Genomic DNA, 130,604 nt, shown 5'->3' with positions numbered 1-130,604 from the left:
TTCTGTACAGTGGTACCTCTGGTTGTGAACAGGATCTGTTCCGGAGCCCCGTTCATAACATGAGCAGAACGCAACCCGCACCTGCGTGTGTGTGGGTCATGATTCGCCGCTTCTGCGCATGCACGTAACGTCATTTTGAGCGTCTGTGCATGCGCAAGCGGTGAAACCTGGAAGTAAACCTTTCTGGTACTTCCTGGTCACAACCTGAAAAGATTTAACCTGAAGCAAACATACCAAGAGGTGTGGCCTTACATGCAATTTATTGGTGGATAGGAGAGAAAACAACTGAACTCAGATTCTGGGTACAATATGTGTGTATTTGAGAAAGAGGCGGGGTGGGGTGGGGAAGGGAGGGAGGGAGGGAGAGAAAATTTCACACCCAACTTTCACATTTCGAAAGATATTTGGCATCACAGACACTAAATAATTCATTGCTGAATTTCCAAAACAGACTAGACTTTTCCTAACGCATGAAACTCTGTGAGGCCCCCACGAGGCGGATGGAATCTGCCTTGGAATGTCCTCCACAGCCAGCCAACTTGGCCACCTCCTTAGGGACACCATTCAACATTCAGCCTCATTGGACGATTCCTGGAGTCACAGAACTGTAGAGTTGGAAGGGACCCCCGGGGTCATCTAGTCCAACCCTCTGCAATGCAGGAATCTCAGCTCAAGCATCCATGACAGATGGCCATCCAACCTGGTTCAAGACAATCCTTCACATAGTGCATAGTTAAAACTATGGAACTCCCTCCCACAGGAGACAGGGATGGTTTAAAAAAGAGATTAGACGAATGCATGGAGAAGAAGGGCTGGCGATGGCTACTCTCTCCCTTCCCAGCATTCCCAGCAATGCTTCTCGATGCCAGTTGCTGGAAACCACAGGAGGGGGAGGGGTCTGGTGCTCGGATCCTGCTTTCGAGTTTCTGACGGGCATCTGGTTGGCCACTGTGAGAACAAGATGTTGCGCTACGTGAGCCATTGGCCTGATGGATCCCGCAGGCTCTTCTTATGACATTCAGGGACAAGACAGTCTGGAACGCCCAGCTTTCTGTTTTCTGTTTGTTTTTAATTATTTTTAATACCTTTATTTTGCTTCAAACAAATACAGATAAATATAAACAACCAAAATTACATAAGAAAAATCTTTAATAGTGATAATAATGAAAAAGCTAAAAATCTACAAAAAATATCAAAGTACATGGCACGGAACATAAGCCATTATGGGAAAGAAAAAAGAACAAAGGAAAAGGAAAAAGGAAGATGAGCCAAAACACAAGAAGGCTCATCTATTGTATGCTTCCGTCAAGGTCACAACAGATCATTATTCTTATCAATTCTCTCTATCTGCATTCCATGGAATCCTTCATCATGGTATCAGGGAACATTTCCCTCTGCATGTATCATTCTAAACATAACCAGGTCTTTTTTTGTTGTTTAGTCGTTTAGTCGTGCCCGACTCTTCGTGACCTCTTGGACCAGAGCACGCCAGGCCCTCCTGTCTTCCGCTGACTCCCGCAGTTTGGTCAAATTCATGCTAGTAGCTTCGAGAACACTGTCCCACCATCTGGTCCTCTGTCGTCCCCTTCTCCTTGTGCCCTCCATCTTTCCCAACATCAGGGTCTTTTCCAGGGAGTCTTCTCTTCTCCTGAGGTGGGCAAAGTATTGGAGCCTCAGCTTCAGGATCTGTCCTTCCTGTGAGCACTCAGGGCTGATTTCCTTCAGAATGGAGAGGTTTGATCTTCTTGCAGTCCATGGGACTCTCAAGAGTCTCCTCCAACACCAGAATTCAAAAGCATCCATTCTTTGGCGATCAGACTTCTTTATGGTCCAGCTCTCTCTTCCATACATCACTACTGGGAAACCATACCTTTAACTTAATGAACCCTTATCCCCTAAATCCTAATGAACCCTTATCCCCTAGATAATTGTTTAAACATTCCCATTCTTCTTTCACCATCTTTTTAGGTTTATTGCATCTGTTAGCTTCGCAAGCTCCAAGTACTCGCACAATTTGACTACCCATTCATCTTTAGTGGGTGGAATTTTATCTTTCCAGTGTTTTGCCACTATAACCCTTGCTGCTGAAGTTACATACATAAATAACCTGGTTTTATTTTTGGGAATATTATCTGAAACTATTCCCAGTAAAAATTCTTCCGGATTCTTGCTAAATGTAGTTTTTATCAATCTCTTTATCTCTTCATAAATCATATTCCAAAATCTTTGTATCTCTAGACAGGACCACCACATATGGTAGAATGTTCCTATCTGTTCCTGGAATGCCCAGTTTTCTAATGGTTTTGTATTAAGGTGGGGTTCCACCACATGTCAGATCAGATATCTTTAAAAAAACAAACCTGAACATATCTAGAAAGCCAATGCTTATATTTATTGTCCTCTAGGTTTGAGAGAGAGTTGGGTAGTTGGCCAGTACTGAAAACATGCCTGTCACCTGCTAACTGCCTGAGATGCTCTGACATCACAGAATGTTCACAAACATTCTGGGTTCTGTCGGCAGCAAGACTTGCAAAAGAGGCTTAGAGGAGGACCCAGGAGTCAGAGGAAGAAATGGGAGGAGAGACATGATAGAAAGAAGCAGCAGCAGCCTGAGTGAGAAGAAGGGATGTTGGGCAGAAGGCTCAATGCTCAGGGAAGAGGGAGGCAGAGAAGCAACAGAGGACAGAGGCCTTTACCATTGACCAAGAACGGGACCTTGTAGGGGCTTGACTGGATGACGCTTGGGGTCCCTTCCAACTCTACAACTCTATGATTCTTTGCATCTCTGGTTAATGTAACAGAAAGATCCCTCTGAAAATTCCAGCCAAGGAAGAGAATCTTAACAAAAGCAGATTTTTTTTTTATTTTCTTACAAATAAAACAAAACACATACTATTATTTACAAATCAATAAAATAATAAAAACCTAAAACCTATACACGATTCTCCTCCTCGCTGTCTGTTGAGCTCCAGAATGCCCTGCGCCTTGACAGAATCTTCTCCTTCAGGTTGCGGAAGGGATCTTCGGAGGGTGCCCCGCTCCGCCTGCCCACGCGTCTTGTGTAAGCAGAGCCCCGGGGGTGGTGGCTCCTCCCAGGAACACCAGCATGAGACCCTTCTGGAGCTACGTGCCCACTGGCTGCTGTGGCGTGGCAGTCCTCATGCTGCGGTTCCAAAACGCCACTTTGGAAAAAGGCCCTGCTCTTCGGCTGCCCCCTTAAAGCAGCTCCCCTTTGCCCACTGGGCACACCCACAAAACATTGCTGTGCAAATCTCACTCGGATAACGGATCCTGCCACCTCTCTCTGGTGCAGCCTCCCCCCTTTCCCTGGGGGTGTCCCCACTTGCAGGCCCAGAGGTCGCTCTCTCCCCGCCTCGCTGCTGGAGGCACTGCTCAATGGCCTCTGCGTCCCCCTGGGGCTGAGCCTCATTTTGCTGCTGCTGGAAGCCCCTTCCTTGCCCCCAGCTCCCCTCCTGGACAGCCTTGCTGGGCTGGGAGTTTTCTGCCTTCTCCCCTCTCTGCCCCCACAAGACCTCGCACCCGAAGCCTTGCTCCTGCTCCTAGTCGAGGCCGATGTGCTCTCTGGCCCCGTGGACCTCTCTCTGCTGTGGCTCATTCTGGAGGGCCTCCCCAGAAAATGTGGGTTGGAGGCTGAGCTTGCGGAAAGGCCAGGTCTGTTCTGGGATCTCGTGTTCTCCGCCGGAGACCAGTGTGCTTCTGAAACACTGGTTCTGTGGGTCTCCTTGTCACTCTGAACCACAGAAGGGGCTCCCGTTTGCCGCTTTGAGACTCCTCCTTTCACAGCAGGATCAGAACCCCCGCGAGGCTCAGTCCTGAACCCCTCAGTCTTGCCCACCTCCTCTTCTTCCTCCAGGCAGCTGGCAGTGGGGGCTCCTGGCTGGGTGCCCCCACTCCAGGTTACTCTCCGCCTTCCCTGGCTTCGCAACCAGATGTGCAGCCCATGCTTCAAGTTCAGTTTCCCCTCCAGGATGGCAGAGATGATGAACAAGCGCTTTTCCGCATCCTCGGCAGGAGAGGCCATTTCTCTCTGAGGTCTCCTGACAGACTCAGCCGCTTTGGGGCAGGATTCTGACCCAGGCCTTTCTTCCACATTCTGATCATCATCAGCGCAGGGGTCCTCTCTTGCCAGGCTCTCTCTGCTGTGGATGGCTTTGCTGCCCCTGTGCCCGACCCTCTCTCTCTTCCGTTCTGTGCTGAAGGTTGACCGGTCCTCTGCTGGCAGGGGGCACGGCGTTGGTGGGTGGTCAGGTGGTGTCTTCAGAAAAATGCCTTCAGAGGCTGAGATGCTGCTGGTTCCAGGCATCCTCTCTACACCCGTCTCTTCTGCATCTGAGTGAAACCAGTCGGATGGAGGGGCTGGAAATTCTTCACCAGTACCCAGAAAACATCTGGATGAGAGATGCTGGTTGGGGTCTCCTGAGGCTTCAGAGCCCTCACACGAAGCCTTCCTGCTTCCTTCAGCAGCTTGGAGAAAAGCATTGTGCTGCTGCTGCTGCTCCAGGGATCTCCCGCTTACGCCAAGGGGTGGAGAAGGAGGTTTCAGTCCTGTGCCGACTTCCCCTCTCTGCCCATCAACCCAGCCCCTTGGTTCTGCGGGTGCAAATAGGGCTCTGTGGTCCTCCTGGGTCTGGAAGGGGGGCCCCACCCTACCTGCTGCAGACAGCCCAAGGCTGGCCTTCTCCCCATGGATCTGGCCCCTCAGTTTCTCCTGGCATTCTTTGTCCAGCCTGGGCACCATGGCCTCGTAGGTGGACTGTGGGGAGATGGCATGGGATGGGTGCACAAAGGACCCCAGAGTTCTCTGGGAGATGTGGGCCCCAAGCAGGCCACTGGCTGCTCCTTCAGAAGACTTGAGGAGGCCCTCCTGTTCTGGGAGGTTAACATCCACCCTTCTTTCTGCAAAGGACAAACCGGGTTCTTCCTGGGTTTTGTTTCCTTCTGGAGAGGAGGAGGAGCCGCTTCCTGCACCCTTGGCCATGGCGGGGGCCTCTTCCTGCTGCTGCCAACTTTGATGTGCATCCGTCCCATAGGGGAACGTCCTGCTTTTCTGATAAACGGTGGTGTGGCCCATGCAGGTAGAGTGGGTAGCAATTTCTGGGGATGGAGATGATGGCGTTGGTCCTACTGGATGCTGGCGGTTCTGCGTCATTCTCCGGAGGCTGCGGTCCAGCCACTCTGAAATCTTCTCTTTATCCCAAAGCAATGTTTCGATGCAATTTTCGAGGGCTGACTCAACACTGCTATCCAGAGAGCTGCGTTCCAAAGAGTTGATAAGTTGGTTGCTGCTAGGCCTGGCATCCTGCTTGTAGTCTTTAGGCCAAGCCGACGGAGGGGGAGGCGGCAGGATCCCACACTCCTCCTGTGGCTCCCGAAAGGTTCCTGGGTCCTGCAAAGACATGCCCAGAATGAATCTCCCCTCAGGCGAGCCCTGCAATGCCCTTCCTTTGGAACATGGGCTCCTTGACAAACTCCCTCCATGTTTCCTCTCCTGGCCGCTGCCTCCCAGTGAGGTCACTGCAGAGGGATGGTGTTTTGGGGAAACAGAGGAAGAGGCTACGCAAGAAGTAATTCTCCCACCGTGTCCCACTTGAAGCTGAAGTTCAGTCCGGTGGCCCTGTGGCTTCTTCTGCAAGCCTGAGCAGGATCCCACTTTCCCTTCCTCCACAGATCGATCTCCAAAGACCCTGAGTGGTTTATAGTAGCTGTGAAGTCTGGGCTGGGAATGGCGAAGGAACAGCTTCAGTGAGTCCTGGATCTGCCCAGAAACACGCCATCTGCAGGCCACAGCCAGTCTTCCAGGGTGGGTGGCCACATGCAGCTTAGCACCCTGCCATGTGCTCTGGCCACAGACCTGGCCTCCTCCTGGAGCCTGGGGGGGGCTCTCCGCCTTGGCGCTTGTTCTCTCTCTGAGCTGCAGCCTCTCATGGACTCCTCTTGCTCCCTCTCCTCCCTCTGGGGCCAGAGCTTGTGGCTGCTCCTCGGTGGCTCCTGGTGCCTTTTCTGCTAAAGGCCTTTCCCCATCTGCATGTCTTTCTTCTTCAGAAGACAGACACTCCCTGGGGACGTTCCCTTCCTCGGCAGCCTCTGAACTCATATCGGTGCTGCTGCTTTTTTCCTCCATGGCCTCTGGGCTTCCACCTGCAGCAGCTACTTCCTCTGCCCCCTCTTGGCTCCCAGGAGGAACTCTGTTGTCTCCCTCTTCTCCAGCATGTCCAGTCTCACCAACACGACCCATCATTTTTTCCTCCTCCTCCTCCTCCTCCTGGGCTTGGCGCATGACTGTGACCCCCTGACTCTCTCCAGCCACACTCATTTCATCTTCTGCTGCTGGAGGGCTTTTGCAAGGGGCATCTGCAGACTGTGGACTCTGTGTCTCAGGTGTGCTCATTTCCCCTTCCTTTGCCCTTGGAGTCCACTCTGCCACAACTCCTTCTACAGCCAGTGGGATCTCATAAACTGCACTCCCATTCCCTGCCTCCTGTGGGCTTTCACCACCAACACCCTTTGTGGCCTCTGGCATCCCACTAGCAACATGATCTCGAGGCTCTGGTCCAAGAAGGCTTTCTGTTTCTGTGGCTGGTGGTCTCTCACTAGTAACCGTGGTCATTTCTTCAGAAGTGGCTTGTGGGATCTCCTCAGTGATCTCTGCTTCCTCTGTGGGCTCTGGGCTCTCAGAAGCAACGTCCTCTGTGGCTTGTGGGCTACTACTGCTTCTTTCCTCTGTCACTTGTTTGGTTTGGGTAGCTGCTGTGTTTTCTCCACTACCCTTTGTGATCATATGAGGGGTACTTATTGCTTCTGTAGCATTTGGGTTCTCACCATCTGATTCTTCCAATTGTGGGCTCTGAGCATCAGTCTTTTCTTCCCTTGTGGCCTCCTGTGGGCTCTCTGCAGCTGTGCCCTCATTCTCTTCAGCCCGTGATATCCCACCACTCACTTCCTCCCTGCCCTGCTGTTGGTCATCCGTGATGTCTGCCTCACTAGGAGAATGCAGGTTCCCATCAGAGATGTTCATTCCCTTGTTCCTCTCTGTAGCCATGCTTCTATCACCAACAAGACCCCCAAAATGACAGCGCTGGACAGCCAACTCAAGCCGGGCGATATCTTCTGTGGGCATAATAGTCATGGTGATGCCACGAGGCCACAGGGTCCCTTGGCCAGCAAGGATCAGCTTGGGAAGGGGTTGTCCTAAAAGGTGGTGTGCAGGTAGCTCAGAGACCCCAGCAGCAGCAGCAGCTGGGGAAACCCCAAACTGGAGCTCCATATGTTTCTTAGCTAGGTGAAACCACATTGCCCTCAAGCTCTTGGACTCCAGTGTGGGGAGTGGATGAGCTGCATTTTGTGTGGGGCTGGCCACTCCTCTTCTTCTGCAGGTGTCCTGCTCTGTGCCCACAGCCCACCGTACTGGAGCACTCCCAGAGCTGGGCCAGATCTCATCCAGACAAGGCCTCAGACCTTCTCCTACTGGCGCATCAGCCGATGACAGCAACTTAAGGGACTGGGCCACCCTCCTGGGCAACCCCCATTGGTGTTGGAGATTCCTCTTACGCATGTGAAACTCTAAGCGGTTGCAGATTTCTTGAGGTAAGAAAATTGGCTCTTGTTGAACGATGTGGACCTGAACCACCTTGGTTCTTTGGGGGGTGGGCAGGAGGGGAAAGTCTCCTACAAAGGCCCTCAGTGATTTCTGGACAAGTCCTGGGAAGCCCCATGCATGGTGGAGCCTCTTCTTCATGACATGAACTTCTAAGGCTTCTCTTTTCTGGTCCCGAAGGAACAGTGTTTGTGCCTCCTTGAACTCAATGACGGGCCTTTTCCTAGACCCCAGGGGCTCAGTGAATGGCCCGGGCACCATCCTGCTCAGATACTCCATGTCATCCGTCCCCACATCTCCCCACAGGGATGCCAGATGCCTGCCCTGAACAGCCAGGTCCACTTGCTTGACGTCACCCATGGGGAAGTGGGGCCAAGAGGAGCAACGAGGCTGGTGCAGCATAAAGCCAGGAGGGATCACCTTGGGGAGGGGTTGCCTGGGGGAGAGGTGTGCCCATGCCCAAGGGAGGCTGGTGAAATCTTGGGAGTCCCTCAGCTTCACCTCCAGGTTCTTCTTCGCCAAGTGGAGCTGCAACTCCTCCATGACTTGACCTTGCCATAGTGTGTTCCAGCCCATTCCAGTCCTGACTTCTGACTCTTCAGCAACCATCCCACAGTCAGGACAGTGGGGGTGGTCTTTCCTGTACCCAGCCCTTCCCAGGCCAAAGGTACTGCTCCCAAACTCAGGGCAAAGTTGCCTGATAGACTCCAGAACCCTCCTAGGCAGCCTCCACCGCCGCTGGATCTCCAGCCTCTGAATGTGGAATTCTAAGCCCCTTAAGATGTTTCGCGGAAGGAGCAAGGATGGCTCCTGCCGAAGAACATGGATGTGGACTTCAGACTTTTGGGGGCTGGGCGGTGGGGGAGCCCTTTGCATGAAGCCCACCAGAGATTTCTGGATGAGGCCTGGGAGACCCCACTGATGCTGGATCCTCTTTGTTCGAATGTGCAGCTCTAAGCTCTCTCTGACCTGGGCTTCAAGGAATGGCGTCGGCTCCTCTAAGAACTCCACATCCATGTCTCTCGGGGGCCTGGAGGGCAGCTTGAGCTTCAGGGCACCCACAGTCACTACATAGCTTCTGTCCAGCCCCCAAAGGGATGCCAAGTGATTGCGTAGGATGGCCAACTCCACCTGGTCCACCTCCACTGGCCGTATAAATGGCAGGAACTTGCTGCGTGGTTGTGGGGCCCAGTGGCCTCGGGAGGCTGGCTTGAGGAGGGGTGGCCTCCAAGACACCGGCGCGCCTTGGCAAGACTCTCTTACAACATCTGGGAAAAACTCCACACGCTTCTTAGGAAAGGGGAGCTGCATCTTCTCCCAGACCTTTGGTTCAGATGCGTTGAGGAGCTGAGTCATTGGTGGAAGAGAGCCAGCCCTTGTCCTTCCAGTCCCCTGAACATCCACCTCTTCCCCGACCCAAGACTCTGTCACTTTCCTCCGGCTTCTGCCTAGTGGTGGAAGATGAGGCCTCGGGGCTTCCTCTCCCAGGACTTCTGTCTCAGGGCATAGACCCAATGATCTCAGGGACTGAAGGACCCTCCTGGGCAAGCCCCATTGCTGGTGGAGCTTCCTTTTTTGGATATGCTTCTCCAGACAGCCACAAACACCAGCTGGAAGGAAGGACAGCCCCTGTTGCCTTATCTGGAGGTCCACCATTGCCACGTGTGGGGTCTGCAGTGAATGAGCCCCACCTGAAAAGCCTGCCAGAGACCTCTGGACAAGGCCAGGGAGGCCCCATTCATGCTGGATCACCTTCTTGTTGACGTGCAGCTCCAAGGCCTCTCGGTCCAGGACTGAAAGAAACAGTGTCTCGGATTCCACAAACACGGGTGCTCTTTCGGGCCCGGGAGGCTGCAAGGACGGCCTGGACACCACCCCACCCAGAGCTTCTACATAGTGGGTGCCCAGTCCCCAGAGGGACATTAAGTGGTTGCGCCGTATGGCCAGTTCAATTTGGCCTATGTCTTCTGGCCTCTGGGAGGGCAGGAAGTTGCTGCGGGCCTGGGGGGGCTTCTGGCTGGGCAGGATGAGCTTGGGGAGGGGCTGCCTCACGTAGGGGGGCGTGCTTTGTCCAGAAGGCCTGGTCAAGGCAGGCAGGAGCCCCAGCTGTGCCGCCGCACACTTCTTGCCTAGGTGGAACGTCACCTTCCGTGTGTCTCTAGCAGGCAGCAGAGGGGGCCTAAGATGACCCCATGGGGAGGAAGCCACCACCATCCTCTTTTTCCTGGACCTCTGGTCTGTGCCTCCCCCAACCCCAGCCTCCGGGTAAAACGTCCTGAGAGATTCAAGGACCCTCCTGGGCAAGCACCATCGCTGGAGCAAGACTCTCTTCCGCACGTTCCTCTCCAGCTCTTGCAGGGTGGCATTGCTGAGGAAGGGGACCTTGTCAGCCAAGAGGACGGTCACCTCCACATGCCCACGTGCCCGCAAATAGGGGGCATCTGGAGAAAGAGAGTGGAGGGATCTCTTGACAAGGCCTGGCAGCTCCCAAAAGTGCTGCAGCTTCTTCTTCCTCAGGTGCCACTCGAGCTCCTCCCGGGTTCCTTGGCTGAGGAACGGAGTGTCCACTGAGGCAAAGTCAAGCATGGCGCCCTTGCTGGATGAGGGAGGAGAGGGGGCCTGAGCTGAGGCCTTCTGGAGCTGGAGAGAGAGGGACTTTCCATAGAGTGTAGGCAGCCCCCACTGGTGGGACAAGTCTTCGTGGGTGACGTTGAGCTCCAGGCGGTCCAGGACTGCCTGTTCCACAAACGGAAGCTTTTGGGATCGTGGCCGCTGGGCGAGTGTCAACCCAGGCAGTTCCGGCCTTCTGAGATGGCCATCAGGGGCCTGAGACAAATGCTGTACAGGGTCAAACAGTTTCAGTTGAATTTCCAGAACCGTTTTGGCCATGTATCTCTGGAGTTCTGAGTTTGGAGGATGCTCTGGACTTGGTGCCTCTGCAAGCAGTGGCTGTCTCAATCCCCTCTCCCATTGGGTGGACTCTGAGGCCTTCTCTAAACCCCTGGGTGTCTCTGCAGGCAGAGGGGAGCACGGTCTGACTCTGTGCTGCTGAGACGCCATCACCCGCCTGGGAAGGCCCCGCTGCCTCTCTGGGATCTTGCTCCTGATGTGGCCGTCCATCTGCCTCGTGGTCTTCAGGGTGATGAAGGTGGGCAGGGAGCTGCCAGGGAGGACCTCCCCTTCCACTCGCAAGGACAGCGTGGGGAACAAGCAGGGCTCTTGTGGCGGAGGTGGGACAAACTGCTGCAAGGAGCACTGCACCTTGCTGCCCTGATCCTCCTGGGGCTCAGCCTTCTTCCTGGCGAGGTGGGATTCCAGCTGCTGCTGTGCATAGTGGGGCAGAAAGGGCTCATCCACATGCCCAAATTCAATGGTGGGATGCCTCTGGGGTGGTGTGGTTGCCAGCTCCAGAGCACTGGGCACCTTCTGGGTATAGGACTGGAGGCATTTGCTCCTGATGTTCACGTCCACGCAATGCGCCTTCCTCCAGAGACCCAGGCTTGGCCCACAGCGCGGCTGAGGGTGGCTCCTTTGCCGTGGGATCAGCTTGGGGAGGGGTAGTTTCCTCACGCCTGGGGAGGCCGTTTCCGAGGAATCCCCCATGAGTTCAGAAAATGCCTCCTGCCCATTCCCAAACAACTTCTTCATGGCATCAGCTTGGGGGTCAGTTAGGGAATATAGGGCAGGTTGGAGGGTGCCACCCCCAGCTGTGGAGATGAGGTGGGGAGCACCCTGGTGTGGTTCTTCTGCCCTCGGGTGCTTGAGGCCTTCCTCTTCCGTGGATGTAGAGGAGATCTTGCCTATCATGTGATGAGAGACAGTCTTCCTGTGCCAGAAGGTCCTCTGGGCTCCTCTTGGTAGCCCCTGATGCCTGCGGAAAGTCACTCTCTTCACGTGCTGCTTCAGCCTCTTCCTGCTGGCCACAGCCACGAAGGGGAGGTCCTGAGGCCTTGTCACTGCATCCGCCTCCCTCTTTGTGGGGTCTGGGGCAGGAGGCAAAGAGGTCTTGAGGAGGCTCAAGGGCAGCCCCAGGTCGTGCTGAAGCCTCTTCACAACCAAGTGCAACTCCAAGGTCATGCGTGCCACATTGGACATGAAAGGAGTGTCCACAGAAGCAAATTTGCGCCTCTGATGCTTGTGAGACCCAGGTGAGGCCTTCAGGGGCCAAGGATGACTGTACCTTCTTCGTTGAGGAAGAAAATGCCCACCCTGACCATCCTCTTCCTCGCTCTCGGAAGAGGCATTGCTCTCACTCGGAGAGGAGGTTTCATATTTTTCCTGCTTAGGAAGGGGGGCTTCATGCAGCCCCCAAAGCCTGCCCCTGTCTTGGCTACGGACGGGTGAGGAGGACAGGGTGGAAGAGGAGCTGGTGGAAGACGGCTCAGGTGGTCTAGAAGAGGTCCTGGGGTGGTCTTCTTGGTCTCCCAACTCTTTGTTGTCATCAGAACTGCCAGGGCCTGTTTTGCACCAAGGGGCAGCCGGGCTGTGGGGCTGGGAGTGTGGAGGGCCTGGCCATGGGGCTGACGAGCTGGGGCCCTGGAAATGAAGGCTGCTTGCAGGGTGGCGGGGATGCAAACAGGGCGGCTCCTCCTGCTGCTCCTTGCGGCTGTGGGGGTCCTGCCCCTTCCAGGGCAAGGGGGCTGCTTCCAGGCCCAGACGGAGGTCCCCAGGGTTAGGGGCAGGGTTGCTTCTGCTCCGCGGAAAGGTAGCACTTCCCCCCAGGACAGGAATGGCTGGCAGGCTGGAGCGCTCTATGTAAGAGGCGGTGGGCAACCCCGCCGGGTGGCTTTGTTGGGCCAGCCGCTCGGCCTCCGTAGCAGTGCAGGCGCACAAGGGACAGGCTGCGTTGTCACACAGCAACCTGCGGATGGAGATGCTGCGGCTGGTGCTGTCTAGCAGCTGCCAAGTCACCGTTTCCCTCTGCCGGACTCTGAGGCCTGCAAAGAGACAGGGAGGCACAGGTCAGCTTTCCTCCAGCCCCAGAGCCCCTTTCCTGCCATATACACCTGCGATTCCTGTCGGTATTTTCATCCCTCCCATTGCAAAGATCACCGGATCACGTCTGTTTTACTTTCTGTATCAGAGAAAGGAGGGGGCAGAAACCACTCTTCCAGACTTCCCTCCCTAGCACTGTGCTGGTTTTTCTTTGATCTGTCTAGAGGCTAGGTAGCAGTATGAGAGAGCTGACTCTTGCGTGCATGTCCATTATGTTCTTTTGTTTTGTTTAATCAGTAGTAATAAAATTAGGTATGCAACAAAACCTCCACTTTTTCGCTTCCATTACTCTGCTACTCATGAGGTGCTCACAACAGCAGATGTGATTCCACTGCACCAGAACCTGTTCCAGAGGAACGCTGTGCTCTTCTGTTTCTGTGTTCCTGTGATCGGAGAGTCAGTGAAGGTGCTCCCGACACCCAGCCCACGCAGGTGCTGAAGACGAGGGCTCTAAAGGGTGTACGGACAATTCCTGCATTGCAGGGGGTTGGCTTAGATGACCTCTGGAGGTCCCTTCCAATGCTACAGTTCTGCAATTCTACAGACCTGCCACACCTGGGCTATTTTTTCAGGGCCAGGAAACGCTGCTGTGGCAGACTGTGGGAATGTTGAGGGTGGCAGGAGAGGATATGTTGTTTATTAATTTCCTTCCTAACTTGCACTAGCAAGTTCCTTTATATAGCAGTTACTTTCCCCCTTTTTATATGCACAACAGATTGCTGGTTGCAGGCTCATGTGAGCCTCTCACTATTATACAATTCAGTCTGTCTCAGATAGAATTGTACGTTCCTGGTAAGTTCCCTTGAATCCCTCTTAAAAGAATAAAGACACGACAATCTTATTCAAAGTCAATAAAAGAAGTTTAGTTACATCAGTTCATAGTAGGATTCCTGAAGGCAGACTTAGTTACAAATATGTACATGTGGATCTACCCCATATGGGGGAATGATCACAGTGCTTCTGCTAGCTGAGAGCTAGCAGAGCAGTCCTAGCTAGAAGTTGGTCAAATGAAGAAGGAAGTCAAAAAGAGAGAGGTGTGCTGCGTGACTCGTCCTTTTGTTACCTGGACAGGTTAGGTCACGCCCACCTTCTATCACATGCAAAAGGAAGGATGCTCCAGCCAGGAGGAAGAGGAATTTCGACTGGCTGGACCAAACATTCCCTCGCGTGTCTTCTCTAGCATTGCAAGGAATGTTGTACTTGACTGCCTCTCATGGATCACATCACACACAGACATCACCTCATGAGATACACCAACGCTGCTTCATGCCTCCCAAATGAAGATTCTCCATGCAGCGTCTGAAAAATGCTCCCGTCAAAACACGGAGGTCAGCAGCTTCTGCAGCTCCCGGGTGGCTCATGCTAAGCATAAAAAGCACAGGCAGAACACCTGCAACAGGGACCCTCACAGTCCAGCATCGTAGAATCATAGACCCATACGGTTGGAAGGGACCACAAGGGCCATCTGGTCACACCCTCTGCAAGGCACAAATCTTTCACCCAACGTGTGGCTCGAACCCACAACCCTGAGATGAAGAGCCTCATGCTCTACCAACTGAGCTATCCCAAAGGTAATCCCAGAGCGTCCTATTTTGACAGTGGCCAGACAGCTTTAGAAGGGGACTAAGCAAATTATTGGGCGATAAGGAGATAAATGGCTGCTAGTCACACTGGCTGCATTCTGTCTCCAGGATGGCCTTGGTCGCTCAGATGGCTAGAGCGTGATGCTGATAATGCTAAGGTTGCAGGTTCGATCCCTGTATGGCAGCGGTTCTCAAGCTGTGGGTCCCCAGATGTTGTTGGACTACAACTCCCATCATCCCTGAGCTCTGGACTTGCTAGCTAGGGGTGATGGGAGTTGTAGTTCAACAACATCTGGGGACCCACAGGTGGAGAAAGGCTGCCATGTGGGACAGCTGCATATTGCTGCATTGCAGGAATTTGGACTAGATGACACTCAGGGTCCCTTCCAACTCTACAAGCCTATGGATCAGTGACAGTAGTCCTTTCAGTACCAATTGTGGGGCAACACCCAAAGGAGAATGCAGTAGTCGTGATTATGATTGGCATGCCAAGGGACTTAGCAACAAGATGAGATGCAAGCGTCTTAAAATCGATTAAAAGCCAAAGGGGAAAACAGCACACAAAATGGAAGTTATCTAAATTGCTCATCCAACAGTACAATCAAAAGCCCACTTGACTTGCTTGTGGGCTTCCTGCAAGTCACAAGAAGAGCCTTGCAGCTGGATCAGCCCATAGAGGGGGCATCTCATTGTGTTGTCCTGGTGGCCACCCAAGGGAATCCCAGAACAGGGCCTGAGGGCAGCAGCATTCGGCCCACCTGCCATTCCCAGCAATGGGCATCATTCAGAGAGACGCTGCTGCATCTAACAGTGGAGCAGAGTTAGAAGTTCTGGCTGGTCCCTCTGGGTGTACAGATCCCTGGAATGCGCTGGCTCCTGCCTGAATGCCTTACCTTCTCTTTTGTCAACATTTGCTTGGGGCTGGTCTCTGCTTTCCAGAGGATCCTGCCAGGAAGAGAGGAGGCAGCAAAGTTACTCAGGAGGAAGGGGGTGTCCCTGATCTTCCTGCTTTCTGCAGTCACAGGCTCAGGACTCCCCAACCCATGCACTTGAGAGTCATTTACAAATTAAAACCATGATGAAGCTTGGGAAACGACAGAGCCGCTATGCAGAATCAGCCCAGCAATAAAGGTGTTGGGGGGCACTAAGATGGTCAAGGGTCTGGAAACCAAGCCTTATGAGGAGCGGTTGAGGGAGCTAGGTATGTTTAGCCTGGAGAAGAGGAGACTGGGAGGTGGTACGATAGCCAACTTCCAAGTATCTGAAGGATTGTCACAGGGAGGATGGAGCAAACTTGTTTTCTCCTGCTCTGGAGGACTTGAACCCAGTGGACTCAAACGGCAAGAAATGAGATTCTGACTCAACCTGAGGAAGAACGTTCTGATGGTAAGTGTCAGGGGACTGCCATAGGAACAGGGAAGGGAAGCAGAGGGTCAGTTGGGATACAGGGAACCTCCGAAAATCTTGCAAAGCAGTTCCTCTTCCTGTGGTGGGGAAAGTCATGTGGGATGTAAACACAGGAGCAGTCAATGACAACATTCCTAGAGTGTACATGTTAGAACATGGGGAGGGATGTCTGTCCAGCAAGCAGGTAAACTTCCTGGGGACGGACTTCCTCCGCATGTGACCAGAGGTGGGTGTGGCCTCACCTGTGCAGGTAATGACAAAAGCACAGGGCAGGCAGCCATCTCTCTCTCTCTGCCATTTTCCTTCGATGAGGAAACATCTCAGGATGCCCTCTTGGCTCCCAGCCAAGAGAGGAGATAAGGACTATCTTGCAACAAGATAGATTCTAAATATATGTAACCTTTTTAAGCCTGTCTGCCTTCTGGGATCATGTTGTGAACAGAACGTGAGTAAACTCTTTTATACTTTTATAAAGACTGTGTTGTGTCTTGTATTTTAAGAGGGAACAAAGGGGAAATTACCAGAGTAATTATTATAGAGGTTCTAGCGAACCTGTGCACACGTTACCGTTGCGAGCTTAAAGGGGAATGTTTATAAACTCTGCTGATATTTTGGGAACTTGTTAGCACAAGTTGGATAAGGATATAATTAGTCAATATATCCTCTCCTGCACCCCAGAACATTCCCACAAGTCAAACCTCCAGTGGGGAAGAGGGGAAGGGACCAGAGGATGCTGCTGGGAGCCCCAGCGCCACACCTTGTCAGTCGGAGGGTGGGGAAAGCCATACCTCTGGGGTAAAGGAGGGAAAGGGACCAGAGAATGCTGCTGGGAGCCTCAGCACCGCTCCTGGCCAAGCCTCTTCCGTCACCCACTTTATGCAGTGGTGTAAAACGCAAAGGAGGAAGGAAAAGGCTGGGAGTGACTAAGCTCTTATGTTGGGGGAGGACCCGGGAACGACCACTCCCAGATTCCGCTAGCGATTGAGGCAGACGTGAACTTGTGGTTCTGCACTGTAAATAGTTTTGCACCAAAATAAACCCTGTAAAAGACAGGTCGGAGTCCTGCCTGGTTACTCATGAGCAACCACCCTTGCCATCTGACAGCAAGAGCTGTTCAACAGTGGAAAGGACTCCCTTGGGAAGCTGTGGATTTTCCTTCCTTGGAGGTTTTTAAGCAGAGGTTGGATGGCCATTTGTCACGGCTGCTTTAGCTGAGATTGCTGCGTTGCAGGGTTGGACTAGATGACCTTTGGGAGACCCTTCCAATACTACTGTTCTGTGAAGGCTCTTTTCTGTTTACAGGCTATAGAACATTTTGATCTTTTGTACTCTGCCTGTGCTAGTCTCAGTCCAGCCCTCCACCGAGCCCTGGAGCCTGTTCCCAAGATAGGGGCCTGCCATCTTGCATTATGAAATCACCCACTGGGAAGGTTCTTCATCAGTGGCCCCCATCTGGGGTCTGAGCTGATTCCTGTTCTGAGCCTCATCAGACAGGTGTCTTGGGACCAGCAGGCCGTTTGAAGCATAAGAAGGGGAAAGGGAGAGGTAGGTGCTTCTTCTGAGAGAGCAGGAAGACCACTGGTGGTGAGGTGAGGGTGGTAGAGCTGAAAAAGCAAAGGCCATGGGAAAGAATTTCTCAGAATATGGGGGGGGGTAGGGGAGCTTTCAAGGACCAGGACTATATGCTGGATCCAGAAGTGGACAAGCAACCAGTGTAGGAACTTATGGAGGAGACTCCCAGGATCAGAGCCATGAGGGGGGAATGGTTTGGGTCAACATACATGGATCAAGCTGAAACCACAGAGCATCAGAGAGGACAACACTGGCAAGGGATGCTTGATGAAGGCAAGAGGGAAAGCCCCATATTTCTGTAAGTTCATCCAGAGCAAAAGGATGTATCACAATATGCTTGGTGCAGTGAGATGACCCGTTAACAAACCGCTTACACCAAAATGATGTCACCACAGTGCCGTCACGATGTCATCACCTTGGGACTTCCACACTAGTGGCTGATGACCTTTGAAGTGGAAAGGGCCGTGTGGTGTGCGTCACCTTCAGATGGCCAGACTATCTCACAAACAGGGGCCCTTGGTCCTCACCCTCGGTGGGCCAGCCAGAGAGAGAGGAAAAACTGCAATGCGTTATACCTGGGGCCGCCTCTGAAGATGATTCAGAGACTTCAGCTGGTGCAGAATTCAGCAGCCAGGTTGCTCACAGTCAAGACGCTTTGAGCGTATAATGCCAATGCTGGCCCAACCACACTGGCTGCCAATTAGTTTCTGTGCCCAAATCAGATTTTGACCTATAAAGCCTTAAATGGCTCAGGACCACAGTACCCCAAGAACTGCCACTCTCCATATGTACCTACCTGGGCAGTGAGATAGTCACCTGAGGCTCTTTTTTACGTGCCTCCTGCATGGGAGGTCCAGAGGCTGGCAAAGCGTGAAAACAGGCCATTTCTGTTGCGGATTCCCATTTGTGGAATGCTCTCCTGGGGAACCTTACCTGGTGCCTTCATTGCATATATTTAGGGGACAGACGAAAGCCTTCCTCCATAACCAGGCCTTTGGCCTTTAACTACTGTATCTGTGGCTGTTTAGAAGTGGACGGGATGTTTTTAATGCATTTTTCTCTCCTTTTAATGTAGCCATTGGCAGGGCTGTCTGCTTGTTTGCTTGGCTGTAAGTTGCTTTGGGTTGCCCCGGACATGATAGAACAAATTCAGCAAATCATAACAATAACTTGCTCACTTGTTGTGCTACGGGCGCAGGAGTCACAGCAGTTTCCCATCCCACGGAGAACGAGAAGATTCTCCTCCACATGCTGCCAAGTCTGATGTGCCTCAAGAAGGAGCCACCCTGGATCCTTTTGGTGAGGAAGATGAGGGCCAAGTAGAAGATTCTCCATGTGGACATGCCCCACAGACAACGGAAGCACGGTTCTCCCAGACAATGACGCTCCCATTGGCTACAGCTGCATTCTAAAGAACATCACAAAGGAGTGGTTCTCGGCTCATTTCTAGAACCAACAATCAAAAAACAACCTTTGGAACACTCCCTGGGTTCTCTCCATCTGGCACCCAGGAGCATCGCATCAGAAGAGTCACCCCGGGTCAGTGACAAATTTTGCAGAAATGCACACCTCGGAACTCCGTGGGTCTGCCCTGCTGTGCCAGATGTGAAGTTAGTGACCCACCAGATTGATGTGGGATGTGAAACACAAGAGCAGTCAAGTACAACATTCCTAGAGTGAGCATGTTTACACATGGGGAGGAATGTTTGTCCAGCCAGCAGGTAAACTTCCTGTTTCCTTCTGGGCTGGGACAGACTTCCTCTGCATGTGACGAGAGGTGGGCGTGGCCTCACCTGTGCAGGTAACGATAAAAGCACAGGGCAGGGCAGCCATCTCTCTCTCTTTGACTACCTGCATCAAAGAAGCAACATCTGCTTAGCCAAAGATGCTCTCTTGGCTCTAGCCAAGCGAAGACAAAGGGACTGTCTCCTTATGAGATAGTTTCCAGGTGTATGTTTCTTTTCTAAGCTAAGTCTGCCTTCTGGGATCCGATTGTGAACAGCCCCTTCCACCCCCTATGGTTGACGCCCCCACCCTCAAGCAGGACTTGGGCACAAGAAAACTCTCCCCTCCTCTGGTTTCCAGCAAAGTATTGCACAAAAACCTGCATCTCCCAAATAACTGACCTTTTTGTGAGAAGGAAGTATCTATCATCCTGCAAACAAACCAGAATGAATGCTCAGCAAGCAGGTCATCTGGAAGCCTCCTTTGTGTTTGCATCTGATTTATGGTTATTTTCTTGGAGCAGAATGTGGGGTATATCTTCAGTATAGTTTTATTTAAGGCTGTTGCAAACAGGTGTTCTGCAGTCCTGAAGAACCCACAGTTAGCCAGTTTGTGCTCTCTGTGCAAGCGCCTATCTGAGAATACCTGCAGTGTGTTCTGTTCCTTGAGGGCCTCTTCCAAGCTGGTTAGGAGGAATCGGGCACATAGGAAATCAAGGTGTCCAGCAGTCATGACTCATGGAGGCAATGAATAGCTCAGCTCAAATATTCCACTGGGATTTGATTCCAAATAGAGTAAAACCCTTTTCTGGCATTGCGTCTCCTGCCATCCTGCCTCTTCAGCCTCTAGATGGCAGCAGTTGATGCCACAAGGATGCAAGAAGGAATCTCCTAAGGCCAACGGCCTGCTGGAGCCCCCATGGGGAGCTGGGAGCAAAACGTGCCACTCAGGAGCACAAAGAGGGCTTGGGCAGTGCTTTGCAATATGGACAGACCCTCCAAGGCTCCCTGTTTTACAGGGACAGTCCTGTATTTGCAGAAGCTGTCCCGGTTTCTGATTTGATCCCAGAATGTCCTATTTTTCCTTTTTTTTTACAAAAACTTTTTTTATTCAAAATTAAAACAAAACATATTATCCAGAAACATATCATCCTTGTTTCCCTGGTGACTCCTCTGTGTCTTCCTTAAAATGACAGATCCCATTTGCAACCCCTGTGATCATGCCAACTTAGAAGCAACTCTCTGACCTGCAAAGTGTCACGTCAGGACAAGGTAAGGCATTGTATTTCCTGCTACATACAAAAAAAAAAAATCAAAAATCTGATTTTTGGATACTGAGAAAATGCTGCATTTATACAGCATGAATACAACCTTGAGAGAAAGTTTCTGATCTGCAAGAAAGCAACACTGATCTGGCAAAAAGCCCTAAATTATGCATTAGAATTTTGGGGTTGAATTTTGCTACTTGACATGCTTTTTAAAGCTCAGATTTTAATAATTTAATACTGCTTCCACATTATGCTATGTTAATTGGGGGAAGGGGTTGTTTTAATCCTTCCTTGTATGGAAAATATACTTTACAGAGTTGCATGGAATTTGCCCGGGGTCGTTTGACCCTTTTTTATAGTTCTCTTTTCTCCTTGACAAACCACCCAATGCAATTTTATTTAAGTTTTAAAAATAACATATGACTTTCCCCTGGTGTACTTGCTTTTGTCACACTGAAGGTACAAGACAGGCAGGCAGGTGATATTCATGGTGTTACTGAAACATATTTACATTAATTTGTATCTGAGACTGATTAATGTTTACAGATTGACTCTGGGACAGCCGCATCTCGCTTTGAGGAAGATTTGCATCTTTTAACGTACAATTTTTAAAAAATTAATAATAAGCTAGTCATTTCAATGAGAGCCTTATTGTTCTCAACGGCTGATAACTTAACTAGCTGGAAAAATACTGACCCAGGCAAATGACATCGTAGGATTCTATACCCTTTACCCTTCTCATTATTCTCATTATGAGAGAGAGAGAGAGAGAGAGAGAGAGAGAGAGAGACATGTGACACACAACAATCATGCCTGTTCCTTAAGGTGGAACGGAATATCTCAACAGTTGTTGTTGTTGTTGTTGTTGCTTACAATCAAGCAGTCTATAAATTTTATGAAACAAATAAATGAATGGGTCCTGGAGCTGAGCTGAGCTCGAATAAACCTCCTCAGGTGCCCAGAGGAGGAGCCTGGCCTGGGGCTTGACCCCATGCCCAAACCACAGAAGTCTTCCACATGTTCGCAAGCTCCTTGCACCCATACTTCCATCTCTTTCCATCTCTTTCCAACATTTCCCATGTTTCATATATATATCTGGGCTGCCTCAGATGGTGCATTCGGTTGAAACATTTATTTCAGCCGGCTGGAAAAGCTGCCAGGGCATCTCCACCTCATTATCTGGGCTGACGCATCCTTCCGAAGGTCTTGCTTTGGATGTGGCCACAGAAGTCCTTCTTAGCAGAAGCTTCACTGCCGAGCCTCTGGCAGCATAAACAATCCAGGCTGATGCCTCAATGATACCTTTCGTTAGGCTGCCTCTGCCCATAAAGCTGCCTCGTAATTGGCAACGTGTGGCACGGGTTTCGAACGGAGGTCAGCAGCATCCACCAGCCAGCTGAAAATCAAAGGACCAGCTCCATGAAGAAGAACAGAAGTTACCTGTCAGTTGTCAAATTCAGCCAACTCCATGGAGCCAGGCACAACTCACAGACCAGTCCTTCCCAAAACACGACAACATACCTATGCAAGACAGATTAAACCCCTTAAATTTGGATGCACTATGTACCAAAAGAAGCAAGCCAGCAAGTTTCTAGGTTCGATGGGACTGGGAAGAGAAACTTTGAAAGCTTGAAAGCAATGCCTCCTGGTGAGAGAGGGGGTCCCCCAAGCCAAAGTGTGTCTGGGAGGAAATTCCAGTAGCTGGGAGGAGAGGGAGAATTGCAATTCTCAATGCCCAAGACTAGCAAAAGTGCTGCTCCTGGGGCCACCAGCAAGCAAAGGGGCAAAGGGGCAGCTAGGACATTTTAGAGCCTGGGGTCCTGTGTCCAATTCTGGGCACAGTTAAAGAAGGATATTGACAAGCTGGAATGTGTGTAGAGGAAGGTGACCAAGATGTTCAAGGGTCTGGAAACCAAGCCATAGGAGGAAGGATTGAGAAGTACTAAGGGGGGTACTAGGGGAGAAAAGAAGGCACCTTTTATCATAGGTGGTGGAAATGTAAGGTAGTAAAAGAATTTGGGGAAATGATATATAATGAGTTGAAAAAATGTTTAAAATAACCTTTTCTTTAAAACCTGAAATTTTCCTTTTAGGAATTCTAGGTGCCGAAATCACAAAAGAGCAGAAAAGACTATTTATGTATGCGACCACAGCTGCGTGGATGTTATTGGCCCAGAGATGGAAAAAAGATCAAGTCCTGACCAGTGAAGGATGGCAGATCAAATTGATGGACTATGCCGAAATGGCTAAAATGACCGGAAGAATCAGAAATCAGGGAGACCAAAATTTTAATTAGGAATGGGAAAATTTTTAAACTTATGTTAAAGACCGTTAATGTAAACTGTTAAAATCGTTAGTAGGGTTGGAATAAGACTTGTAGTTTAACTGTGAATTTTGGACATAATGGTGGTGTAAAAGATTTGGATTATCATAAAAGATGAGGAGGAAATGATTAATAATAGGACCCAAAAAGGAAAGGAGGGAAGTCCAGGAGATTACTTGGAATCTTGTTTTTATGTTATATGTTGGACATGTGATGAGAGAGAGAGAGAGAGAGAGAGAGAGAGAGAAGTCCTATAGGACTGAGAAGAGAAACTTTAGAAGCGTGAAGGCAATGCCTTCACTGGGAGCCAGTGTGGTGTAGTGGTTAAGAGTGGTAGTCTCGTAATCTGGGGTACCGGGTTCGCGTCTCCGCTCCTCCACATGCAGCTGCTGGGTGACCTTGGGCCAGTCACACTTCTGTGAAGTCTCTCAGCCCCACTCACCTCACAGAGTGTTTGTTGTGGGGGGGGGAGGGAAAGGAGATTGTTAGCCGCTTTGAGACTCTTTAAAGGGAGTGAAAGGCGGGATAGCAAATCCAAACTCTTCTTCCTCTTCTTCTTCTTCCTGGTGGGAGGGAGTGTTTCCTAAGTTAAAGTGAGTCGGGGGGGACAGGACATTTTAGTTCTAAATCGGAACAAGCAGCAATCCATAGAAAACTTTCGTCACTTATTCTGATCCAGGGCGAAAGATCGGGTTTCCCTGGTGGAAAACAATGGAGTAAGCGGAGATGGAGATAAGCCCTAATTGCAGAACCTTCCGCCTGTCCCTACTGGATTGCTGCAAAGGAAGAGAAATGTTGCTGGTTGGTCCTCCCCCCTCCCCCTCCGCCTCAATCTTCCCACTGTTGGTGTTCACCATCATCAGAGAGCCATTTCAGCACATCTGGCTAATCTCTGCAGCTATTAGGCAAGGGGAGAAAATTGATGGTGTCTGGGAGGTGCTTGTCACCATCAATGCTGCATATACAGACCCAGTTGCTGGATCCTTCTCAGTTTTTGGATCCAGCCAAAATAGGCTCCCTTGCAACCCATGGGGGTGTGTGGAAAGAACACCAAAAGAGGACCAAATTTACCAAGAGGAAATCCCATTCTTCAGGCTAAGCCAGGGAAATCCCTGCCCTCCTGCTCCTCCCAAACATATTTATCACCTCATTATCCCAGTTAAATAATTGGCAACAGCCTCTCTGCTAGAGGAACAGCTGCCTTAATTTGCAAATCAAGAATGATGGGGAATTCGCCAGTCCCCTGAGCAGATGCCTGCCTTTCCCTGAGAAAATGCAGAAGGCCCAGAACGCCTTGAGGAAAGCGCCAGGCCACCATCAGAAGGGGAAAGGGAGAGGTGACGCCATGCGCCACAAGTCTCGCACGCCAGGGGTGGCTGCTGGTGCCCAGTGGGACTCGCAAGGTGGGGGGCAGCAGGTGTTAACAATCAGAAGTCTGGTGGTCTTGAGGTATTTGCAGATGCGAGTTTTGGAAGTGACACTACAGACAGGAAAAGTACGTCTGGCGTTTGCTACATGTACAATCAGGGTTGGTCGTGCAAGAAGCAAATAACAGTTAGCTTGAGTACTTGTGAGGCTGAACTGAATGCACTGTCTTATTCACTTGTGAATTGTGAATGGTTGTTACAATTGTGTAAAGACATGAGAATTCCTGTCAAATGTCCAATCCAGGTTTGTCAGGACAACAAAGCATGTTTGGCTTTGCTGACTTCTGAAGGTTGTAAGCAAAGCACGAAGCACTTGCATTGGAAGTTGCAACATGCTAGAGAATGTGCTCAGAAGGGATTCGTAACGGTGTCCTACGTGCCAGATAATGAAATTCCTGCTGATTTATTGTCCAAGGTTGTTCCAAGGGATCAACCCTGTACCTATGTACAGAAATTGGGTTTGTACTGATATTGTACTAACACGCTGCCCAGTGGTGTTCACAGAAAGGGGGAGGATGTTAGTTTCTGTTTCTCACTGTGCAGCTGCTTGCAGTCACAGGACTGTGTTTACATTCCAGGGATTCCAGGCTATTGGAGTCTCACGGGAAAGGGAGAAGGGATGTGATATTAGTGTTTTTCCTGTTCCTTTGTTCCTTTGTTTGGTTGCTCTCTGCTCTCATAGAGAGAAGATGTATATTTCTTTGCTCTCTGCATAGCTTAGTAATAAAGCATGGTGTGTAGCTCATACCTATCTCATCCTTCCCTTGTGTTGTTTTGATGCTCTGCTGGGAAGGCTCGGAGGAAGATGAACCTTATCAGCTTGGATGAACAGAGCTGACAACAGCAGGGAGGCCAACAGCAGGGGCGCCAGAGTGAATGGCAGGTGGATATTAGAGGAGCCCTGCTAGATCAGAGCAATGCCCAATTGCTGCCATCATCTGTGGAGGCAGAGCATAGGCAGCATGGCTGGTGCCCATCCAGAGCCCTCTCCTCCTCCACAAATTTGTCCAATCCTCTTTTAAAGTCATCCAAGTGGGTGGCCATTGCTGCCTCCTGTGGGAGGGAGTTCCACAGGTTAACTATGCCCTGTACTTGCTTTTATCTTCCCATAATCTTTCAGCATTCGGCTTCATTGGACGTCCACACATCCCGTGTTTCATAAAGATGAGAAAAGCTTCTCTGTCTGTTTCCTCTGTGCCAGGCATCATTTTATAATCTTCAACCTTGTTCCTCCACCAAAGAATTGGTGCTTTTGAATTCTGGTGCTGGAGGAGACTCTGGAGAGTCCCATGGACTGCAAGAAGATCAAACCTCTCCATTCTGAAGGAAATCAGCCCTGAGTGCTCACTGGAAGGACAGATCCTGAAGCTGAGGCTCCAGTACTTTGGCCACCTCATGAGAAGAGAAGACTCCCTGGAAAAGACCCTGATGTTGGGAAAGATGGAGGGCACAAGGAGAAGGGGACGACAGAGGGCAAGATGGTGGGACAGTGTTCTCGAAGCTACCAGCATGAGTTTGACCAAACTGCGGGAGGCAGTGGAAGACAGAAGGGCCTGGCGTGCTCCGGTCCAGGGGGTCACGAAGAGGCGGACACGACTAAACGACTAAACAACAACAACAACCTTGTTCCTTAAAAGGACTCATCCACACTCTGGCTTGTCTGAGCCATTTCCCGTTTGCCCAACTGCTTCCCCTGGGAAAACCCGCTCTCCCTGGCTGAATCAGACCAAAGGCACAGAAAACCCGGTTGCCTTTTACTCTAATTGAGTAGTAAAAAGCAGGCTTTCCTGAGGGTGGGGCAAGCAGAAGAATGGATGCCTCCTCCCCTGCATGCAAAGCAGCTGTGTGAAGCCCAAGGCAGAGGCGGAGGAAGGGGAGGCGGTGGGGGCGGATCGCCCTGGGTGCCCTCACTAAGGGGGGTGACATTCGGTGCAACGCCTGCCCATGACTCCCAAGCCTACCCCGAGCTATTGGGGTAAGGGGAGAGCTGCGCCACTTTGCTGGCGCACTCCCCCCTCCCCCCTTCGTTTTGACAGCTTGGGGGAGGCTTGGGAGTCACGGGTGGGTGGCATGCTGAATGTCCGCCATGGGCTGTCCCATGCTTGGGAGGGCACCCTCCACGCCACGTCCCCCTTGGGAACACACCCGCCCTGGGCAGCTCAGGCATACGATACAATAATACAATACGATATGATAATCTTTATTGTCATTGTCCCATAGAGAACAACGAAATTGAAAAAGTCTACATCAGACATTCAGAAACCAACAAGCCTGCTGTCCCAGCTATCCCAGCCTGGTTAGCCCCCTAAAAACTCTGACACCCCATTTTTAAATACAATATACTCCCATAGAGACTACCTTACACTGCGTTTAGAACCAAAATCGCATTTGGCTAGAAACTGTTTCTCAGGCGGCTAGTCCTAGTCTTTATAACCCTGCACCTTCCTCCAGAAGGCAGAAGCTGAAAGAGATCATTTCCGGGGTGCGCACTATCCTGCGCTATCTCTTCAGCTTTCTTATGGCACCTGGAAACATAGATTTGATCCAAGGTGGGAAGAGTGCACCCAATTATTCTCTCCGCAGTCTTTACAACCCTGGACAGCATTGTTTTTCCCCTGACTGTGCAGGGAACCGTGCATATGTTCTGCCACTGGCCCAAGACAGACTTTGGGGTCTCAAATTTCAGCGGCACCCTGTGCAATGCTAAAACTGGGCGCCCCTGCACCTCTCACACTCGGTCCTACAGCACTCTCTGCAACACAGCGCCCCTTGCACTCAGAGCGGCCGTGCTTCTCTAAAACGGCCTCTGCTGCCTCGGTTGGAGGGCAGGTGCTCTGAGGTCACTCTGCTCAATGCGCACAGAGCACTTTCCGTGGCTTCTGCAGAAATGGAGCAACCAAGCAGAGCTAAGTGCGACTGCAGATGGAAAGTGGATGGCTGGGGGGAGAGGAGAGATTCCCTCCAGCCTGGAAGAAGTGGAACTGCCATCTTGGGCCGAAGATGCCTCTGGGTGGTGGGGAGCAGTGGGGGGCGGGGGGGGGGAGAGATAACAGAGTGTATATGAGGCTGACAAGGCAGTCCATCTCTAATCAGCTTCAGGCTAGAAGTAACCCTACGTGAAGCACCAAAGGTTGTTGCTCTGCAGCTGAATCCCAAGTGTAAAACTCGGCTTTTGAAGAAGGTGGGTTGTTTTCCTGAAGGATGAATGAAGCGGCAGGGGTAGGAGGGGTGGGTGGAATATTTGGGAAATGCATTATTCTCACCCAATAAAAAGTGCCCCATCATCTCCATCAGTGGTGGAGGGAAGAGTGGGAGGCTTGAAGGCTGGCCAAGTTCAGGACAGTCCACCCCAGAAAGGCGAGTAAGGGCTCGTCCACACTCCTGCTTTGTCCAGCACCTTGGAAGCACAGCTCAGTGTTGGTGCTGACCTTGAAAGCCCTAAACAGCCTCAGTCCAGTATACCTGAAGGAGCGTCTCCACCCCCATCATTCTACCCGGACACTGAGGTCCAGCTCCGAGGGCCTTCTGGCGGTTCCCTCCCTGCGGGAAGCCAAGTTACAGGGAACCAGGCAGAGGGCCTTCTCAGTGGTGGCGCCCACCCTGTGGAATGCCCTCCCACCAGATGTCAAAGAGAAAAACAACTACCAGACTTTTAGAAAACATCTGAAGGCAGCCCTATTTAGGGACGCTTTAGTGTTTAATAGACTATTGTATTTTAATATTCTGTAGGAAGCTGCCCAGAGTGGCTGGGGAAATCCTGCCAGATGGGTGGGGTATAAATAATTTTATTATTATTATTATTATTATTATTATTATTATTATTATTATTAATTATTATTCCCTTGCCCCCTACTATGTGGGAATGTTGAGGGTGGCAGGAGAGGATATATTGTTTATTAATATCCCTCCTAACGTACGCTAGCAAGTTTCTTCACTTAGCAGAGTGCATTCCCCTTCTGACGCAGCAGAAAACAAGTTGCTGACTCGCTTGAGCCTTTTACTATCATACAATTCAATCTGAGCTAGATTGTGTTCCTAGTAAGATCCCCTTTGAATCCCTCCTGAAAGAATAAAGACACTGCAGTCTTATCCATAAGTAACAAAAAGTAGTTTTGCTTACGATCAGGCAGAGCAGAGTGTGATCCCTGAAGGCAGGCTTAAGGCTTAAAGTTGCAAACATGTACAAACAGGTTTTCCCCATGTGGGAGATAACCTGGGGAACTGCTGTGGCAGCCAGCAGTACTGCTACGGCAGGAAGGTAAACGGCATTTCCATGCACTCTGGTTTCTGTCACGGTGTCCCATTGCACCAGAAGCGGTTTAGTCCTGCTGGCCACATGACCCGGAAAGCTGTCTGTGGACAAACGCCGGCTCCCTTGGCCTGAAAGAGAGATGAGCACCACACCCCTTTGGCTGGACTTAACTGTCCAGGGGTCCTTTACCTTTTACCTTTACAGTCCAGGTGATGCAGGAAGCAGGCAGGATGAACAGGAAGGTCGAAAAGAGGAAGGCAGCAGCATGACTTGTCCTTTGACCAGGTCTGGAAAGGTCATTCCCACCTACTAGTCACATGCAAGGAAGGATGCTCCAGCCAGAAGGAACAGGAATTTTTTGACTGGCTGGACCAAACATCCCCTTGCATGTCCACTCTAGCAAGACAAGGAATGTTGTACTTGACTGCTCCCAGTGGATTACATCCCACATCCTACCCCAGGGAAAACCCACTCTTTAGTACTGAATAGGAGCAACAGTCAATCCAGAGAAAACCCAAATTTCCATTTGCTCGGGTTGAGGGCAAAAGAGTGGTTTCCCACAGGGGAATGCAGCAGCACAAGAGGAAGTGTGGTTAAGTCCTAAGAAGGCAACAGGATAGAAGTTTCTAAAATTATACAATGCAAGGTGGAAGTGGACAGAGAAAAGTTTTCCTCCCTCTCTCATCTACGAGTAAAACTCATGGTCCTCTGATGAAGCTGAAAGTTGGAAGCATCAGGACCGGGGAAAGGAAGTCCCTCTTTATGCGGCAAAGTTAAACTCTGGAACTCCCTCCCACAGGAGGCAGCAATGGCCACCCGCTTGGATGGCTTTATGAGTGGGAAAAGACAAATTCATGGAAAAGAAGGCTATTGATGGCTGCTGGCCACAGTGGCTGGGCTTATGCCTCCATGGTCAGAGACAGCAATGCCTGTGAATGCCAGTTGCTGGAAACCACAGGATGCAATAGTTTTCTCTTGCGCTTGAATCCTGCTCACTAGTTTCCCTTTGGGGCATCTGGTGGCCACTGTGAAAGCAGGATGATGGACCAGATGGCCCTAAACGGCCTCGGTCCTGTATACCTGAAGGAGCGTCTCCACCCCCATCGTTCTGCCCAGACACTGAGGTCCAGCGCCGAGGGCCTTCTGGCGGTTCCCTCACTGTGAGAAGCAAAGCTACAGGGAACCAGGCAGAGGACCTTCTCGGTAGTGGCGCCCGCCCTGTGGAACACCCTCCCTTCAGATGTCAAAGAGATAAATAATTACCTGACATTCAGAAGACATCTTAAGGCAGCCCTGTTCAGGGAAGTTTTTAATATGTAACGCTGTACTGTTTTTAACACTGATTGGAAGCCGCCCAGAGTGGCTGGGGAAACTCAGCCAGATGGGCGGGGTATAAATAATAAATTATTATTATTATTATTATTATTATTATTATTATTATTATTATTATTATCCAGCAGCCTCTTCTTACTTTCACTGGGATCATGGTCTGTGCTGGCTGCTGCAGCAAGTTCTGTGCATCACCTTGAAAGCAATACTGAACAAGCAATCAAGATGGCAGAAACAGGAAAGGAACATGTGGTAATAAACTGTTCAGTGCCCACCAATCAGGGGCGGAGGAAGGGAGGCGGTGGGGGCGGGCCGCCCCGGGTGTCACCACTGAGGGGGGTGACAAAATGCCAGGCGGCACTCACCGTGGGGCCTGCACTCTCTCCTGTGAGTGACGTGGTGGCTGGGGCACCTGCAGCCTCCGTGCTGCCCCAAATGGTCTGCCCACCACCTTCCCCACAGCTGTAGGGCAGCTGAGTGGGAGGAGGCAAGCAGACTCCTCGGAGGTCCCACAGAGTGTCCTGCCCGGCTGGCCCTGCCCCATGGGCGGCTGCCCCTCCCCTGGGCACAGGGCACACATGCCACATGCCCGATTGGCTTGCTCCGCCGCTGCCACCAAGAGGAACTTGCAAGATCCTGGAGAGTGGACTTAAGAGAGACCCCCACCCCACCCCATAAGCCCTTCTATCTAGCTTACCTGCTGTAGGAATCATTCTTCCCTGCCCTGCTTCTGCCCCAGTGTTCCCAAGGCCTTTCCTGCGGCTTCATTCTGCCTAACCAGAGGAGAGGGAGGGGGGTCCATCTCACAAGCCTCCTTGCCCGCCTGCCCGCCTGCCATCCGTCACCCCGGCCAGCCATTAATATTAATTGGAGCTGAATAATTCACTGGCTGTTTAGGATCCTGTTGTTTAAGTCATGCTGTTCTCCTTCGTTAGTCATTACGGAGAAAATCTCCAGAGCAGCTCCCATAAATCTTCCTCTCCTCTCGCACACTGTGGAAAGAAAGCAGGAGCCACGCTAAGCAAGGCCAGGGCAGGGCACTGGCAGCATCAGAAGGAGTAGTCGACTGGGCTGGTCCCTCCTGCTCATGTTGGGCCAACAGGGGAGGGAGGAAGGAAGGAAGGAAGGAAGGAAGGAAGGAAGGAAGGAAGGAAGGAAGGAAGGAAGGAAGGGTTCAGAGGAGAAGAACAACATTTGGGACCTTTTAGTTTACAGAAAAGGCAAGGAAGAAGCAACATGATAGAAGTTTCTAAAATTATGCATGGCACACAGAAAATGGAGAGAGGAAATTATTTCTCCCTCTGTCATAACACTCGAACTCTTGGATATCCAATGAGGCCAAATGTTGGAAGATTCAAGAGAGATAAATCCTTCATGCAGTGCATAGCTGAACTATGGAACCCTCTCCCACAAGAGAGTTGGCTGGTTTTAAAAGAGGATTAGACAAATTCATGGAGGAGGAGAGGGTTATTGATGGCTACTAGCCCTGATGACATCTGACATCTGAAGGCAGCCCTGTTTAGGGAAGCTTTTAATGTTTGATGCATTACTGTATTTTAATATTTTGTTGGAAGCCGCCCAGAGTGGCTGGGAAAGCTCAGCCAGTTGGGCGAGGAATAAATAATTTTATTATTATTATTATTATTATTATTATTATTATTATTATTTCCCTGCTCTGCCTCCACAGTTGGAGGCAGTGATGCTTCTGAATGCCAGTTGCTGGAAACCACAAGAGAGGTGATTTGCTCTTGTGCTCAAATCCTGCTTGTGGGTTTCCAATAATACATCTAGTTGGGCGTTGTGAGAACAGCATGCTGAACTAGATGATGGGCCATTGGCCTCATCCAGCCGGCTCTTCTTATGTTCATGTCAGCATACCTATAAGCTAACTTTTTGCTAAGCCCACTCTGCAGAGCACTGACTCATCACTGCGTGTTTCCTTGGGCGTCACACGGAACAGCCTCCCAAATCTCCTCACTTTCAGCATTTCAAAATTCACTGAATTAAGATTCCCCTTTCACCTGGTGGGGGCCAAGGCATAGAGATAGGAAGCCAGTGGTTCCCTGTTCAGGCTTCTGGCAATGAATCATCAGGCAGTTTAACTCACTGAGAAACGCCAGCCTTCCGCTTTCACCCAGAGTGGAACCTCTTGCTTAGGGCAAGCTTCCAAATGCAATGCACTCAAACACAGCACTGTATGTACATTAAACTTTTAAGTGTGACATGGAATAAGTGGAAAGAACCATCAAAGCTGGATGTCATCTTCCAATCCACCACAACCTACCAGAAGACCCCATGGGCTACCTCATCTTGGGTACACCATAAGAGCTCAGGCAGGCAGGCAAGCTCAGGAAAGAACGTAAGAAGATTCTGCTGGATTAGACCAGTGGCCAATCTAGTCCAGCATTCTCTTCTCATGGTGGCCAACCAGATGCATTCATGGGAAACCCACAAGCAGGATTTGAGTGCAAGAGCCCTCTCCCCTCCCATGTCTTCCAGAAAGGCCTCTCCTCCTCCCAGAGGGGAGGGATTGTGAGTGGGAGCAACTTCCCGCAAGAGGCAAGGAGGCGTGCACGGCTCCCTGCTCTTGATTGCCCCTTTCAGCCAACCAATAGGACTGGCTGGTGGGCGAGGTTAGCTGCATTTAAGCAGCCGCTGCGGGATGTGAAACACAAGAGCAGTCAAGTACGACATTCCTAGAGTGAGCATGTTTACACCTGGGGAGGAATGTTTGTCCAGCCAGCAGGTCAACTTCCTGTTTCCTCCTGGGCTGGGACAGACTTCCTCTGCATGTGACGAGAGGTGGGCATGGCCTCACCTGTGCAGGAAACGACATAAGCACAGGGCAGGGCAGCCATCTCTCTCTCTTTCACTACATGCATCGAAGAAGCAACATCTGCTTAGCCAAAGATGCTCTCTTGGCCTCCAAAGGGACTGTCTCCTTATGAGATAGTTTCCAGGTGTATGTTACTTTTCTAAGCTAAGTCTGCCTTCTGGGATCTGATTGTGAACAGAATGATATGTGAGTAAACATTTTTATACTTTTGTAGAAGACTGTGTCGTGTCTTATCTTTTATGAGGGAATAAGGGGAAAATACCAGAACAGTTATTAGAGAGGCTTTAGTGAGCCTGAGCAAACGCATCCGCTGTGAGTTTACAAAGGGGAATGTTACTCTGCTAAACTGTGGAACTTGTTAACACAAGTTGGGAAATGATCTAACCAAACAATATACCGGTATCCTCTCCTGCATCCCTGAACATTCCCACAGCCATGGCAGCGCTCTATTCCCAGTCGGTTCCTTCTTACATCTTTGCGTATTGACCTTGCTATGGACTTCGGTTGGTTGCCTTGGTTGCCCAAGGGGCCTGGTAGGACTTTTTTTATCCATTTGGCAAATTGGCACCAGCCTCTTGGTTTTTCGACCTACCTCGTAGCAACTTGTCACAACTTTCTGGTATCGGCAGTTAGGTACTGGAATTTGTGTGCTGTGTTGGAGGATTGGGTATGCGCCATCATCTACCCCTCCTCTTTTGGGTATTCCATTAAAGGAATCCGGCAGTCTTGGATCCTGTCCGATGCCCTGCTGGTGGCTAGGGCCATGGCATGACCCCCAGTGACATCAGGTGGAAGCTTCCAGTTGTATTTGCATCAACAAGCTCCTCCCATTGGTTGTTGACCCTGAAATGACTCCCTGCTGAGCGGGGTGGAGTCATGTACAGTGGTGCCTCGCAAGACGAAATTAATCCGTTCCTTGAGTCTCTTCGTCTAGCGGTTTTTTCGTCTTGCGAAGCAACCCTATTAGCGGCTTAGCGGATTAGCACTATTAGCGGTTTAGCGGCTATTAAGGGCTTAGCGGCTATTAAAGGCTTAGCGGATTAGCGGCTAAAAGGCTATTAGCGGCTTAGTGGCTTAGAAAAAGGGGGGAAGCGGGGGGAAATCGGAACACTTGCAAGACGTTTTCGTCTTGCAAAGCAAGCCCATAGGGAAAATCGTCTTGCGAAGCAGCTCAAAAACGGAAAACCCTTTCGTCTAGCGGGTTTTCCGTCTTGCGAGGCATTCGTCTTGCGGGGCACCACTGTATTGCTATTTCATCCAATGCCTAAGCCAATACTACTCCCATGCTGTAACCAATAAAAGTTGTGGCCTAATTTTGCCCATTAACCTAAAATAATGTGTCTTTGTGTCTTATTATAATCCTATGCGGGTGGCGGGTCCTCGACTCACAACTGGTAATCGGAAACTTTGCTGCTTCCACCTGCAGAGGCAGGGCAGAGCCATCATTGATAGCCCAAAGATCTTGGAAGCCTATTTAAGGGATAATGAACCAGATTCTCTTTAAGGAAGATCTGCATGAGGGTTGGAACGGGGAGGGCAGACAAGCCAAATGCACAGAAAATAATACTCGGTGCTCAGTTTCCATCTCACCTGGTCTTAAGGCAGCCTCATATGAGGGACCTTTGACCTTCTCGTGCGATGCCTGGGCATGCATGCATGTGTGGAAACACTTGCAAAGTGAGGAGAGAGCTATTTTTAAGTCTATGCAGGCTGTACAAGCACATCAGTTATGGAGTGTGGAATTGCAAGAGGCAGTTTCAGTCTCAAGTGGGGAAATGCCCTGCTGTTCCTGAATAATTTCTGGACCTAAATACCCACAACAGCGTAGCAAGACAAGAGTTTCTCTCCAGATATTCCATGCATGAGACTAAGTGCTGGTGCAGATCCTGTGAACTTCATACCAGTTTGCGGGGAGGCACAGAAGGGTCGCTCTGGGTCCTGAGGGACAGAGGGGGTTCCACGCTGCTGCAGAGAAGTGCCTACGGCTCTGGGGAACTACGGCTCCCAGCATGCCCTTCTCCGCACCATCATCTCGCACCATCCATCACTCCTGCTCCCCTGAGCCTGCTTGAGACGCAACAGCCTTGTGATTAAAACAATGGAGACTCTTTGGCTTCCACTTCAGATGGGCTTATGAAATTTTAATATGCTAAATGGCTTTTCCAGGGCAGGGTGCTGCCGGGAATGGCAAAGCAGGTATGAGAGATGAAAAGAGAACAGATGCTCCCAACCTGTGCGTTGTGTGTGCCTCTGCTGTGAGCCTGTGCTGCACCCAGCAGGAGAAAGATGACGGGTTTTCACTGTGGCCCCAGGGGAATCTCACCTGCTGGGGGAGCTGCCTCTTCTGTGGGGAGGGGCATGGTCAATCCTCACATGCAAATCATGGGCACCCATGAGGGGAAGGGGAAAGGGGGCAGTCGTGTGGGAATGTTCAGGGATGCAGGAGAGGATATATTTTTTGATTATAGCCTTTCCAACTTGTGTTAACAAGTTTCACAGTTTAGCAGAGTAACATTCCCCTTTGTAAACTCACAGCGGATGCATTTGCTCAGGCTCGCTAAAGCCTCTATAATAACTGTTCTGGTATTTCCCCCTTATTCCCTCATAAAAAATAAGACACGACACAGTCTTCTATAAAAGTATAAAAAGAGTTTACCCACATTCTGTTCACAATCAGATCCCAGAAGGCGGACTTAGCTTAGAAAAGTAACATACACCTGGAAACTATCTCATAAGAAGACAGTCCCTTTCTCCTCTCTTGGCTGGAGAGCATCTTTGGCTAAGCAGATGTTGCTTCTTCGATGCATGTAGTCAAAGAGAGAGAGATGGCTGCCCTGCCCTGTGCTTTTCTCATTACCTGCACAGGTGAGGCCACACCCACCACTAGTCACATGCAGAGGAAGTCTGTCCCAGCCCAGAAGGAAACAGGAAGTTTACCCGCTGGCTGGACAAATATTCCTCCCCATGTGTAAACATGTTCACTCTAGGAATGTTGTACTTGATTGCTCTTGTGTTTCACATCCCACAAGTTGTTGCCTCTGCTTAGGTAAGCCATCACCCTGAAGTCCCAAGTTTCCATTTTAAAATAGAAGATTCTAGCATTTGTAGAACCTGAGATATGGGGTGAAATGTACAGTCACCGTTTTTCTCGTTTGTTTTCTCGTTTTTCTCCTCCCTCTTTTTTGTTACATAGGTTTTCTGTTTGTAGTATTTACTTTGGCCCCCACCAGAAAAAGTACTGTGTGCATATGCAAATTCATTTAAATATGTGCAGTTTTCAAATAAGCCATCTCTGATGATGAGGTTTAAGTAAAATAGGGCACCTCCCAAACTTCCTCTCTCCTGATAAAAACAACACCCAGTTCAGGGAAATTTAGGATTGGCCCAGTATTAAGAGTGAAGGCAATGGCTATGGACTGAAAGCTATTGTAGAAATAGCATACCCTCCAACATTTCTCCAGTGAAAATAGGGATGTCCCATTCCATAATGATAATTTGACTATTTATACCCCACACATCTGACTGGCTTGCCCCAGACACTCTAGGCAAACATAATAAAACATTAAACATTAAAAAAATCAGTCAAACCTATACAGTCAAACTCGGTTGTCAAATGTAATGCGTTTCGGAAGACAGCTCGACTTCCAAAATGTTTGACAACCGAGGATCAAAGGGTGGTTGGCAAAGTCAAAGGAGAAAAAAGGGGAAAAAATTCCCTGGAAGCCGTTCAGCTTCCAAAAATGGTTTAAAAACCAGAACAGTTACTTCCAGGTTTTCAGCGTTCGGGAACCGAAATGTACGATAACAGAGGCGTTCAAGAACCAAGGTTTGACTGTACAGGATTACCTTCAGACGGCTCAGGGGTCGGATAACTCCATAACCTCCAACATTTCTCCAATGAAAATAGGGACGTCCTAAGGAAAAGTGGGACATTTTGGGATCAAATCAGAAACCGGGACGGCTTCTCTAAATCAGGGACATCCCTGGACAACAGGGACACTTGGAGGGTCTGCAATAGTTTGCGAATTGCTTTGGGGTTATTGCTCATCACAGCCCTGAAAGGTAGAGTGGGTAGGAAGATGGTCATCTTATTCGTGGGATTTCCCAGTGAGCTTCATGGGAGAAACTGCCTCTCCCAGCAGTGGGAGTGCCTACTGACTGGTGCAAGTGGCCTTCTCGTAGCCTCAGTTCCATCATCTGTGAAATGGGTGGAAATAATGGTGGCATGTCGTACAAGGGTCACAAGAGTGGATACAACAAAGAGCAGAGGACCACGCCTTCCAAACCAGCCTTCTCCATCCAGAATCCAGATGCTTTGGACTACCGCTCCCATCAGCCCCAGCCTGTTGCTGGTGGAAGTTGTAGTCCAACAGTAGCAAACCAGCAACTAGCGCAGAGCTGGCAAGGTCCCACCTTGCATTCCTCTGCTTCCAGTTCTGCGATTCAGGCACTGCGATTAATCATACAAATGACAAGGATTTTGCCTTGGGGAAAACTGGCAGCCAGGAAGTGGGGGGGGGAGGGACGGCTGCACACTCAGCCTTGGCCTGAGAAGCTGCTTTTGTCCCGAGTTGCCCCGGGTTCTAGGGAGACCCCAAAGAGCCGCCTCCATCCACTTCCCCCGTGCACCAGGCAGGGACGATTTGACGGCCCGCTGTGGGTGGAGGATTGGCTCCTGATCACAGACGCAATTAGAGGCAGTAATTTCAGGTTCATTAGCGGAATTCCTTAATCAACAATGCAATTACTTCGGCAGGGCTTGGAGGAGGGAAAGTCCTGATTAAGTACCAAAGAGAGTCAGAGAAGAAGGGAGAGGAGGAGAATCGCTTGGCATCCTGCAGGCTTTCCCCAACATTAGAGAGATGGCCCCACGGCTCTACTCTTTGTTCCCATGACCTGGTATTCAGAAATAGACTATTATAGCACATGGAGCTTCCACAGAGCGCTCTCTCTCTCTCTCTCTCTCTCTCTCTCTCTCTCTCCCTCTCCCTCTCTCTCCCTCTCTCTCACCTCCAGGACTTTGTCTAATTCTTCCTTACATATTCATTTTTTTAAGCCAACTAAACTTCTGGATGGCCACGTGGCTCTTCACTGCCTCTTATTTCCCTATGCCTTGCTTACAAAGAGGCAGTGCGGTATAATGGCTAGTGTCAGACTAGGACCCAAGAGACCAGGCTTTGAATCCCCACTCAGACATGAAGTTCACTGGGTGACCCTTCGGCCAACCACGGCCACTCTCAGCCTCCTTCACAGGATTGTTGTGGGGACAAAATGGGGAGGGGGAGAACTATCTACAGCACCTTCAGCCCCTTGGAGAAAAAGGAGGGGGAAAGGCAGGAAAGTTCTGCCTTACCATCAGCCTGGCAAAAACAAACATCCTGGGTCAAGACACCGCCAGCACTTCACGCATCAACCTTGGGGACCACACACTTGAGGTGGTAGATGGTTTTGTCTTCCTGGGATCTACCATAACCAGCTGCTGCTGCTGCTGCTGCTGCTGCTGCTTCTGCTTCTTCTTCTTCTTCTTCTTCTTCTTCTTCTTCTTCTTCTTCTTCTTCTTCTTCTTCTTCTTCTTCTTCTATGATCCCTCGTAGCTGAGTAAGATTGTCTTCCATGAACACAGTTTTAGCAGTGAGTCCATAAGTGACCATGGAGGTCAATTCTGGATCCACACATCCTTCCACAGTGGGGACATAGGTTTCTGGGAGGGAGTTGATCATGGTAAGGGTTTGCCAAGCGTGCCTTCCTCTTTGCATGTTTCTCCCTTTAGTCCTGAGTTTCAGTGTCTTCAAAGCCCATGACACCTTTGGTAAAGGCTGTTCTCCAACTGGAGCGCTCGCAGGCCAGTGTTTCCCAGTTGTCCGTGTTTATACTGCATTTTTTTAAAGATTTGCCTTGAGAGAGTCCATAGCCAGCAACCTTTCCATCAACACTGAGCTGGGCAAGTGTATTGGCAAGGCAGCTACAGCAATGCCTCTCCTCTTCAAAAGGATCTGAGAGAATGTGATGCTAACGTCCAATACCAAGATGGAGGTGTATCAGACGCTGATTTATGGAAGTGCATCGTGGGCCACTTACAACCGCCGGGAGTGACACCTCAATGCCTTCCATATGCGCTGTGTCAGGAAGGTTTGGGCATCACATAACAGGACAAACAAAGCCCACAGTCTACGCTGGCTTGGCCGTGTCCACAGAATGGAAGATGGCAGGATCCCCAGGGAGGTGCTCTACAGGAGCTGGCTTCCAGCACTAGGCCAGTTGGCAGACCAACTCATGTCTGCAAACATGGCATGAAGGCTGGCAACATCAAACCCTTGTAGACAACCGCAGTGCCTGCAGACAGTCAGGTCTTGTATCCATAGCAGATACCAGAAGAGGAAAGACCTGGGAGGAGCACAGGGAGAAGAAACGCCCTGGTGCATTTGCAGCAGCACAACTGGACACCTTCCTCTGCCCCAGCTGCAACAAAACATGTCTCTCCCACATCGGTCTCTACAACAACAGCAGGCGCTGTAACTCTCCAGAAGTTGGACTTCACCCCTGAAGGCACACTCCTCCATCATCTCTCGAGACAGATAGATGACAACTGTGGCCCTCCATGCCACAGTTTTGCCATGCACTGCATGAATCATAGAATCCTAGAGTTGGAAGAGACCACAAGGGCCATCGAGTCCAACCCCCTGCCAAGCAGGAAACACCATCAGAGCACTCCTGACATATGGTTGTCAAGCCTCTGCTTAAAGACCTCCAAAGAAGGAGACTCACCACACTCCTTGGCCCCAAATTCCACTGTCGAACAGCTCTTACTGTCAGGAAGTTCTTCCTAATGTTTAGGTGGAATCTTCTTTCTTGAAGTTTGGATCCATTGCTCCGTGTCCACTTCTCTGGAGCAGCAGAAAACAACCTTTCTCCCTCCTCTATGTGACATCCTTTTATATATTTGAACATGGCTATCATATCACCCCTTAACCTCCTCTTCTGCAAGCTAAACATGCCCAGCTCCCTTAGCCGTTCCTCATAAGGCAACGTTTCCAGGCCTTTGACCATTTTGGTTGCCCTCCTCTGGACACGTTCCAGTTTGTCAGTGTCCTTCTTGAACTGTGGTGCCCAGAACTGGACACAGTACTCCAGGTGAGGTCTGACCAGAGCAGAATACAGTGGCACTATTACTTCCCTTGATCTAGATGCTATACTCCTATTGATGCAGCCCAGAATTGCATTGGCTTTTTTAGCTGCCGCGTCACACTGTTGGCTCATGTCAAGTTTGTGGTCAACCAAGACTCCTAGATCCTTTTCACATGTACTGCTCTCAAGCCAGGTGTCCCCCATCTTGTATTTGTGCCTCTCATTTTTTTTTTTTGCCCAAGTGCAATACTTTAAAGAAAAGATCTCTTTTCTTTTACCTGCCCTGAATCCTACAGTCTGCTTGGGCTGGTGGAGACCCAGTAGCCTAAATGTTTAATCGGTGGGAGGCCACAGCTGAGCTGCCATAAATTTTGTTGACAGCGCTACCTTGTTCTCTGCTGGCCCCCGAGGGAGAGGAAGGAAGATCCTACTCTCTCCGGCAGATAGAAGTCACGACGGGTATTTGTCTGTAATGCATTTGCTTGGGCTTCGAGGCTCCTCTCACCAGCACAGAAATGCCAGCTCAGTTTAAGCCTCCTGAAATCTCTTTCTGGGCGCGTGGTTTTTATTGGACTCTGAGCTATTTTCATTGGCTGTTTTTATTAGTTTGCTTGTGGATTGTTGGCCTGTGGCCTGTCTCCATTTAGAGACAGAGCACCCCAGGGGGAAGAGCCGCCTTCCTAAACGCGGATGTTTGTCTTCTGCCTGCCAGATCTGGGGTAGATGTGGAAGGATCATTAGGCGCGAGTGATCATGCTCTTCTGAAGTTTACTATACAGCGGAAAGTAGCAGCCAAGCATACTAGGACTCAATTTCTTGACTTTAAGAAAGCCGACTTCATAAAACTTAGGGAAGTGCTGGGTGAGATCCCATGGACAGCAATACTAAAAGGAAAGGGAGTTCATGATGGCTGGGAGTTTGTTAAGACGGAGATAGTAAAAGCACAACGTCAGGCAATACCAATGAGACGAAAACATGGAAGGTGCCTAAAGAAACCAGGGTGGCTATCTAAAGAACTTTTAACTGAATTAAGATTAAAAAAGGATGTGTACAAAAAATGGAAAAGGGGGGAAACCACCAAAGAGGAATTCAAACAAATAGCCAGCATGTGTAGACACAAAGTCAGAAAAGCTAAAGCACAGAATGAACTCAGGCTTGCTAGAGAGGTTAAAAGCAACAAAAAAGGCTTTTATGGGTATGTTCGTAGCAAAAGGAAGAACAAAGAAACAGTGGGGTCACTCAGAGGAGAAGATGGTGAAATGCAAACAGGGGACACAGAAAGGGCTGAACTCCTCAATGCCTTCTTTGCCTCAGTCTTCTCCGATAAAGAAAACAATGCCCGACCTGAAGAATTTGGAGCAAATGATTCAGCAAAGGAAACACAGCCCAGAATAACTAAGGAGATAGTACAAGAATATTTGGCTAGTTTAGATGTATTCAAGTCTCCAGGGCCAGATGAACTGCATCCAAGAGTATTAAAAGAACTGGCAGATGTGATCTCAGAACCACTGGCAGTCATCTTTGAGAATTCCTGGAGAACAGGCGAAGTCCCGGCAGACTGGAGGAGGGCAAATGTTGTCCCTATTTTCAAAAAGGGGAAAAGAGAGGACCCAAATAATTACCGCCCAGTCAGTCTGACATCAATAGCAGGGAAGATTCTGGAGCAGATCATTAAGCAAACAGTCTGTGAGCACCTAGAAAGGATTGCTGTGATCACCAATAGTCAGCATGGATTTCTGAAAAATAAGTCATGTCAGACTAACCTGATCTCGTTTTTTGACAGAATTACAAGCCTGGTAGATGAAGGGAACGCAGTGGATGTAGCCTACCTTGATTTCAGCAAGGCATTTGACAAGGTGTCCCATGATATTCTTGTAAAGAAGCTGGTAAAATGCGGTCTTGACTATGCTACCACTCAGTGGATTTGTAACTGGCTGACTGACCGAACCCAAAGGGTGCTCATCAATGGTTCCTCTTCATCCTGGAGAAGAGTGACTAGTGGGGTGCCACAGGGTTCTGTCTTGGGCCCGGTCTTATTCAACATCTTTATCAACGACTTGGATGATGGACTCAAGGGCATCCTGATCAAATTTGCAGATGACACCAAACTGGGAGGGGTGGCTAACACCCCAGAGGACAGGATCACACTTCAAAACGACCTTGACAGATTAGAGAACTGGGCCAAAACAAACAAGATGAATTTTAACAGGGAGAAATGTAAAGTATTGCACTTGGGCAAAAAAAAATGAGAGGCACAAATACAAGATGGGTGACACCTGGCTTGAGAGCAGTACATGTGAAAAGGATCTAGGAGTCTTGGTTGACCACAAACTTGACATGAGCCAACAGTGTGACGCGGCAGCTAAAAAAGCCAATGCAATTCTGGGCTGCATCAATAGGAGTATAGCATCTAGATCAAGGGAAGTAATAGTGCCACTGTATTCTGCTCTGGTCAGACCACACCTGGAGTACTGTGTCCAGTTCTGGGCACCACAATTCAAGAAGGACACTGACAAACTGGAACGTGTCCAGAAGAGGGCAACCAAAATGGTCAAAGGCCTGGAAACGATGCCTTATGAGGAACGGCTAAGGGAGCTGGGCATGTTTAGCCTGGAGAAGAGGAGGTTAAGGGGTGATATGATAGCCATGTTCAAATATATAAAAGGATGTCACATAGAGGAGGGAGAAAGGTTGTTTTCTGCTGCTCCAGAGAAGCGGACACGGAGCAATGGATCCAAACTACAAGAAAGAAGATTCCACCTAAACATTAGGAAGAACTTCCTGACAGTAAGAGCTGTTCGACAGTGGAATTTGCTGCCAAGGAGTGTGGTGGAGTCTCCTACTTTGGAGGTCTTTAAGCAGAGGCTTGACAACCATATGTCAGGAGTGCTCTGATGGTGTTTCCTGCTTGGCAGGGGGTTGGACTCGATGGCCCTTGTGGTCTCTTCCAACTCTATGATTCTATGATTCTATGATTCTATGATTCTATCTCTCCCAGGGGTTGTGACTCTCTCACGGCATCGTCCCTTGGGCATCTGGACGGCAGCCCAGACACGCTGAGCTGTGAGCAAAAGGCTCCTCCTGCCCTTGCTTTCCAGGCTAGCTTTCCTTCTCTTCCGCAGAGAGGAGCACCACGGCCACCGGAGAAGGTCCCGTCTTCCTTACCTGCTGGTGTCTTATAGAACCATAGAATTACAGTGGTACATCGGGTTACATACGCTTCAGGTTACATAGGCTTCAGGTTACAGACTCCGCTAACCCAGAAATAGTACCTCGGGTTAAGAACTTTGCTTCAGGATGAGAACAGAAATTGCGCAGCGGCAGCAGGAGGCCCCATTAGCTAAAGTGGTGCTTCAGATTAAGAACAGTTCCAGGTTAAGAACAGACCTCTGGAATGAATGTTGCTGTTGTTTAGTCATTTAGTCGTATCTGACTCTTTGTGACCCCCTGGACCAGAGCAGGCCAGGCCCTCCTGTCTTCCACTGCCTCCCGCAGTTTGGTCAAACTCATGCTGGTAGCTTCGAGAACACTGTCCCACCATCTCGTCCTCTGTCATCCCCTTCTCCTTGCGCCCTCCATCTTTCCCAACATCAGGTTCTTTTCCAGGGAGTCTTCTCTTCTCCTGAGGTGGCCAAAGTCTTGGAGTCTCAACTTCATGATCTGTCCTTCCAGTGAGCATTCAGGGCTGATTCCTTCAGAATGGAGAGGTTTGATCTTCTTGCAGTCCATGGGACTCTCAAGAGTCTCCTCCAGCACAGAGGTACCGCTGTATAAAGGGACCCCCAGGGGTCTTATAGTTCTGTGATGGCCTGGGACTTGGGCTCAGACTCAGAACCAGAGGAGTCTCAGTCTGCACTGGATCCTTTGCCTCAGGCATCATCTGAACCAAGTCTGGGGCCTGATCCTGAAGAGTTCCAGTCTGCACAGGTTCCCCTGCAACAAGCACCAGCTGGGCCGGGTCAGGGGCCTGATCCTGCCCTGGCTCCAGATGCGGGGATGACCTCGTTGCCTCCAGCTGGGCCATCACTTACAGCTACTCCACTACCAGTTGGGTCAGGGGAGGCTGAGGCGGCCCCTGGGTCTAGTCACCCACCGACGTCTCCCCAGCTGCAGAGACTGAGGTCTGAGAGAAGGAGAGACCTGAGTACTCGCAGGAGGAGTGCTCGCCTTCGGGCGAGACAGGGAGGTGAGTCACCGGGGGATCAGGACCAGCCGCTACCCCGACAAAGATAAAAGGCTGTTGGACCCCACCCCAGGTTGTGGGAGCAAGATTGCTGTGTGCCAGATCCTGCCTGAGATCCTATACCTGTCCTCGTCTGGTTTCCTGCCTCGTGTCCTGCCTTGGCCCTGTCGGACTGACTCCTTGCGGGACCCTTGGATTTGGGACCGGACCTGGACCACGTTTCACGGGTTACCCCCGGGGCCAACCCACTGCAATGCAGGAATCGCAGCCTAGAGAATCCCTGACAGATGACCATGGGACCTCTGTTTAAGCACCTCCAATGAAGGAGAGTCCACCGCCTTCCGAGGGAAGCCGTTCTGCTGTTGAACAGCTCTTCCTAATGTTTTCTTGGAAATCTCCTTTGTTGTAATTTCTGAAGGGCTGTCATGTGGACGATGATACGAGCTTGTTTTCCCCTGCTTCAAAGAGAAGAACTCAAACCCATGGCTTCAAGTTACAAGGAAGGAGAGTCCGACTCAACATCAGGAAAAATTTTCTGACAGTCAGAGCGGTTTGACCACGAGATGGAAGGAGGTGGACTCTTCTTCTTTGCAGGTTTTCAAGCAGAGGTTGGATGGCCATCTGTCATGGATGCTTTAGCTGTGATTCCTGCATTGCAGGGGGTTGGTCTAGATGACCCTTAGGGTCCCTTCCAAGTCTGTGATTCTGTGATTCAATATTTCCATCAATACATGTGTAAACCCAGATATTAATTGATTGACAATTTAATGCTGCCTTTCAGCCCTCAGAAGGATCCCCAAGTCAACTTAAACAGTATGGGGGGGTAGTCAGCTAATTTTTACTCAGAGTAGGCCTATTGAAAGCAATGACCCTGTCCTTCCAGTTCTGCAATTCTGTGATTCTATGGAAGCATCCTCCAGATCATCTCTACCCACCATCAATAGTTTTGGCACAAGATCCCTCTGCTTCCTGCACACATTTTCTCTAAAGAGCAAATGCGTCTCGTGTGACGCTGGGCAATTCCTCCTCTCTTCCTCTCCCTCTCCCCGTCCAGGCCTTTGATTCCAGGGAGATTTGCAGCTCTCAATGTCTCTGTCAGTCCCACCCGGCCCTGATCAAGGCCTTTGCTGAATGAAAAGAGAGAGGCAGATAGCAGTCAGGTCTCCTCCCAGCATCATTCCAAATAAGCCATCCTCCAATCTCCCGGCTCTCTTTCAAGTCTGCTCCAAACAGACGTTGGGAAAGGGTTGCTATGGAAACACCAGGACAAGGCCTTTTACATAAAAATCCTGAAAAGTGTGTGCGTCGGGGCGGGAGGGAGAGCGATGGTAAAATGAAGCAAACCTCTCGTGGGCTGCTTAAACGAGAGAAGGAAGTATGGAGGGGTTCCTTAGCAAATGCAAAGCCCTGTCTTCGTTCCTGCAAATGGCCCATGGACTGCTATGGGGCTATAAAGAGCAGTTCTGTGCAAATGCTCCTCCCCCAGTCACAGACAGCTGTCTGTCCGGGAGTACAGGTGAAAAGCGTTGTTAAAGATAAAATAACCAAGCATGTAGAAGAACAAGCCTTGGTGAAGCACAGCCAGCATGGCTTATGCCAAGGCAAGTCCTGCCTTGCCAACCCATTAGAGCATGGATAGGCAAACTAAGGCCCAGGGGCCAGATCCGGCCCAATCGCCTTCTAAATCCGGCACTCGGGTGGTCTGGGAATCAGTGTGTTTTTACATGAGTAGAATGTGCCCTTTTATTTAAAATGCATCTCTGGGTTATTTGTGGGGCATAGGAATTTGTTCATTATTATTTTTTTCAAAATATAGTCTGCCCCCCCCCCACAAGTTCTGAGGGACAGTGAAAAAGTTACTGAAAAAGTTTGCTGACCCCTGCATTAGAGTTCTTTGAAAGTGCTAGCAAGCATATATATGGCATGCTTGTGCTTTCAAAAAGCTTTTGACAAGGTGCCTCACCAAAGATTCCTGATAAAAAAATTCCTTCCAGTAGCACCTTAAAGACCAACTAAGTTAGTTCTTGGTATGAGCTTTCGTGTGCATGCACACTTCTTCAGATACACTGAAACAGAAGTTGCCAGATCCTTCTATATAGTGAGAAGGTGGGGAGGGGTATGTCTTTGTTCATACCAGGTCTCTCCATGGAAAGAGAAGCTGCTGAATTGCAACTCATTACCAAACTCAAAACCATTAAGAGACCTGGTTTGAACAAAGACATTGGATTCTTATCTCATTATACATGACTAAGCCATTTTTCACCTTCTCACCCCTTGCCTTTTCCTGTAAGACCTATTGCAGTCGTTAAGAGTCGTCAACAGGCTCATCTCAGCTATCTGCCAATCTCCCATCCCCACCACCCTTCTGAGTAATACCCCTCCCCACCTTCTCACTATATAGAAGGATCTGGCAACTTCTGTTTCAGTGCATCTGAAGAAGTGTGCATGCACACGAAAGCTCATACCAAGAACTAACTTAGTTGGTCTTTAAGGTGCTACTGGAAGGAATTTTTTTATTTTGACTATGGCAGACCAACACAGCTACCTATCTGTAACAAAGATTCCTGAGTAAGCCTAGCAGTCAAGGAATAAGAGGAGAGGTCCTCTTGTGGATCACAGATTGGCTAAGTCCCCTAACCCGGTGCTCTCCAAATGCTATGAACTACAATACCCCTTGGTCCTCTCCAATATAGCTGAATTTTGCAAGAGTCTTGCATGGCTGTGTTGGCTGGGACTGATGGGAGTCCAAAACATCTGGAGGTTGGGGAAGATTGCTCTGAGGCAGGAGTGGGTGGCAAGAAGCATAGAGTATTCCCTGGCTGGTAGCGCAGACATGACCTCAAAATTGGTGTTGTTGAACATGCAGTGGCATAGCGTGTGGAGGGGGCACAGGACCGTTGCCCTGGGTGCAAAATTGTCAGGGGGTGCAAAATTTCAACATGCATTGCTGCCTCAATACAGCTATGTGCTTCTGTTTCTGGGCTCCGTTGAAAATGGGTACTCCCTGTGAACCAAGAAGTGACCCCTCCAGACAGCGGAACAACTCTTCTTTTCTTATCTCTGTGGCTGTGATCTCCTGGGTGACGTGGACACCACTAGGCAGTTGAATGCACTTGCAGACTCCACCTGTTTCCCTCACTCTCACCATTCCTCCATGTCGCCCCGGGCACTGGCAACCCATGCTATGCCGCTGTGAGCCGAGGAAGGTTCTCAGAGAGAAGATCTGTTCGGAATGGGAGGTCTTCCTTACCATTAAAGGGTTAAGATGTTAAAAGACCCTTTCATTATTATTCTTTTTTGGAAAATGCTCAATTAAAGGAGAGGTTTTTCCATAATGAAGAGTGGTGTGGACAAATCAAATGCACAGGGTTCTTCCAAAATGCCAAAACCTAGAGGGTGCTATTTAAGGGAATTGATTGGCGGAGTGCTTCAGACAAAAAGAGAAGAAAGAGCAGAATCAGCACCTGGTGTTCCCCATCACAAGATGTGGTATTAATCTCTAGCACTGATGGCTTCTAAAAGAGATCAGATAGGTGGAGAGGGGAAGAGGAAGAGAGGCACATGTTATTCATGGTCACTATGTGGAGCCTTCACACCCAGAGGCAGTCAACCCTGGAGGCCAGCCTGAAGGGGGTGGCTTTCTCCTCTGTGCCAATGAGCATCCTGGGAAGGACTCCTTGGAACACAGGCACTCATGTCATGTTTGGGGGTGGGAATGAGGGTGGCAGGAGAGGATATGTTGTTTATTAATATCCTTCCTAACTTGTGCTAGCAAGTTCGTTTACTTAGCAGAGTTACATTCCCCTTTTTACATGCACAGCAGATAGCTGGTTGCAGGCTCGTGTGAGCCTCTCACTATTATACAATTCCATCTGTCTCAGATTGAATTGTACGTTCCTGGTAAGTTCCCTTGAATCCCTCATAAAAGAATAAGGATGCCATGATCTTATTCAAAGTCAATAAAAGAAATTTACTTACATCAGTTCACAGTTGGATTCCTGAAGGCAGACTTGGTTGCAAATATGTTCATGTGGATCTACCCCATATGGGGGAATAATCCCAGTGCTTCTGGTAGCTGAGAGCTAGCAGAGCAGTCCTAGCTAGAAGTTGGTCAAACGAAGAAGGAAGTCAAAAAGAGAGAGGTGTGCTGCGTGACTCGTCCTTTTGTTACCTGGACAGGTAAGGTCACGCCCACCTTCTATCACATGCAAAAGGAAGGATGCTCCAGCCAGGAGGAAGAGGAAGGGGAAGTTTTGACTGGCTGGACCAAACATTCCCTCATGTGTCTTCTCCAGCATTTCAAGGAATGTTGTTTTTGACTGCCTCTCATGGATCACATCCCACAATCGGTTCATCACAGGGCCCAGTTATTGATTTGATTTCTATGCTGCCCTTCCCAAGAACATCAAGAGAGCCTGCTGGATCAGGCCAAAGGGGGCCAGTCTGGTCTAGCATCCTGTACTCTGTTAGGATATTTCCGTTCCACCTTAAAAGGGAGCAGGATGTTTGTGTCACAGCCTGCGTATTTCCTGTTCACAGGATGTTTATGTTATCTATTGCTTTTGGTTTCTCTCTGTGTCGGAGACACTGGCGCAGGCAGTCATGTCTTTCTTTGTTCTGATCAACGCTGAATAAAGCTTGTAAATAATGCTCTCCTGCGTGCAACTTTCGCTGTGCATTATCTGCTGATAAGAGTGTGCATGAGCTCTGGAATGTGGTAAGATATTTCCTAGAAACTCATGTCGCTAAATTGATGATACTGCGTGCCTACAGGAGATCGATGGATCGTCCGGCAGACGGCTTGGGGCCATGATGGACTTTATCTCCCTGGCAGTATCCCAACATACTCATAGTGGCCAGCTGCACACCTCTTTTGAGAAGCCCAAATTTTCACTGGCTAGGTTCAATTCTAATCCCTCTCACCTCCCTTGGAGTAGGTTTGCGGGTATGGCAGAAGGAGATAGGATCTGCCCATGCGATGCCCACCTGGTGCAAACTCTCGCTCACATGGCCCTTAAATGTAAAAGGTATGATGATCTCCGCCAACAATTTCTAGACCATCTATGTATTCCAACATGGAAACCAGAGACGGAGGTTATGCGCTTCTTATTACAGGGGAGAGACCAGGAGCTCACCAAGACAGTAGCTAAGTTCCTCTATTCGATTTTTTGTCACCGACGTATGCTACAGGATCCTGCCCTTGCTGGAGGCCCACCGAGATGAAATATATTGCTCGCCTCTTCTTCCCTTTGGCAAATGACTGTACTGTTGAAATGGTGACGAGATCACACTGGCCTGTTTGTTCTGAATGTTTGTATGAGATGCCAATAAAGGTACGATGATGACGAGAAGACCAAAAGCCGGGCGTGAACCCAAGAGCATCACCCTCCCCTCCTCTGGTTTGCAGCAACTGGGATTTGGAGGCAGAGAATAGAGCCATCCTGGCTAGTGGTCACTGACAGCCCTCTCCTATTAGATTCACTGCATGTTACAGTCTCAGAGAAAATGTAATGAAGATGCTATACAGGTGGTACTTGTTGTTGTTGTTTGGTCGTTTAGTCGTGTCCGACTCTTCGTGACCCCATGGACCAGAGCACGCCAGGCACTCCTGTCTTCCACTGCCTCCCGCAGTTTGGTCAAACTCATGCTGGTAGCTTCAAGAACACTGTCCAACCATCTCATCCTCTGCTTTCCCCCAGGAAAGCATTGTTTAATGTCTGGATAAGATATAAGGACCTACTTGAAAATAAAACCCCAAGGTGGCTGTCACCGATGGAAGCGAAGGCTCAGAAAAAGCTCAATATGGAGGCCAAGTGGCCGAAATATTGGGAGATTTTGGAACAAGAGGGAGACAGATTGAAATTGCAGAGCTTTGAAAAACTAAAAAATAAAGTGCGAGATTTGCTTCATTATTATCAGATAATGGAGGCATATAATTTGGACAAGAAAATTGGCTTCCAGGTGGAAAAATCAGAATTGGAAACAGAACTGTTAGAACCCAAAACTAAGATTTTGTCAAAGATGTATAACTTGCTGTTGAAATGGAATACTCAGGATGAAATGGTGAAATCTGCTATGATTAAATGGGCACAAGATGTTGCACATAATATAATGATGGCTGACTGGGAACAGTTATGGACCACAGGTATGAAGTTTACGGCATGTAATGCCTTAAGAGAGAATATTATGAAAATGATATACAGGTGGTACATGACCCCAGTCAAGACTGCAAAAATCTATCATTTGCCCGATAATAAATGTTGGAAATGTAAAGAAACTGAAGGTACATTCTTTCACCTTTGGTGGACGTGCCCAAGGATTAAGGAGTGCACGGAAACGCCATTTACCTTCCCGCCAGAGTGGTACCTATTTATCTACTTGCACTTTGACGTGCTTTTGAACTGCTAGGTTGGCAGGAGCAGGGACCGAGCAATGGGAGCTCACCCCGTCGTGGGGATTCGAACCGCCGACCTTCTGATCAGCAAGTCCTAGGCTCTGTGGTTTAACCCACAGTGCCACCTGCATCCCTTAAATTAATATTAATTGATGTATAATAAGGGTGTTTTTTTTAAAAAAAAAAAAGATAGCCCTCCTCTATGAGTTTGCCTAATCCTCTTTCGAAACCATCTAGGTTGTGAACCTAAAGATGCTAGGAGAGGGGCAAAGAACAGAATCGTAAAAAACATATTGAAAGCAATTAAGAACTTCTGGGGCTATTTTAAAGCAGCTGGCTTGGGCTGGCTGGCTGTGCTGTCTCCTTGAAGAGCAGGAGCCAAGTTGGTTATTTACAGGCTGAGTTTCCCGTTTGCAGGGACACCCCGTGACTTAGGGGCTCTCACGTGACTGCCGGCGTTCTCTTTTTATTGCTTCCATTACCTGGAGAGGGACGTGACCACAGCCACAAAGACCCTCTTTCCAGCAGCTCTTTCTGAGAGATATATGTCAGAATGGTTAGGAACTATAAGGCAAATGGCCTTGGCACTCCAGCCATCATACTGGGCGAGAGCAGGAGGGAAGATTTATTGAAAAGTCAGCTTTATTCAGGAGCTTTTGGAATGGCAGCGTTGGAGATAATATCTCGCCCAACCTGCTGCTTTAAAAAGGAGAGCTGAAAAACAACTGGGGAGGATGTAGAACTGTTATTGGTAATCTTTCTTACGTTATAAAAGTGGTAAATAAAAAATAAGAGCAGTGAAAAGACTCCATGTTGCTGTGAGGGGTCTCACTCCAAGAAGCACTTGGGATGAGTTGATGCTGGAAAAGAAGCTAATATTTATTTATTTATACATACCCCGCCCATCTGGCTGCGTTTCCCCAGCCACTCTGGGTGGCTTCCAACAAAATATTAAAAATACAATAAAACATCAGACATTAAAAACTTCCCTAAACAGGGCTGCCTTCAGATGTCTTCTTAAAGTCCGATAGTTGTTTCTTTCCTTGACATCTGAAGGGAGGGCGTTCCACAGGGTGGGCACCACCACCGAGGAGGCCCTCTGCCTGGTTCCCTGTAACTTGGCTTCTCGCAATGAGGGAACTGCCAGAAGGCCCTCAGTGCTGGACCTCAGTGTCTGGGCAGAGCGATGGGGGTGGAGATGCTCCTTCAGGTCTACTGGGCTGAGGCCGTAAAGGGCTTTCAAGGTCAGCACCAACACTTTGAATTGTGCTTGGAAACGTAGCTAAGGCGGTCCTGCTAGGATTGCACTTTGCCCCTCTGACCCACCACAGCTGTGCTTCACAGACAGGGAGACCCAGGCTCAGCCACGGTACAGTCAACATGGGAAAGGGAAGCCGTGAGCAGCAGACTGTGGGACTGGCCTGGGATGTCATCCCGTCCTGACTGAACAGAAACAGTTCCATAGAATAGTAGAGCTGGGAGATGCTCAAGAGGGTCATCTAGTCCAGCCCCTTGCTATGCAGGAATCACAGCTAAAGAATCCCTGACCAATGTCCATCCAAACATCCCAATGAAGGAGAGTCCACCACCTTCTGTCCCACTGTTGAATGGCCCTTACCTTCAGAAACTTCTTTCTAAGGCGGAGTCAGAAACTAATTCCCACCCTCCAGAGCAGGAGGAAACAAGCTTGCTCCATCTTCCATGGGACAGCCCTTCAGATATTTGAACGTGGCTTCAAATATTCTTGAGAGTCCCATGGACTGCAAGAAGATCCAACCTCTCCATTCTGAAGGAAATCAGCCCTGAGTGCTCACTGGAAGGACAGATCCTGAAGCTGAGGCTCCAAGACTTTGGCCACCTCATGAGAAGAGAAGACTCCCTGGAAAAGACCCTGATGTTGGGAAAGATGGAGGGCACAAGGAGAAGGGGACGAAGGAGGACGAGATGGTGGGGCAGTGTTCTTGAAGCTACCAGCATGAGGGAGGCAGTGGAAGACAGAAGTGCCTGGCGTGCTCTGGTCCAGGGGGTCACGAAGAGGCGGACACGACTAAATGACTAAACAACAACAAGTCCTATCACCTCTCAGTCTTCTCCCTCAACCATTCCTCATAGGGCTTAGTTTCCAGACCCTGGATCAGGGGTCGGCAAATTTTTTTAGCCGCAGGCCAGTCCACTTTTCCTCAGACCTTGTGGTGGGCTGGACAAGCAGCACTGGAGGAGGGGAGCTGGAAGAAGAGGCTAGGGGGGCAAGTAGTCTTCCTCCCCACCACCCAGCCCCGGCCCCTGCTGCTGCGCTTACCTTCCCAGGGGCTGCCGCCGCCGCCACCACCACTGCTGCTGGTGCTTCTCATGGGTAATAATAATAATAATAATAATAATAATAATATAATAGTTTTTATTTATACCCCACCCTCCCCAGTGAAGATTGGGCTCAGGGCGGCTAACACCAGGTATAAAAACAATTGATTAAAATGCAACTTAAAAACAAGATTAAAATGCAACATTAAAATGCAGGGCAGGCAAAGGGAGCTCGTCTGCTCTGCTTTCTGGCCCACAGGAGCACCAGGGCAGCGGCGGCAGCGGCGGCGGAGGGAAGATGAGTGGCGCAAAAGGGCTGGCTCTGGAGAGGGGCTGCTTAAAATGGTGCTCAGCCAGTTCAGCCCCGCCCCCTTCCTCCTCTAGGCAGGGCGGGGAGAAGCCAGGAGGAGGGAGGGAAGAGGTGCCGCCGTGGTTTGTGTGAGGGAGGGGGGAATGGAATGGCGCAGAAAAAAATGGTGCAGCCCAAATGAACAGAATCCCTATGCCAATCCACGGACAGTCCGCATGCCAGATCGTCAAGGCGTTTGGGCCTGATCCGGCCCACAGCCCTTAGTTTGCCAACCCCTGCCCTGGATCATCTTGGTTGCCCTCCTCTGCACACCTCCCAGCTTGTCAATCTCCTTCTTAAATTGTGGTGCCCAGAGCTGGACCCTGGACTCCAGGTGGGGACTGACCAAGGCAGAATAGAGCGGTACTGTTACTTCCTTTGATCTCGACATGAGACTTCTGTAGACGGGTGCAAGATGCACAGGCTGGACCAGGAGGGTGTGGCAGAGCAATGGTGTTTTTCAACTGAAGTAAGAATCCCTGGGCCATCTCTCTGGAGCTGATTCTAACCAGAGCAGGAGAACCAGCTGCTTTTAAAGCAGGGTGTGTGGCTGGAGAAGGTTTCTTGGAGCCTCTGATATAATAATAATAATAATAATAATAATAATAATAATAATAATAATAATAATAATAATTTATAGAAACCAAAAAAACACTAAAATATCATACATTAAAAACTTCCCTGAACAGGGCTGCCTTAAGATGTCTTCTGAATGTCAGGTAGTTGTTTATCGTTTTGACATCTGATGGGAGGGCGTTCCACAGGGTGGGCGCCACTACCGAGAAGGCCCTCTGCCTGGTTCCCTGTAGCTTTGCTTCTCGCAATGAGGGAACCGCCAGAAGGCCCTCGGCGCTGGACCTCAGCGTCCGGGCAGAATGATGGGGGTGGAGACGCTCCTTCAGGTATACTGGACCGAGGCCGTTTAGGGCTTTAAAGGTCAACACCAGCACTTTGAATTGTGCTCGGAAACGTACTGGGAGCCAATAATAATAATAATAATAATAATAATAATAATAATAATAATAATATTTATACCCCGCCCATTTGGCTGAGTTTCCCCAGCCACTCTGGGTGGCTTCCAATCAAGTGTTAAAAACAATACAGCATTAAATATTAAAAGCTTCCCTAAACTGGGCTGCCTTCAGCTGTCTTCTAAAAGTCTGGTAGTTGTTGTTCTCTTTGACATCTGGTGGGAGGGCGTTCCACAGGGCGGGCGCCACCACCGAGAAGGCCCTCTGCCTGGTTCCCTGTAACTTGGCTTCTTGTTGGGAGGGAACCGACAGAAGGCCCTTGGAGCTGGACCTCAGTGTCTGGGCAGAATGATGGGGGTGGAGACGCTCCTTCAGGTATACAGGACCGAGGCCGTTTAGAGCTTTAAAGGTCAGCACCAACACTTTGAATTTTGATAACAATGAAAAGTCCCTAGTTTCCTCTAGGCATTATGGTGTGCTTAGGGTGTTTGCTCGCCTCTGAAGGACAGTTGCTCTCCAGGGCACTTTAGGGGGCACTTGGGCAAAGCTCTGCCCAGAACCATCCCAGACGCCTGCAGTCATGAGAGGCACTCACCAGGCAGGTCCTTGCCCAGATGCGCCCAGAAGCGTCATCTGAATATATGGCCTCTCTCTCTGCGCTGGCCCTGACTTGCTCTGCTCCACAGTCAGGGCTGCCAGGCTTTTATTTGCCTTGAGGCAGCACAAATTTCATAGCATCCATTAGGATTATTGTTATTAGCCCTGAGTAGGGAAGAATCGAAGGCTGACGAAGGCTAATTAATTGGTGGGGGGGGATGATGGATGATGGATCAAGGAGCTGGCAGTCGGATGGGCCAGTTGAACGGCTGTTGATTTATTGGACGCATCACATTGGGTTCACATGTCTGGTCTGCAGCATTTATCTAAGGGGCTGCAATTCCTGCTCAGAGACCAGGAAGGTGGAGGAGAACCTCACAGTCCTTGCAAGGTCACCGTCAGAGCAGAAGACTCAGGGCTGCACAGGGGAAAGGAAGGCTCAGGAGAAGACTGACAGGCAATATTATAGATACTTTCTTTTCTTTTCTTTTTTAATTTGCATTTTATTTATTTGTTCACATTCTTATATTACATTGGTAAACGTTGTCATATTCTATTACAGGACTTACTATAATATAATTTCCAACATGTATACATAAATTATATACAAATTTTATATACAGTGGTACCTCTGGATACGAACGAGATCCGTTCCGGCACGTCTGCGCATGCACACGCCGCTTTTCGCCGCCTCTGCTATGTGTGTGATGTCATTTTGAGCGTCTGCGCATGCGCAAGCGGCAAAACCCAGAGGTAACACGCACAGTTACTTCCGGGTTGCCGCGGAGTGCACCTCGAATGCGCTCAACCCAAAGTGCATTCAACCTGAGATATGACTGTACCTAGAAAGAAAATGAAACAAAAGAAAGAAAGAACAAAGAGAAAAAACAAAAACAAATCATATACATACCAGCACACTAGACTGGAAAATATGAAAGGGCAATATTATAGATACTTGCAAATATCTGAAGGGATGACACATGGAAGATTTATTTATTTATTTACTTATTTATTGAATTTATGTACCGCCCTATACTTGGAGGTCTCAGACTGGTTCACAGAAAAGACCACAATATATAAAATCAAAATAAGAACAATAACACCCCCCAAAAGAGTCACATTTTAAAAGGGTATAGGATGTCACTCAGGTCAACCAAAGGCCTGGTTAAAAAGGAACATTTTTGCCTGGCACCTAAAGGTGTATAATGAAGGCGCCAGTCGAACTTCCCTAGGAAGAGGATTTCACTTTTTGGGAGCCACTGCAGAGAAGGCCCTCTTCTCATGTTGCCACACTCCGGACTTCTCGAGGAGGAAGCACACGAGTCTGAATGGGTTCATATGGAAAGAGGCGGCCCTTGAGGTATTGCAATCTTGAGCTGCTTAAGGCTTTATAGGGCAAAACCAGCACCTTGAATTGGGCCCGGAAACTAACTGGTAGCCAGTGCAGTAAGATGGAGCAAACAAGAAAACAAGAGCCCTGCTGGAACAGGTTAATGGGCCATCTTCTTCTCACAGTGGCTGACCAGAGTGGGAACCCCACAAGCAGGATTCAAGCAAGAGAGACCTCTCCCCTCTTGGAATTCCCCACAACTGGGATTCAGAAGCATTGCTGACCCCAACTGTGGAAGCAGAGTGTAGCCATTGTGGTTAGTAGACATCAGGAGTCCTTTCCTCCATGAGTCCCATGAATCCTGTTTTAGAGCCATCCAGGTTTGTGGCCATGACTGCCTCCTGTGCGATTAGACAAACCCCCAAAGGATTGGATGAATGCATGGAAGAGTGAGCTATCAAAGGCCACTGGTCACAGTGGCAATGCTCTGCCCTTCACTGTCAGCCACACCAATGCTCCTGAAACCCCAAGAGGGGAGGACGGGGCTCTTGCGCTCAATCCTACTTGTGGGTTTCCCTCAACATCTGGTTAGTCAATCTGACAACGGGATCCTGCACTAGGTGGGCCATTGGCTGGATCCAGCAGACTCTTCTTTGTAGCATCATAGAATTGTAGAGTTGGAAGGGACCCTGAGGGTCAGCTGAGTCCAGGGGTCAGCAAGGTTTACCCGGCATCTGTGTCTGCGCAGATGTGATTTCCGGCATCTGTGTCTGCGCAGATGTGATTTCCGGCATCTGTGTCTGCGCAGATGTGATTTCCGGCATCTGTGTCTGCGCAGATGTGATTTCCGGCATCTGTGTCTGCGCAGATGTGATTTCCGGCATCTGTGTCTGCGCAGATGTGATTTCCGGCATCTGTGTCTGCGCAGATGTGATTTCCGGCATCTGTGTCTGCGCAGATGTGATTTCCGGCATCTGTGTCTGCGCAGATGTGATTTCCGGCATCTGTGTCTGCGCAGATGTGATTTCCAGCATCTGTGTCTGCACAGATGTGATTTCCGGCGTCTGTGTCTGCGCAGATGTGATTTCCAGCATCTGTGTCTGCACAGATGTGATTTCCGGCGTCTGTGTCTGCGCAGATGTGATTTCCGGCGTCTGTGTCTGCGCAGATGTGATTTCCGGCGTCTGTGTCTGCGCAGATGTGATTTCCGGCGCCGCAAAAGGTAGTCCCCGCTCCGCGCTGTGCCGGTTTAGCACAGCACACAGGGACTCACCAAGCAGGCAGCTCAGTTCAGAGGTGGTTCAGGGGCTGGTTAAATGACCTCCATGGGCTGCTTTTGGCCCATGGGCCTTAGGTTGCCGACCCCTGTCTTAGTCCAACCCCGCAATGCAAGAATCTCAGCTAAAGCATCCATGGCAGATGGTCATTCGACCTCAGCTTAAAAACCTCCAATGAAAGAAAGTCCGTAGCTTCCTGAGAGAGCTCTTGATGTCAGAAAGTTTTCCCTGATGTTGATCCAGAATCTCCTGTCTTGTCACTTGAAGCCATTGGTTTGAGTCCAATGCTCCTGAGCAGCAGAAAACAAGATTGCTCCATCTTCTATGTGACAGCCCTTTTGATATTTGAAGATGGCCATCATATCTCATGTCAGTCCCCTCTTATCCAGGCTAAGCATATCATCCAGGTCTGGGAGCAGACAGTGTAGGGTTGCAGAAACAAGCTCGCACAATTCCCTGATGCATGCACCAAAATCTGAAGCTCAGAGTGGAGCTTTCTCCCCTTGCCTGATGTGAATCAGGGGGCATTCCGAAATGGGTATAGGACAGCCTTGCCCTACCTGGTGCCCATCCAGAGGGCACCAGGTTGGGCAAGGAAAAGACTCAACGGTGCCCACAAATAAAGGCAGCTCACGGTGCATTAAAAGTCACAAGGGCACCCCGGAAACAATAGTACAACTAATAAAAGCTTGGAAGGCAATTAGATGCTAAAATGCCATATTTAACTGCTCAACAGCTCTCTAAACAATTTGCCTATTGTGCTTTTTAAAAAATTGCTTGCTTTCTAAAAACAACAGCAGCAGTAACCCCACAGAGCTGTTCCGGGCTGAGTTCAGGAGCAAATGCCATATGACGGGGGTCTGTAGGAATTAGGGACCACTACAATTACAATTAGGGACACAGGTGGCGCAGTGGGTTAAACCACGGAGCCTGGGGCTTGACAATCAGAAGGTCGCTGGTTCGAATCCCCGTGGCGGGGTGAGCTCCCGGTGCTCGGTCCCTGCTCCTGCCAACCTAGCAGTTCAAAAGCACGTCAAAGTGCAAGTAGATAAATAGGTACCGCTCCAGCGGGAAGGTAAACGGCGTTTCCGTGCGCTGCTCTGGTTCGCCAGAAGCGGCTTAGTCATGCTGGTCACATGACCCAGAAGCTGTACACTGGCTCCCTCGGCCAATAAAGCGAGATGAGTGCCGCAACCCCAGAGTCGGCCACGACTGGACCTAATGGTCACGGGGTCCCTTTACTTATGCTTATTAGGGGGAGGCGGTACATCCCCTAAGCCAGACAAGTCCAAGGCCTGTGGGGCTCATATTGATTAACAGCAGCCACTTGAAGTGTAGCAAAGAAATGGTTCTCTCAGGGGCTGCCAAAGGCAACCCCCCCCCAGGCTGCTAACCAAAAGCAACCCATCATCTCTGAGCACGGGCCATACTGTCTGGGGTGGGTGGAAACTGCAGCCCAATGACATCTAAAGGGCACCGCATGGGCTCCTGCGATTTTGGCCTGTATTCAAAGCTATATTCATAACACATTTTGCTAGAGAGTGAGGGAGGGCACGCGCTTCCCTTTGCATAACACCAGGCACAGCTCTCCACAATATGTTAAGCGGGAGGGAAGCTCCGAGATGGATCTCTCCGGCTCAGCAGTGTCATTGTCTGTACATCAGCAGCTATCACCTCCTCCCTCAGACAAACAGACCGCGTATACAATGCAATTCCTAGGAACAACAACAGCGGCAGAAGGCTGCCTCTCCGGCCCCCTGGAGAGAGCAAGAAAGGTTCAGCGGCGCCCCCGGGGGATCATGCAAGCACCCCCGGCGCGCGTCTGCCACGTCCCGCTCCAGCCGGCAGCCACGGGTTGCTTTCTGTGCCAAGGCCTGCATTAACACGCTCGGGTGCTCCGGACAGGGGTGACCCCATTTATCTCCGTAGACCTTCCCACCCTCCAGTGGAGATGGGAACATTAATGATGTTCATTGCTGGGAGTTCATTTCCATTCCTTCCGGCCGGAGAGGCAAAGCTGGAAGGTGCCATTACAGAGCGCATGCAACATTTACAAGCAGAACCATAAACCGCTCCATCCTGGGCACGGGGAGGGGATCATGTGGAAAGGATGAAATGCACAGTCTCTCTCTCTCTCTCTCTCTCTCTCACACACACACACACACACACACACACACGCCTGGCACCAGCAGCAACAAACCAAGGCTGGGGGTGTTTTGTAAGAGAAGGAAAAGCTGGGACTGGGCACAGAATTCAGCACCTGAAGTTCAATTCTATTTAAAGGGGGGGAGCTACGTTTCTAGTCCTTATGGTGGAAGGGATATTCTTGAAAGTGTGTGGGTAATACATGGTAAATATATCTATATCTATCTATCTCTATCTCTATCTCTATCTCTATCATCTCTATCTCTATCTCTATCTCTATCTCTATCTCTCTCTATCTCTATCTCTATCTCTATCTCTATTTCATCTATATCTATATCTAGCTATATACAGTGGTACCTCTGGTTGTGAACAGGGTCCATTCCGGAGGCCCGTTCGCAACATGAAAAGAGTGCAACCTGAAGCGCAGGTGCTTGTGCACATACACAAAGCGCAATTTAGCGCTTCTGCACATGCATGAGCGGCGAAACCCAGAAGTAACCCTTTCCAGTTATTTCGGGTTGCCGCAGGACGTAACCTGAAAGAATGTAACATGAAGCAAACGTAACATGAAGTATGACTGTATATATATCTCAAAGCTAGCACTCAAAGGCATTTTCAGGGGTCAGCAGACAGACCTCCAAAGTATTCCACGAAGCAGGGGAAATCATACAAAATTAGAAAATGTCCCTGTGATTATGTGTAATTTGCACAATACCTATGGCTGGCATAATTCAGCTTGCGGTATCCATGGTGTGGGTTTATTCTTCAGGGGCAAGGAAAGATGTCTTCAGTGCAGAGGTACCCCAATAATACCAAGGCAAATGTCTCTCCTAGAATCAGTTCTCCCCACATATTTCTCAGCTGGGAAAATATTGCACCAAAGAGCCACAAAACGCCCAAGGGAGAAGAAATTCTCTGTTTCCCATTTGCTCTGCTTATCTATTTCATTCCTGAAATGCTCTTACAGTTTGGGAATATTGTTCCTGATGTGTCAACGTGTAGAAATGTCCCTTCTGTGTAATATGAACCCACTGCCATTTCTTTCCCTATTCCAGCAGGGGCCAGGGCAAACGCTTCTAGGAAGGGATGGGAAACTTCAGAGCAAGCACCCTGATGGATCAGGCTGCCAAACAAGAGATATGTGTCCCTGCCTGACTTTCCCAGAGGTGACCGTTGTCTTGTGGGCTTTCCCCCCACGATCAAGCATGTGGTGTAATAATAATAATAATAATAATATAAAATTATTTATACCCCGCCCTCCCCGGCCACGACCAGGCTCAGAGCGGTTAACATCAAAGTATGATACATTAAAAACATAAATCAAACAATTGATTAAAATACATCTTAAAATCAACAGAAACAACTCCTAGCAATGCTTGATTTATAACCTAGAACACAACTGTTTTAGGATATGATCATGGGACATTCAGCAAGTATAAAACAATCCAGCTACATAAGAACATTAATCTTTCCCAAAATATAATTATAAATGAACCTATGTATACAAACTCAATGAGAGGTGTGATGTGCAGAAGGGAAAGGGGTCCGATCGCATAGTGGCAGAGCACCCAGGTCCCCCTAACTGGGATTTCCATTTCGAAGGTGAGGCTTGCAACAAAATTTAGCAGCGTTGTGCACTCCTACGGTTCCAGCCAGCCAGACGGGACCCCTTCTTCCAGGATACTCCATTCCATTACTCTTTCCACCACTGCCTGTCATTCCATAATAAATATGGCATGCCCAGTCTTGATTGGGCTGGGGGGCTTGTGGGTGGGTGGGGGTCCCTCTCAGATATTTTTTTGCAATGAACACTCTTCTGTTCTTCTGCAAAATCTGGGTTTCCATCGAGCGCTCTGACTCTTCTTTCTTGTGCATGGATTGGAACATCTGAATCAGCAAAGAGCATTGCAGGATCAGGCCAGTGGCCCGCCTAGTCCAGCATCCTGTTCTCACAGTGCTCAACCGGATGCCCAGATGGGAAACTAGCAAGCAGAGCAACCAAGCACCAGAGCAACTCTCCCCGGTTGTGGTTTCCAGAAACTGATATTCAGGAGTATTGCTGCCTCCCAACTTTGGAAGCAGAGCATAGTCATCCTGGCTAGTAGCCCATCAATAGCCCCCTCCTCCTCCGTGAATTTGTCTGATTCTCCTTTAAATCCATCTGGATTAGTGGCCATCCCTGTCTCCTATTGCAAGGAGTCCCAGGGTATAAATATACACTATGCGAAGAAGCGCCATCTTTTAAAAAATATATATAATTTTATTAAAGATTTTTTAATTTACAAAAATACATGCGCTGTCCCTTTTTTCAAGTTGTGTCTTTTGCAGATCAGTTTCATTTGTTGTGAGACATTGTGGGAATGTTCAGGGATGCAGGAGAGGATATATTCTCTGATTATAGTCTTTCCAACTTGTGTTAACAAGTTCCACAGTTTAGCAGAGTAACATTCCCCTTTGTAAACTCACAGCGGATGCATTTGCTCAGGCTCGCTAAAGCCTCTGTAATAACCGTTCTGGTATTTTCCACTTATTCCCTCATAAAAGATAAGACACGACACAGTATTCTATAAAAGTTTAAAAAGGTTTACTCACACATCATTCTGTTCACAATAGGATCCCCCAGAAGGCAGACTTAGCTCAGAAAAGTAACATACACCTGGAAACTATCTCATAAGGAGACAGTCCCTTTGTCCTCTCCTGGCTGGAGCCAAGAGAGCATCTTTGGCTAAGCAGATGTTGCTTCTTCGATGCATGTAGTGAAAGAGAGAGAGATGGCTGCCCTGCCCTGTGCTTATGTCGTTACCTGCACAGGTGAGGCCACGCCCACCTCTAGTCACATGCAGAGGAAGTCTGTCCCAACCCAGGAGGAAACAGGAAGTTTACCTGCTGGCTGGACAAACATTCCTCCCCAAGTGTAAACATGTTCACTCTAGGAATGTTGTACTTGACTGCTCTTGTGTTTCACATCCCACAGACATTAGTATTGTATACAATGTTAGGTTAGGAAGGGGAAGGAGGAGGAGAGGGGAATGGTGAGTGGGGTGGGCTTGGGTGGCAATGCCTCAATTCTTCTCCTTAGAGTATGTGTGGGGTTTTGTGTCAGCATCACTTGTGTGGGTCCTCTTTACTATTCTTTTGTTGTATTCCTTTGCTGGTGCCATCTTGACTGCATCGGGGGCCATATTTGGAGCGAAGAACCAATTTGCTGTTAGCATATAGGAGAGGGGACAGGCCTTGGAAATGCTTTGGTCCAAGACCCTGGAGAGTAGCTGCCAGCCAGAGTTGGTAGTAATATGCTAGGAAAAGCCAATGGTCTGTCTCAGCATAGATTGCTCATGGGGACCAAGGAATTCAGGCTCCATCTTCCTATCTGGCCCATTCCACCCACCCTGCTTATTGTCCATGGGCCAGATATCCCAGCCAGCCCTGTTCATCCCATCCTTGGTCCTTTGATCATCTTTATCGCTCTCCCCTGACTCCTGTCCAGCTGGCGCCAACCTCCTTCCTAAGTGCTCGCAGCGTGATTGAAGGGAGGGGTTTCTGCATCTCCAGCCAGTTGGCTCACTCTGGAGTAGCTGTGCAGCCGGACACCAGGAAGCTTGTGGCTTTGATGCATTAGGAGCACTTGCAAAAAAACAGCCCCATCTTGCCACGAATTGATGCTTCTCTTCTTCGCCACCCACTGCCTGCAGGCGTTTCCATGGCACTGGGTGCCCGGGAAGAAGCAAGAGGCTTTGGCAGGCTGAAGCTCTTAGGGTGGGAGAATCACAGAATCTTAGAGATGGTAGGGACCACCAAAGGTCATCTAGTCCCACCCTCAAAAAGCAGGAATAGGAGCAAAAGAATCCCTAACAGAAGACCATCCAGCCTCTGCTTATAAACCTCCCACCTTCAAAGGGAGTCCACTCCACTGCCAAAGAACTCCTAGCATCAGAAGTTTCTTGTTAATGTTTAGTTGGAATCTCCTTTGAAGTTGAATCCATTGGTTCAGGTCCTTCCCTCTGGAGAAGCAAAACAAACTTGCTCCATCTTCCATGTGGAAGATCTTCCATCTTCAGTTATTTGAAGATGGCCACCATCTTCTCTTCTGCATGGTGCTGGGACCCACAGTATCTCCAGGGCCATTGCTCTTCCCAAAGACAGGTTCTTCCAGACCCAAATCTATCCCAACAGCCACCCACCCAGCTGTCTTCTTATTTGGGGTGCCTCCAAAAGGATGAGATCCCACCATGTGTCCCCACCACCACCACCACAGCTGCCCCAGCTCAGCAAAGGACCAGGCAGCATGGCTAAACTATGAAACTCCCTCCCACAGGAGTTCCAGTAGAAGAACTGAACCATTGCCACCCGACCCCACCCCACTCACCATTCCCCTCTCCTCCTCTTTCCCCCCTTTTCTTCCTAACCTAACACTGTATACAACACTTGTTCTTGTTGTTTAGTCGTTTAATCGTGTCCGACTCTTCATGACCCCCTGGACCAGAGCACGCCAGGCACTCCTGTCTTCCACTGCCTCCCACAGCTTGATCAAATTCATGCTGCTGGCTTTGAGAACACTGTCCCACCATCTCGTCCTCTGTCGTCCCCTTCTCCTTGTGCCCTCCATCTTTCTCAGCATCAGGGTCTTTTCCAGGGAGTCTTCTCTTCTCATGAGGTGGCCAAAGTCTTGGAGCCTCAGCTTCAGGATCTGTCCTTCCAGGGAGCACTCAGGGCTGATTTCCTTCAGAATGGATCAGTTTGATCTTCTTGCAGTCCATGGGACTCTCAAGAGTCTCCTCCAGCACCAGAATTCAAAAGCATCCATTCTTCAACACTAGACTGCTTTAAAAGAGGATTAGACAAATTCATGGAGGAGACAGCTGTCAACGGCTCCTCCCCCCCCCCCAAAAAAAATGCAGAGTTCTCATTTTCTAAGGAAGGGGTTGTAACACTGCAGGTATGATTGCTCTCCCTAGGTGATTTTGGGTGGAAGACTTTGAAAAGACTGTAACAGTCATTCCATTAAAAAAATCCTAGGATGCTAAGTTTGTATTTTGAAGGGGGGGTTGCCCCCCAAGTGTGCCTGGAATGCTCTATCTGCAGTAAGAGTGCAAATCCTGAGTCAAGTCTGTGAGTTGAGTCACATGAAATTACATAGTAAGATAGAGCGGTCCACTTTTCCACTTCTAGTGAAACCTGAAGAAGGATCTGTCCATGGTGCTAGCAGGGAAGGAAAGGCCTGTGTAGTCTGCCGCCCTTTCAGACCCGCCTGGAAACACCTCCAGATTCATGCATGGGATGTACCGTATTTTTCGCTCGATAACACACACCTGACCATAGCACGCATGTAGTTTTTAGAGGAGGGAAACAAGAAAAAAAAAATCTACACGAAACAGTGGATGTATGATTTTTGTGGTTCATGCTGTGGCCACAGACATGTGATCTGATGGTGAGTTTGGGGTAGCCCAATGGATCCATGTTTGTAACCACGTTTTTGCACCACTGCGGCCTCAGGCAACAGTGGTTGCTTGATTTTTTTGGTGCAAACTGTAGCCATGGACATGCTATGTGATCTGATGGTGAATTTGGGGTGACCCAGTGCAAAAATCCTGAGGATCCATGTGGATCTGTGCTTTGTAACCACGTTTTAAGTGGGGAGGGAAGGAAAAGCACTCAAGGGACAAGGAGCATGCGTGGAGCAAGCTCTGCTTCTCTCCCTCCTCCCCCCCCCCCTTAGCGAGCTGAAAAACTTTGCTGGAGGGACAGAGAGCCTGCTTGCTTTAAAGGAGCCTACCGGACAGGAGCCGCTTACACTCGTGTAAGCGGCTCCCCTCCCCTCCCGCTTTGCTCCTTTAAAGAAGCAGGCACTCTGTCCCTCTCTCCTCCCCATTCAGCGGCTCTTCTCCCGCTGGAAACCATGGAGGAGGGAAGCATTCGCTCCGTAACACACACAGACATTTCCCCTTACTTTCTAGGAGGAAAAAAATATGTGTAATGGAGCGAAAACTACGGTACATGAATCCTCAAATTCATTAGTCAGTTTCTCTATGAAACGGTCAAGTTGACCGGCTTCCCACTGAATTTCCAGTGACCAAATATCAAAATGGAACACACGTTGTTTCTTATTGCAAAGTTGGCCGACTATACACTTTTGTTAAATAACAACGGAATGTTTGTATCATGCTTTAGGGTATTCACAATCTTCACATTCATTATCTAGTTGCAAGTCATACAAGCAGCCGATTTTGTTAGCCCCATTTTGCAGAAGAAAAGACTGAGGCTGAGAGAATGGCTTGTCTACGGCCACCAATTCAATAATGGACCAGCGGTAGCTCCCTGACCCCCAGATCCAGCCTCTCTGCCACTATCGGCTGCAACAGCTATTACAATTTTCTATATATTTTGTATGCACAGACAGGGCTTGTGGTTGCATACTGTACATTTCCAATGGAAGATTTTAACTGGCGACTGAATGCATTTGTGCATTTGGGGAGAAAAGTGTGCTTCCTGTACGCTTGCCCCTGCTTGTTATAATCCATGTCTCTTGTGGCAAAAGAATTCAGAACACTCTGTGGTTCAAACTGCAGCCCCCACCCCCAAAAGAGCCCCAACATTCTCCACCCCATCGGTGCCTTCTTAGCATTCTGCAGCTTCCATTTCTTGGCTGACCAAAAGGGAGGCCTGATTGCAGATTCTTGGGCCCTGCTGAGCCAGCAAGCTGCAAAGCTAATTCTACATTCATTAGGCACAGTCTGCTGGTAGGAAGCTTTTTCGCCAGATAAAGATTTCAGAGGATCACACTGGCAGGGAGAAGGGGCAGGAGGGAGGGCCGCAGCTAACAGATAGGACTGCGGGCTATGAAAACCTTCTGTGCCTACAGTCACTTCAAAGCCTCTGGTACAGGTGGAGGAATAGCTGTTTGCAAAGAAAGGGATGGCAGGCAGGGGAGAGGGACCTTTCTCTAAGCAGGCATGATGCAGCAGTTAACACCTCCAAAGAGTGGCACAGACGCTTCCCTCGTTGCCAGCCTCGCCACCAGAGGATCTGCTGTTTACCTGACTTTGAACATCAAAGGTTCGGCAGAGTTATGGGGGAAAGTGTCCAGGAAACAACTAAGGGTTTGAAGGCCCCAAAGGAGCAGATTGTCTGGGGCACAACCTTGAACAGAATCTTGTCCATACACTGGAAAATATCACAGAGGGATACAAATAAGGGAAGTAAAAATTAAAAATCACCCTGCGGCGAAGGGCTTGCAAAAGGAAAGCTAAAGAATGCACTGAACCCTGGCTTGCAAGTTACCAACTGGCGTAGCTGCAAGAGCCTGGAGGTCCATTTCTGTCACCAGACAGCCACAGTTCCCTGCAGCTCACCTCCCTCGTTAAAGCCAAGATTTTGAGGGTGGGGGGTACCCTGATGTTGATGATGATGATGTTGTAAATTCAACTTATACACTGCCCTATACCAGGAGGTCTGAGGGCGGTTCACAACAAGTCCACAGCATATAAAATCAAACCAAAAGCAGTAACTCAATAACCCCCCTCCCCCCAAAAAAACCCACATTCTAAAAGGATGTTGGATGTCAGTAAGATCATCCAAACGGCTGGTTAAAAAGGAACATTTTTGCCTGGCGCCTAAAGGTGTATAATGAAGGCACCAGTCGAACTTCCCTGGGGAGGGCATTCCATAGATTAGGAGCCACTGCAGAGAAGGCCCCGTTCTTGTGTTGCAGCCCTCTGGACCTCTCGAGGAGGAGGCACACAAAGGAGGGGATCAGAAGATGATCTCAGGGTCCGGGAAGGTTCATATGGAAAGAGGCAGTCCTTGAGGTATTGCGGTCCTGAGCCATTTAAGGCTTTATAGGTCAAAACCAGCACTTTGACTTGGGCCCGTTCAAATGTGCTTCCTTCTTCGGGCTGAGAATAAGTTCAGGGACTGCACCTTGTCTCAAACCCTCAAGCTGCATTTTATTAAAATTCAAAGCAGCAAGGAACACAGCGAGCCCCCTGTGCCCCTCAAGCTGTCGGCACAGACATTTTCTTGTAAACAAACAGGCAAGGCATCTCGCGCGTGCCAGTCACCCGCAGCCCAAGGCCAGCTGGTTCTGCAATTCCTAAAGATAGGTTGGTCTCGCTTTGCAGGGCAGGAGGCTGCCATTGGCTCTCAGCCTCTGTTTTCCTTAAGAAATGTTTGACCCTCGCTTTCAATGCAAAGGGTCCTCAGGGCAGCTGGCAGCAGATTCAATGAAGAAGAAGAAGAAGAAGAAGAGTTTGGATTTGATATCCCGCCTTTCACTCCCCTTCAGGAGTCTCAAAGCGGCTAACATTCTCCTTTCCCTTCCTCCCCCACAACAAACACTCTGTGAGGTGAGTGGGGCTGAGAGACTTCACAGAAGTGTGACTGGCCCAAGGTCACCCAGCAGCTGCATGTGGAGGAGCGGAGACGCGAACCCGGTTTCCCAGATTACGTGACTACCGCTCTTAACCACTACACCACACTGGCTCACAATGAAGACGGTAAGGATCCTTCTTTTAAACAACAACAAAAAGAAAGCAGGAGAGCAAATATGCCAGTAAGAAATAATAAGACACCAGCTAAGATGTGGTGAGAGGAAGAGAAAAGGACATTAATGAACCTTGCAAGTTCGGACGAACAGAAAAGCCTTTCTCTCTCTCTCTCCTCATCAGTCAGAGCACAGAGAAGGGCCTCTGAGGATGACTCTGTCGTGGGCACTTCAGGTGCCACCCAGACCCCTTTGCTGTTGTTTAGTCTTTCGGTCGTGTCCGACTCTTCGTGACCCCATGGGCCAGAGCAAGCCAGGCCCTCCTGTTTTCCACACCCAGACCCTTTAGGGTTTTGTAAGTCAAGACGAGCTCCCTGCCTTGGGTCCAGAAACAAACCAGAAACCAGTAAAAGGTTGTGTTTTTTTAATAGCATCATAGAGTTAGGAGGGAACTCAGGGGTCATCTAGCTCAACCCCTGCAATCACAACTAGAGGATCCCCAACAGAGGACTGTCCAAGCTCTGTCTGGAAACCTCCAGCAAAGAATAGTCTGCCCCCTTCCAGGGGAGTCCATTCCACTGTTGAACTGCTCTTACCACCAGAAAAAAAGATTCCTAATGTCTATCTTTTTGTAATTTGAATCCATTGGTCCTCCCTTCTGGAACAGCAGAAAACAAAGCTTGCTCCATCTTCTAGTTGACATCCCTTCAGGTGCTTGAAGATGATGATCAAGTCACCTCTAAGCCTCCTCTTGTCCAGGCTAAACATGCCTTACCTGGAGATGATGCTGGCCAATGGTCTTGGAACCTTCTGCATGCCAGACAGTTGTCCTGCCACTGAGCTGCTGTGACCCATTCCAAATAGGGCAGTATAACCTTGTCCCTCCCCCCCCACTCACACACACACCTGCTCCCTGCCCATCACCTGAGCATTCAGCCTGGAGAGAAAGAGGCGCAGCCCAGATGGCCTGGCGATGTGTTTTGCTGTTCCTCACATCGCCGGTTTGAGTTGGGCTCTGAAGTCCCCTTTGGCCAACTAGCAAAGAACCCTGTCGTGGGCAAGAGAGCAAGAGTCACTGCAAGCAGGAACATGGTGAGGAAGCGAGATAAAGCAAAATAATTAATGGTCCCTGTTTCATTCACAGCCGGAATGAGGGGGGCGGCGGATTTTACATCAGTGAGGCTGATCTTTGCCCACAGCTTGCCTTCATCTGTAGCTGCCTGTCTGCTGTGATGACGGGCGGTGGCAAGACGCTGGAGCAGAGATTCTGCAAACCAGATGAGAGTTGCCCGGCTGAATCAAGAAGGGACGGCGGCCTCCCTCACCATAATCTTAATTAAATGGCAAAAAAGGCAGGAGATGTCAGGGGATATTTTAGTTGGGGAGGGAGGGGATAAAACAAGCAAAGCTGTGGCAAGAGAGATATTGCTAATAAGGGTCTCCAGAGAACTGTCAGCGGAGGAAACAGCTGCCTCATGCGGTTACGAACAGAGGGCTGAAAGAAATTATTAAAACTTCACTGTATTGCACATAGATACTTTGCTGGAGTCTTCAGTTGCCCATTTGTGGGCATGATGCGTGCCTTTGGTAGAGGGACCATCTCATTCTCCACTGCCACAAACCAGTCTGGGACTGGGAGCTTCAGACTGGAAGGTGTGCAGATGAGGGCAACCAAGATGACCAAGGGTCTGGAAACCAAGCCCTATGAGGAATGGTTGAGGCAGTTGGATATGTTTAGCCTTGAGAAGAGAAGGAGACATATAAGAGTCATGGGGCTGATGGAGCAAGCTTGTTTCCAACTGCTCTGGAGAATAGGATAAATTCAAACCAAGAGATTCAAGTTACAAGAAAGGAGACTGCAACTAAATCACGAAATAGACTCCCTTCAAAGTGGGTGGACTCCCCTTCATTGGAGGGTTCAAAAAAACCTGAAAAGTTGGGTGTCCATCTGTCGTGGTTCTTTGGATGTGGGTGGGGTCCCTTTCAACTCTGCAGTTCTATGAGACTTGTGTTTGCCAATGACAAACCCAGGGCAACTGGATCTAAAATCCCCAGGAACAAAACACGGCGAAGGCCGAGATACTGATCCATGAGGCCTTCCATGTTGGCTCTTCCCTTCCTGCCTTACTCCGCAGCCAAAAGCCATAATGCTTCTGAATACCACTTGCAGGCAGTTTCAGCTGGAGAGAGTGCTGCTCACACACTCTGGGCTTCCTGCTTGGCAGGGGGTTGGACTTGATGGCCCTTGTGGTCTAGTCCAACTCTATGATTCTATGATTCTTCCCCAAGGGTCGTCTGGTTGGCCACTGTGGGAACAGGATCCTGGCCTAGATGGGCCACTGGCCTAATCCAGCACGTCTCTTATTTTAGCATACAAAACAGATGACAATATTTATATACACATCCATTGTTGAACCATTGTCTTCTAGAACAAATCCTGCTGCGTATCGATTTTGTTCTTTGTAAGTGACTAATATTATAATTACCCGTGCTACAGATCACTCATATTCTTCCAGCATCTGCTACATCTCCTCTCAGCTGCAGCAAAGCATTAGATCGTTGTAATTCTGCTACATATATGTGGCATTAAAGGAACCTCTAAGCTTTCAAACTCCAGCCCCACCTCGTCCTCTAGCCAAAAGCGAAGCTGCCATGCACCTCGTCCAGAATTAGGGACAGAAACATTTTCATTCTGCGCTCAAAGAGGACAGGATCACACCCCAGAATGGAAGTGGAGGGTGATGTCAGTCTAGGGCTGCAGGGACCCGAGTCCATGTTCTCTCTCCATTATTGTGATGGCCTGGGACTCGGGCTCAGACTCAGAACCAGAGGGGACTCAGTCTGCACCGGATCCTTTGCCTCAGGCGGCAACTGAACCAAGTCTGGGGCCTGATCCTGAAGAGTCCCAGTCTGCACAGGTTCCCCTGCAACAAACACCAGCTGGGCCAAGTCAGGGGCCTGAGCCTGCCCTGGCTCCAGATGCGGGGATGACCTCATTGCCTCCAGCTGGGCCATCACTTACAGCTGCTCCACTACCGGTTGGGTCAGGGGAGGCTGAGGCGGCCTCTGGGTCTAGTCACCCACCGACGTCTCCCCAGCTGCAGAGACTCAGGTCTGAGAGAAGAAGAGACCTGAGTACTCGCAGGAGGAATGCTCGCCTTCGGGCGAAACAGGGAGGTGAGTCGCTGGGGGATCAGGACCGGCCATGACCCTGACAAAGATAAAAGGCTGCCGGACACACACACACACACCAGGTTGCAGGAGCAACACTGAAGTATGCTAGATCCTGCCTGAGATCCTGTACCTGTCCTTGCCTGGTTTGCTGCCTCGTGTCCTGCCTTGGCCCCGTCGGACTGACTCCTTGCAGAACCTTTGGATTCTGGACCGGACCTGGACTGCGTTGCTCAGGTTACCCCCGGGCCCAGCACAATTACGAAGCTCACGAGGGGACCTTGAGCCAGGCACTCCTTCTGCCCTCAGCTTACCTCACAGGGCTGCTGTGAGGGGAGGTGGACTCATGAGACCCTTGGAGAAAGGCTGGGTTATTAAAAATGAAATCTGAACAAGGTCAGAGGGGAGCCAGAAGGAAGGGGCTTGATCCCGGCCAGGTTTTGGTCGCGGAATATTTTATTGACGCCAGAGCTCGCTATTAAAATACCACACAGCTGACCATGTGCGACGTGTGAGTCCCTCACCACCAAATGCACACACAACTAGAATTGGCAAGCTGTTGAGACTGTGTTAAGCCCCAGTCCCTGGGGTGGGGGATCCACAGGGGCTCCCCAGGTGTTACTGAACTAAAACACCCATTGTCCCCTGACCATACTGGCTGCTGGGGGAGAGTGGAAGCTGGAGTCCAACCACATCAGGAGCCCCACACACACACACACACAGATGTTCCCCATCGCTGCCACTGCATTTCCCTAAAAAAACCCCAAAACTTTTTGACCGGGAGGGGGGGTATGGGAAAGGATGGCCTTCTGCAAATCAAACGCTGTGTGCAAAGTGGCCTGGAGAGACTTCCTCGGGGCTCCTTGCATGGTCTTTGAGGGTCCCTTTCCGAAATCGCATGGACACCTCCCTCTCCCAAGGCCAGGGCTGCAGAAATGGTCCAGTCAGGAGGATGGAGCTGTGCCTTCCGGGGGGGGGCTCCTCTTGGCACGTGGCGCCGCGCGCTGCAGTCTGCCGCCCCCCTCCCGCCCCCCAGTTCTGCCAGAGCCTGATTGTCAACACGCCGGTGGGAGTTAGGATTTAGCTCCATCCCATCCCCTCCCCTCCCCAGCCCCCTCCAGACTGGGGCAACAGCCTAGACAGATCTGGGGCTGGAGGAGGAGGAAGGGGCGTGGGGCGTGGTGGGGCGGAGTAGGGCGGGGAGTGTTTGTCCTGCGGGAAGCGGAGCCCGCCCGAAGCTGCCTTTCCCTCTCCGGCGGCGGGCAGGGAACTGGCGCAGAATCCGCAGTTCTCAGCGAATGAGGGAGCTCAGGGAGGGGCTGGGAGGGGGGGCGGGTGTCATTAGTGCTTCCCAGCAAAAGCAGCTTCCTTTCCAGGCGGGGAGGAGAGAGAGGCAGGCTGGGGACTGACTGGTGCAGGGAGCCCGGAGCAGGCGGAGTTGGTGGTCTGGCTCCCTTCCCTTCCTTGCGCATCCCTCTCGCTCGCCCGCCGCTGCATCCCTCCTGCATCCCTGGAGAGAGAGCGGTCCTTGGGTACCAGCGTCCTCGGAGCCTGCCCGCCGCGGCTCCTTTCCTGGGCTGCCCTCTCCTGCTGTTGCTCCCATCCTCGGAGAGCGCTCCGGGCTCTTCCTCCGGGGTACCGCCCTGCCCTCTCTCTCTCCGCCCTGCATCTCCTGGAGAGAGCGCGCAGCATCCCTCCTCTTGGGTACCAGCCTCGGCATCTCAGCCCGCATCTCCGATCAGTGCAGCGGCAGCGCCTCTCTCAATGCAAGGGCGACCACGGTGATGGGCTTGGAGTGGGCAGCTTGTTAGGTGTGGAACCGAGGCAGACCACCTCAGGTGAGCGGATCGCAACAGGGCGGGGGGGGGGAGGGTCGTTTTGCGGAGCCCTGCCCTCTGCAGACAGGGTGGGAAAGCGCTGTTCCAGGGGTCTCTGGAAGGCAGGTGAGGGGGCAGGGCTATCCAAGGAGAGTCTTGGTCCAGAGGGGACCCCCGGGATTCAGGATGCTTCGGCTGAGGTGGGAGGTGCGATGGGTGCTGCCCTGGCTCCAGGGACTGACCTGGATTGAGACCTTTTTAGAAAAAACAACTGCATTTGACCATCATCATGCCCCGGCTGCCACTTCCAAAGTAATAAATTGTAACTGGAAAGCGGGTTCTTTTGCATGCTGGGTGTCACACAGGCTGCATAAGCAGAGAACCTTCCTAGGAAGGGGCAGTGCAGTCTGGGTGGGTCACAGAGAGACGTGGCTGAGTTTTGGGTGGGCTGCATCATTGGGATGCATCTCTGGCTGAGGCTGGCATCGTGCTGTGAGAGGGAAGTGGCACGAACATGCCCCCTGCAATGTGTCGTGTGAAAGGGGTGGAGGATCCCTTGTTGTGACGCAAGAGTGGCTGGTCAAGGTGAGCGAGGGGCCGGCTGCCGGTTTCTGGTGGTTGGGCGGGCACTGCAGTGCTCCTGGCCATGGGCAGAGTTGAGAAGCTGGGGCTGCCTGCCTTTTGCCATCAGGAATGAAGCCCTTCTCAAAGCCCTCCCTGCAAGGCATGGTCCCTCACCTAGAAAAGACCCAAATCCACTACTCCCCACCCCCTCAAAGCCTCCCAGGTCATAGGGCTGCTTGGTTTGAAAGAAAAGAGGGACCAGAGTTGTGCTCGTGTGGGCAACCTTCCATGCCAGATCATTCATCTATCTAGCTCATTTTGCCTGCACTGACTGACAGCAGCTCTCCGTGATTTCAGACAAGGAGTATCCCCCCCTCCCCAATACCTAGAGATGCTATTGGGGATTGATCCTGGGCCCTTCTGCATCGAAGGCAGGTGCTCTAACCACTGAGCTATGGCCCTTCCCCAAAAGGCAAGTGCCCACACAGGAGAGGACACCGAGCAGAGCAAAAGCTTCCGCCTGAGCTGGTGCCTGCCTCTCTCTCACTACCCATTGCATTTTGTCTGGTCCACAGGAAAGACATCAAAAGAAAACAAATTCCAGGTATAAAAGCTACAGAGCCGGGGAATGAGAAGTTCAGGGGGTGGAGGTAGGAGTGGGCGCAACACCTTAATTCTGTGTGAATGGGTGCAGTGCCTTAACTCTGCTCCTTGACACCCGGAACACACAGAGCCCGATCTGTGGGCAGCATCCCAGCCAAGCAGCCTTCTGACCTGAGTCTGCAGCACTTCAGATTTATCTTTTCCTTCCCATACTTCACGTTGGCGGCCAAAAAAAATCAATGAAAACCCCATCATTCTATTCTGAAGGGGCAGTTGCTTGTTTTGAGAACAGGAGCACAGAATACCACACCACCCAACACACACATGCTTCTGCAGTGATCTCTCTGAACTGCAGACTCACCAAAAAGCATCTCTCTCATTGTCTGGTGAATGAAGAATTCAGGGAGATGGAAATAATATAATTCTGCATCCAATAGGCACAGGGGATCCAAAGATATTTGTGCCTGAAGAAAAGCCCCCTAGGAATTAATGCTGTGTTGGGGGCCAGGTGGAGTGGGGGCCAGTAGAGGAGCCAAGGCAGGGTCCTGATTACCAGTGAGGGCATCAATGTCACCAGGAGGTCAGGGAAAGATAACTGGGTGCCACACACGTTTGGGTAAAGAGGATGCAAGGAGCTTAGCCAGATGGAGCAAACCAGGCCTGTGGTTGATTGGCATCCTATGCCCTTTTAAAATGTATTGGGGCGGGTTATTGGGTTGTTTTTGTTGTGTATTTTATCCTGTGATCTGCCCTGGGACCTGCGAGCAGTATATACATTTAATAAAGAATAATAATCTTAATAAACCAAAGAGTGGTGACAGAAGCAGGATGTTGGATGAAAAGGCACCATATTGATCCATAGACGGTTTGTGTGGGATTCCTTTGTGAGAATAGATGATATCACCCAACAGGACAGCTGTGCAGACAGCAGAACGTGACGTGCACCAGAGACACTTGTGAAGTGTGTTGTGCTACAGAGGAGAGCCAGGTGCCCAAGGATAACGTGAGAGATCGCCGTCTGTACAGCAGCACTTGCAGGGAAAGTGGGAAGGGGCTGGTGCAGAGCAAACGGAACAGGAGCCAGCAATGTGATCCTGCAGCTCAAAAGGCCAAGGGTGTTTTAAGTTGCAGCCACAGAGATAGATGCTCCCAAGGTACAGGATGTAACCACCTTGCTCTCTCCAGCACAGGTAAAATCCCATTTGGAAAACTGTGTTCCGTTCTAGGCAGCCAGCCAGAGAAAACAGACAGGGCTGCCTATTTTTAAAAAGAGTTGTTTAAAAGAGCTAACAGTTTTCCATCGATCCCAAAGTTTATTCATCTCAGGACATTTGCTGCACTAAAGAACGCTGGCTTCAGAGGGCTTTTTCTTGGCTTGGTTGGAGAGCTGAACCTCAGGTAAACCTTAGCAGAGCTAGGCCAGTTTGGGGCATCAGGACTCTCATCAGGCTTGTGGTGAGTAAAAGAAAAACAGAGAAGAATAGAGAAGGGGCGTGGTCTTAAGAGACAGCACCAGAGCATGTGCAGAGCACCTATTGCTCCCCAAATTTCAGGATATGGCTCCTAGGTGACAGGACTGAGGCACTTGAGTCGATCGCATTTGCAGCGATCAATTTTGTTATCTTCCAGTGGGCATTGGAAAGAGGACAGGAGGAGAAGCTTGCTATCAATTTCAAGGGAAGGTTTGAAATGTGATCAGATTCTGCTGCGAGTCTTTTAGGCTGGAAGATTCAGGTCGGGTAAAAGGAAGCTCTTCTTCCTGCAAGACGTAGTTAGATTATGGAACTCCCTCCCACAGGCGAGGCCCACCACCTTAATCTCTGATGCCGTGGTTTCTCAGCTGAGAGAGGAAAGGACTCTGCTCATGCTCAGAGGCCCCTTCTGCTTAACCCTTGATAACAAACTCGTCGGTGTATGGTGTGTGCAGCTCCCCAAGCGTGTAGGTTTGTGGCAGTGCCGTTTTGTGCTGGAAGAAATTCAGTCAGACTCCAACTCCTCAGACCGTTCAGTCCTTTACTGGCAGGTCCAAATCATTAAGGCAGTTTCACTATACGCAGGATTCCCCATGATCCCTAGTGGAAGCTTCAGGCTACAAATACAAAGCAAGTATGACTCAAAGCATACATACAGCACAGAGCTCAGCACCAATCTGGCAGAGCTTTCTCTCAGTGAAGCAAAGAGGCCGTGTTCAGCCCCTCTTAATAGACCCAAGAATGACCACACCCTTGGCCAGTGGCCAGATCACAGTGACCTACTTGGCTGGTGGCCAGGTCAGTGACCTTCAAACCCTAATTACAAGACCTGTAGGTGCAAGATAAAGGAAGCCCATTCACCAGATTTTCCTTAACAGCAATTAAACAAACCTCAACAAAACAAATTTCACACATCCTCGGGTTCAAGCCCTGAGTCAAATCAAGATGTTGGGTGATGGTGGGGCAGAGAGGGTGTCCTAAACCAGCTCTCATTCCTGAATCCAGATGCGAGTTTTTGTTTTTTGCCTCTATGGGTTGGCCATAGAATCATGGAACGATAGAGTTGGAAGGGACCCCGGTGACATGGCTGTCAATGTTTCCCTTTTTTTAAGGGAAATTCCCTTATTCCGAATAGGATTCCTCGCAAGAAAAGGAAAAAGTTGACAGCAATGCCCAGTGATCACCCAGCCCAACCCCCTCCAATTCAGGGATCAGAACAGGTCACACACACTCCCAAGTGACCCAGTGGCTCATTCATACATGAGATCCCTCAACACAAGTTGAAATACTACTGAAGTCTGAATCCAGGGCAGGGACCTATGGCAGTGGAGGCATATCATTTAAATAATAATATAAAATGATTTATTATTTATACCCTGCCCATCTGGCAGCTTCATTAGGACGGCTCTACTCGCTTTGGTCAGCCTTATGGAATTATGTTCCTATGCCCACCATAGGCTCTGGTGCCCCCTATAATTGGTCTCTCTCCCTGCTGACCTCCCAGTCCCCTTGGCCTGCTAATCAGGCAGTTTTCCAACCAAGTGATCAAGTTGTCGAGTGCTGCACAAACCTTGGTTTGAGGGAAACCTGGATCACATCTGGCAGACAGGAGCCTGCTGAGATGAGACACCTCTAAGAACCAGGGATGACCCCATTGGCTTTATTCCCAAGTCATCCAGCAGTGCCAGGAAACACGCCTCCTTCTCAATAAGGCTGCCAAGTGAAGCTCTACGCTTTGGACAGCTCCACGGCGGACAGAAATCCAACAGGTACGGCACGCGTCAGTACACCTGTGTGGCCGGAAAGCTGCAACGGGGCTAAGGGCAAGGTGCCAGCTCCATCCCTTGGGAAGGCAGAGACCTAGAATTGTTGTGGGTGAGATATTGCCGCTGGGTTTCTTGGATGTGTCAGGAGCCAAACTGCAGACGGCTCTGTCCCTTTGTGTGCCAGCTGGCTTCTTGCAGCAAAACGTCGGTTTGCAAAGACAATGGAAGCTCTGAAATAAAAACAGGCCATGAATCAAGCTCCCTCGGCTGCCTCTGAAATTAACGGTCCATTCATCTCCAGCTTCCTGGTCGACAATTCATGGGAGGATCCCATTCATCCTCTCTCGGTTTTTGCCCTAACATTATTCAAATGTGTGATGCAATTGAATGTGGCTCCCAAATGGCCAACCCCAAAGTGCTGCCTTCATTATGGGGTATTATTTACACAGCACCATTAGAGTGCCGGGCACTTCACAGAGCGCAAGAGGACCGGTCCCTGCCCCCAAGGAGCTTACAATCCAGCACCCAACTCTTGGCGAGGCAGTAGAGGAAGAGGAGAGACTAGCAAAGAAAACCTGGGTTCTTTTCTGTTCCATATACTTGGGCTGCACAGACACCATACTGCTAAAGCCCATTCCAACACACACAAACACACAATCCCCAAGTATTCTGGGAACTGTGGCTCTGTTGGGGGTGAACTACAGCTCCCAAGATTATTTGGGGAGGGTGTGTGGTGTTTGCGCAGCCTCCATCTTCACCCCGGTATAATTTGAGGAGTAGACCCATTGGAAAATGGACCTACATTAGTCATGCTCATTCACTTTGGTGGGTCTGTTTTGAGCAGCACTAGCACCAGATACAACCCAGAATGTGAGCCAAAGGTGTCTCAGCAAAGGGGAGTTTTGAGAATGGATTTAAGGGACGGGGGAGGCACCGGTCACAGAAGCATGCGGGGGGCAGTTCCAGGCATGTGGGGCAGCAAGGGGAGAAGCGTGGAATTGCTTGAAGGAGGAGGAGTTCTTTGGATGAGCAAGGAGGGCAGTGGAGCAGCAGAGAGGTCAGGAGTGGAATTTACTTCACTGGAGGTTTTTAAGCAGAGGTTGGATGGTACGGTTGCCATGTGTCCTCTTTTTCCAGGACATGTCTTCATTTTCAAGGGTAAAATTTCTGTCCAGGTGGATTTTTTAAAGTTGCCATAATGTCTCTAGCTATACTTTCTGGATGAGACATAGACATAACTGGTGCCTGAAGACTTGCTTTCCTCTTCTCTTTTCCTGACCCCACCCCCCTCAGCAATATATCACAGATTCTATAGGCTACATATAGTATGGTTACCAGATTCTTTTCAACGAATCCGGGGACACTTTTCAGCTTCAATTGCCTTTCTGGTTTATCTGGTTCCAGAGTCCCATGCCAAGGAAAGGGTGACGGTTGTGTCACACACACATTCCTGGGACTTTCACAGAAATATACGAAGGCACCAAAGGAAAGTTTGAAAGAATATTGGAAGCTAGATATTCAGGAACAGATTTTAGATGAAGATTGGGAAAGAATCTTTTGGCATCCACCCTTTGTTGCCACCTCTAGGATAATCCAGGGACAAGGGTTGAAGTTGTACAAAAATGGTATTACACACCTGTAAGGTTATATCATATTACAAGATCTGGAAGCAAGAATTGCTGGAGGAAATGTGGAGTGATGGGAACGTACAGTCATATGTGGTGGGATTGTCCATTAGTTCATGAATTCTGGAAACAGATTGGTATAGAAATATCAGGAATTGTGGGTAGGAAGGTGGAAATATCTAAATTAATGGTTCTTATTAGCCTGAGTAGCACCGAGTTAGAAACAAAAGAGGAATGTAAATGGGTAAAATTGGTGGTAATTGCAGCCAGACAGGTTATAGCAAGTAATTGGAAAAATGCAGAAGAGAAGGGGTGAACCAATGGAGGGAAAAACTGAAAAATATTATAATTTTAGAATATCTAACTGTGAAGATACACAAAATGAAAGGGTTTAAGGTCAGTGAGGAGGAGGGTTGGTTTGAGAAGATACTGAATTATTTGGGCAGCTTTGAACAATTTGGGGCAATTAAAATGTTAAAAGTTAAATAAACCTTGTGGAGGGAGGAGCGTTAAGGTATATAGAATTGTACATATGGTTGATTTGAATATGTTGTTATTGATTATGTATACCCAATGTATCAGCTGCCTGGGGGGTTTCACTGTTTGTGTTTTGGTTGTTGGTAAAAAAACAACAACACGAAGGCAGCTGAGTTGGGTTAACCCTTCTTGGCAGGGGCCTTCCAGAGTTTGAAGCTCTCTCTCTCACCCAGCCCAATCTGGTGCAGTGCAGTCACTGGGCTCAGAGGAAATCCTCGCCCTGTTTCTCACCTTACAGGCATCAGCCTCTAGAATGGTTTTGCAACTGCAGGTAGAAATGAAATGCAGGTGACCTTGATGCCCACAGCACACCTGAGTCCTGAGTTTCCCCTTGGAGTCTGTGACTAGCTGGCTGGAGCAGGGGGGGGGCTCCATCTGCTTGGGCTTCTGTGCACGCACCCTCCTGTTTGTGTGCCAACACACAACACACCCGCACAGCCACACGCCATCCCCCAGGAACTCGCCCTGGCTGGCACGCCTTTCGCCAGCCACTGCGATTTATGAATTAAGGAGTGTAGGCACACGCCAAGCGCAGCCCAGCTGGCAGCCTCCCAGCACGGCTTTGGACTGCTGTAATTTGATGGAGGTCGTTTTTGCTGCAATTGTTCATCATAATACTTCTAGGCAAGGGAGAAGGGGGAAAGGGGCTTGGCCTGGCAGGACCTGCGAAACCAAAAGCATCTCAGCAGATGGCAAAGCCTCTCTGCTCTCCTGCCTCTCCAGCCCAGAAGGGGGGCTGCATGCTCATTTTTACTAGGAAGTTGCTTTTAGCAGTAGTAGAATCGTAGAATTGTAGAGCTGGGAGGGACCCAGGGGTCATCTAGTCCAACCCCCTGTGATGCGGGATGTAGGGGTAGGAGAATACAGTGGTAAATAGCAGTATAGTGGAACTGGTATACAGACAGCCACCAATGTGCCCATGGCACTTCAAACAATGGCAGCTAAAAGGAAAGTCCCCTGCCCGCAAAGAGCTTACAATCTACCGTGAAAGACGGTTGCCTCTCTTGGCTTCGGGCACTGAGGAGCTGCTGTCTGTCAGAGGAGGCAAGGCTGCGATGGATGGGCCCCAGGGGTCTGTTTCTCACTCAAAGGCAGCTGGTGTTGTCTTCTCTGACTGGCATGTCTTGCACCCTGGCTGCCAGAGATCCTTTTAAGACAGAGGGAGGAGGGCTCTGCGCTTGACCCTTGGCATTCTCCTCTCTCCTCTTGCACACCCTTCTCAAGCGCTTTGGCCCAGCTGGGAGGTGTACTTGACCTCTAATCCTACCTCTTTTCTGCCTGGACAGAGAGAGGGGAAGTTGTGACATTGGGGTGGAGCAGGTAAAAAATCTCGACTTTTGGTATGACCGAGATGCAGGCTCCTGTTTAATGTTCAGGGCCACTTCTGTGGCTCCACTGCCTCTCGCCTCTCGCCTTTCCCATCCCTGGCATGAGACGCACAAACACAAGAAGGCAGCCCACCAGGGAACATGACTCTTGGGCTAAAAGGTCTCCCTCCCCACCCCCCAGGTTTTGCATGACCTTCTGCACAAAAAGCGTGATCACCTCAGAAGAGATTCCCGCATCGGTACAAAGGGGGCATCCTCTTTGGCAAAGCGGCCAACTAGATCTCCAATATGAGGACCCCACAAGCAGGTCAGGGGACCAACTCTCCCAGTGGCATTCCATTTAGTATGGCGACGCCTGCCCTGTGGAACTCCCTGCCTATTGATATCAAGCAAGTTCCTTCACTGCAGTCTTTTGGGCACCTGCTGAAAACCACCTTGTTTAGACAAGCCCACCCATGTGCTTAGAAAACTGGGGTCATTTTCACCTGATTTAGTACTGCATTTTAAGTTGTGTTTCATTTTTAAGTACTGTTGTAATTCTTCCTTGGTTTCATCTTGTTGTAAACTACTTTGAGGGTGTTTTTTTCTTTTCCACAGTCAAGCAGTGGATAAATTTTATGAAAGAAGCCCTATAAAAATAAATAAATTCCCCAGCAACTGGTACCGAGTGTCACATGGCCTCCAATACTGGAGAGAGCAGATATTCGCCACATCCTTTGATAGCCTTATTCGACATGGATTTCTCTCTTTCCTTTTCAAGCTGTCCAACTTGGCAGCCTGCGGCAGAGAACTTCGCAGGTTAACTGCGTCGCGTGAAGAAGTCTGCCTGAATCCTGCAACATTCAGCTTTGTTGGAAATCCAGGCGTTCTAGGAGAAGGAGCAAAAGGTTTCTCTAGCTGCTTTCCCCTTGCCATGCATAAGGATGCTTCATCCAGATGTTTGATGATCGCCAGCCAGAGATTCTTTCGCTGTGATTCCTGCATTGCAGGGGGTTGGACTAGATGACCCTTGGGAATCCCCCCCAACTCTACAATTCCATGATTCTGCATGCCAAGCAGATGCTCTACCACTGAGTTTCAGCCCTTCCCCTAATTGTACCTTCCTCTGTCCTTCCAGTATATAAAACCAGCATAAGGGGGGGGTCTACGTCTGCACAAAACCTCCTCTCTGATCCAGTTTTAAACAGTGACGGACTCTCTTTGTTCTCTCCTTGCTTTGTAACAAGCCCCCCCTCCCCTCGCCCCCCCCCAGTCCCCTACAGGTGTCTGATGTAATTATCATCTCATCGGTGACTCAGCCAAGCTTGCAGGCTGACTGGGTGTCTGGTGGCCTCCATCCTTTATGAATTCACACAGGGCTACAGCTGACTTGAAACTGATTTAGCCCACAGGCTGCCTGCGGCATTTCCTCTCCGCATGCCCAGCTCCAGGGCGGCACCTACAGACCCCTCACCCACCTGGTCTCCCTTCCTTGTTTCCAAAAACCAGTTTTCCTTTTGAGTGACTGCCTAATGTCCCCACTGTATACAACACTTGTTCTTGTTGTTGTTGTTTAGTCGTTTAGTCATGTCCGCCTCTTCGTGACCCCCTGGACCAGAGCATGCCAGGCACTCCTGTCTTCCACTGCCTCCCTCATGCTGGTAGCTTCAAGAACACTGTCCAACCATCTCGTCCTCTGTCGTCCCCTTCTCCTTGTGCCCTCCATCTTTCCCAACATCAGGGTCTTTTCCAGGGAGTCTTCTCTTCTCATGAGGTGGCCAAAGTCTTGGAGCCTCAGCTTCAGGATCTGTCCTTCCAGTGAGCACTCAGGGCTGATTTCCTTCAGAATGGAGAGGTTTGATCTTCTTGCAGTCCATGGGACTCTCAAGAGTCTCCTCCAGCACCAGAATTCAAAAGCATCCATTCTTCGGCAATCAGCCTTCTTGATGGTCCAGCTCTCACTTCCATACATCACTACTGGGAAGACCAGAGCTTTTATTATACGGACCTTTGTTGTCAAGGTGATGTCTCTGCTTTTCAAAATGCTGTCTAGGTTTGTCCTTGCTTTTCTCCCAAGAAGCAGGCATCTTTTAATTCATGGATCACTGCCTTGTTGTGGTGAAGGGGCTTGAATAACTCAGAGAAGCTATGAGCCATGCCGTGCAGGGCCACCCAAGATGGACAGGTCGTAGTGGAGAGTTTTGACCAAACGTGATCCACCTGGAGCAGGATCCTGCCAAGAAAACTCCATGGACAAAAACAACAGCAGCTGATTAGGGTGGGTCAAAGGAAAACCGCCTCCTCACTCTGCACAGGTAACCTCTGGAACTCACTTCTTCATGATGTGGGGGCAACCAATGACTTAGGTGGGCAGTCTGTGGAATAAGATTGGTTTATCAATGGCTACTAAACCCGGTGCTAGATGGAAACCCCATGTTCATTGGCAGTGTACCTCCCAGTACTGGCTGATGGGTCCTGCCAGCAGGGTGGGCTGCTGTTGCCGTCTCCCACCCCAGCTTCTTGGACTTTTCGTCGTCGGCTGGCAGGCTACGGGGATCCTTCGTCACACTCAGCAGGACTCATATGATGCTCCTGTATCGCGATGTCACAAAATCCCCAACCTTTTCTTTGAAGCTGCCACAGAGAGCGCCTGGATGACAAACTCCACTTATTGGAGCTCCATTATTAATAATTGTCGTCTTCGCTTTGTTCTGATTGCAGACCTGCTTTTGAGACCCAGATTAAGCTCGCAGCTAGAGCTCCACCGAGAGACAAGAAATGCATTAATTAGGGAAGGAAGAGAGATCAGGTTGTCCCCCCATCCCAGCGGGGGACCTGTTTATCCAGCGCACAGAATCTCTGGAAGGGAGATGGGGATTATGCACTCTTCCTGCTTCCAGCAGAACCGTGTGCTGTTGAACCGAAGTGCCTTTTAGTGTAAATAAAGAGCTGAATAAGAGACAATATGATAGAAGTTTATAGAATTACGCACCGACTGGAGAGAGAAGAGCTTTTTTCGCTCTCGGCAACAGAGCATGTGGACATCCAGTGAATTATAGAATCATAGAATTGGAGAGCTGGAAGGGACCCTGGGGTCATCTAGCCCAGCCCCCTGAAATGCAGGAATCTCAGCTAAAGCATCCATGACAGAGGGCCATCCAACCTCCAAGGAAAGAGAGGCCACCACCTTCTGAGGGAGACAGTTCCATCATCCCTAGCTGGCAGGACCAGTGGCCAGGGATGATGAGAATTGTGGTCCACAAACAGCTTGTCCTAGATCAATGAAGATGAGTGTCGGAAGATTTAGGACAAGGAAAGTTCTTCTTCATGCAGTGCATCATTAAACTGCGGAACTCCCTCCCACAAGAGGCAGTGAGGGCCACCATCTTGGATGGATTTAAAAGAGAATTAGATGACTTCCGGTTCTCTGCCGAGGCTATGGCGGCAAGCTCCGTGTCATCCGCTTAAGGGGCGACATGGTTCTGGCAAATAGAGCTTTGGGGTGATCGCCAGGGCTCGGCGCACCCCCGAAGAACCCCCCACGGAGGAGTGGGGATCCTAGGGGTCCAGCAGAGCATGAGAAACTCCCCCCCCAAATCCCCCGGCTGACTTTTTGTGTGTGGAGGAAAGGGAAGGGTCTTGAGTCCGCTCACGGCTCCAACGCACGCTATTGCTGGAGGCAGTGAGGCTTCTGAATCCCAGTTTCTGGAAACCACAGGAGGGGAGAGTTGTTCTTGAGTTCGAATCCTGCTTCTGGATTTCCCAGAGGCATCTGTTTGGCCACTGTGAGAACAGGATACTGGACTGGATGAGTCATTGGCCTGTTGCAGCAGCCTCTCCTTATGCTCTTGTGAAATTAGATTTGCATGCTATATGAATCCATCACCCAACTTAACTAAGCTCCTGTTCTTATATGAACTGGTTGGAAGCGCATGGTTTTGTGAGATGGCAGAGCAACAACCCCAAAGGGACCTGGATTACTCCGGTTCAGAGTCCTGGTTCATCCAGCCCAATGTTGTCTACCCTGGCTGGCAGCAGCTCCCCAGGGTCTCAGGCAGAGGAGGGTCTTTCCCTGCAATCAATCACAGAATCATAGAATTGTAGAGTTGGAAGGGACCCCAGGGGTCATCTAGTCCATCCCTCGCAATTCCATCTTTAGGAGGCTGAACCTGGAACCTTCAGCTTGCAGAGCGGGTGCTCTGCCACTGAGCTGCAGCCCCCTGGGTTCCTTGGCAGGGGGGCTTCTTCTCCCTGGCATCCCTAGCTGCACTGGCTCCCGGCGGAGTACAGGGTCAGGTTCAAGGTGATGTTTTGACCTTTAAAGCCCTATGCAGACCCTCGTACCTACGGGACCGCCTCTCCTGGTCTGCCCCGCGGAGGAAGGACCTTAAGGTCCACAAATAACAACACTTTGGAGGTCCCAGGTCACAAAGTGGTTAGATTGGTCTCAACTAGGGCCAGGGCCTTTTCAGTACTGGCCCCAATGTGGTGGAATGCTCTGTCACAAGAGACTAGGGCCCTGCGGGACTTGACATCTTTCTGCAGGGCCTGCAAGACGGAGCTGTTCTGCCTGGCCTCTGGTTTGGACTTTTGTTTCCCTCCCATTATGGTCTTGATTTATCGACTACTTTTAAAATAAGGCTGCATTTTAAATTGCATTTTAACCTGTATTTTAAATTGGGGTTTTTTTCTTCCTCTCCCTCTCTTTTTCCCCTATTATGTTTTTACTGTAATTTTACTGGTGTTAGCCTCCCTAAGCCCGGCTCTGGCCAGGGAAGGCAGGGTATAAATAAAAATTATTATTATTATTATTATTATTATTACTGCCTAAACCTCTGCCTTTTCATGACTCCAGCAAAACGGGCGCACATCTATTCCATCTTCTGCAGCCACCCATTTCCCCAATATAGGAGGGGCTCAGAAGCCACCCAAGCAAGCCTCAGGTGTGGTTTAGAGTGAGGGGAGGCAGCGTTTTTTAAGAGAATCACTACTACAGGTGATAATAACATCCTACCTGTTCTGCATTTGTAAGCATGCACTTTGGAACTCCCTGCCACTTGATTTCAGGCAGGCGCCTTCACTGGACTCCATCTGGCACCTGCTAAAATCTTTCCTATTTAGACAAGCCTACCTGTGGGTTAAACCACAGAGCCTAGGACTTGCCGATCAGAAGGTCGGCGGTTCGAATCCCTGCGACGGGGTGAGCTCTCGTTGCTCGGTCCCTGCTCCTGCCAACCTAGCAGTTCAAAAGCACGTCAAAGTGCAAGTAGATAAATAGGTACCACTCCGGCGGGAAGGTAAACAGCTTTTCCGTGCGCTGCTCTGGTTCGCCAGAAGCAGCTTAGTCATGCTGGCCACATGACCCGGAAGCTGTACGCCGGCTCCCTCGGCCACTAAAGGAAGATGAGCGCCACAACTACAGAGTTGGCCACGACTGGACCTAATGGTCAGGGGTCCCTTTACCCTTTACCTTACCCAGACTCTTAGAAAGCTGCGGTAATTTTGATCTGTTTCATTATCTTATTGTATTTATTCATATTTTTTGTATGTTTTAAAGTATGGTTGTAATTTTTTCTTTTCTTTCTTGTTTTATCTTCCTGTAAACCGCTTTGAGTTGGGTTTTTCTTTTCTTACTATCAAGTGGTGTGTAAGTTCTACACAATAAATGAATGTTTGCCTGCAAGGCTTTCCTGGGAGGTTCCCACTTAAGAACATAAGCAGAGGCTGCTGGATCAGGCCTGTACCTCATCTAGTCCAGCCTCCTGCTCTCACCGTGGCCCCCCAGGTGCCCCAAAGGGAAACCCACAAGCAGGATTCGAACACAAAAGCGGGGCTCTCTCCTCCGGTGGTTCCCAGCCACTGGTATTCAGAAGCATTGCTTCCTCCCACTGACCGCGGAAGCAGAACACAGCCACCCTTACTAATAGACTTTACTCCCACAAATTTCCTCTGTGAAATCCAATTGGTGGGCATCCCTGCCTCCTGTGGCAGGGAGTTCCATAGGTTAGCTATGTGCTGAGTTAATGCAGGATGTTCTTCTATCTGTCCCAACATTCCATTTCATTGGGTGTTCTCCAGTTCTAGTGTTAGGAGAGAGAGGAAAAATCTCTTCTGCCCACTTTTTCCATACCTTGCCCAATTCCAAGAACATCTATCATGTTCCCTCTGGCTCCCTGTTCTCCTAATCCCCCAGTACTGTGACATTTCCCCATCTTCTGTGCCAGAAGTTCTTGTTGGGGCCACTTAAGTAAAGCACCCTCCATTGAAGTAGAGAGAACTGGGGAGCAGCCATCACTTACCCAGTTTCCATTTGAGTGGATTTCATCCTCTCTTTCTATAACCAACCTGGGAGCAAGGGGAGGAGCTCTTCACTTGATTGGCAGGCACAGTCACCAGTCACAGGCAGGGCCCGCCCAGATTCCCCCAGTCCCATCCACGGCTCAGTTTGCCTAGCAGCCCTGCCCTTTCAGGATCACCTGTATCCTTTGCAAACCCTCCAACTGGTGGTTCACCTGAATTCCTGCCTGTGATGGAAATGCTCCACAGTTGCTCCTCGGAGGCTGCGATTCCCTTACCATGGGGTAAATCCCACTGAACACAGTGGGGCTGGCATCTGAGTAAGTAAGATTTACTCCGTAAGAAACTCCGTGGTGGGGGGAGCCTGTCTACCTACTCACTTCATTGATCTGGCTTTGACTGTGGCTGTTTATAACATTGTCGGACTAGCATGAGAAATACAAAATTTTCTTAGGGGGTTCTGAAATAATCTTGTTGCATGCCACCTCAATCTTCATGGGTTCCAGGCACTTACCTGGGCTCTGTTTCTTGGAATGAAGGTCAGCAGAGACTGTGGTGTCTTTAGGATGCATAGTTTTATTTAAGTAAAGGTAAAGGGACCCCTGACCATTAGGTCCAGTCGTGGCCGACTCTGGGGCTGCGGCGCTCATCTCGCTTTACTGGCCGAGGGAGCCGGCGTCCAGCTTCCGGGTCATGTGGCCAGCAGGACTAAGCCGCTTCTGGCAAACCAGAGCAGCGCATGGAAACGCCGTTTACCTTCCCGCCGGAGCGATACCTATTTATCTACTTACACTTTGACATGCTTTCGAACTGCTAGGTTGGCAGGAGCTGGGACCGAGCAATGGGAGCTCACCCCGTTGCGGGGATTCGAACCACAAACCTTCTGATCAGCAAGCCCTAGGCTCTGTGGTTTAACCCACAGTGCCACCTGAGCATAAAATAGAATAGAATCATAGAGTTGAAAGGGACCACGTGGGTCATCTAGTCCAACCCCATGAAATGCCGGGGTTTTTTGCCCATGTTGGGATTCGAACCCATGACCCTGAGATTAAGTCTCATGCTCTAACAGATGAGCTATCCTCAGATGGAGGGGATCACAACATTAGTACTGCAGCAGATCTTCTCCAGCAGAGATCAAGCCTGTCTCAGTGTCTCCAGCTTCCAGCCTGTTTCCAGCTCAGCTCCCACACCACACCCTGGCCAATGTTCTCCTACCTGGCGGTTAGGAGATGGGGATGGAGGGAAGCCCCACTTCCACCATTCACCTGGAGGAAACTGCCATTTAGTTGTAACTCTTGCTTGAACTTTTGTGATGGTGATGAGTACACCTAAGTCGCGGGCTAAGGCCATTGTCTTACAATGCCTTACAAAGAAATTGGTCTGAGCAGCTCAGCACCTTCCTCTGTTTGATTGTAACCCTCCCTGGGTACAGGACCCCAAGAACTGGAGGGGACTAGGGCATCATCCAGACTGACCCCCTTCCAAAACCCACAACAGTATAATAGTGTTCGAGGAGCAAGGATTTTTAAACAATATTGTGCAATTTATTAGGATCTCCATTGTTGGCTTTGCAGTGAGAGAGACAGAGAGAGAGAGTTTAATCTACAACCTCATTTTCACTTTCCATGACATTTTGGAACAAGTCACTGGCCATGTTGAAAGTCGGTTGTGTTCCAGACAGGGAAGGCAAAGCCAGACAGCAAATGCACAGCTGAATCAGGCCAGAGAGTTTGCCTTGCTCACCCAGCGATCGATAACAGGCATCAGCTCCCAATAATAATAATAATAAATGGGGACGGGGTGCAGTTTTTAGCAGAGACAAGAGCTGGCATATGGTTCACCTGTCAAATCCCGGGGGTGGGATCCGGGGTTACCCTGGCAACAGGAGACGGAATCAATAACACCCAAATGCAAGGCAGCTAGCAGAGAAGGAGGGGGTGGGGAGGGTCTGGGAATGCCAAATGTGGGAGGGGCATCTTGTGCAAGCTGTTTGCATGATTGCAAATGAACCGAGGGGTATTTCAGCCCGGAAACTTTCCATAAGGCTGCCGTTGGGGTGGGGGTGCTTTGGAAGTTCTGCAGCTTTGCATGAAAGTCCAGGAGGAGGAAAGGCTGGCACCAGCAAGAGCAAAAACACAAAATGCGTCCTTGTTTGGTGTGTGGTGTATATTTGCGTATCGGCAGGTCGATTGTGGATCATTAACCAGGAAGAGAGCTGCTTCCTGGCATTGGACCCTAAGCCATGTGGATTTTATTCCCATTATTGGAAGTGTCTCCTGCACTCTCTCTCTCTCTCTCTCTCTCTCTGTGTGTGTGTGTGTGTGTGTGATCCCAGTTCAATGATGGGAAGGAGGGCAGGGAGCCATCGAGCAAATGAGGACCACCGTTTTCATGTCTCAGTGCTGTTGTAAACATAAATTGCCCTTTTCCCTTATGGGGTATCCAAGAGCCCATATAGAGTCCTTACATAGGTTCCCTGTTGGTAGGAGAAAATAACAGAGGCCAAGCAGAGAATATTGAGAAGCAAAGCAGCTAGGAAGCCTGATCTTGATTGATCTGTTGCAACAGGGTGCTTCCCTCACACACAGGAAAGGAAGAGGAACCCAGAACCAAGGTGTGCCCGTCCTTATATAGACATTTTAAATTGCCCACCCTGGAGTCCAAGACCACCTCCAGAAACATCATACATACATCACAGAAGGGGTGCAGCTCAAGACCACCACCCCCCGATGCATCATCCCTACATCACAGAAAGGGCGGTCTACAGCAGAAATCTGAGTGCTTTGTTTATCTCCTGTCTCTCCTGTCTGGCAGGTTAGTTGATTGGATACCCTGCTTACTAGACTGGATTGCCTGGGGAGTCTGGCCAGTCTTTTGTAAAGATAAATACTTAGTTCCTGGGCCAGGTCACAGGCTCACCCTATTCATACACAGACATACCCTCAAGACAGGATTTGTGAAGGAAAAGACAATGGGGAGGCTTTTCCATTTTCCTTTGACCTTGCAGAGAAAACGTTTGGGAATCAAAAATGGTTCCAGGTTGGTCTTCCTGTGCTGCTCTATATACGTGCTTGGTTGGTACACTTATGAACATTGAACATATAACTGAGACCTCAAATTCCTATCACAGCGCCTTGCTGGGCAGGAGAGCCACCCCTATTTCATAGAATTGTAGAATTGAGAGGGATTCCTGAGGGGCATCTAGTCCCACCCCCGTGCCCTTGCAGAAATCCTGCCCACAGCCATCCCTGGCCCTGGGCTCAAACCACCAACCTTTTGGCTAACTGCTGGATGCCCTGAGCCACTGTGTCACCGGAAGGACAGAACTTATTTTCTGGTATCCCAAAGATCATTGTCCTTATTTTGTCCATGCCCCCCCCCGCCCTTGGAATGGGGGAGGGGAGAGAAGAACAGAAGTCCATGTCATGCCCAGTTTGTGACTAAATTAGAAGTAAAAAGACCCAAAGTGTGTGGGGGGGGGAATGAGACTGGGACAGGCTTGTTGCATGCGTCTGGAGGGGGAAAGGGGGGCCCCTCGCCCCACTGAATGACCCATAATAACTGGAAGATCCATCCTAACCAGAGAGCCAGTGTGGTGTAATGGTTGCTGGTTGAGGGTGTGGGAGATCGGGGTTCGAATCCCCACTTGCAATGAAGCTCACTTGGTGTAGGAATAGCGGAGGACGACAGGAGGTTGGATGCAGGTGAGCTGTGCAGAATCACGCTGGCAAGCATCCTCCAAGACAAGCGGCTGGCCGGCTCTGTAGAGGCTCCTTTTATTAGCACCATATGCAAAACCAGTCAGATACGTTTGGGACTGTGACCTTTACACATCTTCCAATCCCGAGATTGTGGGGTGGTACACAGTTATTTTGGCACCTGTTTCCACTGCATCATTTTCCCCTTGCACGATGTATGACGAAGGAGACAAAGGTCACAGACAGGGCACAGCAAACCACTAAGAGAGCAAAGGTTAGATAGAGGGCATGATGTCCAGACAGCTGTGGCTTTGTCTGCTGGTGGAAGTGTGCTCCACACCCGGCAATCATTCCTTCAACTTGGTGATTTTGGAGGCAAGTCACTGTCTTCTAGCCTAACCTACCTCACAGGGTTGTTGTGGGGATTGAAAGAGGGGTGGGAGAGCCACTCTGAGCCCGGTTTTAGCCGGGGAGGGCAAGGTATAAATAAAAATAAATATTATTATTATTATTATTATTATTATTATTATTATTATTATTATTATTATTATTGGCATCTTGAGCTCCATGGAGGGGAAAGTGGGGTATAAATGCAATAAATAAATTGGATTAATTTATAAATTGTTTTCATTTAGAAAACCAAGTCTCTAGACCTTGTGGCATTCGAGGTACAGGGAAGGACATTCGGCCACAATTCTGCCCAGTCGTTTTGTGAGAGATTAGACTTTCCCCACCTTTCGGTATTTTTCATAAAAGAATAGAGTCACGCCAATGCTCAGTTCTTTTGAAATCAAAGACAGTGATTTTGGCAGAAAGAAAATGAGGTTAGGGTGACGCTGCTATTGTCTGGAGAAGGAACTCCTTGTTTAATTTTAAGGCATTTGTTTGTTTGTTTGTTTGTTTGTTTGTTTGTTTCAAGAAGTAGGGGACATGAGATGATGGCAGCGCTGAGCAGAGAATATCTCAGGGTCTGCATTGTCCTCTGGAGTCAGGGGCGACCTCTAAGGACACAGGAACGTGAAGCTGCAAAAGAGCAAGCCTTGCTGTAGGGAATTGCTTTGCCAGGAAGATAAGACCTTGCAGGGAGACATCAGCTGCGTTGCTTCAATAACAAGGAAGAGCCTTGTGGCACCTGGAAGACTAGCAGATGACTGCGGCCTCAGATTTTGTGGATAAGAGTCGCCTTCAGCCGATTGGAAAGGAGATTTAAATCCGCTAAGTCTTTAAAATGCCAGAAGACTCCCTTGTGTTGGGATAATGGGGGCAGGCACTGGACTATGACTGAAGGCAGCTGCTGATATAACTTTATAGACTCAGAGAATTGTAGAGTTGGAAAGGACCCCAAGGAATCACAAAAGAGAGTTTCCGGATACAAAGGGAACTCTGCAACCAGTATCCAAGGCCCGATTCTGCTATCTGTTGTTTTCCACTGAAAGAGAGCATGATAATGTAAGAATAGCCTTCTGGATCCTGCTCTCACAGCACTCAGCCAGGTCTTTGGCCCCACTGGAATATTAAGAATGGCAGAGCTGGAAGGTACCCAGGGGTCATCTAGTCCAACCCGCTTCAGTGCAAAAATTACAGCTACAGAATCCCTGACAGATAGCCACCCAACCTCCATTTAAAAAAGAGAGACTACCACCTTCTGAGATAATCCATTCGTGACTCTTAATCTCAAGGTCATGGATTCGAGTCCCACACTGTGCAAAAGATTTCTGCGTTTCAGAGGGTTGAACTAGATGACCCTCATAGTCCCTTCCAACTCTAGGATTTCTGGGATTGGGGTATGGAGGCAGTGATATCTTCCACCTCTTCCCCCCCAGAGGAGCCTTCATGTACAGCTGTCCCACCTCTCTCCCACAGTCACCTGCCTGCCTGCTGGGTGGAATAAATAAATGAAGGTCTTATATATATAATAAATGTTCATAAATGTACCAAGCAAACATGCACATAAATATATAAACCAAATGTCGGAAGCAGCACAGGAAAGCAGCCCTGGAACCATTTTGGCTCCCAGACTGACCAAATGTTTTCTTTGCAAAGTCAAAGGAAAATGGAAACGCCTCCTCATTGTCTTTTCCTTCACAAATCCTAAGGGTATGTCTGTGTATGAATAGGGTGAGTCTATGACCTGGCTCAGGAACTAAGTATTTATCATTACAAAAGACTGGCCAGGCTCCCCAGGGTATCCAATCAAGTAAGCATTAACAGGTAACTTGCCAGACAGGAGGTAAACAAAGCACTCTAATTTCTGTTGTAGACCACCCCTTTGTGTGATGTAGGTATGATGTTTCTGGGGGGTGGTCTTGGACTCCAAGGCAGGCAATTTAAAATGTCTATATAAGGGCGGGCACACCTTGGTTCTGGTTCCTCCTCCTTTCCTGCGTGTAAGAGGAGCACCCGGTTGCAACAGTTCAATAAAGATCAGGCTTAGGAGCTGCTTTGCTTCTCAATATTCTCTGGTTGGCCTCTGTTATTTTCTCCAACTGCTGGAGAACCTGCAAAGGACTCTGAAAGGTCTCTTGTGTCCCCCATAAGGGAATAAGGGCAGATTTTCGTTTATTACATGGGTGGGCAAGCTCTCCCCCTGCTAGCTCCTCTCACAGAACCCTAATTGGTACCAACCCCTTCTCCCGGCTGCCTCTCTTTCAGAGCCATGGGGGTGCTGATGTCCAGGCGGCAGACCGTGGAGCAGGTCCAGAAGGTCAGCCTGGCCGTGTCGGCCTTCAAGGACGGGCTGCGAGAACGCAAGTCGGAGGGCAGCACCAGCCGGAGGGGCACCATCGAGGACACGGTGCAGGAACTGAGAGAAGAGGAGGCGTCGGAAGCAGGGACTTCGGCGGGGCTCCAGCAGAAGGAGGAGATCCGCTTCCGCAGGGCGGCCTGGGAGAGGCTGCGGGACGGGCGAGGGGTGGAGCCCGAAGAGTTTGACCGCTCCACCTTCTTCACGCCGCCAGCCTTTGCCCGGCCCACACGGAGGGAGCAGGATGACGAGCCCATTGAGATCAGCCTGGAGCAGAGGGAGCAGGTCGGCACAAGATAAACCCCTGGAACAGGGAGGGAGGGAGGGAGGAGAGACAGAAGCACCCTGGGCAAGGAAACCAGAGGCGCATGACACATCACAGAATCGTAGAGTTGGATGCGTTGGATGGATTTAGATGAGCAGGAGAGGATATTTTACTCACTAATTATCCTTCCTCTTTTTCTCACGGGTGTAAGAATGCAAATACCCATTTCAGCAGAGTAATGCCACCATCTGTGGGCAGCTGATCTCTAGAAGCTTTTAGGACACGGTTGCGTGACTTTCTAGAGCAGTTTTTATATCCAAGGATGTTTAGGCAGACTTGGGTCATCTTCTCCTGATTCCTTCTTAACAAAGAAATCACTCTCAAACTGCTTAAGTAAACCAGGAAAATACAGTCATACCTCATGTTGTGTTTGCTTCAGGTTGAACGTTTTCAGGTTGCGTCCCGCGGCAACCCAGAAGTACCAGAAAGGGTTACTTCTGGGTTTTGCCGCTCATGCATGCACAGACGCTCAAAATGACGTCACGCACATGTGCAGAAGTGGCGAATCGCGACCCATGCATGCAGAGATGCAGGTTGCTTTCTGTTCAGGTTGCGAACGGGGCTCCGGAACGGATCCCTTTCGCAACCAGAGGTACCACTGTATATACTTTACTCACTTAAAGGTCTTGCCAGGATTCAGCATATTCAGTGGTGGAAATCAAGCAGGCAATAATCCTTAAAAGTTACAAATGTCCATAGTCCAGTTCAAAATGGAGGGCGCTCTCTGGAGGAGAGCTCACAGAGAAGCCTACCCATTGCAGGTAAGAAGAAGAAGGAGCAGCAGCAGCGACAGAAAGAAGATTAAGATCCTTTTGTTCTCCCTTCTACCACAAAAGTATAGAGGATATAACATCATAGAGTCACCTGCTTGTGACTTTCTAGCAATCATCATTTGTGATCTGGCTGCAGATCCTCCCCCAGGAAGGGGCCCCCAATAAAAACAAAAATTATTTATTATTTATACCCCGCCCATCTGGCTGGGTTTCCCCAGCCACTCTGGGCAGCTTCCAACACAATATTAAAATACTGCAATGCCTCAGACATTAAAAGCTTCCCTAAACAGGGCTGCCTTCAGATGTCTTCTAAAAGTTGGGTAGTTGTTGTTCTCTTTGACATCTGGTGGGAGGGCGTTCCACAGGGAGGGTGCCACTACTGAGAAGGCCCTCTGCCTGGTTCCCTGTAACCTCGCTTCTCACAGCGAGGGAACCGCCAGAAGACCCCCGGAAGTGGACCTCGGTGTCCGGGCAGAACGATGGGGGTGGAGACGCTCCTTCAGGTACTGGACCGAGGCCGTTTAGCGCTTTAAAGGTCAACACCAGCACTTTGAATTGTGCTCGGAAACGTACTGGGAGCCAATGTAGGTCTTTCAAGACCGGTGTTATGTGGTCTCGGCGGCCGCCCCCAGTCACCAGTCTAGCTGCCGCATTCTGGATTAGTTGTAGTTTCTGAGTCACCTTCAAAGGTAGCCCCACATAGAGTGCATTGCAGTAGTCCAAACGAGAGATAACTAAAGCATGCACCACTCTGGCAAGACAGTCCGCAGGCAGGGAGGGTCTCAGCCTGCGTACCAGGTGGAGTTGGTAGACAGCTGCCCTGGACCCAAAGGTCACCAAGTCCAATTTCCTGCAATGCAGGAATCACAGCTAAAGGATCCCTGGCAGATGCCCGCCCCCTTCTGCTGCTGCAGGAGTAAGGAAGAAGTCGACAATGCCATGGGTTCTCCTGAACTGAGGAGGGCATATTGAGGGTGACCTCCTCCTCCTGGTGGTCCCTGCAGCTGCTCAGGGCTTCAGCCTTTCCTCCCCTCCCCACACAGGTGACCAACGATGAGACGTGCGAGGTGTGCGAAGTGTGGACAGCGGACAGCCTCCTGCCCTGCCGCGTCTGCACGAGGGTCTACCACGATGGCTGCCTCCGCCGGATGGGCTTCCTGCCCCAGGACAACACCAGCGAGGTTATTGAGGCGGCCCATTCGGAGACCGGCTGGAGCTGCTACTCTTGCGTAAGCCATGGGTGGGGGCCCTGGGGTGCTGTGGGAGGGCGAAGGAGACCTCTTGTGAAGAACTGGGGGTCCCTAGACTGAGGGGCAGTCACTTCCCTTTCCAAGAGAGGATTGAACCCACGCAGAGAGGGAAAAGATAACCATGGTGGTGAAAGGAAGCCTCCATGTCTGAAGGCAGTCTACCCTTGAGGACCATACACTGAAGGAGTGACGGCAGTGGGGAGGGGACTCTGAATCTGCAAATCCACCCAGTTGGGTCCTGGGAGCCTCCCAGCAACTGACTCGCCCTCTTTTCCTCCCCCCACCCAGGACAATCTCAATTTGCTCCTCACTGAGGAGGAGATGAGCCGCCTCTTCCAGTCCTTCCAGCAAGGCAAGGTTGCCCCAGGTAAGCCTCCTGTGCTGAGGACCCACACTCGACTCCTGGGTCAGGGGTGAAGCGAGGGACCCACGCCAGCCGGTCTCTCGCCCCCTTCACCCAAACCGCAAGAGCAGATTGCGCTTTGGACGGGGAACGCCTGGAGAGCAAGGAGTAGGACCAGTGGCCATGATCCCACCACCACCAGGCCTTGTCTTCTCCATAAGCTATCCTTGGGAGTCTCGCCTTTCACTTTGGGGGCAGGAGGCCGCTCCAGACCTCCGTACCACCCCCTGGAGGAAGGCGAAGCGATGGTGAGGGCACCTGGTGGGCCATGGGAACAAGCGGAAGAGGAGGCTGCTGTGGGCAGGGCTGGCTCTATAAGTGAGTTGGGCAGAATGGGAGAGGGTGGCAGGTTGGGATACGGGTGCTAGCTCACTTCCCTTGCTGGGGAGGCAATTGGCTGCCCCAAGAGGAGTCACCAAACAACGCCACACCTGTTCTCTCGGCTGTGCTTTCTGCACACTCCTGCTCCTAATTCATTCTCCTAAATTGCTGCTCCACACATGCAGGGGCGGAGGAAGGGGGAGGAGGGGCTGCCCCAGGTGTCACCACTGAGGGGGGGGTGACAAAATGCCAGGTAGCATTCACCGTGGGGCTTGCAGCGCGCCTGAGCCATGGGTCTCTCCTGGAAGTGACACGGTGCTTTGGGGGCTCACAGGCTCCGCACTGCCCCAAACGGTCTGCCCGCTGCTCCCCCCCCCCCCAGCTGTAGGGCAACTGAGTGGGAGGAGGCCCCACGGAGCGTCCTGCCCCAGCTCGCCCCGTCCCCGTGGGCTCCTGGCCCCACCCCAGGTGCCCAGTCGGCTTTCTCTGCCGCTGCACACATGGCCTGCCCAGCCCTTCGGTAAGGGTGCAACCTGATTGTTGATTGTAGGAATGAGACACATCCAGGAGGGAAGTTCGCTTCGGGCGGCAAAATGTATTTGGCCGGCCATGATTCTGGGGGTCTTGAGTGGGACTAGGTGTGTCACTGGGTTCAAGGCTGAGGCCTCCCCTTAACTGGGGGCCTTCCTACTGAGAGAGTGCAGCAGCTGCAAAAAAGAGGGGCAAAGTCCACAGTAGGGATCATTAGGAAAGGAACTGAAATGAAAACTGGCTGTATCGTAACGCCATTATGGAAACCTGTGGTGCAACCGCATTTGGAGTACTGGGTCCAGTTCTGGTTGCCTCATCTCAAGAAGGATATTGCAGAGTTGGAGTTCTGAGAAGGGCAACAGAAACGGTTGAGGGGCTGAAGAGAGGTTGCAGCATTTGGGACTTTTTAGTTTAGAGAAAAGGCAAGCGAAAATGGACGTGGTAGACGTTTATAAAAATTGTACATGGCATGGAGCGGGTGGACAGAGAAAGGTTCTTCTCCCTCTCAAGCTAGAACTCTAGAACTCATGGACATGAACGTTGGAAAATTCAGGACAGAGAAAAGCAAGTCCTTCTTCACACAGCGCCTAGTTAAACTGTGGAACTCCCTGCCACAGTGATGGCAACCAAACTAGCTTTTTAAAAAAGGATTTGACAAATGCATGGAGAAGTAGAGGGCATTCAATGACTGCTCTGCCTCCACAGCTGGAGGAAGGAAGGCTTCTGAGTCCCAGTTGCTGGAAACCCCTCGGATCCTGCTTGCTGGTTTCCCACAGGCTCCGTGAGAGCAGGATGCTGGACTAGATGGGCCCCTGGCCTGATCCTGCAGGCCCTTTTTGTATTCTTATGAGGGGAGCGTGGCAGCGCTAACAGCTCAAGGAGTTAAGGCACTGCAGAGAGAGAGAGAGAGAGAGCGCTCACTGACTCTTCCCATCTGGTGGCTCCACAGACAGTGCGCTGACCTTGAATGTCTTCTTGGGCTACAAGCGGCTGTCGAACCAGCAGCCCAGCAGCGAGGAGCAGGAAGACCAGGACGCCCTGCAGTTTTCAGCGCTGGATCCAGAGAAGAAAGGCCGCGTTGAATGGGTGGATTTCCTCTCCCACGAGTCCGTCCTGCAGCTGCAGAGATCGCGGACACAGGTGGGTGAAGGTGACTCCCATGAGGAACCTAGGAAGGTGCCTTCTGTTGAGTCAGTCTCAGTCCATGGGTGCCTCCAGCCCAGCACTGTCCCCTCTGACTGGCAAGCCATTGCATCGCTCCTGAGCGCTGTGGTGTCCAGTTCAGGAGTGCAACGCCCCTTCCACACCCCTCACAGCCAAAGCCCCTTCAAAGACGATGTTCTAATCACACACTCCTCCTCTGCTCCCCCCCACACACAGAACGCCCTGCTCCGCCTGCTGACGGGCAAGGAGAGAGAGCGGGCACGATCCACATTCTTGTCACTGGATCAGCATGGGGACGGGCTCATCAGCGAGGCAGAGAGTCGGCGCAGCCAACACACGTGGTTCCGTAAGCGGCACAAGGAGGTGCCCTCTTGCAACGTCAGGTAAAGGTCCTCACCCCCCCCCCCACTCTGAGCCACAGCCTCCCCTGGCTTGGCTGGGAACCCTCCTGCATCTGCCACTGGGCATGTGCGCACATTTAAAGCCCTATGCGGCCTAGGACCCTCGTACCTACGGGACCGCCTCTCCTGGTCTGCCCCGCAGAGGACCTTAAGGTCCACAAATGACAACACTTTGGAGGTCCCAAGTCACAAGGTGGTTAGATTGGTCTCAACTAGGGCCAGGGCCTTTTTAGTACTGGCCCCAACTTGCTGGAACACTCTGTCCCAAGAGACCAGGGCCCTGTGAGACGTCAGGGCCTGCAAGACAGAGCTTTTCCGCCTGGCCTTTGGTTTGAATTCAGTCTGACCCTTATGTTTCCCTCCCCTTATGGTCTTGATCTGTGGGCTACTTTTAAAATGAGGCTGTATTTTAAATTGCATTTTAACCTGTATTTTAAATTGGGGTTTTTTCCCTATTATGTTTTTACAGTCATACCTCATGTTACGTTTGCTTCAGGTTGAGCGTTTTCAGGTTGCGTCCCGCAGTGACCTGGAAGTACCAGAAAGGGTTACTTCCGGGTTTCGCAGCTCGCGCATGCGCAGAAGCAGCGATTCGCGACCCACAGGCGCAGGTTGCATTCCCTTCAGGTTGTGAACGGGCCTCCGGAATGGATCCCGTTCACAACCAGAGGTACCACTGTACCGTAATTTTACTGGTGTTATCCGCCCTGAGCCCGGCTCTGGCTGGGGAGGGCGGGGTATAAATAAAGTTTATTGTTATTATTGTTATTAAGCAGAAGCTCTTCCCCTTGGCCTGAGAATTCTGGGCGTCTGCCTGGTTTTTCTCCAACCTGTTGGGAGTTTGGGGCACCTTTGGCCAGAGTCCTTCATCAGGCTGCTCATTAGGGTGATGTAACCCTGGGGGTTCCCTTTGCTCCCTTGCAGCATCAGCCACGTGGGCCCCATCTCAGAGAGCAGCCCTGCCAGCAACACAAGCCAGGACCAGGTGCTGTTGAATGCAGAGCCAGAGGAACTAAGGTAAGCAGGTCACCGGGCAGAGAAAGGTAGTCTGTCCTTAAAGGGTGGCCATGCAGAGGCCTCCAACAGAGTCTGCAAGGTCAGAAGAACCACGTGGCAGGGTCCAGCTAAGACTAGACTGTTTCAGAAACCACTGCAGGTGCCTCACTGGCTGGGAAATCTATAGAACTGTAGAGTGGGAAGGGTTCCCCCAGTGGCCATCTAGTCCAACCCCCTGCAATGCAGAAATTGCAGCTAAAGAATCCCTGACAGGTGGCCCTTCAGCCTCTACCACCTCCCAAGGGAGCCCTTTCCACTGTCAACTGGCTCTTGCCGCAAGAAAGTTCTTCCTAATGTTTAGTCAGAATCTCCTTTCTTGTCACTGGAATCCACCGGTTCAGGTGATCCACTCTGGAGCAAGGGAAAACCATCTGGCTCCATCTTCCATATGATAGCCCTTCAGATATTTGAGTTAGGCTATCATATCTCCTGGGACGTGGGTGGCACAGTGGGTTAAACCACAGAGCCTAGAGCTTGCCGATCAGAAGGTTGGCAGTTTGAATCCCTGCGACAGGGTGAGCTCCCGTTGTTCAATCCCTGCTCCTGCCAACCTAGCAGTTCGAAAGCATGTCAAAGTGCTATTGGTAAAACCTATTTGGTGTTTCACAACATTCTGACTAGTTGCAGGACCTTAGCCAGACCTAGCAGAGTAAACGCAGAATCCACGGAAGCAATTGGCGACTTGGCTGCAGACAGGATAGACGAACCAGGAACCAGAAACTTGTAGTTAGGTGTTTATTATATACGGTGGACTATTCACAGGAACAGAACACGGATCTTTTGCTAGCTCTCTCTGACACGACTCAACTCCTACACTCACTGACACACTGAACCACTGAACTACCAGTTAGTAGGTTATTAATTATCACTCCCTTGAGAGAGCTTGACCAGTCAGGGAGCTGTCTCCATGCCTCTGTTATCACCAGGCAGACTTACTCCTTCAGATTGCCGTTTGGCTGTTGGCCAAACCTTAATTGGCTCTGTGTGAGGAGCTGCACGTACACAGCTTCCCAACAAGTAGATAAATAGGTACTCCTCCAGCTGGAAGGTAAACGGCATTTCCGTGCGCTGCTCTGGTTTGCCAGAAGCAGCTTAGTCATGCTGGCCATGTACGCCGGCTCCTTTGGCCAGTAAAGTGAGATGAGTGCCGCAACCCCAGAGTCGTCTGCGACTGGACCTAACGGTCAGGGGTCCCTTTACTTATCATATTTCCTCTCAGTCTTCTATTCTACAGGCTAAACATCCCCAACTCCTTCAGCCATTCCTCATCAGGCTTGGTTCCATACTCTGAGGTGGCACCCAGGACTTATCCACTGTCTGTGGGTCACATACTGGTTCTGGAGCTCAGGAAGCCTGGATTATGTTCTCCAGCCTTTGAGCAATTCTCTGCAGGCACCCCGGGTTCTTCGCCTGATCCCTCCTCACATAGTAACCTAAAAAGAGCCTGCAGGATCAGACCACTGGCCCACATAATCCAGCCTCTTCTTCTCACAATGGCCAACCAGATGTCTGTGCAAAACCCACAATCCGGAACCAGGCACAAGAACAACTCTCCCCTCCTGTTGTCTCCAGCAACTGGTCTTCGGAAGCATCGCTGCCGCCAACTCCTGCCTCAGTTTCCACCGCCGTAATGTCACTCCTGACTTTCCTAAATGTTGGAGAGATGTGCCAACACTTGCAATATCGCTCTGCCTCATTAGGAGCCGCGCTCAGGCTCCCGGGTTTCCATGGCGACTGTTGGCAGCAAGGCAAACCCTAAGCATCCCAGTTGGAGGGAGATGACTCCCGGTTTGGGTGGGGAGTGGTGGGCGAGATGGAGAAGCGCAGCTGGGAGGGGGGCTGCTTGTGAGCCGAGGCCTTGGTGGGATCCAAAATGAGATGGGAGCCATCCTGCAACGACACGTTTCTCCGGCCATCTGCTTGGCTCTGCCGTCGCCGTCTCTCTCGCCCGGCCTGCCTGCCAATGAACTGTCACTCAGGCCTGGAGCAGATTGGCATAAGAGCAAAGGCGGGCATCTCTGGCTGCTCCCCAGGCCCTGGACAGATGGATGACTCTCAAGAACCGCTCCTCCCTGGAGTAGGATGAGGCAGTCAAGTACAATAAGGCTGTGTGGTCTAGTGGTTAGAGTAGCTCAGTTGTTTAGAGCCTGGAACTGATGACATCAACATTGCGGGTTCAATCCCCATATGGGACAGCTGCACATTGCAGGGGGTTGGACTAGATGATCCTCAGGGTCCCTTCCAACTTAATCCTATGATTGATTCTTATGAGTACAGAACCTGGGAGAGACCAGGGTTCGAATCACCACTCAGCCACATAGCGCTGGCTCACTTGGGCCAGGCACCACCTCTCAGCCTGGCCTCCCTCTCAGGGGTGTTGTGAGGGTCAGATGGGAAGGCAGAGAACCGTATGTGCCACCTTGAACCCTCTGAAGGAAATTTGGGTGAAGTGGAAGAGTAATTTAATAGCAATTCTCTGCTTTCTGAGACCAGAGTCAAGGGAGGGGGGAAGGCAGGACTGGGATGATCGAGGGGGGGAGGAAATGGAAAGAGGAAAAAGAGGAGGGGAGACAAGGGCTGGCTTGGAGGCCAGTGGCCACACATCTCCCTCCCCAGGGAGGTTAAGGTGCCCCACGTTACTGGGGGCTTCCATTATTATTCTTTTTTAATTGTCTTTCTGCCCCACCTTTTCCTCCAAGGAGCTCAAAGTGGGGTGCACATCCTCACATTCTTCTTCTTCTTCTTCTTCTTCTTCTTCTTCTTCTTCTTCTTCTTCTTCTTCTGCGATCACTCATAGCCGAGTACAGTGGTGCCCCGAAGGACGAATGCCTTGCAAGACGGAAAACTCGCTAGACGAAAGAGTTTTCCGTTTTGGAGGTGCTTCGCAAAACGAATTTCCTATGGGCTTGCTTCGCAAGACGACAATGTCTTGCGAGTTCCTGCTGGGGTTCTTTCCTCCCCCCCCCCTTTTTCTAAGCCGCTAAGCCGCTTATCAGCTGATCCGATCAGCAGATAAGCCGCTAAAAGTGCTAATAGTGCTAATCCACTAATCCTTCAATGGGTTAGACGAAAAAACCGCTAGACGAAGAGAATCACAAAACGGATTCTTTTCGTCTTGCGAGGCACCACTGTAAGCTTGTCTTCCATAAACACAGATTTAACAATGAGCCTGTAAGTGACCATGGAGGCGAGTTCTACTGCAGATAACAGTGGCTCTCAAAGTGACCCATCCACAGTGGGAGCAGATGTTAAATAGGGTTCTGTCATTGCCCCAACTCTAGTCATTATTTTCATGGCCATGATCCTGCACTTTGTCAAAGGGAAACTCCCCACCACCCTCACAGAATCCCCCCACAAGACGCCTGCGAGGCTGAGAGGCGGTGACTGGCCACCCAGGTCACCCAGGGAGCTTCACAGCCGAGTGGGCAGGAGCCCTTGCCCCACACCAGTGACGTCACGCAGTCGTGGCTTTGGCTTTCTCTAGGAGGTCAGCACTGGACTCTCCGCCCTGGGGGGCAAGCTGGCTTGCTGGGCTGCCTCCTGCCCAGCTCCTTTTCATTCTGGGCCAGCCAAGCCGCTGGCTCAGCCTTCCCCATGCCTGGCAAGTATTTTGTTTTTGTTTTTTTATAAAATTTTTATTAGTTTTACAAAAGTTTTTATAACAAACAAACATAAAAGAAAGACAAACAAACAAACAAATATAATTTCAAAATGTCCTTTCATAGACTTCTTTCCTCGGACTTCCCCATACCTCCCCTTTCTGCATCCTCATGTCCACATTTTTATAGCAACTTATAAGTGTTTTTTCCCATCCTAATTCATCATAGTCCTTTCTTAATCTGATCTTATATTACTGCAACCCTTTCTCTCTGTAAAATCTCGACATTCTAAACTTCATCAAGTTTATAATAGTTCTTAAGATAAATCTTAAATTTCTTCCAATCTTCTTCCGCAGTCTCCTTTCCCTGGTCACGAATTCTGCTTGTCATTTCCGCCAATGTCATATAGTCAATCACTTTCATCTGCCATTCTTCCAAGGTGGGTAAATCTTGTGTCTTCCAATACTTTGCGATCAGTATTCTTGCTGCTGTTGTTGCATACATGAAAAAGGTTCTATCCTTTTTTGGCACCAATTGGCCGACAATGCCCAAGAGAAAGGCCTCTGGTTTCTTAAGGAAGGTATATTTAAATACCTTTTTCATTTCATTATATATCATCTCCCAGAAGGCCTTAATCTTCGGGCATGTCCACCAAAGATGATAAAAAGTACCTTCAGTTTCCTTACATTTCCAACATTTGTTATCAGGCAAATGGTAAATTTTTGCTAGCTTAACTGGGGTCATGTACCACCTATAAACCATTTTCATCACATTTTCCTTTAAAGCACTACATGCCGTAAATTTAATACCAGTGTTCCACAACCTTTCCCAGTCAGCAGACATAATATTATGACCAATGTCCTGTGCCCACTTAATCATAACTGATTTAACTGTTTCGTCTTGTGTATTCCATTTCAACAGCAAGTTATACATTCTTGACAAATTCTTAGTATTGGGTTCTAACAATTCTGTCTCAAGTTTTGATTTTTCCATCTGGAAGCCAATTTTCCTGTCTTGTTTGAAAACCTCCATTATTTGATAATAGTGGAGCCAATCTTGTACTTTGGGTTTTAGTTTTTCATGGCTCTTTAATTTCAGTTTCTCTCCATCCTGTTCTAAGATCTCGCTATACTTTGGCCATCCGACCTCCATATTAACTTTCTTGTGGGCCTTAGCCTCTAAGGGTGACAACCATCTAGGGGTTTTGTTTTCCAACAGATCTTTATATCTCATCCAAACATTAAGCAACGCTTTCCTTACAATATGGTTTTTAAAGGCACTATGCACTTTGATTTTGTCATACCATAAATATGCATGCCAGCCAAATGCATTATTGAAACCTTCTAAGTCCAAGATATCTGTATTCTCGAGGAGCATCCACTCTTTCAGCCAGCAGAATGCTGCTGCTTCATAGTACAATTTTAAGTCCGGCAGGGCAAATCCCCCTCTTTCTTTTGCATCTGTTAATATTTTATATTTTATTCTGGGCTTTTTGCCCTGCCAGACAAATTTTGCAATGTCTTTCTGCCACCTCTTGAAACAGTCCATCTTGTCAATAATCTGCAAAGTTTGAAATAAAAATAACATTCTAGGCAATACATTCATCTTAATCACTGCAATTCGGCCTAACATTGACAATCTCAAATTTGACCATATTTCTAGATCTTTTTTAATTTCTGACCAACATTTTTCATAATTGTCGTTATACAGATTCGAATTTTTAGATGTTAAATTAACCCCTAGATATTTCACCTTCTTGACCACCGTCAGACCTGTCTCTTCTTGAAACTTATTCTTTTCCATATCTGTTAGGTTTTTCCCTAAGACTTTAGTTTTTTGTTTATTCAATTTAAATCCGGCTACCTGCCCAAATTGTTGGATTATTTCCAACACTCTTTTTGTACTAGTGTTTGGCTCCTGCAAGGTCAATACAAGGTCATCTGCGAACGCTCTTAACTTATAGTGTTTGGTTCCGACCTTTACACCTTTAACTTGCTGGTCATCTCTAATCATGTTCAGCAACACCTCCAGGACCGAAATAAAAAGCAATGGGGAAATTGGGCACCCCTGTCGTGTTCCTTTTTCTATCTTAAGTTCCTCAGTTATTACATTGTTTACAATCAACTTAGCTTTTTGTTCGGAATATATTGCACCCATACCATTCTCAAATCCTTGTCCTACCCCCATCCCATGAAGATTCTTTTTCATAAAACTCCACGAAATATTGTCAAAGGCTTTCTCCGCATCCACAAATATCAAAACTGCTTTAGTATTTATGTTCACCTCTAACTTTTCCAGAATGTCTATTATGTTCCTAACATTGTCTGAGAGGTGTCTTTTTGGGAGAAAGCCTGCTTGGTCTCTATGAATCTTCTCCATCAGTACTCTTTTAAATCTTTTTGCTAAAATGTCTGCAAAAATTTTGTAATCCACATTCAATAACGAAATTGGGTGGTAGTTCTTCAGTTGAGTCTTTTCAGTCTCTGTCTTTGGTATGAGTGAGATATATGCTTCTTTCCACGATTCGGGTGCCTTTTTTCCCTCTAAAATCTCGTTACAAACTTCCTTTAACGGTTGTATCAGCCATTCCTTTAAAGATTTGTAATATCTGGAAGTCAGTCCGTCTGGCCCTGGAGATTTGCCCAATTGCATGTCCTGAATGGCACCCTCTATCTCTTGTTCTGTTATTCTCTGATTTAACTCCACCTTGCTATGCTGAGAGATTTTTTGTAATCCATATTTATTAAGGAATTTATCTATGTCCTCTTCATTTTGTAATCCTTGGGAATAAAGTTTTTTAAAATAACTCACAAAACAATTTCTTATCTCGTTAGGTTTAGATATATTTTTTCCATCCACTTCTAGACTTGTAACTGTATTTAATTTCTGTCTTTTCTTAAGTTGCCATGCCAGAAGTTTACCACATTTGTCTGCCGACTCAAATGTCTTTTGTTTCATTTGCTTTATTTTCCATTCTATCTCTTGGTTCATCAATTCCATATATTGTGTTTGATACAACTTAATCTCCCTCAAAATCTCCTGGGACTTTGGTTTTGATCTTAATTTTTTCTCTCCTTCTTTTATCTTTTCCAAAATTTTTTCCTTTTTCTCATTCTGTTTTCTCTTCTTTATTGAATTTTGTTGAATCAAAAATCCTCGCATCACAGCTTTACTTGCGTCCCAGATCACTCTTTTTTCCACATCGCCCTTTAGATTGATTTCAAAATAGTCCTTTAGAGTTTTTTGGGCCTTCATGTGGATCTCTCTATCTCGAAATAGGGTGTCATTCATTCTCCATCTAAACTGACCAGTTGTTGTAAATTTCATTTCCATCTTCACGGCGTTATGGTCGGAACAGGTTTTTGGGCAGATTTCTACCTTCTTAATCTTCGGAGCCATTCCACTAGTAACCCATATTTGGTCGATTCTGGTCCAGGTCATCTTTGCATGGGAGAAAAAGGTTCCCTCTCTTTCAAGAGGGTTCCTTATTCTCCAAATGTCTATTAAGTCCATATTTTCAGTCATTTCGAAGACTGAAGTCATTTCCTTTTCATTCTGGGCCAGCCAAGCCGCTGGCTCAGCCTTCCCCATGCCTGGCAAGTATTTTGGACCACAACTCCCATCATCCCTGGCGTCATATAGCCATGCTGGCTGGGGCTTCTGGGAGCTGTCTTTTTTTAAAAATAAATAAATTATTGGTTTCCATATTTATCACATAGAAAAAGAGAAAACATTACAAGACACACAGCAAGAAAAGAAAAAGAAAAACGCACAAAACAGAATTCTTACTTCAAATCTCTAATTCCCGTTACATTGATAGCTGACTTCCTCAAATCCCCTCTATCTGAATTTCATTATAACCCCTGTATAGCAGTTCTCCAAATTCATATTTCTAATAATATTCACTCCTTTCATTTACTATCCTCCACTCTTTTATTAATATCCTAATCCTTAATATTTACTACCACATATTCTTATTCTACCCCTAAGCCTATTTCTTACTTCCAAGAATTTTCTAATTATCTTGTATCACAATATTTAGCTAAATATTCTTTAAATTTCTTCTGGGAGCCAGATGTACCAGGCCAGGGGAAGGCTAAGCCTTGCTCTTGGGCCAGCACTGCTGGGGACTCCACCCTGCTAAGCTTTTCCTTCCCTCTGTTTCCTTCACAGCCGGACCATCAACTGGCCTACTTTCCTACGAGAGAGCACCATCTACATCCTCGCCGCCCGGCCAAACAGCCCTGCCATCCACCTGAAGCCGTTGGCATAGGGGCACGCTTGGCAAGGGGGGAGGCGGTCAGAGACAAACAGACTTGCCTTGCTGGGAAGAGCAGGAAGCTCTCCGCGATCCTGCCAAGCCATCTGGATTGACACGGGCGAAACTTCTCGATTGCTGGAGCAGCCAAACGACACAAGCCAGAAAACAGCCAGGAGATTGGTGATGACGGAGGGCAAAGCATTTGGCCCCTTTGCCCATCACTTCCCTCCCCTCACCCCCTTCTCTGAATCTCTCCCTACACACCCACAGAGACCTATAGGCAGGACCCTGGCTGCACCCCCTTTTTTATCAATCGGTTTAAAACGCAGACATTGCACTTCCAGGTTGGCCAGTTCATAAAACAGTTCAGATCCTCCAGCTGCCCCTCGCAGCTCCTGCTTAGAAAAAAGAAAACTCAAGCATTCCTCACCCTTCTCTTTATCCAGCAGGCACGGCCAAGGAGCTTGCGCATCGCAGCCAAGTTCCAGGGCTCCTGCGCATCTGCTCCTCTCAGCACCTTCCTGAATGGCCACTGACAAAATGAAAGCCTCAGCATTGGGCTCCTGGTCAAGAAATCACAGAATCATAGAATTGTAGGCTTGGGACCAACAAGGGTCATCCAAACCAACTCCCCCCTCCCACACACACAGCCCCCTATTGCATTCTAGTTTGTTGTTAGCTATTGCAAGGGGAGGGGAGGAACCAGCTACAGGCAGAGGACACACTCATTTTTCGATAGGGAGGGAGGAAATCTGTTCAGTTCCCGTTTAAAGTTGAACTTGCCTGGCTTTCCTAGACAATATGAGGAATCAAAAGACAGCTTTTCCTCCAAATTCACACTTCTCTGAATTTTTGCCATGCAGTTCTCCAGCCATGTAATATGCGCAGGCAGGCTGATGCTGATGAAATTTCATGAGGACGTCTGAAAGTCAGCAGTTCTCAAACTGCTCTTGAATTGTGTAGAACTGAACGGAAGTTTGCTCTCCAGAGGGGTTGTAAGTAAGAACAGAAGGCAGGTGGAGCCTCCATGTATTTTCCGCTCTTGTACTCCATTAACTTAGAGCAGCTAGTGGCCTCTGGGGAAACCTTACAAGAGGCCATCCTGCCCTGTCCTCTGCTTTTACCTCCAAAGAAGGAGCTTCCATCACCTCCTGAGGAAGCCCATTCTACTATCAAGGAGTTCTTTCTGTCAGAAAGTTCTTCCTGATGTTTAGTTGGAATCTCCTTTCCTGTCTCTTGATTCCATCCGTTCTGGTCCTCCCCTCCAGACCAGGAGAAAACAAGCTTGTTCCATCCTCCATGTGACAGCCCTTGAGATATTTGAAGATGGCTCTCCTATCTCCTCTCACTCTCCTCTTTTCCAGGCTAAACATACCCAGCTCCTTCAACCGTTCCTCATCAGGCTTGGTTTCCAGACCCTTAATCACCCTGGTTGCCCTGCTCTACACACCTTCCAGCTTGTCAACATCCTTCTTAAATTGTGGTGCCCAGAGATGGACACAGGACTCCAGGTGTGGCCTGATCAAGGCAGAATAAAGTGGTACTATCACTTCTCTTGACCTGGGCACTAGACTTCTGTAGATATAGCCTAGAACAGCATTAGCTGTCATTGTTGACTCACTGTTGGCTGTTCCTCAATCCTGGGCCATGCAAGACCGGAAGAAGGGTCCTGCTGAATCCCTGCCAAGTGAGAGCCAATGTGCACTGAGCTTCAGTGGCTGGTCAGGTGACCTGGCCCTTCCCCACCCCTTCACACAGCAGCCAAGTCAGGCATACTAACATGGGCAGAGACTTGCAGCAAGAACACAACATGGCTTGTAGATTACAATGGAAGTGCAATGGCTGAATGGCACCAGGAAGGAGCCTGGGGGAGGCCTCCCCCCCCCCTCTAGGGAGCGGTCTTACAAGGGCTTTAAGCCAACCCAGTCTCCCCACCCACTTGGAAAAATGTGACGTACCTTGGGGAAAGCAAGACGGTTGGTCAGCCTTGGCCCCCATTCCATCCTCTTTCAGAAGCTCTGTTGTGTGCTCTCTGTAAAACAAATGCCCTACTGGAACAGCTACATGAGAAGACGGACTTGATGACTGATGCGATCAGAAATTTTGAACAGGCAGTGGGAAATTATATGGAGCCCACCCAGGAATGGTGCCCCAGATCCAGCAAAATCCTCTTCCCTCATCTGTTCTGTCAGGTCATACTCCTGATTTAATTCCTGGGTGGGCTCCATATAATTTCCCATTCCATCCTCTTTCACCCTCTGCCAAAGCAACTGCACCCACTGAGAGAACCCTCCTTATCCAACACACACAGTGGCCAGGATTTCCCATCCTTTTGTGATGAGCATCTGCCCTGTATTTTGGTGATGCCCCACTCTCGTTCCTGCTGTTCCAGGCCAACTCACCTGAATCCCCCCAGCACCCAGACATGGCCAGGGGCATGAAACCCCTCAAGGTGTCTGCCTCTCTCCCTTCCATCTTCAGAAGAGTGGCTGACTGCAGCTGGATCAAGCCAAAGGGGCCCCATCTAGTCCCACAGCGTCCTCCCATAGTGACCAACCAGATGCCCATTACAGGAAGCCCAGCGGAAGGGACAGAGGCTGGTGGCTTCTAATCCTGGAGGTGATCTATATACAGGATGGGGAACAATCAGGACTGGTGGCCATCAATTGCCTTATCCTCCATTCATTTGCTCAAGCTGCTTTCAAGGCCACCCAAGTGGATGGCCATCGCTTCATCTTGTGGTAGCCAAATCCATGGTTTAACTTTTGTGTTGTGTGAAGAAGTCTTTCTTGTCTGAATCCAACACCCTCCAGTTTTGTTGAATGGAGAGCCCCCGTTGGGTTCCAATATTGGGAGAGAGGGTCACCCTCAGAGAGTGGCTGCAGAGGAAGGCCCTCTTCACTTGACAGAACAGAAGGTGGCAACTCGGACTTTGCCACGGTTGCCCAGCAGAGCCTCCCCGTGCCAGAGCAGGCCAGGCCAACTGGAGAGGATGGCCTCACCTTAGGATAGGAATCGGCCATGTTGCACATGATGCATCCCAGAGAGGTAGCCATATTGGTCAAAGCCAAAGGACCAGCCAAACATGTGCAATGCAGACGTACAGCTCTCAAGTTGCACAGAACTTGTTTCTTAAACTCATTCAATAATCTTTAGGGGGCCTTTTTCAGAGGACTCTGCAAAGATGAGTAAACCCATGAGCAGGACTGCAGGAAGTCTAGACTCCTCTCTCTTCCTTTGCCCTCCCACTGCTCCTGCTCAGTTCTGTACCAAGGAAACCCAAATTCTGTGATCTGAATAAATGATGTACATTGAGCACGTTTGGTTTTTGCATAGTTTTTCCTGATTTTCGCAGTGTTGTTCTGGGGGTTGAACCATTAAGCCTGAGGGTTTTTGCACAATTTATTCTGGTGGGGTAGGAGCCATCCAAAGCTTTGGCCCACCACCAAAAATCCTCTCCCTCCTCCAGCTTCTGGGATTTCACTCAGCAGGGCCCAATATCTTTTCAGTCTCATCTCCTTGCCATGAGGCCTAGAAACTTGGCATTGGAGGGTAAACTTGAAGGCTAACATTTTGGACACTGATATTTGGATGAGATAGATAGCCATTGTTCTGAAGTGTCTGGTTTGCACGCAGATCTTTGATTCTCACATGCAATCCTTACACCTAGTGCTAGGCAACTCTGACACTGAGACATGGACAGACACACAATACAATTGTGACCTCTGCCCATGGGAGCAGAATATGCATCCCACTCCAGACTGATGTGATTCCCCCCAACCCTCGAGGATCTTCCACAAAGAGTCCCATCTTCAGACACACTCCAAAGCTTTTTGCCAGCTCCTGACCAGCATCCTCTGAAGGCAGCTCTGCACCACCGCATCAATGCGCGTCCCACGCCATTGCTCATCACTTGATGACTCACAGCCGAATGTGTGAACTGGCCCCCACGGGGCAGCCTCCTTGCGTCTGAGGTGATGATGGGTGCCGAGGAAGCTCTGTCTGAGGCGGTGGCATTGTCGTGATTCATTCACACATTCATGTCGTCGCTGTCATCCTCTGGTGAGGAACATGCATGTGCAACGCCAGTCCATGGCCACAAAGAACCTGACACTCTCCTCTGCCAGCAGACAGAGCTGGGAATGGTTCTGGAAGTGGATGAGTTGAATATTACTTCAAGGCAGGTGATGGAACATGGGTGGCTGGCTGGGGGTACAGGACAGGTTGCGAGTGCGCACGCACACACACACACACCATCTCTCAGCATCTGCCACCTGAGGCTGCTGCCTAACAGCAGGACTGGCCCTGAGAACTGGCCCACAACACCTCCTTCTGCAAGGATGGAGAGCACCCAAAGCAGGCGTGGGAAAGCTGAGAACTTTGAATGAGGCCCTCTGACCATCTTTATGTGGCCCTTGGGAGTCCCCCTCATCTGGTGTTTTTGCCTGGCTACGTAGAATTCAGGCACAGCCAGAGCTAGAAACAGCTCGGTTGGCTCCCCTTCTTCCACTGGAAACCAGATTTCTTCCCTGACATCCCATGTCGCGTGTTTAGGGGTACTCTCATTTTCCTACTCGTATTGAAATACCACCCCTCAATGAGGCCAAACTTAGATTCACAAAATGTTCCGGGGTATGCGTACCCCAGGGGGGGGAAGCACTACTCAGGACTGAAAGGGAACTTCTGGTTTGAAGCACGACCATTGAGGGCACCGGGAAGGCAGCCTTGTCCATCACGGCCCGCCAGGGACTCTCAAGTGCTGCAGAAGACGCGTCAATATTTCAACAGCGGACTTCCTGAGAAGGCACTTCAGAGAGGCAGGATAATATAGGGCAGCTCCCCCAGCCAGAAAGAGACTTTGCAGCAGATGTCTGGAGAAGGAACGCAAAAATTAACATCGGACAGAAGCAGTACTGAGCAAATTCTAGGTGGGAGCCTGAATGCATGGCTTTGCAATTCAGAAAGTGCTTTTTCCAGAGGAATGCAGAACGCCAGGGATTAGGTTTTGGAGAACAACTGACCTGCCAAGGGGGCTATTGGTCGAGACGTGGGCCTCTTTCTCCTTTTGGATAGTGGCAGAGGTCTCCCCTCTGCCTTTGGTGACTGGGAAGAAAGCTCACAAGTGGCGAAGGGTCCCCATGAGCAGCATTTGCTTGATTTCAGAGCAATATCGTGCCTATTACGTTATGTACAGTGTGATGAGGAGGAAACGTCTTGTGGCACCTTCAGGACTAACTCACTTATAGCAGCATGTGCTTTTGTGGCCTGTGGGGGTGTGATGAAACAGCCTCTGGCTCAGTGGTCCCCAAACTTTTCCAGGGGCCCCTCCCCATGGGTATGTAGATTAATCCTCCGTGCTTTGCACCATAACCTATTAAAAAGCATTATTCAGAAGAGCAGTTTGCATGACCCACTGAGCAAGATAATAAGGCAATAAAACCCAAAGCAGTAACAATTAATTGCATATTGATTCAAAATCCAATTAAAACCGTTCAGTCTAATTAATTTAACAAAACTGATGAACTCAACCCAGTGATGCCGGCTTTTTAGTCCAATAGTCATGGACACCTCTGGTGCCCCCTGCCCCCCTCACCTCTTAGCGTGCCCCACACACACCTGTAATCCCCCTTCGCCCCCAGTGGGTGGTTCCGCCCTCTTTGGGAACCAACGTATGCCATGATGCATTTGCTGGTTTTAAAGGTGCAATGAGCCTCTTTTTGTCATTTTTGCTGCAAGAGCAACATGCCTCTCTCCTCCCCGCACCATCCTGTGTGCAATGTTTCTGAAACGACTCCTTTGTTACCTAGTCCTACACAATCACTCTCTCTTGTTGACTATGGTAATATCCTGCTTAATCGTATTCCTCTTGCTCAGCTCCAACCGATTATCGCTTCTCATCTTCTCACTTAATTCTCCGTGCATTAATCTGGTTACACCTCCGTACTTCCGCTCACCTTTCCCGCTATTGTTTCATGCTAATGAATTTAAACACTCCTAAGCTTTATTCTTGCGTTGTCTCTGTTCTCCACCGCAGGCCTCCCATTCATCTAACAAGCGCCTCTGCCCTCTCAGAGCGGGGAACACCTGCTCTGCACGCAGAATCGTGGAATTGTAGGGTTGGGAGTGAAATAAAAAATTTAAGGTCTTATATAGATAAAAAATGTACCAACCAAGCACATACATAGATGTGCGGACCACATGTTTGGAGCAGCACAGGAGGACTGCCCTGAAACCATTTTGACTCCCAAACTGACCAAATGTTTTCTCTGCAAGGAGGGAGGGAGGGAGGGAACCTTCCCATTATCTCAGGAATTGGGAAATCACCATCTCAAAAATGGCCAGACTACCAGGAAAGGCAATCAGATAACCTTGCAAACAGGAAAAACAACAACATTCAAATTTCTGTTGTAGACCACCTCTTCTGTGATGTAGGTATGATGTTTGTGGGGGGTGGTCTTGGGTTACACCGCTTCTGTGAGGTATGTATGATGTGTGGAGGGGTGGTTTTGAGCTCCAGGGAAGGCAATTTAAAATGTCTGTATAAGGGCAGACACACCTGGGTTCTGGGTTCCTCCTCCTTTCCTGCGTGTGAGGGGAGCACCCTGTTGCAACCGTTCAATAAAGATCAGGCTTACGAGCTGCTTTGCTTCTCAATGTTCTCTGGTTGGCCTCTGTTATTTTCTCCTACCGATGGAGAACCTACGAAGAACTCCATAAGGGCTCTTGTGTCCCCCATAAGGGAATAAGGGCAGATTTTGTTTATTACAGGAGGGACCCTGAGGGACATCCAGTCCAACCCCCTGCAATGAGGAACCTCCGCTAAAGCATCCATGACAGGTGTCCCAGGTTCAGTCCTCAGCCTCGCCAGACAGAGGTGGGAAGAGACACCTTCCCTGCAATGCTTGAGAGCCATGGCTGCCAGCCAGTGTCGACAGTCCTGGGCTAGAAGGCAGCATCCTCTGGGGACTCAGCCTCCCCTCCCTTGGCTCTCCTCTCCCGTCTCCACAGCCTCTTCTGATCCACTGCAAAAAACACTTAGAACGGACTTCTCCCAGCTGCGTCTCCTCCAGATGTTTTGACCTACCAACCTTATTCCAGCTGACCTGGCTGGACCTGATAGGTGCTGGAGACCAAAACATCTGGTGTGGGGAGAAGCCAACCTGCGGTGGGATTTTTCTTAGGTCCATTGTAAAGTGAGGCCAGTGTCACCTGCTCCAGAATGCAACCTCTGGATCTCAAGACATGTAAGAACCAGCGCAAGATCCAGAGGAGCCTGATGGCTAACGGCTGAAAAGGCAACTCCGGCTGAAAAAGCAACTCCAGATAAGATGCAAGGAGAGTTCTGAGACACATAGGAAAAAGGGGCTGAGTAAGTTGTGTTTCATGGACTGTGGCTGGATGAGAGGTGGTGTAGTTTTGGGGTGGCAGAAGATGGTTAGGTAAAAGGAGCAGCTGGGAGAATGGATACTTTGCCTATACAGTCTGTGTCCTAATGGAAATGCTCTCTCCAAATCGCTGGGCTTTCTCCCATAATGCATTGCTGAATAAAGTCTGACCAATTGGCAGTTAGGTGGGAGCCTCCATTCCTGAACCCCCCAGGGCAATTTCCTTCCCAGAACTCTCTTGCAAGTGCCTCTCCAGATGTTCTCTTTGACTTCTCTTTCCTGCATGCAGCCAATTTTGTTTTAAATGCCTTGCCTCTCAGCTAATATGTGGTCTCTTCCCCACCCCAATCTCCCCATCCCCTCCTCTCCCTCTCGTTCTCTCTCTTAATAAACAGAGCCTTCAGCTAAAGTCCTGCTTATTTCCCTTCCTGCAAAGCACCTAGGGGCCCTTTTTGTTCATTTCCTCTAAGCAACATGATTATTTTGTTCCCTTAGGCTGGTGCCATAATTTGCAGCACTTTACGTAAAAGGCAGTAGTACCATCTAGTGGCCACATGCAGAAGGCATTGTCACACACAAAAATGCAGGAATTTGGATTTCCACTCACTACATGAACTTGGGCTAGTCAGACACTCTCTAACCTACCTGGCAGGCTTATGGGGGGGGGATAAAATGGATGAATCAAGTAACTTATTGGAGGCAGGGAGGAACAAAAATGTAGTTTTTGTTAGGATGTAGTTCTGTTCCACCTTAAAAGGGTACAGGCATGACTATTGTGTGTCACATGCCTGTTTACTTCCAGCACAGTCTGCTGGGAACTTCCGTTTGTATATTGCTTTTGCATTTAGCTGTTTTTGCTGGAGATGAAGGGAAGCAGACATGTTTTTTTCTTTGTTCCTGCTGCTGAATAAAATGCTGTAATATACTGCTTACACATGGCTCTGTCCGCCTCTTCTGCTGTGAGAAGATTTATTCACTCTGCTGACAGAGCGTGCACGGGTCTCTAAGCGTATCCGAGGCTCGTGTCGCTGATTAATGCTGGGGAGAGCGGTGATCGTCCGGCTGCCGGCTGGTGGCTGGAGCCAGCTGGGGGCTTGCCTGATGCCCCCGTCTCCCCGGCACTATCCCAACAGTTTTAACAAACGTTGTGGCTGACTAGTAAAGCACCGCAACCAGCATAATCCAAAAGGTTGCTCTGTGACACAGAATGAATGGGCAGGTCTTCCCCTCCGCTCTGCAGCTGCTAGATAGGAGAACAAAAGCAAAAGTGGGAGAGGGCTGAGGTGGAAGCTGGAGACCCACAGACCTGCTTGCTCTGTGCTGGATCCAAAACTGACTAATATCTGTTGGGGTGTGGATACTGTGAGCTCCTTCCTCTTATGCTCAGGTTGTATACATGTGTAAATAAAACTGTGCAATATTTAAAATGCAGTCAAACCAACCATTCGTGGTTTGCTAGACAGGCACATGATAGGAGTTGAAGCACACACAGTTTTCCTGCAAGTTTGCAAGAGGGAACTACGTATGTGAGAGAGACTCCCACTGTGTCCTGACAGGCAGAGGGCATAGCTGTAGATCTTCTCCTACCTTCCTGGGCACACACACTCTCGCTCTCTTTCCATGCTGCCAGCAACGTGAGAACATCTGCCAAGTCTGAGCTCCATGCTCTGCCTACATTTTAAGCTAGACTTAGGTGTGCCTTTGTAACCGAACTACCATTTGAAGCCTGCCTGAGCAAAGATGCTGAATTTGTTGCTCTTCAGCAAGTATTCCAAGCGAGCAAATGTTCTTTTTACCTTTTACAAGACTGTTTGTGTGAATATTGTTGAAAAGGGGGAAATATCAGGAGCATCCTGGATTACTTAAACTAAAAGGCTAAAAGTAGCCTATCTAAGCTTCCATTTTAGGCTGCAAAGGGATGCAACTCTGCTGAACTCACAAAGGTGAAGAAGGATGGATGATATCTAATAAATGTATTCTCTCCTAGCATCTATTCACATCCCAACAAAAACCATGTATCCTGAAGACACCCCCATCTCTGCTGACACCTTTATTGCAAGGAAACCCAACCTGGGCGTGTGCCTGGAACCCCTGAGGTCTCTCGCCTCTGAGAGATTGGCATTTAACATTACCCTCTCATGGCTCAGGATGTTTCTACCTGGAGGGAGGAAAGGATTCCAAGAAGCATGGTTACAATAAAAAAGGTTATTTATTGTTGCAAATGATTAAAAAGCAAGAACATCGCCAAACGAGGCTTGGTTCATGCTGAAAGGTTAAAACATCCCATCACCTCCCATGGACCCATCCAGGTCATGGGCTGAGAGAGAACCACCAAGGGGTCTGACTCCTGCCCCATAAGCTCCCAGGCTGGCCCAGCAGTGGGGAAAGGCCAAAGGGCTCCCACCAAGAGGCAGCTAAAGGGCAAGGGGGCCGGGAGACCTTTGCTCAAGAGGCCCAGGCAGTGAGCGGAAGAGGGAGTGAAGGGGAGATGGGAGCCTGCTCAGGGCTTGGCACCTTAGAGGGACAGGAAAGGAGGGAAAGGCTCTGCTGCCTCCCTGGCCTGGGCTGCCCCCCCCCAAAAAAAAATCTGTGCTTAGAGAGGAGAGGAAGGGGAGGTGGAGAAAGGGCTCCGTGGCTTCAGTGGGGACAGTGGAGAGTGACCTTGTGGGGACATGGGCACTAGGCTCTGCTGCAGAGACGCAGTGGCCGGCCTGGGGGCACCATGGGGGTGGGGGTGGCAGCTAGAGGTGGGGGCCTGTTGCCCAGGGAGTCTGGAGCACCAGGAACAGATGGCAGTGGGAAGGGTGACAAAGGAGGCAAGATTGGGGCCAGGGGAGGGAGCGCTTTCAAAAGCCTGGGGGGGATGCTGGGAGGTGGGCGACCCAGGGCTCCCAGGTTGAGATGGAGGTCCTGGAAGCTGGGGTGGGGAGCCGGAGGGCAAGGGAGGAGGGGGAGGAAGCCTGAGAGCCTGATCCCCAGCCCCGCTGGGGGCCTTTCAGGATTTTAAAGGAGGCAGAGGGCTAAGGGGTGGAGGCTGGCACGAGGTCTGGGGCTGGGCCCGGGGAGGCGATGACGAGGGGCTCCCAGGTTGGGTCGTGGGCTTCAGAGCCTGAGAAGCAGCAGAGGACGGTGCCTCAACGCCGTCAGGATCAGGGCCTGCCAGGGAAGGTGGGCGAGGACGCAAGTGGGGTGCTTTGACAGGCGGGGGCAGGAAGCGCTCTGGCTCGGATGGCTGTGGCAGAGGCTTCCATTGCGGAAGGAAAGCTCCGTGGCCCGGAAGCCGGCTGGAGGACGATTCTGATGCCCAGGGGCGATGCAGGAGTGCCCTGCCATGGGAGAGAGTGGAGTGAGAGTGGCCCTGGCCTGGCATGGGCCCCGGGAAAGTTCTGGGCATGGTATGGGGTCTGGGGCCAGGGGTTCGGAAAGGCCTGGGGGGCTGGCGCATGAGGTGGTGGTGGGAAGTGCCCTTGGTTCGGAAAGGCCTGGGGGGCTGGCGCATGAGGTGGGGGTGGGAAGTGCCCTTGGTTCGGAAAGGCCTGGGGGGCTGGCGCATGAGGTGGTGGTGGGAAGTGCCCTTGGTTCGGAAAGGCCTGGGGGGCTGGCGCATGAGGTGGGGGTGGGAAGTGCCCTTGGTGCCCCAGCGGGGCATGGAAGGAATCCAGAGGCACAAAAGGCTGTGAGATGAACGGCACAGCTTGGGCAGGGGGCTGCTGGAAGGGAGTGGAGGAAGGGGGAGACTGAGCCTGCTGCATGAGGGGGTCCCAGGAGGCAGGAGGGGACTGCGAATGGGGAGACATGGCACTGGAGACAGGGGCCCAGGAAGCCTCACCAAGCAGCGGCAGCTGGTACGCAGGATCTGGCCAGGGGAAGCGTGGCCCCTGCTGGAACTGGGCTGGAGGAAGAGGGTATGGGGAAGGATGCAGCACTGGGAGCCCATGGATGGGGCACAGCAAGAGCGGGGGGCCAATTAGGTTCCCCCAGGAAGCCCTTGGAACACCAGGGTTGTGAGTGTCTTCCTCCGCCAACGCAAGCTCCTCTTCCTCTAGCAAAACTCCTGCGTTGCTCCCAGATGCTGAGGAGCTGAGGGGGATTGCAGAACGTGGCCTCCTCTCCAGCCCAGCACCCAGTACATTGTGTCCGGAGCTTCTTGATGGTCTGGGGTGTAGCTTAAGTCCGGAGCTGCTGGTGGAGGGTCCAGGGTGGGGGTCAGGTGTGAAGTTCCTTGAGGTCCCAGGGCACGGATCTTGTCCAGAACTGCTGGTCGAGGGTCCAGGGCTGGGGTCAGGTGTGAAGTTCCTTGAGGTCCCAGGGCACGGATCTTGTCCAGAACTGCTAGTCGAGGGTCCAGGGCTGGGGTCAGGTGTGGAGTTCCTTGAGGTCCCAGGGCACGGATCTTGTCCAGAACTGCTTGTCGAGGGTCCAGGGCTGGGGTCAGGTGTGGAGTTCCTTGAGGTCCCAGGGCACAGATCTTGTCCAGAACTGCTGGTCGAGGGTCCAGGGCTGGGGTCAGGTGTGGAGTTCCTTGAGGTCCCAGGGCACGGATCTTGTCCAGAACTGCTGGTCGAGGGTCCAGGGCTGGGGTCAGGTGTGGAGTTCCTGGAGGTCCCAAGGCATGGATCTTGTCCAGGACTGCTGGTCGAGGATCCAGGGTGGGGGTCAGGTGTGGAGTTCCTGGAGGTCCCAGGGCACGGATCTTGTCCAGAACTGCTGGTCGAGGGTCCAGGGTGGGGGTCAGGTGTGGAGTTCCTCAAGGTCCCAAGGAATGGATCTTGTCCAGAACTGCTGGTCGAGGGTCCAGGGCTGGCGTCAGGTGTGGAGTTCCTTGAGGTCCCAAGGAATGGATCTTGTCCAGGACTGCTGGTCGAGGGTCCAGGGTGGGAGTCAGGTCTCGAGGTCCCGGAGGTCCCAGGGCACGGATCTTGTCCAGAACTGCTGGTCGAGGGTCCAGGGCTGGGGTCAGGTGTGAAGTTCCTTGAGGTCCCAGGGCACGGATCTTGTCCAGAACTGCTGGTCGAGGGTCCAGGGTGGGAGTCAGGTCTCGAGGTCCCGGAGGTCCCAGGGCATGGATCTTGTCCAGAACTGCTGGTTGAGCTTCCAGGGTGGGGGTTAGGTTTGAATCTCCTTAAAAATCGAGGGGGCGGCTCATATCTGGTGGTTCTTGAAGGACCAGGACACAATTTGTATCCAGAGCTCCTCCCCAAGTGCCCAGAGGGGCTGTGACTTCTGGGGTTTTTGGGGGGCCTAGGGCACAGAGGTGGTTCTGCAGAGACAGGGGTATCAAGGGCTCTTCGCTCAGGGGTGCTTTTGGTCTCTGAGTCCTGTCCTGAGAAAGAGAGAGAGGGAGGGGGTTAGCAGCTTCCGACAAGGCAAGTGACTCCGTAAGTCAGCTGTGCACCCACAAGTTTCAACCAACCCCCCCCCCCCCGCACACCATCACAACTGGTCCTACATGCTTGATGCTCCCTGGTGCCTCCAGCCCTAAGGTCACCCTCTCCCAACCTCCAAGTTTTGAACATCTAGACCAGGGGTGGAGAACATCTGCAGCCCTCCAGATATTGTGGGAATCCCAACTCTTTCAGTTCCAGCCAGCGTGGTCAGTGGTCATGGGTGACGAGGGAAATTGCCTGAAGTCCCTCAGGCTCCCCACGGCCTGGTCTCCAAGGAGGCAGGGGTCCCTCTGACTAGCTCCTCTTTTAGAAGAGCCCCTCCACTCCCCATTCCAAACATTTCAGCTGCCAGGTGGTCCCAGGATGACAAGCTCCCCTACCTTCTCTCCTATGATGATGAGCTCACCTTGTCCAGAAGACCCAGGGAGGGCTCCTCCCTCTTCCGGGAGGGTGGCAGGCTTTCTTTGAGAGAACAGGTGGACCAAGTTGGCAACCTGTTCTTGAGAAAGGATACCCGCATCGACAAGATGTTGTGCCACCTCTGGGACAATAGCTCACCTTGACCAGAAGGCCCAGGACGGACATGTTCTGCTTCCTCTCCCTCTTCTGGGACAACTGACTCTCCTTGACCAGAAGGCCCTGGATGGACATGTTCTGCTTCCTCTCCCTCCTCTGGGACAACTGGCTCTCCTTGACCAGAAGGCCCTGGATGGACATGTTCTGCTTCCTCTCCCTCTTCTGGGACAACTGACTCTCCTTGACCAGAAGGCCCAGGATGGACATGTTCTGCTTCCTCTCCCTCTTCTGGGACAACTGACTCTCCTTGACCAGAAGGCCGTGGATGGACATGTTCTGCTTCCTCTCCCTCCTCTGGGACAACTGGCTCTCCTTGACCAGAAGGCCCTGGATGGACATGTTCTGCTTCCTCTCCCTCCTCTGGGACAACTGGCTCTCCTTGACCAGAAGGCCCTGGATGGACATGTTCTGCTTCCTCTCCCTCCTCTGGGACAACAGGCTCTCCTTGACCAGAAGGCCCTGGACGGACATGTTCTGCTTCCTCTCCCTCCTCTGGGACAACAGGCTCTCCTTGATCAGAAGGCCCTGAACGGACATGTTCTGCTTCCTCTCCCTCCTCTGGGACAACTGGCTCTCCTTGACCAGAAGGCCCTGGATGGACATGTTCTGCTTCCTCTCCCTCCTCTGGGACAACTGGCTCTCCTTGACCAGAAGGCCCTGGATGGACATGTTCTGCTTCCTCTCCCTCCTCTGGGACAACTGGCTCTCCTTGACCAGAAGGCCCTGGATGGACATGTTCTGCTTCCTCTCCCTCCTCTGGGACAAAAGGCTCTCCTTGACCAGAAGGCCCTGGATGGACATGTTCTGCTTCCTCTCCCTCCTCTGGGACAACAGGCTCTGCTTGACCAGAAGGCCCAGGAAGGATGAGTTCTGCTCTCTCTCCCTCCTCTGGGACAGAAGGCTCTCCTTGATCAAAATGCCCAGGATGGACAAGTTGTGCTTCCTCTGGAGCAACAGGTTCTTCTTGACCAGAAGGCCCAGGGATGACAAGCTCTTCTTCTTTCTCCCCCTCCTTTGGGATGGCAAGTGCTCCTTGACCAGAAGGCCCCAGAAGGACAAACACATCTTCAGCCCAACCCAGGTCAGGTGCAGTGGGGGCGTTTGCTGTTGGCACCAGTTCCTGCTTAAATCGCCGCAATTGAAAGGCTGCTGTGGAGACATCATATCCCAGGATGTCATGCAGTTCCCAGTAGGAAGGGGAGCACTCAATTCCTCCCCGGAGCACGTCAGCCATGTAGCGCCACAGGAGGGCATCCACCTTGCTGCGACACTGCTCTGCAGAGCGCCAGACTCCTGCCTGCCTGAGAGCCGTGGACATCATAGAAGGGCTGGGGATGTGGTCTGGTGTCTGGGAGGAGAGACTCCTCCATGTCCTCAGGAGAATCTTCTCTTCCTTCTCGGTCCATTCTACAAAACAGTCACAGAACCATAGAATTGTAGAGTGGGGAGGTACCCAGAGTGGGATAATCTGCAGTCAAAATGAACATTATATTTGCTAAATAAGCATATGGAGGGGTTAAGACACTTTGAGTTCCTCCATTCCTAAACAAGGCAAGTCTATGTGGTGTTATATCGTCTTGTGGTAGGATGTAGGGCAAAGGATCTCAATCTTTTCTCCTTCCTTCTTGCCCCAGTCTCTCTCTTCCTTTCAAGTAAGCAATGTGAGCAGATGTAACCATAGAATCATAGAGCTGGAAGGGACCTCAAGGGTCATCTAGTCCAACCCTCTGCAAGGCAGGAATCTCAGCCCAAGCAGCCATGACAGATGGCCATCCAAGCTCTGCCTAAAAACCTCCAATGGAGGAGAATCCACAACCTCCCAAGGGAGACCATTCCACTGTCAAATAGCTCATACTGTCAGAAAGTTCTTCCTGGAGCTATTGGTTTGAATCCTACCCTCCAGAACAGGAGAAAACAAACTTGCTCCATCTTCCATGTGACAGCCCTTGATATATTTGAAGATGGCTCTTATACCTCCTCTCCGTCTCCTCTTTTGCAGGCTAAACTTCCCCACCTCCTTCTACCGTTCCTCATAAGACTTGGCTTCCAGACCCTTGACCATCTTGGTCTCCTTCCTCTGCACACCTTCCAGCTTGTCAACATCCTTCTTAAATTGTGGTGCCCAGAACTGGACATAGTATTCCAGGTGTGGTCTGTTCAAGGAAGAATACTATTACTTCCCTTGATCAGGAAACTAGACTTCTATTGATGCAGCCTAGAATAGCATTAGCTTTTTTTGCTGCGGCATCACACTGTTGACTCATGCTAAGCTTGGGGTCCACCAAGACCCCTCCATCCTTTTCACATCTATTCCTAATAAATCAGGTTTTCCCCATCATATATTTGTGCATCTGGTTCTTCCTGCCTATGTGAAGGAGCTTACATTCGTCCCTGTTAAAATTCATTGTTAGCTTGCACCTTGTTCTCCAATCTGTTAAGGTCATGCTCAAAGACCAGGCTCCATTTTGGAAACTAGTTTTGTATTTTGTAACTGAAAACTATTTTACCTGCATACTACTTTGATATATTTGCTGTCGCATTAAAATGTAAGTAAACATTTATGTTTTTACTAAAACGTAAGGTTCATTCTTAGCAACAGGGACAGAGGGGGGAAAGATCAGCAGAACACAAATAAACAGGGATAAAAGGTGCAATTGCCTAATTCCTAGCTTCCAGTAAGCTGCAAAAGCACGTAAGTGTGTTTACTCTGCTAAAAAGCCCTTCATATTTTTCCCACACACATGGGATAGAATGCTTAAATTTTGATTTACAGACTTAATCCTCAATCCATCTCCATCAAGTCCAAACCCTGGAAATGCAGGAATCACAGCTAAAGCATCTTTGACAGGCAACCGTCATGTCCTTTTTTTCCTACAGCATCCTTATTTCTGCACCCGTGTCAAGGAGAACCATCGGACCCCAGTAGCTCCTTGGTCCCTCCAGCCTTCCCAAAAGGACTTTTTGCATGAAAGAGAAAACGAACTTGTAATATCTGGATTTGAAGATTGAAAAAAAATACTGCTTTAGAGAAGATAGAATGGTTGGAGCTTAAAGAATGAATATCATCTGTAGCTGCAGAGAGCCGAGAGTCCTTTTATTCTACTCTATTTTTCTTCCGTTTTTTTCTTTCTTTCCTTTTCTCTTGCTTGCTCCTTCTATAGATTTCTCCTTTTCTTGCATTTTCTTCCTCCAGACTTGGCTCTTTTCTAGATTAAGTATCTGTTTTATCTCAGCATATTATAAAAAGAGACTTTGTAATGGGTATGCATTTCTGTATATCTTTGAATTTATCTATCAATAAATGTTAAGACAAAAACTTCCTCAAGTTCAAGAGTACCACCCACCTAAAGGAGTATACAGGAGGTCCGGTTTGAGATGGCAAGCGGAGAAGGTGTCCAGGAACTGCTGCAAAGTTGTGCCTTTGACCATTCCTCCTCTCTCCCCGAGGATCTCCCACCTGCAGAACCAGGTCATCTGCAAAGGAGAGACCCAGACAGACCCCCCTGGCTCTCAGATTCTTGCCCAGTTCAACTTCCGGAGCAACCTTGCATCCGCTGAACCAAATCTGCCCCTCCTCCAATTCTGCAAACTGAGGTCGGTGGAAGAAGACTGGAAAAAGTTTAAAGACTATTTACAGAAATACTGTAAAATTAATGAATGTTAGGAAAATGTTGGAATGAAGTTATATGGCTTTAGTAGAAATGTTATAAGGAATTAAGTATAAATAGATTATTAGAGCATTAAAGGGAAAAATAAGGTTGGAGTGTGTTAAGAATAGGATAGAAAATAGAGGAAGATGGAAAGGAATTGCTGAAACAATCAATAGAAGTGGAATACAAAAAGGGAGGTGTGAGGAGGTCATGGAAATTAGTGAAAGAAGGATAAAATATTGAAATTGGACTGTGTTTTAAATGGTTTTTGTTTTGTTTTGTTAGTTGTATGTTAATGTTTTGCAGGGTTTTTTATTGTACTGTATTATTGTATGTTTTTTCTTTTTTGGTTTTTTGTAGCGTCGTGTTCAATTTGTTGGAAAATTAATAAATATTATTATTAATAAAATAAAAATCTGCAAACTGAGGCACCCGCCTCACCTTGCCCCATTATAGTGCCGGCCCGGTTAACAAAGAAGTCGCGTCCATGGATTACTGATTAAGTCCGTCCGTCAGGGAGATTGAGAAATCCCTTAGCAATTTCCACCTGAGATACCCACCTCCCCACTTCCTCTATCGGACCAGCGTGGCCTGGCTTCCGATTGGCAGGACTGGGCCAGCTGGTTGTCTGAACCACTACGGGAAATGACCCCTTAAAAATGGCTCTACAGTCCTTGATCCCTCTTGGTCCTGCAACTGATGCCTGAGCCAGAATCTGAAGCCCTGATTTAGGTAACTGGGTGTTCCTCCCAGCTGCATTATAGCATCTGCTACCCTCAGTTTCCCCGAGAGATGGGTTGCCTACCTTGAGGCTGGGCTCCTGCAGGTTGTCCCCATAGAGGGCTGAGATGGGGAGAAAGAGCACCTTACTGGGGTCCCTGACCCACGCCCCGAGCCAGTCACACACTTTCCCAACGATGTATTTGTAGCGGTCGCAGCTGTAAGGCTCCGGCGTGGAAGAGTCCATCTTGTTGACACACACCACCAGCTGCTTCACCGGGAGTTTGCTGGCCAGCAGGATCTGCTTCTGGGTCATGTGCCAACGCATTTCAAAGTCCCTCTTCTCTGCAGAGATCACAAACAGCAGGCAGTCAACCTGAGGGAGGGAGAGGAGGAAAGAAAAGGCCGTCAAAACTCTCAGTCGCCTGGCCCTGACTTTCTGCCAGGGAAGGGTATTCCATAAGAACATCAGAAGATGGCTCTCTAGCCCAGCAGTCTCTACTCACAACGGCCAAGCAGAGGCCTCCATGGGAAACCTGAAAGCAGGATTCAGGCACGAGAGCCCTCTCCCTTCATGGGGCTTTATTGTAGGGGCTGAAGCCCCCACAACCCCTCAGATGCAAGCGCATACAGTGGTCCCTTGCTTCTCAAATGCCTTGGTATTTAAATAACTTGGAACCCAAAACTGCAAATCCAGAAGTAAGCGTTCCGGTTTGTGAACTTTTTTCAGAAGCTGAACGTGTTCCGTTTTGAGTGCCACGTTTCCATTTTGAGTGTTACTCTCAGGTCGGTCTGTTTTTGCTATTTTGCATTTTTGCAGTTCTTTTCATTTTGTTTCTGTGACTGTGTGGAACCCAGTTCAGCTACTGATTGACTGTGTGACTGCAGTACATTGTTTATTGCTTTCATTTTATGGATCAATGGTCTCATTAAATAGTAAAATTCATGTTCAATTGCTGTCATTGCCTCCTGTGGGAACAGCCCTACTGCATCAGAGGGTGTTGCGGGGGGGGGGGATGCATTTAGAACAGGGGTCCGCAAGGTTTACCTCGCCTGGGCCGGTTCACTCCAGCAGAGATCCCTCTGTGGGCTGGATCACACGTGGCCTGCCATTTCCAGCATCTGCGCAGACGTAATTTCCGGCACCGCAGAAGAAAGTTCCTGCATCATGCTGCACCAGTTTAGCGCAGCACGCAGGGACTTGCCAAGTGGGCGACTCAGTTCAGGGGTGGCTCGTGGGCCTTGTAGGCTGCTTGGGGCCCGTGGGCCTTAGGTTGCCTATCCCTGATTTAGAACAGGGGTTAGCAAACTTTTTCAGCAGGGGGCTGGTCCACTGTCCCTCAGACCTTGTGGGGGGCCGGACTATATTTGGGGGGGGGTGAACGAATTCCTATGCCCCACAAATAACCCAGAGATGCCTTTTAAAGAAAAGCACACATTCTACTCATGTAAAAACACACTGATTCCCAGACTGTCTGAAGGCCAGATTTAGAAGGCGATTGGGCCGGATCTGGCCCCCGGGCCTTAGGTTGCCGGCCCCTGATTGAGAAGGTCCAGGCCAAGGAAGAGCCCAAAGATTTGACAAGACGGTGGTGGCTGGTACCCATTGGAACTGGCAGGGCAGAAGACAAGGAGGTGGACAGAAGGTGGTGCCAGAGGAAGCGGCTGGCAGAGCCAAGGAATTCTCATTTTGGGAGTTCATGATGGCTGGGAGTTTGTTAAGACGGAGATAGTAAAAGCACAATGTCAGGCAATACCAATGAGACGGAAACATGGAAGGTGCCTAAAGAAGCCAGGGTGGCTATCTAAAGAACTTTTAACTGAATTAAGATTAAAAAAGGATGTGTACAAAAAATGGAAAAGGGGGGAAACCACCAAAGAGGAATTCAAACAAATAGCCAGCAGGTGTAGACACAAAGTCAGAAAAGCTAAAGCACAGAATGAACTCAGGCTTGCTAGAGAGGTTAAAAGCAACAAAAAAGGCTTTTATGGGTATGTTCGTAGCAAAAGGAAGAACAAAGAAACAGTGGGGTCACTCAGAGGAGAAGATGGTGAAATGCAAACAGGGGACACAGAAAGGGCTGAACTCCTCAATGCCTTCTTTGCCTCAGTCTTCTCCGATAAGGAAAACAATGCCCGACCTGAAGAATTTGGAGCAAATGATTCAGCAAAGGAAACACAGCCCAGAATAACTAAGGAGATAGTACAAGAATATTTGACTAGTTTATGTTGAGGTTGGAACTTAACGGGTTAAGTTCTTCCCATGATGCCACACCATTCTGACGTCAATTTTGGAAGCTTGGGAGGAGCTTGGGAAGAGTATGCCAGTCCCACTCTGTAATTTGTGGGGAAAGGATGCAGTTTTGTCATGGCTGCAAATAGTCCTGGAAATTCCTGAGAAATGTTGGAATAAAAGCTGTAAATAGACAAACCTGGACTGTGTGTGTTTGTCTGGAAGCAAAGCTACATGACAGTTTTACACCGCTGTGATATCTCTGCTACGGCGTGACTGAGAGCTCGGAGCAGAGCGTGCGGCAGGAGAAGTGTGCCGGGCAGTAAAGAGCTAATTGAGGATCGTAAATCAATTAGCGGGGGTCGCGCCAGATCAAACAAATTCCACAGGTTATGGGTAGCCATAAATCACCTATCGTAAAACTGTCACGGAAGAGCTGCCGGGAGCAGTGAAATCTGCGGTGTCTAGCAGAGGAGCACGGAAGCAAGCAAGCAAGCAAGCTGAAAGACGCAGAAAGTGCCTGTGTTGCCAGGAATCGTTTCTCCACGCCAGAGGAGCTGGTGCTTTCGTAAGTACAGCTTGGGGCCAACTTGGGAGAACGGGAGAACATGGCAGATGGCCAGGAGGTGATTCAAGCTCCGTTTGAACAGCTTGAGGAACTCACCGCCCAAGCGTGGAATACCTGGGCAAGATGGGTGAGAGCGTGGTTTATAGCCACGGAGGTTTGGGACATTTCCCAGAGGGAACCAGTGCAACTGGTGGACAGAGATGCAGGAAAGCTGAAGTCTGTTTCTCTGGAGGAGAAAATGCAGAGGGAGAAAGCTATGAGAGCTGAGGTCTGCATGTTGCGGGCAGGTGTGCATGCAAATTTGCAACATCACCTGGAAAACGTTGAATCTGCATGTGAGGCCTGGAGTGTGCTGAAACGTCTGTGTGAAGGCTCAGCAGGAGGCCTAGGGCAGATGGAAGCTGAAAGCCTAGAGATGGCTGGAGCCCCTGTTCCTGATGATTTAGCCTCAAGGAGTGCTAGTGAGCAAGTCGGGGGGGCGGAAAGTTCCAAAGGCAAGTTTGAAAAGTTTTCCACTGAATCTGCTGGAATGGAGCGGCAGTTCAGGGGGGGCGGATCTGGCAAGGAGTGCTTTTCCGGAAGAAGGAGGGCCAGGCCAGCTGGGAGGAGACCCAGGCAGTGTTTTTCCACTGAGTTTCGTCGGTGCTACGTGTGTGGATCTCACAGTCATTTCAAAAGAGACTGCCCACAGAGAGCAGCTGCACAGGAAGGCTTCAAGGACACCTTCCATGGGAATCAGTCGGGTTTCCATGGGAACCAGTCTGGAAGGGGAGGTCAGCGTGGGAACGCAAGAGAAGGACGAGGAAAACAACGTCAGGAGATTTATCAGATCACGGCTAGTCTGGCGTTGGCTGAAGACAGCCGTGGGGCAAGCCAAGAGCTAAGTTTTGTTATTGACTCTGCAGCTAATCGCAATTTGATTCCAGAGACACCTGCTGTCGAGAGGTGGAACTGCACGGCAATACCTGCCGGGAAAACTGTACTGTTTGCAGATGGACAGAAAAGAAATATGACTAATGCTGTAAATTTGCATTTTTGTATTTTACAGGAAACGTTGGAGTGTTGTACTGTTCCTGGGATGCACCACTGTCTTTTATCTGTGCCTTATTTACTGAAAAATGGATTTACGGTTTGTTTTCAGGGTGATGTGTGCACGATCTCCAAAGGAGGGAGGATGCTTGCCAAGGTTGAAAAGGGGCAGAATGATCTCTTCATTCTTAAAACGTCTCTGGAGGGTGGTGGGAAGGTTGAGAAAGCACAAGCACTGCGTGCTACAATTCCCAATCATGATTCATGCGTACATGCTTGGCATACACGAACAGCTCATAGTTCTCTTGAAGAACTACAGGTGCTGCCAGAAGTTTCCAAAGGTTGTAATATCTCAGAATGTGGACATGCTGTAAGTTGTGAAACTTGCAAACTGGCAAAGGTAAAAGGATGCAGTTATCCAAAGGTTGAAAGGATAACCACTAGGCCTTTTGAACTGATTCACATAGATTTGTGGGGTCCTGTGAAGGAACCAAGTCTGGGAGGGTCAAGGTTTCTACTTGTGATGCAGGAGGATTTTACTCAGAATTCCTGGATACATGGTCTCAAATCCAAGGATGATGCAGCACAGCTGATCAAAGGGTGGATTGAGGGGGTGGAACAAAGGTTTTCCACCAAAGTGCAAGCTGTCACAAGTGACAGAGGAGCTGAGTTTACAGGTTCTGCTTTGCAGAAGTACTTTCACAAGAAAGGGATACGTCACACAGTGACTTCACCCAATCAGTGGGGGGCGGCAGAGCTGAAGTGTCAGGCTCTGGTTAAAACTGCACAGGTGTTGCTGGAAGACTCTGGGTTACCTCCAAGGTTTTGGCTGGAGGCAATCAAGTATGTAAGCTTCACCTGGAATCGCACCTACAATTCCATGGTAGGGGACACACCGTTTGGGTTGTTGCATGGCAGGAAACCCCAGATTCATTTTTTGCGTATGTTCGGGTCACGTGCGTCTGTGCCGGTACCTGCTGCTTTGCAGGGGCCAGATGGATCCAAGTTCCGAAAAATGATCTTCTGTGGGTATGAGCCAACAGCGAGTGCATGGAGATTTGCATTTCCATCAGGTGATCAGAGTAAGTTACTGATCAGTAAACACGCTGAGTTCTATGAGCAGGATAAAAAGACACAAGCTGCTGTCAAGCGTGATGTACTTTCAGAGTGTCTCTCTGATTCAGAACAGGAAGATTATGAGGGGGAGGAAGGAGAAGCTGAGTCTGATGATGACGATCAGGTAACTGACCAAAGTCAGGAACAAGAGGAGGTATCTGTAGCATCTCCACAAGTTGTAAAAAGGGAGGCCAAAAGCGAGCCCAGTTCCCCTGTGAGTGTAATGGAGAGGATTCGAAAACGTTTTAAGTCAGAGGGGGAATCCCGTGATGCTGAGGACACATTTCCTGGTGGCAGTGAGTCAGAGGTAACATCTGAGTTTATGCCCAGAAGGTCTAGTCGCACAACAAAGGGCATTCCACCTGAAAGGTACCAGGCAACATGTGCGTGGGCGAAATTCGCACAGTGTGATTCTGGAAGTGTTGAAAGGGTTCAACAGGTGCCTGGGAAAGATGCTGGGAAGGAGCACAAGGCAAAGGGTAAGGTGTTGGGCTCAAAAGGGTCTTGTCAGAAGGTGCAGCAAGGGGGGGTGTTGAGGTTGGAACTTAACGGGTTAAGTTCTTCCCATGATGCCACACCATTCTGACATCAATTTTGGAAGCTTGGGAGGAGCTTGGGAAGAGTATGCCAGTCCCACTCTGTAATTTGTGGGGAAAGGATGCAGTTTTGTCATGGCTGCAAATAGTCCTGGAAATTCCTGAGAAATGTTGGAATAAAAGCTGTAAATAGACAAACCTGGACTGTGTGTGTTTGTCTGGAAGCAAAGCTACATGACAG

General features: G+C 49.8%; 2 protein-coding genes and 1 long non-coding RNA gene across 3 annotated transcripts; 1 reads left to right on the top strand and 2 right to left on the bottom strand.

The window, feature by feature from the left end:
- Positions 1-71,756: 71,756 nt before the first annotated feature.
- Positions 71,757-110,479, top strand: PHF24 (PHD finger protein 24). Its single transcript, XM_082242143.1, has 8 exons — positions 71,757-72,488; positions 92,989-93,364; positions 95,221-95,406; positions 95,716-95,794; positions 97,632-97,822; positions 98,063-98,229; positions 99,172-99,264; positions 107,076-110,479. The coding sequence occupies exons 2-8, from the start codon at positions 92,993-92,995 to the stop codon at positions 107,173-107,175; spliced, it is 1,188 nt and encodes a 395-aa protein (XP_082098269.1). The 5' UTR covers positions 71,757-72,488; positions 92,989-92,992; the 3' UTR covers positions 107,176-110,479.
- Positions 110,480-117,697: 7,218 nt separating this feature from the next.
- On the bottom strand, positions 117,698-121,576 carry LOC309542634 (uncharacterized protein; the record flags this gene model as incomplete). Its single annotated transcript, XM_082241448.1, has 3 exons — positions 117,698-119,866; positions 120,945-121,540; positions 121,573-121,576. The coding sequence occupies 3 exons, from the start codon at positions 121,574-121,576 to the stop codon at positions 117,698-117,700; spliced, it is 2,769 nt and encodes a 922-aa protein (XP_082097574.1).
- Positions 121,577-121,614: 38 nt separating this feature from the next.
- LOC309514313 lies at positions 121,615-125,085 on the bottom strand. The gene is made up of 3 exons (XR_014211914.1): positions 124,967-125,085; positions 123,856-123,985; positions 121,615-121,918 (listed from the first exon to the last, which is right to left on the bottom strand). It is a non-coding gene; the product is annotated as an uncharacterized lncRNA (long non-coding RNA).
- Positions 125,086-130,604: the final 5,519 nt, after the last annotated feature.

Source organism: Podarcis vaucheri, assembly GCF_965113315.1.
Source record: "Podarcis vaucheri genome assembly, chromosome: 11".
Taxonomy (NCBI): Eukaryota; Metazoa; Chordata; class Lepidosauria; order Squamata; family Lacertidae; genus Podarcis; species Podarcis vaucheri.
Note: the sequence above shows the minus strand (reverse complement) of the source record. Positions and strands in the feature narration are given on the sequence as shown.

Bases quoted from the DNA above. Each gene is read 5' to 3' on its own strand.
- PHF24 (XM_082242143.1), top strand. From the start codon at position 92,993: ATGGGGGTGCTGATGTCCAGGCGGCAGACCGTGGAGCAGGTCCAGAAG. The intron at 95,795-97,631 runs GTAAGCCTCCTG...GTGGCTCCACAG, and splicing joins GCAAGGCAAGGTTGCCCCAG to ACAGTGCGCTGACCTTGAAT. The intron at 99,265-107,075 runs GTAAGCAGGTCA...TTTCCTTCACAG, and splicing joins GCAGAGCCAGAGGAACTAAG to CCGGACCATCAACTGGCCTA.